Source organism: Rhinolophus sinicus, linkage group LG02, assembly GCF_036562045.2.
Source record: "Rhinolophus sinicus isolate RSC01 linkage group LG02, ASM3656204v1, whole genome shotgun sequence".
NCBI classification, from domain to species: domain Eukaryota; kingdom Metazoa; phylum Chordata; class Mammalia; order Chiroptera; family Rhinolophidae; genus Rhinolophus; species Rhinolophus sinicus.
Window position 1 is genome coordinate 179,078,764 of NC_133752.1, and position 142,576 is coordinate 179,221,339.

The 142,576-nt window shown below is 39.6% G+C and overlaps 5 protein-coding genes and 1 non-coding gene across 15 annotated transcripts; 3 read left to right on the plus strand and 3 right to left on the minus strand.

Moving 5' to 3' along the window:
• Window positions 1-4,969: 4,969 nt before the first annotated feature.
• Window positions 4,970-10,840, plus strand: SNRPF (small nuclear ribonucleoprotein polypeptide F). The gene is made up of 4 exons (XM_019732190.2): window positions 4,970-5,124; window positions 7,018-7,143; window positions 10,078-10,142; window positions 10,726-10,840. The coding sequence occupies exons 1-4, from the start codon at window positions 5,122-5,124 to the stop codon at window positions 10,790-10,792; spliced, it is 261 nt and encodes an 86-aa protein (XP_019587749.1). The 5' UTR covers window positions 4,970-5,121; the 3' UTR covers window positions 10,793-10,840.
• A 205-nt stretch (window positions 10,841-11,045) lies between these two features.
• On the minus strand, window positions 11,046-51,048 carry CCDC38 (coiled-coil domain containing 38). 7 transcript variants are annotated; one of them, XM_074326177.1, is made up of 13 exons: window positions 50,439-50,865; window positions 44,588-44,614; window positions 44,010-44,063; window positions 41,333-41,430; window positions 39,827-39,992; window positions 37,476-37,540; window positions 35,172-35,335; window positions 34,979-35,059; window positions 32,519-32,682; window positions 30,615-30,704; window positions 29,806-29,863; window positions 14,248-14,341; window positions 11,046-11,974 (listed from the first exon to the last, which is right to left on the minus strand). In XM_074326177.1, exons 3-13 carry the CDS (start codon window positions 44,047-44,049, stop codon window positions 11,861-11,863), a joined length of 1,134 nt encoding a protein of 377 aa, XP_074182278.1. In that variant the 5' UTR covers window positions 44,050-44,063; window positions 44,588-44,614; window positions 50,439-50,865; the 3' UTR covers window positions 11,046-11,860. The 7 variants fall into 7 exon arrangements, with proteins under 7 accessions (XP_074182278.1, XP_074182279.1, XP_074182281.1 ...); XM_074326178.1 differs by lacking the exons at window positions 44,588-44,614; window positions 50,439-50,865 and adding an exon at window positions 50,907-51,048; XM_074326180.1 differs by lacking the exons at window positions 44,588-44,614; window positions 50,439-50,865 and adding an exon at window positions 50,875-51,048.
• A 102-nt stretch (window positions 51,049-51,150) lies between these two features.
• On the plus strand, window positions 51,151-64,769 carry AMDHD1 (amidohydrolase domain containing 1). Of its 3 annotated transcripts, none has more exons than XM_074326174.1 (9): window positions 51,151-51,379; window positions 52,787-52,893; window positions 54,537-54,601; window positions 56,494-56,771; window positions 58,812-59,037; window positions 61,399-61,523; window positions 62,766-62,859; window positions 63,433-63,593; window positions 64,094-64,256. In XM_074326174.1, exons 1-9 carry the CDS (start codon window positions 51,243-51,245, stop codon window positions 64,239-64,241), a joined length of 1,341 nt encoding a protein of 446 aa, XP_074182275.1. In that variant the 5' UTR covers window positions 51,151-51,242; the 3' UTR covers window positions 64,242-64,256. The 3 variants fall into 3 exon arrangements, with proteins under 3 accessions (XP_074182275.1, XP_074182276.1, XP_019587752.2); XM_074326175.1 differs by lacking the exon at window positions 64,094-64,256 and adding an exon at window positions 64,424-64,769 and having other exon boundaries at window positions 51,152-51,379; XM_019732193.2 differs by lacking the exon at window positions 64,094-64,256 and adding an exon at window positions 64,445-64,769 and having other exon boundaries at window positions 51,153-51,379.
• Window positions 64,770-70,823: 6,054 nt separating this feature from the next.
• HAL (histidine ammonia-lyase) lies at window positions 70,824-93,264 on the minus strand. Its single transcript, XM_019732150.2, has 20 exons — window positions 92,908-93,264; window positions 92,129-92,189; window positions 92,012-92,039; window positions 91,588-91,662; window positions 91,420-91,492; window positions 91,247-91,313; window positions 90,904-90,941; window positions 89,963-90,088; window positions 87,779-87,918; window positions 85,869-85,916; window positions 85,075-85,222; window positions 84,222-84,317; window positions 84,069-84,127; window positions 83,115-83,195; window positions 80,659-80,724; window positions 80,417-80,582; window positions 77,587-77,721; window positions 73,822-73,930; window positions 73,654-73,723; window positions 70,824-71,223 (listed from the first exon to the last, which is right to left on the minus strand). Exons 1-20 carry the CDS (start codon window positions 93,152-93,154, stop codon window positions 71,083-71,085), a joined length of 1,974 nt encoding a protein of 657 aa, XP_019587709.2. The 5' UTR covers window positions 93,155-93,264; the 3' UTR covers window positions 70,824-71,082.
• Window positions 93,265-97,346: 4,082 nt separating this feature from the next.
• LTA4H (leukotriene A4 hydrolase) lies at window positions 97,347-123,854 on the minus strand. 2 transcript variants are annotated; one of them, XM_019732151.2, is made up of 19 exons: window positions 123,591-123,854; window positions 118,163-118,293; window positions 116,423-116,543; window positions 114,086-114,154; window positions 112,336-112,440; window positions 111,176-111,228; window positions 108,725-108,797; window positions 108,331-108,471; window positions 107,458-107,481; window positions 106,925-106,995; window positions 106,365-106,476; window positions 105,684-105,828; window positions 104,607-104,710; window positions 104,105-104,175; window positions 102,087-102,141; window positions 101,195-101,290; window positions 99,061-99,143; window positions 98,288-98,392; window positions 97,347-97,628 (listed from the first exon to the last, which is right to left on the minus strand). In XM_019732151.2, exons 1-19 carry the CDS (start codon window positions 123,747-123,749, stop codon window positions 97,511-97,513), a joined length of 1,836 nt encoding a protein of 611 aa, XP_019587710.2. In that variant the 5' UTR covers window positions 123,750-123,854; the 3' UTR covers window positions 97,347-97,510. The 2 variants fall into 2 exon arrangements, with proteins under 2 accessions (XP_019587710.2, XP_019587711.2); XM_019732152.2 differs by lacking the exon at window positions 99,061-99,143 and having other exon boundaries at window positions 123,591-123,850.
• Window positions 123,855-124,232: 378 nt separating this feature from the next.
• On the plus strand, window positions 124,233-124,304 carry TRNAD-GUC (transfer RNA aspartic acid (anticodon GUC)). Its single transcript has one exon. It is a non-coding gene; the product is annotated as a tRNA-Asp (tRNA).
• Window positions 124,305-142,576: the final 18,272 nt, after the last annotated feature.

The following is a 142,576-nucleotide window of genomic DNA, read 5'->3' on the forward strand; positions in this document are numbered from 1 at the left end:
ACAAATCGAACAAAACCCTCTCATCTTACAGTCCCTAAACGTAACTTCAGAAAACATTGCATAGTCTTAGAGCAAAAGACATATTTTTTTTTGCCTCCAAAAATTCATTATAGCTCACCTTAGTTAACAAATAGCCTAACACATTCCAAATAGATCCATTGGACCCATGGGCCTCATCTTTTTCTCAGATGAGAACTAGAGAAATCATGGAGGTTTCGTGGCTCTTACCTGATAGCAAAAAGTGGCTGTGCAAGTACAGGTTTTCTGGCTACAATCTAAGGCCATTATCCACCTATGTAACATTCCTGGCCTCAGTGTCCTTACTTGGAAATAAAAAAACTGAAAGGGATTTTTCTTTAAGTTTTCTGTGTGTGTGAATACATAAGCAATATATACATCGATTTCTGAACATTTCGGAAAAAAACAGAAAAATTAAAAACCCATAATCTTATCACCCAGAAGAGAGAGCCATTATTAACATTTTAACATATTTCATATTTCTCTCTAGAAAGAGGAAAAGAGAAAGACAGGAGGACACACACACACACACACACACACACACAAAGAATGGGATATCTGAGTAACCAGATGTATAAAAGGAAATCAACAAATAGAATATTTATTATTACTTTATGAAAATAAATTAAAACAAGACATGAATGATTCTTAGGAAAATATAAATTACATTAATTGACAATAATAAACAGCAGAAAACCCGAAGAAATCGAAAGCTACAAAAAAACCCCTGAAAACATTTGCAGAAGCTTACTTGCCTGATGTAGGTATCGTTACAATCCCATGTTATAGAATGGGAAACTTCATGGAAAGTCTACCCATCAAGGAATCAGCAGAGCTGGGAATTGCCAATAATAGTTCCCATGATCAAAATAACCACACTCAAAGAAGGTCTGGACCCCAACAAGAAAAATCTTATGCGATGGAAGGGGAGTCATTTAACAATCAGTAACCCAGCGCCTACACTGTTCAGGGTGCAGGGGATGCAAATATGAATAAGCAGGCAATGGTCCCTGTGGTCAAGAAGTTTCTAGTCGAGTCAAGACAGACAAATAATTATACAAACTATACTGCAATGAGTTAATTGCTATACCAGAGGTAGAAAAAAAAGTGTTAAGGGTGATAGAGCCCAGAGTTAGGAGTGATGCCATGGGAGCCTGGGAAGGGCTCATACTGAATGTACCACTTGGGCTGGCTTTGGAAGGCAGGCAGAGAAGGGACAGATGGGCATTCTATGCAGAGGGCACAGCCCGTGCAAAGGCACAACGCTGTAGATAATCTATATGTTGACTTCTTCATTAAATCATCTTTAAAAACAATGCAAAGACATAATGCTGTTTTGACAAAAGGCAGTAGTTCTTAGTATCATCCTTTTCTTCTTCCATCAAGACAAAAACTGCTGTTAGTTCACATTAAAATGGTAGGACTATTTGGCAGGAATCCAGTGTATTCTTCCTTACTGAGTTGTCAGAGATTCTGCCATGCCATTTGTCTTCTAAGCAAGTTATTATGAAGGCTGTCAGTAAAGAGTAAAGATGAGGATAAGCAATATAGTCACCAGTCAGTAGGGGGCTGACAATCTGTTCATTCAGAATCAGCAGGGGGCCGTGGGAAAATGTCTATTTAAGCAAGCCTATGAAGGACCATCATTCAAAAGAGGGGGTAGGTTTGTAAAAAGCTAAGAAAGTCTTCCTCTAATTTTAATTCCCAGAAGCTGTCTGTGGGCCCTCTGTCTGCGTACGGAGAATAAAATAAAGACATTCTGACATGAGTGATCTTAATTTTGACCACTCACCAAAACCTGATTCGGAGACTGACAGATGAATCTGATGCGATACAGAAGGTCATGTGTATGGGCGATTAAGTCAACAGTCACATATCTGAAAATAACTCAGTCTGCAGTATAGGAATTGCATTGTCTTACTGAGGCTGTGAACGATGTGTGGAATTAAGATGCTTTGTTTGTTTTCCCTGAGGTTCTTTTAGTTTGGAATAGAAGAGCTAAGGAGCAAAGTTTGGAGAAAGACAGATCCTGGCTCTGAGGCTTATTCCTTGTGGCACTTTGAGCAAGTTACTTAGCAACTCTAGCTAATCCTACCTACTTCACAGAATTACTGTAAGAATTACATGAGGTCATGTAAAGTACTGGCACATAAGTGCTCAATAAATGGCAGCCGTAATGGTGGTGGTAGTGGTGGTGCTGCTGGCTTACATATTATATCGATCCAAGAAGAGTCTAGACTTTTCCCCAAACAGAATATGCACCTACAGGGAGAAGGAAACTTTTGTTGAGTCTAAATCATTATGGACAAATGAATTATACTATGAATAAAAATATTTTCTGCTGATGAATTTTATCCTTTTCATTGTCAATAATATAATCTAACCTGTTATCTATAATCAGACAGAAACAGAACCAGTTTAAGTTCCCTTCTTAATTGATCACATTTATAAACCAAGATACAGTCTCAACACCATCACTGCAAAATCTCATTTTACAGTGTATGGTTTTAAAACAATTATATTTTCCTGCCTAGCATTCTCAACATACATGGAAAACTGAAAGGTTTCATCTACAAGAAACTTACTGTTCCCTAAACTGAAAAACTATTCTGTCCTTTATTTGAGAGATGATTCTAATTAATATTTATTATTAATAATAATCAATAAACTATAATTAATTCTGTAATTGAAAATAGTTACAATGCAAGGGACATTTTTTATTTTAATCTTCATTTTTTCGTTATTAATTTAAAATATCAAAGAATAATAATATCAAAGATATATATTAAGATAATCTATTTCAATGCCTTAATTTGACTAATATGTAACTAAGACCTTGAGAGGTACAGGGACTGAACCACATATCAATGATACCAAGTGTAATATTTTACATATTTTCTTTTCAGAATTGCAGCAACTATAAATAACATAGCCTGATAATTGCTAGAACTAATGTGGTATGAAATAAACCTGACTCACTCCCGGTGACTCTACAAATTAGTGATGTCTGCAATATCCTGTCCTCAGCAGCCTGGCTCAGCAACTGTAGACTCATGCCTATGGCTTCTTTTATGAATCAGTCCATCTCATATTTGGTCTCCCTCTTTTCCTGCTGCCTTCTATACCCCTCCCCCCCATTACTGTCTTTTCCAAAGAACCCTGCCTTTCATTATGTGCCTGAAGTAGGACACTTTCAGTTTTGATATTTTCGCTTCCTGTGATGTTTCAGACTTAATTTGCTCTAGGATCCATATAAAGTAAGATTAATATTTAACATGAGAAAAAAACAACTTTAAATACAACTATCTTTATATAGATTACAGAAATATTTTGTTTCCCTTCACTAACAGCTAAAAAAATAAGTCAGACTTTAAAAATATATACCATGTTTCCCCGAAAATAGGTCTTATATTATTTTTTGCTCCAAAAGACACATTAGGGCTTATGTTCATGGAATGTCATCCTGATAAGTCATGCTAGGGCTTATTTTCCTGTTAGGTCTTATTTTCGGGGGGAAATGGTATTGAGCTTTTGAAAGTGAGCTTTGTAAAGTAGAAAAAGCATACAGTTTTCAGGATGAAACCCACTGTGTGGCCCTGCACAAGATGAGCCTGTTTCTCATCTTTAAAAAGGGGCCATAACCACTAAATCAGTCTGTGTGGTAAGATTCCCATTATAACAATTGTGAAGGAGCCTGGCACATAGTAGGAACTCAAAGTCTGTACAAAGGCTAAATATCCACCAAATGATGGTGAAACTTACGGAAAACCCCACTGAACTTTGGGGTAAATAATTCCAACTGTTTGGCATAAACTACACTAAAACAAAATTACTGTGTTCTGTCAGTGTTCTCCAACATTTATATGGACATTAAAATCAACATGAACATCTACTGAGCCCTTACATGGCCAAGCACAGCCCTACCCTCTTCACATTAATTATTTAATCCTCACAACCTCGTGGGTAGTGTTGTTTTAAAAGCCACTGATAGCTGAGGAAACAAAGGCCTTAGGGGGTTAAGAAACTACCCAACACCATCCCCAACAGATGGGCCGAGGTTCTGAATTCAGGCTGCCTCCAGTCTTACCCACTAATCCATGATGCCTCAATACGCAACATTTAAGCCTAAATTCCAAAGTCATCTCCTTAGGGTTGCAAAAACAAAACCCAAACCAGCACTACTTAAAGCGTGTATTCTCCAAGAACTGCATTTAGCATCTCAGAGCTGAGCGAGCTGAACGTCTGTACTGGGGAAAAACAGGTGAGATTCTGATCAATACCTTTTTGCCATCGAGGATTATCCCGTGATAGCGTAAACATCCCCCACGTCCCTAATTATAAATACATGTAAAAAGACCCGACTGGGTTTCTGCTGGCAATGCAAAACAGATCGACAGGGAGACCACCACTCCGTATTCTAGACTCAACTTGACCTCATCTGAAATATATTCTGTACTTTCTACGGTGCGTTTCACCTCCCTCAGTCTAGTCTTGCTTTCCCACTTCCTTTAAAGTGGGTTGAAATAAGCATTACAGAATAGAGGTCAGGTAGAAAGGGACTGTGGCAGAGGAGCGCCGAAATCACAGAATCTGTGGGAAAGTGAGGATAAAATTCTAGAGCCTCAAAAAAAAAATAAAAAATTCTAGAGCCTCAAACTCGTTCCCACAGGTGTAAAAGGACAAAGGAATGCCCCATTAGCCAGGTAGGCGAGAAATCACGTCCATCTCTCAGCCGGCCCCTGGAGGTGAGCAGACCAGACACCGGGCGGCCTCACTGTTTTTGCAGCCTCGCAGCGACGCTCCGGAGTCCAATAGCCCACAGCTTCCCATAAGGCCGCAAGCAGCGCGGATGGCACACACTAGCGCATTACCGCTGGTTGCCAGAGATACTGCCCAGCCATCTCACCCAATCAGCACATATCTCTTTGCGTCCAATCACAGAAGCGGAAGAGCTGAAGTCGGAGGTAAAAGGTCACGCCGCTTTTTGGCGGCCATTTCTCTTGGAGCACCGCGATTCCGGCCCTGCTGTAGGTGCTCCAGTCACGAGGGACGACAACAGCAGGGTCGGGGACTTGTAACCTGCAGTATTTGCCCGTCGTTACAATGGTAAGGAGGAAAAGAACAGCTGGAGTCGCCGGAGAGAAGGCGGGTGACCCGCCTTCCGGGCCTTGGTTGGTTCGCGCGTTTCCCATTCATCCGCGTGAGGAGCAGCGCCCCGGCTCGCTACCCGCTTTCTTCCTGCTCTGGGGTCTGAGGCGCGCGCTCCTTCCTCTGCCCTCCGCTCCCCAGGAGTGCACCTGCCCCCTTACCCCTCTTCGTTTGAGCCTGAGGCATCTTTGCTGGCTGGAGCCACAGGGTCAGGGTAACGACGAAGCGGTTTTTCGCGTCCCACTTACCACGCTGCGGAGTCCCCTTTTCATTCCATGATGTTGGGACTCGCAGCTCCGCAGTGCCCTGGAACTCTGAGCTCAGGCTTTGGAGCATCCATTTGTTCATTTAGCAGATATTCAGCTCATGCTACCTGGCAGATGCTGTGCTAGGAGCTGGGAACATAAAGTGAAAAGTACTGATGCGAACCCAGTCAGCTGTGGGAGGCATTAATCAAATAGTAACGGAAGTATATAATTGCAAGTAGTGTTAAGTGCTAAGAAAGAAGTAGACAGGATGCTGTGATGGCACATTAGAAGAGTGGTCAGGGATGGCATTCCCTGGAAGGGGACGGATGCAATCTGAAACCTAAAGGACGTGAAAATACAGCGCCTTAAAAAGCAGGAGGAAGAGTGTACCAAGCACAGGGAACATGAGCATAGGCCCTAGGTACGGAAGGAAAGCTTGACCACTTAGAGGAATTGACAGAAAGCCACAGCTGCTTGCAAGAATAGTGGTTATGAGACAGGGTCAGGCAAGATCTCTCAGGTCATGTTAGGAGGTCAGCATTCTCCAAGTGCAAGTGGAAGCCATTGGTGCATTTAAGCAGAGCTATAACATGATTTAAAAATAGTAAAAATAATAGATAATAAGTTGGAGAAAGACAGGAGTGACAATGGGAGACTCAGGAGGTTATTGCGGTCGTCCCATGTCCTTGGAGATCACCAAATATGCTTATCTTAAATGGGTTTAGTATTCATAGCTAAGTTTCTTGGTTCTTTCTTTGGGCTGATGGGTGAGCAGATGAGGGACAGAAAAAATGTCTGAATTCACTGAGGATACTCTCGTTTGCAGAATAAACAAACATTAAGTAGTAGCTCATATATAGAAGGCACTGCTAAGTCAGGTAAGACCCAGTCCTAGCTCCCAGAATTCAGCGAAAGACTGTCAAATGTGATCTGTCCCCTGCTTCATTCTGTAGCCTCATATATGGGACTCTGACAACACTGAATTGTTTGTATGTCCCTGACATCACTTTGTTGCTTAATTCTTCCTTCCTTTTACATAGGTAGCTTCCCCTGCCTATTTTTTCCCTCTAGAAATACCTCTCATCCTTTAAATCGGAGGCATTATTTCCTTTTCTCTTGATGCTGGATTAGTTTGGTACCCTTATACATAGCATATCTCCTCTTACTACAATGCAATATAAATTGTCTCTCTCTGTGTGTTTTGTCCTTCCCCCTCCCACTGTGAGCTTCTTGAGGACAAACATTGTCACCTGCATTATTGTTATTGTTTTCTTTTTCTTTGTTTTTTTTTTTTAACTGCCTCTACCTTTGTTTCTTTATAGCCTGGAACAGTGAATGATGCATATTAGGTATTCAGTGTTTCTTAAGGAAATAATGAATACTTTTTTATAAATTTTGATGGGTTGAAGAAGAAATTGGCTAATTAGGTATTTACATTTCTCTGGTGCTCTTCAACAAATAAAAGTGAAAATTAATGTGAGGAGTCAAGAGTTTGCTTCATTTGGATACCATCAAATTTTGGTGCTTTGGTAGCAAAGACTAGGTGGTGGGAGCTTAGTTCAGGAAAATGATTGACTGAGTTCTTTTTTTGTTCATTTTGCAGAGTTTGCCCCTTAATCCCAAACCTTTCCTCAATGGATTGACAGGGAAGCCAGTAATGGTGAAACTTAAGTGGGGAATGGAGTACAAAGGCTACCTGGTATCTGTAGATGGCTATATGAACATGCAGGTAAGTTAAAGATTTATAAAGATCATTAAATTGTATTTATTTTCTTCACCTTATTCCTCAAAGGTTTAGTGTGACTTATAAGAATAAAATTAATTAAATTGACAAAGCAAAATTCAGGAATAGAGTCAAGGACAGGATATTATAACTGATAAACTACGTATGAGAAAGGTGTTAAACAAAAAATCAGCCACAGATGTGACTCCTAGTGATTAAAGCAAGAAGAGCTCAGATGTTTGATTCATAATGCCATAAGGAAAACACATTGGTTTTCACAAAAAGCAAAACATCCCAGCACTTAGCTCTGAAAGAAATTTTTCAAGTGAAATTTTTAAGTCTTTTAATGAATGCTAAAGGCACAACATCAAAATAATTCCATAAAAGCATTTCTTGAGGGAGAAAGCATACCAGCCAAAGGAATTGATTAACTGACTACATGTCTGTTACACTAGCTTCTGTAAATGTTTCAGCCAGGTTTTTAAAAATATATATAACATAAAATTTACCACTTTAATCATTTTCACGCATGCAACTCAAGTGGCATTAAGTACATTCACATTGTTGTGCAGCCATTACCAGTATCCACTTCCCCAGTTTTTTCATAAACCCAAAATGGAAGTCTGTACCCATTAAACAATAACTCTACCCATTAAATAATAACGCCCCCTTTCCCTTGCCCCAGCCCTTGGCAAATACTATTCTTTCTGTGTATTCTAGGTACCTATATAAATAGAATCCTACAATGTTTGTTCTTTTGGCTTATTTCATTTAACATAATATTTTCAAGGTTCATCCATGTTGTAGCATGTATCAGAATTTCATTCCTTTTTACCGCTGAAATTAATATTCCATTGCATATATATACTGCATTTTAATCCATTCTTCTGTTGATGGACATTTGAATTATTCCACTTTTTGGCTATTGTGAATAATGCGGTGAACATGACTGTACAGATATCTGCCAGAGTCTTGGCTTTCATTTCTTTTGGGTATATATCCAGAAGTGGAATGCTGGATCATATAGTGATTCTCTGTTTAATTTTTTGAGACACTGCCATACTGTTTTCCATAGCAGCAGTGCCATTTTACATTCCATCAGCAATGCCCACAGATTCCAATTTCTTCACGTTCTTACTAACACCTGTTGTTTTTGTTTTTGTTTTTTTTTGATAATAGTCATCCTGGTGAGTGTGAAGTGGTATCTTCATTGTTTTGACTTGCATTTCCCTAATTAGCAGTACTGAGATCTTTTTATATCCTTAGTGGCCATTTATACAGTCTTCTTTGGAGAAATGTCTAGTTATGCCCTTTACCCATATTTAAATTGGGGTCTTTGTTTTTTGTTGCATAATTATAGTTTCCAGCCAGGTTTTTGAAGAAACAATTTGAGGTTATATTTTTCTGAAACTCAGGTATTTATGTGACTGGTTAATGGCAGATGGATGAATTTTAAAGGTTACCTAGACAGGTGGTCAGTCCAACCATGATTCCAGGTATTCCATACTGGTAGGACTTATAACTTGTAGGCAGAATACTAACAGGATTACTTGCAGGCAAAAAGCTGAGATTTTCCTTAATTTAAGAGTTTACCCCCTGAATAGATGATGCTCAGGTCCCCAAAGTTCTTATAGAGCATGGTTTTGTCCTGGAAAATTCCCCAAGTAGGAATCATTTATGAAGGCCATAGAAGAATCTGAAGAGTGCCCCTTGTGCTGAAAATGTTCCAGACTTAGAACAACTTTATGAATGTTCCAGACTTAGAACAACTTCCAGACTTACACAACTTTATGAATATAGTTAAAACCACTGACCTGTACACTTTAGAAAGTGAATTTTATGTTACGGGAATTATATCTCAGTAAAAAAAAAAAAAAGGAATAAAGAATACCCACCAAATATTTGGTTTTAAAATGGAGCTTCCTGGTGAGCCTGCCAGTTATGGAATGTATCTCTAAGTAACTAACCACATTGATGATGCCTAAAATATCATAAATAAATGTTTACCACAGAATAGATATATAACCCACCATCCACAATTTAGTAATGAAAATGTTGAGTTTCAGTATTTATGAGTGAATTTCAAATGCCAATTCCTGAGGCGTTTTGGGTCAAAAATTTTTAATGAGTTTATTATTGTTGTTGTTATTATTACTAAAGTATAGTTGCTTAAAACTATATGTTTAGTTTTAGGTGTATACCATAGAGATTCAACATTTATATACCCTACAGTGTGATTACCACAATAAGTCTAGTAACCATCTGTCACTGTACAAAGTTATTATGATATTATTGACTGTATTCCCTGGGCTGATAATTATATCCCTGTGAATATTTTATAAATGGAAGTTTGTAAGGTCGTTCTTCATTTTTAACCTTTTAAGAACTTTTTTTCTGTTTATTAGCACATAATTAAAAAAAAAATTCTTATTCAGTTCTTTGGTTTGGATGATGACTAATATCAAAGTACTTGGTATTTTAGCCATAGCTTTTGTACACCCATTGGGTTCCTCAATATGTTACTACAGTGGAACATCATTACTCCAAGAAAAGTTAATGTCTGCTTGCTTCTTTGCAATTGAATTTTCAGAAAACTTTTTAATTGAAATGTACTCAATAAATTGGGAGACTGCCTTCCTCAATACATTGTTTTAATGTCTAATAGAAAAACATATTACACAACAGAGATTTAAAAAACTATGTTGAAATGAGCTTTACTATATATTAGTTCTATATCCATCAATGTTAAACTTTACTGAGTATTTATATGAAACTAAAAAGTACTACAATAGTAATAGAAAGGTTATCTTCTAGTATTAATTATAGATAAATGTGAGTTGGTATAAAAAGGTCTCAGTTAATAAGTTCTGTCACCAGTGTTAGGTGTTTTATACTATTTACTTTCTGTATCATACTAATGTGTTTTCTTTTTATTTAAAGCTTGCAAACACAGAAGAATACATAGATGGAGCATTGTCTGGACATCTGGGTGAAGTTTTAATAAGGTAACCAAACAGCAGTAATTGTACATATAACGAGTATTAGAAATAATTTAGTGCTTCAATTTCAGAATTACGTTTTAAGTTCCTATTTAACATAGTAGTCTACAACTAGACTTCAGGAGTCTTTGAAATTGTTAAAGTTGTCAAAGAAGATTTAAATATTTTGGAGCTATTCATCCTTAAGATTTTTCTAGTATTGATATTAAACTTCTAGCTCTTAGCTGGAACCTTTTTCAATGATTTTAGTTGTAGGAGCTTGGTTTTGAATTTTAGTTGTGTCTGGATGCATTTTTGGGATTTTTGTTACACTCATTTTCTAGAACTAACTTTACACCCAATTTAGTCATTATTCTCTTTGGAAGATCATGAGATACCATTTTATAACAACCAAATGGTAAAAAAAAAAAAAGTGCCATGTGCTTTTTAAAAAAACAATGGTAGAAACATTTTTTTAAAAGAGAAAGAATGATATATTGTAAATTTAGCATTTAGTATTTTTTATAATGAAAAAAATCTAGTAGTTGTAAATCAGATCTTATGTGGTTTCCAGTTGGAACAACAAAATGCACTGTTTTTCTATTTACAGGTGTAATAATGTGCTTTATATCAGGGGTGTTGAAGAAGAGGAAGAAGATGGGGAAATGAGAGAATAACATCTTTTGTGGGTATTTTTTTATAAAATAAAAAAATTTTCATTCTGACTGGTGAACTATTCATATTCAGATATTTACAGGCAAAGTTCAAATGTTGAAACAATTGAAAGATTATCCACAAAAGTAATGCTTGAAAAATCACCCAACTTCATTCAAGCTGGTTTTCTTTTGGAAGCCCAATACTCTATTTTTTTCTAAAAGGGAAAATTATTTATATGCTTTATGTTTATAAAGGTGAATTTCATCCCTTTCTTGTAATTATATATTAACTGAGACCTTTTAAAAGCAACTGCTTTTAAAGTTATTTTGAGCCATTTTTAACATGTATAAAGTTAAACATTTTCTTACAAATATATAATGTATTTTACTTAGTTGACAAATTACATAATATATCAGTGTAAGCTAAATAATGTACACATATTATAGCTAAAATTGAAACATCACCTGAAAATTTAAATGATTGTGGATATAGAACACAACAGAAATTGTAAACACATTTAGGCTGAAGACATGGTTTGTTCACTTAAGAGAATTAAGTTTTCTGAACAGAACTCCTTAATGTGAGTTAAAAACTAGTCTTACAGTTATGTTCTAAGAACATAACCTAGTGGTTTTCATTTCAGTTTTAAACTCCTCAAAAACCCTTAAGATGTATTAGAGTTGAACATTAAAATCTATACTCCATGGTGATAAAATGTATACTGTGAACTTTCCTGTGGACTGGTTTTTTCAACCAGACTTTAAATGGGTCATTTAAAGTCTGATGTTGACAGAGACTGCCACTGCTGCAATTTAATGATCGTTCACCATATAGTTACATCAGTAGACTTTAGATGTGAATCTCCAACTGGGACAACTCAACGTGTAGATATATAATGTTTAGAATAATACTTAAAATATGGATAATGAAAGGCTTCAACAACAAAACAAAATAACTCCCATTCCCAATCCTGTAACCTTTAGAACAAAGCCTCTCTTCAAATTGGGGAGGCCAGCATATAGGGCAGAATATTGCCATCATTGAAAGCCAAAATCTACAAAATATACCTAAAACATTACTGCTTCAATTCAAGTGAAAAAATATTCATCCTCTACTGATTTTGTTTTTGTATCCTTGATTAAAAGTAGTTCATGTTTGTCACTGGATGGAGGTTTTGAACGGTAGACAAGTCGTCTTCCCAGCTGAAACAAAAGAAAAAATATTTAATATTCTTCAGCATAACCTTTCTCTATTGAAGTGTAAATAAATTAATATTAACTTGATTTTTTCCCAAGGAATAATATGGTTTAGAATAGTAAATAATTAGTTACAAAGGGATTGAGAACCTTGGGCCAACATGCTAGGCAAAGTAAAGTAACTGATGGCACATTAGAGTATGCAGAAGATAAAGCAGTTAGGTTTTATGGGGAAGTGGGAGATTTAGGTCAATTCAGACATGTCAGCCTAGAAAAGGACCATGCCTGAGGCCAGCATTTCTCAGTGCCACATCTAGTTTTTCTTCCTTTGGTTGGAAGAGATTGCTCTTCTCTGTTGAGAGTACCTGTTGACTAGCATTTTAAAATCCTGTTAAACAAAACTTGAGAAAACCATGTGCTGTCTTCAACACTAGTAATCCTGTTGACTCTTGGAAGTGTTCCCACCAGAACAGGCTCAGGGAAATCCCTAGTTTCACACCTGTTCATTCTCTCTGGGGCATACACTAAAGTACATCGTGCTAATTATTTTTCTCTTTTAGTCTTATCCCCCATAATCTTTTTTTGTTTTGTTTTGCTTATATATCTGAATTTGTGTAAATTAAATGGATGAGAAAACTATTTATATTCTACTGGACTTCACATTTGATGGGACATCTCCTTTGTGTCTCAAAACGGGCGCTTCCCCTATGTGAAACAGTGCCCTGCATTGGAGAATGTTTGACATTCCTGGCCCAGTGAACTAAACAGTAGTGTTCCTGCCTATTATACCAACAAAAATGTCCTTAGGGGACAGGAATCCCTAAATTACTTTTTGAAAGTCAGAATTTTGTTTTCCACTGTCAGTGATCTCCTTTGGTAACTTTTGGTATTAATATGTCTGAGAAAATCTCCAGTGATGAAGTGTCCCAACTGGGTAAGAACTTCTATCACAGATCTTCATGCCTTGTCAACTTATCAGATCATTTTTTTTTTCCAATTTTCTTCCAGTTTTAGTTTTCATTCTCAGTTTTCGTTTGTTAATTCAATAAGCACTTGTGGAGTGTCCACTCTGTGGCAGGCATTGGGGATACAAAGGTCATAAAACTCATTCATGGTCTAGAAGGAAAGATGGATATATTTTAAAATAATCATTTCAATTTTGTGGGTTTATTGAATAACGTACATATGGGAGGGTGATGAATGGTTAATTCTTTGGGAAGAAGAGGACAAGTCAGGTCTTCATAGGAAGCGTTGAACTTTTTAGAAAAGCACAGACTTTTAAAAATGCTTATTTAAATAAACTAACATATTTAAATAGTTAAATAAAATAAGGTAATTATCACTTTTTGACATACATATTCAGTTATACTTCAGAACTTTTTTCAAGTACTTCAAAAGGCTGGTTGTGAGGTGCACAGCATTCACTGTAGGTCAGCTATTTCTATGGTAAGGATCAATGTCCACATTAGCTTTGTAGATAGCTTTCAAATTGGCTTCCTGGAATATATTTTAGACCCTAACTTAGAGGAGGGAGAGTGGCATCCGGAAACAAAAGGCCCTGCACACACAGTGCAGAGGTGTGGACCGTAAGCACTCAGTGACTGCCCAGTCCCCAGCTTCTTACTGCAGGGGATCGTGCAATATAAAGAACCTTGGCTTCTGGTCCTGACTCTGCTGCTAAATCTGAAGTGACACTGGGTAAATCATTTTAACTTCGACCATTAATCTCATTATTTTTACAGTGTGAGGATTGGAAGACCCTTCCAATTAAATGTGATTCTCTAGGTTCACTATCTTCATTGTTAAGTGAAAGAAGCAAAGTTCATAGCTACCATTTATAAGAAGAATATACACAAATACATAGGATATTTTTGGAAGGATGGGGATGAAACTCAGCAGTGGTTGCTTCCAGGGAGGGGAACTGAGGATGACTTAATTTTCACTGAATACTCTTGTATCTTTTGAACTTTGAACCATATGCTTGTACCACCTATTATTTTTAAAAAGAATTCTCTGGTTTCATGAACCTGGAGCTAAAGAAAAAGAGGAGAGGGGACAGGTTTCTTTTACTGAAAAGGAGGTCTAATGGAGAACTGTTACCCAGAAATTTGAATTGTAAAAGTAGCAAGGAACCAGAGAGACCAATTGAAGCTGTAAGCAAGAAAGATTATTTTACTGAAGTTCATCCTGGATAAATTAGATGGATTAGGCATTTTGTTTTCATACCACAGAAGCACTCACATTGATGTATCTGGACCTATTAATAACAAAACACAAACCTTTTTCTTTGGTTGTGCTACTGCTCTTTCAAGAGCAGCTTTTAGCCTTTCCTCCTGGTGTCTTTGTTTTTCTTTCATTTTTTCTTCACGCAACCTGGCAAGATGAGAACATTTTCTTCTAAGTATAAATCACAGTTGGAAAGTAAAAAACACCTACATCATTACTATTTGGTAATGAACTATTGCAAGATTTCCATTAAGGTTAAATGAAAATAATAATTTATCTGCAGCCATAAATATGGCTTTTGAATATTTATGTGAAGTCTCAACAACAGATCCTGTTTGTGTTGAAATGGGAAGAAATTGCATGTTGCCATTTGGGTAAAAATCTATTCCAATCTTGGTCTAAAACAAGCAGTTCAGCCAAAACCTCATTGCTCCACTTAAATTTCAGCATTTCACAGTTTATCTACACAACAGCAACTTGGATTAACTGGCAGTTATTTCCCCCCCTTTTAAACCTGTTTATTGAACATGCAGAAAAGTACACAAATCATGAGTATGTAGTTCAATGAATTATCACAAAAGTGTATTTTCCAGTTAATTTTTTTGAAAGGTATTTTCAAGACCAAGAAATGCTATTTATCTTGTTTTCTTTGGGGTTGTGAAAATTAAATTAGATGACCTATGCAGTCTCTACTCCAATGCCTGGTGCAGAATTGGCAATAAGTGATAGCTATTTTGTGGACATATTTAATTTTAAGTATAACAGTGAACATTTTTTAAATACAAAATTAGGTATTAGATGCGTCCAAACCATGGAGAAAATCAACTAAAATCCTCTTTTTTGATAAGAATGATAATTAACAATTAGAATCATGTATCACTACTGAAAATAAATTGTAATTATACTTTGACAATTCATTTCCTACTGTAAAGTTGCAGTGTTAGTATAATTAAACACAGGTCATGTTATGGGAATCATCTTTCATGTATAATTTTTAAAAATTTTGCTTTATATTTGATAAAATTCTATCAGGACCATCTTAATATATACTAGACTCCATTTTTATATGGGGGAAACAGTCTCATGCCCCATATATGGATAATGTAAATAAGCAATAATAAAATATCTAATATTAATGGCTAACATTTGAGTACCTATGTGCCAGACACACTTTAGTGCTTTTACATAGATCATTTAATTTAATCCTCACAACAACCTTACAGGTTATTACTGCCATTTTACAGATAAAGAAACTGAGACTTGCGAGGTTATGCAGCCTGCTGAAGGTCACAAAAGTTGTACACAGCGGAACCTGGGTTGAACCCAGGCAGGTCGGCTCTCATGCCCCTACTTATAGCCATAGTGCTAGTCGACCTCCCAACATGCTTTTCTGCTATGTAACATGAACATTGTTCCACCTGTAAGCATTCTGTACATGCCAAATTATACTAGGGATCATATATTTATAATCATTGCCTCAAAGGTAGTATATACATAAAATCCTTGCTTAACTTGGAACAGAAATTATTGTGAAATTGGTGCATTCCCCCAAAAGACCCCAAACTAAGCAAGGATGTGGCAGGGTGTGGCGTGTTCCAGGGATGATAATCCTCATGAGCTTGTGAGTAATAGATGAGTCGATGTGTAAATGCTGTGTATGGAAGCGTTGGCAGTTACAGGAAAACCCTCACTGCATGTCTCTTTCAAACAATTCTCTCATAGATTGAGTCTCCCTGCAGTTTTCCAATAAAGGGCTTATAATCTATGCCTTGGGTTTTTCACCACAACTGCAGTTCTTCCACATGATAGCTCTTCAGAAATCATGTAAGTAGTGAATGAATATTCACCCTGAAAATTCACTTTTCTGGGCTAAAAGAACTCCTTGCTTATCCCAAACTAAGTTAGTTGTCCCTGGTGAACTTTCTATTCACGTGGTTCCTTCCCTCACAGTGCCCATGGACCATTGGTAGTGACACATTTGTTTCATAATATTTGGTGAATATATTTCACACTAAAAAATAGCTCTTAGGAGGGCAGGGCTGGGTTTGCTTCCTCCCACTGCATCTCTTGTCATCCTTGCTACATAAGTGTTGATAGAATCCAAGCAAAAACAGCTACTTATTAAGTCATTCACTACACTTATATAAGACATTGTACTTTTGCCGTCGTTCTTTCTGTTTTATCCTCTCAATTGCCTCCACATTTTCTTTGGGAACGGTTTCAATGAGATCACTCAGTTCCACCAGGCGAGACTCTACTTTTACCAGCTTTTGAATAGGGTCCAGGCTGCCAACCTCTCCATCTCCAATGCAGACTTTGTAAACTTGATTAATTTTTTTACTAAGAGAGTCTATCAGTTTTTCCTGAGATTGAGAAGGAGAGCAGAAAACATCACTATTTGCTTGTTCAATAAATGTAAAGTTCTATTTTCCTATTATAATGAAAAGATTTTTATATGCTACAAATATTTGTTTAAAAGAACTTTAATACAACAGAAGAGTGAGGAAAAATGCAGCAATGATAATTTATAGTCAGATCATTACTGTAGTAACGGATTATTTTCTTAAAAATATTTCAGTCTAGGTATAAATATAATTATCATCTTTTTGTTTGAATGTTTTTGTATATCTGATTCCCTGAGCATTCAAGTAGAGGCAACATACATTTTAAATCCTGTTTTGCTACTCCAGTGCATATCCTTGCAGCACAGCATGTGTGCTCCTTTATTTTTGCACTTACTACTCGAATTGCTAAAACTGCAATTATCCTGTATGATAGTTATTTGCATACATGCCTTGTCTCCCTTTCTAGACTGTAAGCACCTGGAGGGCAGGAGCTATTATGTTTACACTTAATATCTAAAACAACGCCTTGCAGATAACTGTGCACTTCATAAATGTTTGCTGAATAAATTAATGCATTCTCTCAGAGGAAAAAAAGTCACAAGCAAACTGATGCCCAGATTTGCCTACAAAAGCCTTTTGAGTTTAATTTTCTACTCTCTCCGTTGGGAAGCCATTGCAAGTACTCTAGTCTAAGCAGAGGCTTAGGCCACACCTTGCTAATGACCCGGCTACCGCGCCGTTTTAAGTGGTGGAGATGCTGGAGCTTGTACGTAACGTGATTCGGGACCTCGAAAAAACTCTCCTCTTTCTCCACTGTGTCCCGGACATTCGCAGTTAATAGGACCTCAACAAACTGCTGGGCAAAGCGAATCGCTCTCCAGGTAGCATTCTGCCCCGTGCCCGATTCTGCCCAAGAAGATGAGAAGCACCATGAAGCCAAGGACAAATAACAGTCAAGACAGATGCGGCTCCTGGAGCCGTCCTGAAACCACAGACTCCTTATGGAGACACGTACAATTACAAGTCAAGTCCTGTTACCAAGAGTCGTACTTCCAACAGCTTTTCTCTCCCACCTCCTAGTTTAACCACCTTTCTGATGATCCTATTTACCAAAAAGCCCCCCTTTTTTCTCTCTAAAGTAATACATATTGTATTTACTATTTATATTTAGAATGCTTTTTAAAGAAAACTTAGAGAAGTACAAAATATAAATGGAGAAAGTAAAAAAAAAAAGCAAAAGTTGTATTTGCCATAAAGCTCCTTTTTTCTCTCCCTTTCTAAATAACATTGTATTTTCTATTTATTTAACACATTTATTTAGAAAACTTTAGAAATACAGAAAAATATAAAAGGAAAAAAGTAAAAGTGACCTATCGAGGGCCTGAAACGTACATTGTATATGAACAGTATTGCTGCAATGTGAATCATTTTTAAAAATATATTGAACACTGATTCTGAGGAAAAGCAACTTTAATATGAGAATGGTTAGTACCTGATAGAAATTTGTGAAGACCTCTTGAACCCTTAAGAGTTTTAGAAATTGTAGGACAGGGTCCTTTCAAGATGTCTTTTAAGTTCCGGGCAAACAGGAGAGAAAAAGACAAGGAGAGATATTTTTCTAAGATAACAAGGTAAGAACTACGTAAGAAATAGGATTAGGGAATGAAGTTAAAGAAAATACTCATGAAAAAGCGATTGAGAGGAAAGAAAAAGGAAGCTCAAGGCACAGCCCTCCTGATGACAAGCCCAGTATCAGGCCTATCCCTGGAATGGCCACCAGATGGCAGGCCTCGCCCAGAGCACCTCGGAGAAGGCTGCTAGGAAAGGCTTCTAGGATGGGAGGAGCTCCTGCTGCTCCGTGAGGTACAGTGGGGCAGGGTTGTACAAGACTGAAAGCCGGGTAAGAATCTCGGATGCCTTCCCACAGTGGATGGGAAGTGATCTGGCTAGAGCAATGTGTAGAAGGAAGAATTGAATCAAAACTGGGTAGGGGAGTGGGGAGATGTCTAGATGTCATTTAAATTTCCAACTCAAGGATTCTGTAATTCTAAACCACGTCACATTCCGTGTGTTTATTGTAAACAACTCTCCCAGGTAAACTGGATCAGCTCCCTGTTTGAAAGAAAAATTAAACCAGAGATGAATACCTTCTGCAAATTGAAGTGGAATAGGTTACATTCCATTCCATTTTCATTGAAAATAACTGCTACGCAAAACAGCATGGATGAATCTCAAACACAGTGTTGAGAGAAGCCAGATAAGCCAGATTACATGATTCCATTTACATGAAGTTCAAAAACACAAAAGCTAATCGATGGCAACGGAAGTGAGGATGGTGGTTACCTTTGAGGGATAGAGACTGGAAGGAGGCATGAAGAAGGCTTCTGGGGGTGTTGATAATGATCCCTTGCCTGATACAGGGGCTGGTACACGGGTGTATTTACTTCGTGGAAATTCTTTGAGAAATACACTTTCGATTTGCGCACTTTTCAATACTACATTATACCTGAATTTAAAAATTTTAAAGTAGTATGTTAAATCAATGAAAAATATTTTTAGGGGCTTAAGTACAGTTAGGAATGTGCAAATTTTGAAAGAGTAAAATACTGGTTTTATAGTGATTGTAGCTCCAAAGTAACTGATAATTTATGAATATCAAAATTAGGTGCATCTATGTTTATTTACTCATAAAGGATTATGTTTTGCACATTTTGAGATCTGAAAGAATGGGAGTGGTGCTGCAAGCAGGAAAAGTCTAAGAATATTTTTCCCTTACCAATTTTCCTGCTCTCCTCCCCCTTTTCACCTCTGCATTTTGTATCTGTAGGAGAGTGTTCATCTTCCCAGAGTGTGTAATACATGAATGCCAAAATGATACTTCTGACGCAAATCTCCTTTACAAGGAAATTTTCAGATCACTTGTACTTTTTCTGTTTAGGGATTTGGTTGCCTCAAAGTTTAAGAGTATTGAAAATGCTACTTTTTTTCATAACTGCCCTAAACTTGCATGAAAGGGGCTTGGTGGGAGAAAGGGGCTTGATGGGTGGAAGGGGGGGATATCACATTTATTTGACGTTTTTCATGTCAATTATTTAAAATAGAATTGAAGGGTGGAAACAACCTAAGTGCCCATCAACAGACGAATGGATAAATAAAATGGAAATCAGTAGGAAATTTTTTAGCCATAAAAGGAATTCTGACACACGCTACAGCATGCACGGACCTTGAAAACATTATGCTAAGTGAAATAAGCCAGACATAAAAGGACAACTATTGTATGATTCCATTTATATGAAGTACCTAAAGGAGGCAAATTTATAGAGACAGAAAGGTGAATAGAGATTTACCAGAGCCTGGCAAGATAGGGGGTTGGGGAATTATTGTTTAGTGCATACAGAGCTTCTATTTAGGATGATGAAAAATTCTATAGATAGTGGTGATAGTTATACAATATTGCGAATATACTTCATGCAACTGAATTGTACACTTAAAATGGTTAAATTGTAAGATTTATGTTATGTATATTTTACCACAGTAAAAGAGAAGTTTAAAAAATCCAGCATTGAAGAAATGAAAGGTGGCTGTCATCACACTTCTTCCTCTAGCACTGCATGTCCCTATCCCTTCCTAACTCGGGGTGCTGTACCACCCTAGGAAATATATGTGTGTGAAGGGGTGCCCTTTGTAACCCTACCTATGGGTAGGCAAGGAGTATCGTCTAGTGCAGTTCCCCCAAATCTACTTCTGTTTGAAAATCAAGTTCATAACCATAAGTGTGATATTAGCCTCACGTATTAGCTTGAATTTTATTTGAGATTTTTATAAGGAAACCAATGTTAACTGGAGTCGTTGGTCTAGAAACTAACCTAATCATTCATTCAACAAACATTTATTGAGCACCTACTTTATAGGGACACTAAATTTAGCTAACTAAGATAAGCAAGAAATCCCTGCCCTCCAGGGGTTTGCATCCAGCTGGAAGAGACTAACATGTAAATAAATAACTCACTACTGTGTGTCCAGGTGCTCTTTAATGAATCTATCCGCAGGCCCAGAGGCCCAAATCTATACAAGCTCAGTGTTGATTCAGTGCTTCCTCTGTTAATTATTTGCTCCATAAATTACTACCAGAATGATCCTAGGCAGTGAACTGTTCCATATGTTTACACTCTGACTAAAAGAAATAGGGGGGAAAAATCTCAGCAACATTTCAAGAGAACCCCCAATGCCAATTTGAATGCTTTCTATCTACTATGTAAATTGACTGTTGCATACTAAAAAAGGTAACTCCCAGCTGGTTTTCTGCCTTTATCATTAAGCTGGGACTTCTGGTTTCCTTCCATTCCCCATTCCAATGTGCAGTATCCAGGGAATGCAAATTGTTATCATGAGCCAAAATAAAATTACCATAGGCAAAGAATGATTACCTGGGCATCTGAGTTAAATTGTCCAAAACTAAATAGCCTGGACCTTAATTCCAGTTCTGCTGCTTTTTCCTCTTCTCTCACACAGCTGGCCTTAAGTATTTCCTTGTGCTCCAAAAGAAACTCTATGTTGCTATTTCTATTGCAAAAGAAGAAAGACCCTTGTCCGTAATTTGTGGGTTAGTGAAATAAACCATCAGTCAGGAGCTTCAACACTCCTTCCAGATCATGTGTTAGCATCCTATGTCTCGCAAGCCAAATCCGAGTTTATATTTTTAAGACATTGCCAAAGTATATGCAACTTTTCAGGTTAAAATAAGAAAAATGCACAGAGGCTGCTTTTAACTCCCATCAGGAGGCGTTTCTTCCCTTCTACTACTTTTGTAGTTCCCATGTGCCCCCCAAATAGCGAGCAGCAAAGGTGAGGTGTCAGGAGCCCAAGTTGTGGCGAGACCTATGATGTCGGGGTTGTCAAACTTGGTTGGTAATCAGAATATCTGGGGGACCCAGGGGAAAAATAGACTCCTGAGTCCCTCACCTAGAGATTCTGATACAGATCTTCTAGATATGGATTCTGACATAGATCCCCTTTTCATGCCCAACTATGCCCACCGCATCCCCCAAAATATTGTCAGAGATGGGGACACCATACTCTGTGAGGATTGGGATTAAAAGGATACATTTGTGGTAACGGGGGGCAATGAGATCATGACTTTTAGGTTCTTAACTTCTAAACAAGTTAATTTGTTCCAAAGTTCAATGTAGTTTGACCTATTTAAAAAGATTGCCATCTGCTGGCCCAGAACACTGTTCTGACAAAGGTTCTACGCATTTTTAATATAATGGGTAGATATAAAGATCTGTTCTCTGTGACTTGAAGCTGTTTTCCAAAATTGACATAATACAAAATTTTAGAGTAAAAAGGAACTTTGTGAGTCAGCAAATCTAGTCTCCTTCCCCTGACAGAAATCCCTTTTATACTAGCCCTGATATATTGATATGTACTTTACAAAATGATGCAATATTTGTCACAAAAATAGCTGTTTTGCTGAGGAGAGTCACAGCCAAGAAAAATGCACTTACTAGCATCATCATCCAAAAGCATGATTTGATTAGCCAGATGACAGGAGGAAAATTGCAGTGAACAAAAATTAAGGCAGCAGGGTGACACTTCAATTATTTTTAATCTTTTATTATTGCTAGCTAGGAAAATATTTTGATGAGTGAAAGGAAGTAAGGACTAAAATTAAAGCCAGTCTATTCTGTGTAAACATAACTTCCACTCTTTATACTCCGCAATGTAAACTATTATTAATAAAAACCCACCCTAAATCCAGAGAAACCACAACAAAGGGCCACACATGAATGAGTTGGACTCTGTCTCTGGTCAGAAATCACTTAATAGAACAAGTCTACTTTGCTTTTAACGACTTACATTTTATCCTGTATAAGTTTTTCTCTTTTATTCACATCTTCAAGATTTTCATCTACATCTTGGGAATACTGTACCAAAGTAAGATTCTGCTCTTCCAGCTCTGTAAAGACTTGAAGTAACTCCTCTGGTTCTTTGAAATAAATCTCTGGCTCCTAATCAGTAATGAAGAATACAATATGCTGCTTATGCACATGTGACGTATCTAGGAAAATACAGTGGGGCCAAGGAATACCATTCTGATTATGAGGGAGACATAGGGAGAAAATGACAATGGAGCCTCTTTCCACGTGAGAGCTGGCCCTCAGGAGGAGGACATTTGGGGTGTTGGGGGAAAAGAAAGAAGAGGGTGAGGAAAAGAAGCAAGGATGGAGCAGAAAATGAGGCCAGGGCAGGGAAAAGGGAGAGGTGGGTCTAGGGAAAGGCAAAGGAGAAGAAACAGAAAGATAAAGACGGGGAGCTGAGTGAAGGTCATTTTTCTCCCTGCATTTTAATTATTTTACATTTTCCAAGATTTTAGGAACAAGTATATATTACTTTAATTTTTTAAAAGATGACTTGGGTATTTGCACACCCACATTCATCATATTTGCCAAGAGATGGACGTAACCTAAATGTCCCTCGATGGGTGAATGAATAAGGGAAATGTGGTTTATCCATATACTGGAGTATTAATCAGCCTTAAAAAGAAGGAAATCCTGTCACATGCTACAACGTGAATGAAACTGGAGGACATTATTCTAAGTGAAATAAACCAATCACTAAAAGACAAATGCTGCATGATTCCACTTTTATGAGATACCTAAAGTAATCAGACTTTTAGTGAGTAGAGGTCGCCAGGGGCTAGAAGGAGGGGCCTTAGGAGAGATGTTCAGTGGGTCTAGAGCTTCAGTTTTGTAAGATGAACAGTTAGAGATTCTGTTGCACGGCGATGAGCGTGTTGTTAACACTGCTGTACCATCCATTTAAAAATCGTTACGATGGTACAGTTTAGGTTTTTTTTTACCACAATAAAAAAAAAGGTGACTTGGGTAAGGTGTGTGATATATAATAATGGATGGTGTTTTACAGTGGCTTTTGTTCCTTTTGAGTTTGGTTGTATTCAGGGTAGAGTTAGCTCAAAGTTAGTTTTGTAGCCATGAAGCGCTATTTTGTTAAAAGTCAATTTATCTTACATTTTAGCTTTTCAATATTTCTCAAGCGCCAATAAAATGAGAAGCAATCAGGAAATAGCTATTTTTACAGGAAGACTGTAGATGATATATATCTCCTAAATTATTATCATGTTACAGACATTGATTTTTCATCAAATGTCTGATGACAATGATGAACTATATGTACAACCGGGGCACAGTATCAAAATCATATTTTCTTCTGCAAAGTTGTGGACTATTTGGAATAGGAAAATTTAATTTCAAAAGAAGACATGAGCATCTATACATTTCACCTGACATAATATTTAAATCAAGAAATAAAACCTGGTTACCAGATCATAGTCCGTATCATCATCTAGAAAGAATTCAAAACTGTCTTCTGAGCTTATACTTTCAGAGAGGCTGAAAAAGAAAAAGAAAATGCCTGATTTCTGAGCCTTTTTCTGTCAACAGATTTGCTTCCACTTCTACATTTTCTTTGGGACCTAACTGTAACATTGTTCTTTTCAATAGCCTGTTTAGCCTTTCAGGGAAATGCTTATTGCAGAAATCAATGGATTCCATAAGTATGCAAAAGAAAATCAGATTCACCCAAACAAGGGTGACATCTGCAAAGAATGAGACCACATGGAAGGGCCATACCATACAGTACCAATTAGTAAGGGTTGTTTTGTTTTGTTTTGTTTTAAGAAACACATGACCATCTACACTACCACATCAATTTTGTGCATTTTAATGCAAGCTTCTGGAGAAACTAAACTTGCTCTAGTGCTCAAAACAAAGCTTGTGCCCAAGTAATACAATATTTGTCTTTTTAAGAGAAGATTTTACTTTTCAAAGTATCTTCTGATTAGGCTGAGGAAATGTTGGTTGAGGGTATGAGTGATGAGGTACATTCTTAAAGAATAATTACGTGGCTTGCAAAGTGGCTCTGGAAAAATTCTTTAGAAAGGATATATGGAAAATGATTGGACCATTAAAGAGGTAGGAACCTTCAAGTAGAAGGTAGTGATCATGGGAAAATGGGTGAGGGGAGGGAGGAGAAGAGATACATGAAAGAATGAAATAGGAACCAAGAATAGGAAGAACTACTGGGGTCAGGAGAGAAGCGACAGGATGACTCCAACGTTTGTAGTCTGTGAGCCCGGAATAATGGAGGTAGCACTAACAGGAAGGAAAACAGTTTAAGGATGGGATAAGAAATACAGTAATATTTGCTTTGTTCATGTTGACTTTGAGGAGACAAAATAGCTACCTGGAGCTGCCTTTTAAACAATGGGAAATACGGCGTGGGAAAACAGAGAAAGGGCCGTAGGAGAACATGACTATCTGGGAACCATCCCCTGAGAGAGCGTTTGGTACTACAGTCCACCCCTCTCTTCTCCTGGATTCAGTGACATCAGTTTCTCATCAGTCTTCTCCCACCTCTCTGAAACTCTTGTTAACCTTTTTAGGTTCCTTTTCTATAAAAACGTCTGTGCTTCCTCAGCCTTCGTCTCCTCTCATTCTACCCATTCTTTGGGGAAGGGTGTCATCATCTTCTCTCGTGGATTCCACCACTGCTAATGTACTAATGACTCCTGCATCTCATCTCTTTCTCTTGAGCTCTAAACTTCCACGTCCTACTTGCACTGGACATCAGTAGCCACTTGACTGCTCCACAGGCAGCTAAAACTAACATCCAAAATGACACTCCTTCTGTTTGTCTTCAGGCCTGCTCCTCGTACTGCGTTTCCAATATCACTGAATGGCAGCACCATACACCCAGTTGCCACGCTAGAAATTTGGGAGTTATCTTTGATCACTCTCTTTTCCTCACACTTTCCCCGATCTTTATGCAATCCTTTCAGAGCCTGTGGAGGCCACTTCCCAGATGTGTCTCAGTCTTTTCTTCTTCGTTCTCACGGCCACTGTCTGATTGAAGCAGTTCATTATCTCTCACCTGAATTGTGAGAACATGCTCCTAACTGGCCTCTCTATCTCTGGTTTTGTCCCCCTCCATTTCATTCTGCCACATCACCCGTTTTTCTAAATAACTACCACGTCATCCATTTTTCTAAAATGCAAATCTGAGTTTGTAACTTTCTTGCTAAAAAGCCTCAGTGGCTCCTCAGGGCTCTTAGGACAAAGCACAGACTCCTTAGGATGGCACCTCTGCTTACCTGCTTGTGATACAATACAGGTATAACTCAGAGATATTGTGGGTTCAGGTCTAGACCAGCACAATAAAGTGAATCGTTATCTTTTTGCTAGTGGAGGGTCTTGCCTTCAGTGGTAACAAACACATCTGTGACATGCGCTAAAGTGAGGCGCAATAAAGCAAGGTATGCCTGTACTTATTTACCCCTCAGGCCTCTCCCACTTTCACCCTGCGAGCCAGCCATTCTGAACACAGCCAAGATCTGCCACTTCCATGCCCCTCCTTCTTCTGGAGCTTGTCCTCACTGATTTCTCCTCTCACCAGATTCAGCTTAGATGCCACCTGTTCTGCAGAGTGTTCACTGATCCTGCCCTTCCTCTCCCACTGCCTCACCTCTCTGGGTTAAGAGTCCTTCCTTTGCAAGCCTGTGCCACTCTAAGCTTCTCTTTCCAATGGCATTATCATATTATATGATAATGACCAACTAATCCCTTGTCTGTCTTTGTCACTAGATGGTAGACTACTTGAGGGCAGAGACTGTCTTTTATTTATTGTTGGGTCTATAGGCATTCAATAAATATTTGTTGAGTGAATGGAAGAGACTGAGAGTGGTGAGCTTTCTGAGGGAGTGAATGTGGTGTCTGCATATTACTATACATCAATAGGTGCAGAAAAGGCATTTAGCAAAATTCAACACTCATGATAAAGACGCCCCGAAAAAAACAATATAGAGAGAACTTCCTCAACTTGATAAGAGTATCTTCATCTACAATAATCCTACAGCTAACATTTGACTTAATGGTGAAAACTTGGATCCTCTTAAGACTGGGAACAAAGCAAGGATGTTTGCTCCTTGTACTCATTCCACACAAGAAATTCTACCCCCTGCAATAAGGCAAGAAAATGAAATAAAAGGCATACAGATCATAAAGGAAGAAATAAAACTATTTGCAGATGGCATTATGGTCTACATAGAAAATCAAAAGGAATCTAAAACTCAAAAAACAGAAACATAATTTCTGGAACTAATAACTGAGTTCAGCCAGGTCAGAGTATACGAGATAAATATACAAAATCAATTGTATTTCTATCTACTAGCAATGAACACAAGGAAATTGAAATTGAAACTATAATACTATTTACAATTGCTAAAAAATAAAAAAATAAATACTTAGGTGTAAATCTAACAAAACATGTACAAGACATGTATGCTGAAAATGATGCAAGACTAATGAAAGAATAAAAAACAAAATAAATGGAGAGACATATTATGTTCATGGATTGAGAGAGTTAACATAATAAGGATGTCAATTCTTCCCAAATTGCTATACAAGTTTTTATTAGTTTGCTAGGGCTGCCATAACAAAGTGCCACAAATGAGGTGGCTTAAAAAAAGCAGAAATTTATTCTCTTATAGTTCTGGAGGCCAGAATCAAGGTGTCAGCAAGGCCATGCTGTTTGAAGGCTCCAGGGAAGGATCTGTTCCATGCCTTTTAGCTTCTTGTGTTGCCAACAATCCTTGGCATTCCTTGGCTTGTAGATGCATCACTCCGATCTTTGCTCCTGTCATCACGTGATGTTCTTCCTGTTCTTAATGACATCATCTTAACTTGATTATATCTATAAAGATCTTATTTCCAAATAAGGTCCTTCATAGATACCATGGGTTAAGACTTTAACATATCCTTTTGGGAGACATAGTTCAACCTATAACAGGGTTAAATACAATTCCTATCATAATTGAAGCAAGATTTTTTTTTGTAGATATGGACAAGATTATTCTAAAATATATACCATGTTTCCCCGAAAATAAGACCGGGTCTTATATTAATTTTTGCTCCAAAAGATGCATTAGGGCATATTTTCAGGGAATGTCTTATTTTTTCATGTACAACAATCTACGTTTATTCAGATAAGTCATCTCATCTTCTGGAACATCGTCATAATGTACTAAATGTATCCATCTGGCTGACGATCTTAACCAGGGCTTATTTTTGAAGTAGGTCTTATTTTCGGGGAAACACGTTATAGGAAGACAAAGGGACTAGAATAGTTAGCATAATTTTGAAAAGTAGGAATAAAGTAAAAAGAGTCAGTCTACCTGACTTCAACACTAATAACTATAATAGCCAAGACCATGTGATATTGGTGGAAGGACAGCCACATAGGCCAGTGGAGAAGAATAGAGAATCCAGAAATAGACCTGAACAAATATGCCTCACTGATTTTTGACAAAGCAATTCAGGGGAGAAGCCATTTCAACAAATGGACTTGAACAATCAACAACTATAGACAAAAAAAAAAAAAAAAAAACAAGTCTAAACCTCATACCCTTATATAAAAATTATCCCAAAATGGATCACAGGCTTGGATATAAAACTATAAAACTTTTAGAAGAAAACTTGAAAAACATTTTTGGGATCTAGGGCTAGGCAAAGAGTTTTAGACTTGACATAAAAAGCATGATTCATAAAATAAAAAATTGATAAATTGGACTTCATCAAAATTTAAAAGTTTTACTCTACAAAAGATCCTGTTAAGATGAAAGATAACCTACAGACTGGGAGAAAATATTTGCAAACCACATATTTACAAAGGACTAGTATCTAAATATATAAAGAAGTTTCAAAAAACCACAAAAACAAAAACACCAGACAATCTAGTTAGAAAACAAGCAAAAGACGTGAACATTTTACCAAAGAGGATATAAAAATGTAAACAAGCACACGGAAAGGTGTTCAACACCATTAGCTGCTAAGGAAATGCAAATTCAAAGAACAATAAGATACGCACATTTATCAGAATAGCTAAAACAAGAAAATGGTGAAGATGCCAAATACTGGTGAGGACGTAAAGAAACTTTGCTGGTGGGAATGTAAAATGGAACAGCCACTCTGAGAAACAACTTGGCGGTGTCTTTAAAAACTAAACATGTATCTACCATCCAACTCAGGAATTGCACTCGAGGCATTTATCCCAGAGAAATGAAAACTGTATTCACACAAAAAGTTGCACAAATTTCTTTATAGCAATTTTATTCATTGTAGTCCCAAATTGGAAACAATCTGGATGTGTTTCAATGAGTGAATTAACTAAATTGTAGTGCGTCCTCCCATACCATAGAATACGAATACACAACAATAAAAGGGGACCGACTATTGACAGACCCAACAGCTTGCATGAGTTATGCTTAGTAAAACGTCCAACCCCAAAAGGCTACATACAGTGTAATTCCATTTATATAATATTCTTGAAATGGTAAAAATCATAGAAAAGGAGAACAGGTTAGGGATTGCTAGGGGCTAATGAGAGTTGGAGAGAGGGAAGTGGATATGACTATAAAGAGGCAACATGAAGAATCCTTGTGGTGATATTCTGTGTTTGATTTATCTTGACTACCAATGTCGGTATCCTAGTTGTGATATGGTACTACACTGTTGCAAGAGGTTACCACTGGGGGGACCTGGGTAAAGGACATATGGGATCTTTCCCTATTATTTCTTGCAACTGCATGTGACTCTACAATTATCTCAAAACAAAAATTTAATTAAAAAAACAAAACGGTGACTGCTAAATGCCACAGTAGTGGAGGACCTCAGTGTCCCTGGAATTCAGAACACTGTGTCTGTGTTGATTTTTGTCACGTGTGATTGTCATGGATATTGCACTGCTGGCCCAGATCCTTTCCTCGGGGCCAGTGTATCCAACCTGGACATCAATATATTTTGTTAAAGCTCCTTGGGGTAGCCAGCGTTGAAACAATAAAAAATGATTTATGGTCCTATTGCAGCAATTTTGAATGACATGGTAAAATTGAAAACACACAGGCCAGGAAAGTAGCTTAAACAATTGGGCAGTAGATTCTGAGAGAAAAGTGCCAAGCAAGATGCAGGGGACGGGCAGTTTCTGTAAACAGCAGTTGCAGCCACTCATCAAAGAACTTGGAGGCCTGTACGAGCTCAGTCACCTGAGGAGCACGCAGAAATGGCAACCACTACCTCCAGCATCTGTTACAATGGGTGTGAGTATATGCTATACATTGAAGAAAGGCCAAAAAAGATATTTGCTAAAAGACATTCACAATTTCCAAGAGAGTTAATTAAGTATGTACTGTACTTTGATAAGGATGATTTCTTAGACTCTGGGATGACAGTGGGTTTCCTGGATGGTTTTCCTGTTCAACATGTCCAGGTGAGGTCCATGTCATTGGTGATGGTGATGGTGAAAAGAAATAACATGCAATTAGAAATGAATCCTTGTTACTTGGTGCAAGCTATTCATTTTTCTGCATGGATATGCCCACTACCTTTTTAAATTATTACAACGATGATTGTATAGAAAATGCAGCTCTTTTATTTTACTACAATTGGGTTCCAAGCATAAGAATAAAATCGAAGGCGCACTGGTTGGGGGTGGGAGTGTGTGGCGTTTGTCAAAAACATGATACATGTCACAAATCAGGGATATAAATTGTGAAATATAAGCCATGGTTCTATTTTTACCTAATCATGTATATTTCTAATCAGATATCTTAATTGAGGGAAAAAATTAAAAGGATGGCCACTTCAGTCATTCCATCTTGTGGAGAAAGCTGCCATGGGCACATTCAAGTAACCCCTGCGCTTGTCCCCACCCATCAATGTCTACCCCGACCCTGGTCTGAGACTGAGCCCTGGACAATAGTCTTGGATCTTTTCATCCAGTGGTGGCACCAGGTCCCCCCAGATCATCTTTTCTCACCCCAGCACTCATGACTTTCAGCCACTCTCCCTCCTCTTCTGTCTTGAAACCATAGCAGGCCTCGCTCTCCCCACCCTCTCTCTTCCCAATTAGCTTATAGGCCCTTGGTCTCCAGATGAAAACCAGAGGTGGGCATCTTCTCTGGTTTGACTTTTGTTAGTGAAGTCCCAAATCTCTTGTGTTACCTTGGCTCCCTCTTCCCAGAGGACGGTCTTCTATAAATGATGTCCCCCTGGTGCCCTCACCACTGCTCTGTTTTTTCTTTGTATTTAATTCTAAGAAATGGAAAAGAGGAGAGAGATGGGGTGGGGGAAACCACTTCTGAGAATGAGAGCTTTATCTCAGAATCACTGAAAATGTTCAGGGAAAGAAATATAAGATGGGGACATTGTAACCAGCAGATATTTGATGTAGATGACAAGGGCCGGTCTTTGGAGCAGGTGGAATGGATGAAGACCCACCCACAGAGCACAAGGTCCCTGTCTCCCGTGTCCATCTGTCATAGCCTCTAAAAATTCCAGTTGGAGCCATTCGCTCCTTGGACTGAGACTCATTGCTTTCTGAGCATCCCCTAGTTAGATGACAAGTCTAGGAGGCCTGAATCTTAAGCTGTTAGATGCAAATACTTCTCACTTTTCCTTTCGTTTGTTTTTTCTCTGGTCACTTGATTAAACACACTTGGTTGAGTTTAATCAAGTGTCCTCACTGTGCTGGCTATTTCATACACAACGATCGAATTTAATCACACCCAGCACAGTGAACACAAGAGAATTGAGCAGGGCAGCCATTTGTGGTGTGCTGGTAAATGTTTAACAACCACCTCTCCGGGGCGGGGGTGGGGTGGGGTGGGGATTCTCCCTGATTTTCAGTTTACTGATCTCTGTGATGTAAATGTTCTTTGCCCCCCGAGTCTCAGGATCAGCTGCTCAGCTGAGGACTGCAGATCTTCAGAACCCTCTGGGTAGCTTTCTCCTCTGTAGTGCTCCTCTCTGGAAACTGCAGTCACTCGCCTCCCTGCACCCCCAGCTCTGGCTTTTCAATTCATGGGGACTGCTGGGCACCCCTGGGCTCTCCCTTCCTAAGCTCCGTCCTGAGGCCATCATAAGGCTTATCTCATTCATTTCCTTTCTCTGAAGGATGACTTTGCACTGCTCCTTGATGGGCAATGTCTGAAAACTGTTGCTTGACGTAGTTTTCAGACTTTTCAGGCGGGAGTGTGTCTCGTTCTTGTTACCCCAAAGTTACTAGAAGTGGCAGTCTTCCCATTTGACTGGTGACCCCACTTTGATCACTTATTAAATTGTTATACACATAATAGGATCTATTTCTGGTCCACTGAGCTGACTTCCAAACCCCAGCACCATACTGTTTGAATTCCTGAGACTCTTGTCAGAATACGTTATGTATCTTAAAGGGTTAGTAACACCCCTCTCCATTACCTCTTTTCTTCAAAACTGTTTATTTTTCTGGATGAACCTCAGAATCATTGTATAAAGTTCTCCCCAACCCAACACCCAACTCCTTGATACATTGTTGGTAACATTTTTATTATAATTCCATAAAACTTATACATTAATTTGAGAAAATTTGGCAGCTTTACAATAGCAATATTTCTGTCTAAAAACACAACATATTTCTCTATCTGTCAAATCTCCAGGTCACATAATTAAGGTTATTGTTGCTTTCTTGGATTTAATTTTCTTGTATATTTTCTAATTAATAAAGAGTTTGTTTAGGTTAATAAGTTAATAAAGCATAATTGACTTTGTGTTCACCTTTCACTCTACAGAACCTTTAATAAAATCAGAGTTTTTCAGGTGTTTTACAGGCGGAGGTTCTAGGTATAGTATCATATCATCTGTAAATAATATATTTTCTCTTTGTCCATATATATGTTGTTATTGTTTTTTTTCTAACATTAACCTGAATTTCCCAGTTAATAATATATATTATCAGAGATAGTGGTGACCCTTGTTCAGGTTTTGCTTGAAATGGAAATTGTAATTATTTAACAAGTAAAAAATACTGAAGTAAGACATTTTACAATAAAGGATATTTACTTAATTGAAATTAAGAATATATGACTTACTTGTTAATCTTTTTGCAAGACTGCCACTCATACTTTCTTTACTCTTTGACATCTTCGCCCTTTTCAGCGCTTGCTGGATTTGCCAATGTTTTGGAGACAATTTTAGCAGAAAAAATCCGTATTTCATATACTCTCTAAGGAGGAATTCTGTTTTTGATATTTCACTACTCAAAGGAAACAAAGGTATGTTTTAAAAAGTATGTTCACATAGATATATCTGTGTAAAAGCGTATTCATTTTCAAAAAAAAAGGTTCTACAAAATTCATTCTCTTGATTATGTATTTGCATAATAATTTACTTAGCAAAAATTATAAATATGACCATAAAAATATGGGCATCCATAAGCTATGAGATGAGAAGAATCCGTAGGAATGCTATTTGCATAAAACATGCCCCAGGTAGGATAGACTGATTATAGTTTGACTCTACTTATACATTTCTGAGGGAAATATTATATTAACTTGTAGACATAGGGAGAAATTAGAAGGTAGCAATAGATGATACTTATGTGAGGAGAAGAAGGGAAACACTCAATGAGCACCTACTACGTACTGGGCAATACACAGGACACACTACAGATATAATTTCGTCCTCAGTACAGCACTTTAAAATAGGCATTATCATCCCTATCTTTTGGAAGAAGAAATGAATGACTTGCAAAGCTATCTGTCTGGTAAGTGGCAGAGCCAGCACTCAGACTAGGTCTGTCTGACTCAGATGCCCAGACTCTTGCCAACAATCCACAGTAGCCTGGACTGAAAGCCTTTCCCCAGCCTCACCGGGCTTTCCCATCATCATGTGTCAAAGTGGATTCCGAAGGAAAGTTTAATATCACAATGAAGGCCCTCAGGAGGCGAGTTCCACCCTTATCCTTCAGAGCTTTCCTATCCCTACGCTCATCAATACCCTTATCAATATCACTCCTCTATCAGTAGCTTCAGCTTCAGAGCTTCTGTTGGTCAGCGCCTTCCTGAAGCCCTGGTGTGTGAGTGATATTCAAGAGTCAAACCTGGATGTTTTTAACTACAGTCAAGTGTATCTCACTTGATTTAATTTTAAATATCTAAAGAAGCTCACATATCACCAGTCATGGATGTTGGGAGCCCCTCATTCTGCCACCACTTTCTTTTTAGATTGAAAGCCTCCCAGATGTGCTACTAAAAACAGGGTTAAAATACCTAGAGTTGCCCCACTTCCAAGCAAAAACTTCAGAACTAGCTCCGGTTCCCTTTGTAAACAGATTTCCAGCCATGCCTGTAGTGGAAGAGCTCCAGGGCCCATCTCTAGCCCTTAGAGAATGAAGAGGGAAGTAAATAGCAGGTGCCTGCATCCCTTGCTGTGTTACCAGCTTGTTTTCCATTACCTTTTGCACCTTGCTAAGATAATGAGACACACAATCAGCAAGTTCTCTTCAGCAAGGCTGTTTGGAGGATGTAACTGGGTGGCCCTTGTGCATAAATACAGTGCTTTGTGCGAACGTAGAGGCAACTACTCTAGTTCTATAAGTAGAACAGAATCATCTAATTACATTATGGAGTCAAAGAGGAAAGGGAATTCTCCATCTTGGAGCGCCTTCAACTAGACTCTCAACATAGAAGAGGCTGCTATAGCCAGAATGTGCTTGAAACATACATTTTGTTAATAACAATTGGTTTCAAAGAAACTATCATCCAGTCCATTTGCTGCATTTTAGACAAGGCTATTGTCCAGTTCCTCAAAAAAGTATAGGAGCAAAGTTTAGGATTTGGTTTTAGAGGCAAGCTAAACATCAAGTCCTCAAAAAGAAAAAACGAATTTTAATATGACTTGATACCAAGATTATAGTGTTTCCCAGGTCATGAAATTACTGCCCAAGGATGATGACAGAAGGGAGCTTCTTTAGATATTTAAAATGAGATTAAGTGAGATATACTTGACCATAGAAAAAAGTATTTAGATTTGAAAAAAAAAAATAGCTGCAGGTGGTATAATAATTTTATCTCAACTCTTGCTCATGTATTTTTGTCATTATAGATGGATCCCGGTTTCTAATATCAAGGCTAAATTCAACTAAGTATAAGTAAAAATATAAAAACTATTGCCAATTATAATTGTAAGATAATTGTGAAATGAATCCCCCTTGAGGAGATGTTAAAATGTGGGGAAAATGTTAAAATGAAAGTAAAAGGACACGTAGAAAATAATTTGTTTACGCCTAACTTTGGTTTGCTTTTTTTCAACTAATTTCTTGGCTTCTGTGTGGACAAGTTAGAGAAACTTTTCAGCCAGAGATCACTGTACAGTCCTGATACTCAGGCAGGCATGGTCTTTGATAGACAGGTTACTCATTTTCAAAATGTGGCCATACTTATGGAATCATCAGCTGCTAAGGATTATTCTCACCTAGGTCTTGCTCGGCACAAATAAGTTTTAATGGGGCGTGGGCACTTGACAAGGAAAAGATGACGACCTGTCCTCACCTTTTCACTGCCTGTACCTCCATACTTGCTTTCTTTAGCTCTGCCATCATTTGGAGTTTGTTTATAGTTTCTTGTGCAGCACTGAGAAGTAACAGAGATTCGTTAGTTTATTTTGTGTTGTGTTGTGCTTTGAGAAACTAAAAAGAAGAAAGAGGGAGGTAAAAAGCAATTTAGCCAGAAGGACAAAACGAACATTTTAAGGGCGTCTACAGATCTCTGGTCATTTTCTCGAAGGAATTCTTCAAAGGCCATTGCATCTTCCTGGAGCTTTGTTTCTGCTTTCAGGAGTTGCCGTTCCTTCGTTGCTATGTATTTATCATACTTTGTGATTGTATTTCTTTTGGTTGACAGAGCATACTAGCAATATTGAAAACAGAAGTGCATTGAGAACATTATTCCACATTTCCAGCACATTTCTAGTACATTTCAACAGTCTCATAATAAAGGGGCGGGCGGGAGGGGGAACTTGCATTGTAAGTGATCATTTGTATTAGAAAAAAATGGTATGCCAAAATTTGGGGGCCACGGGCTTTATTTCATGAAGAAATTTTATTTTGGGGATAATTAGATGGGAGACTAATTTCTCTCTTTCACTTGTATGAAGAGGCTCAATATTGTTCCAAAACGGCTGTGCCACACAAATCAAAAATAGCTACATATTGCTCCAAAGGACCGGTCCACCTGGTGTTATCCAGTGTCCCTCCAATACTTTCCGAGCATTGGAAAACTGGGCTGTCTGCAGCTAGAGCCTTCTTCTATAGGACATATCCAGGGAGAATCAGGTCCCATTGCTGCTGTACCAGTGATGCATGCCTCCAAGCCTGCCCAAGGGTGGAAGTGTTTAACCTCAAAGAGCCCCATTTAGGTCCCCAAATCCAAGTTTGACATCAAGGGTCCATATTTTTTTTGGTACAGAATATAAGAATCCACTTGGGCTTTTAATGCCATGCATGGAAAATAAACTATAAATAAACAAAGCCACATACATGATAAATGAACTAAAAATATGTAAATGAGATCATTTTAAAGAAACACAACCAATAATTAGATACTCCAAATTTATAACAAAAATATATTTCATTTACTACTTTATTTGCCAAATATTGATTGAGTGTCTACTGTGTGCCAGGACTGTTTTAAGTGATATTAATAGAGCAATGAACAAAATAAACACCATTGCTTTTATGGGCTATACATTCTAGTACAGGTGGGAGTCAGATAAAGGAGAATAAGGACTCCAGTGGGCAAGGGCAGGGGTTGTCATTTGTCATTATGATAGCCAAGGAAAGCCTCCCTGGTATGGTGAAAATTAAGGAAGTAGGGAGCAACTCATGTGGATATCTGACGGAAGAATGTTCCTCCCGGAAGGAAGAGCCTCCTGTGCAAAGGCCCTGAGGCAACAGCATAATTGGTGCGTCCCAGGAACAGCAAGGAGGCCAGTGTGGCTGGAGCAGATGGAGCAAGGGGGGAGTGGTCGGAATGAGGGCAGAGAGAGAGCTGGGCACCAGATAAGTCATCAGTGGTCTTTAGAGGCATGTGTGAGAATACACTCCTATTGCTGTGTGGAGAACAGACTGACTGTAGGAAACAAAAGTGGAAGCAGGAGATCAGTGTTTAGAAGTTATAGCAACAATTCATGCCACAGATATTAGTAATGTGGACTACACAATAACAGCAGTGACAGTCATGAAAAGTGGTGTGATCATGGAAAAAAATATATTTAAAAGTATATTTGAATGTGAGTTGTAAGAAGATAGCGTTGAGGATAACTCCAGTATTTTTGACCTAAGCTACTGGAAAAATGGGATTAGTATTTACTGAGTAGGGAACACTGCATGAGATGCAGATTTTGGGGGGTAGGGAAGAGTAGAGCAGGGGCAAAGGTTTAGAAATGTATAATCTGAGGTGTCTGTTGAGCATCTAAATTGAGATATTAAGAACTATAGTTGCATTTGTGAGTCTAGAGTTCAGGAAAAGGGTCAAGCTAGAAACATAAATTTGGGAGTTGTTAATATGGAAGTGGAATTTAAAGTCATGGGCCTGGAGGAGGGTAGACGGAGCACGGGGGAGGAGTGAGCCCTGAGGCATCTCAACATTTGGGGATCAGGGAGAAGAGGAACAAGAAAATGGTAAAGGAGTGAGCAGCCGGTGATGTGGAAGAACCAAGAGATAGTGGGTCCCGGAAATCAGCTGAAAGGGTTTCAAGCAAGAGGAAGTGAACACATGGGCCAACTGCTGCTGAAAGTTTAGGTAAAAGGGAGACTGTGAACGGACAATTCAAACTTGGCAATAGAAAGGTAGGTCATTGGTAACCTTAACCAAAGTTGTTCTGTTGGAATGATGAGGACAAAAGCCAGATTGAAGTGGGGTTAGGGGAGGAAAGGAAGGGCAATAAATCTGCGTATGTAATGGAAAAATAAATGTCAAGGTGAAAATTTGGCAATGCTATGTAAGACGTTTTCTATTTGGCTAACGGGAGAAAAAGTATTTTTACTACCTCAAGCAGAAACCTGTCTCTTTGGTCATTAATGAATTCGTGGACAGTCTTTTTTGTGTCTGCACCTTTAAAGAAAATTGAAATTGACTTAGGTTTAGTTCATTATCTCTCAAAAATGTATAAAATAAAAGTTATGTAATTAAATTATAGCATATAGTATGTATGGACTTAAAAACTAATTCAGTAAGACTAACTACCATTTATTTTGTGTCCATATATTCCAGGAATTTTATTAGACAATTGAAATACATCATTTTATTTAATCCTTACAATAACCCCACTAAGGTACTTATTACTCTCTCCCCATCCTGTATGTGAGGCCCTGAAGCTCAGAGATGTCAAGATGCCTGCCCAAGAGTACACAGCAAACACACAGAAGGAGGGGCAACAACTCCTAAGCCTGTGCTAAATAAGACTGGGCTGTTTTAAATCTTAACTTTTTGGCCAATCTAGACATAAAACTGAACTCTTTATGCAAAGTGTGTGTGGGAAATCACAAATTTATGGCAGGAAAGGAAAAGATGTCAACCAGCTCACCATCTGGCAATCGAAAATACCAAAATTTCCTTTCAAGGTGACTTGGTTCTGGAAAAATTATAGTCTACATTTCAATAATGTTCGCTTCATGAAAAACCAACAGAATGTGATAGCAAATAAAATCTTTTAATAAGAAGGTCAATGGAAGTAGAAATAAAGGAGTATTTCCCAAATAACCAGTGAGCCTGGGCTGCACCAGGAAGCCCACGCCTTCCGGGGATTGTACTCTGCTTCTACCTCTTGCGAGCTGTGGGAACATCAGTACATGACTTACCCTCTCCAAGCCTTAGTGTCCTCATCTGTACAATGAGGATAATAATTGTGGTGGATTATATTGTTCTAAGATATTTGCTGCCTCTCTGTGTGAGAAGATTATCTCCACTCCCCCACCCCCACCTCTGACCCCAACCCCTTGATGTCAGGCTTGACCATTAACATGATCTGGCCCAGGGAATGGGAGTGGAAGGGACCTAAGTGTCTCCCATGCGCAAATTTCAAGAACCACCACCAGGTTCTCTCTCTCTCCCTCTGTCATAACTCCAGCAACGTCCCGGACGGGGGCTGTTCCTTCAGTGCAGGATTCAGTGAAAACACCAAAGTTGACAAGTGAATGAGAAGCAAAGCTCTGTTGTTGTAAGCCACTCAAATTTAGGAGTGGTTTATTACTATAATGTAAATTAGCCCGAGTGGATATATTACTATTACTTTCTACATTATAGTGGTATTGTGAGAAGGAAATGAGGTAACATATTATAAAACACATAGTAATTTCTTAAGAATGGTTAGCTGTTATTATTTCAAAAATACAATTGGAATGGGTAATCACTTAATTTTTCACTAATCGTAGTAATAATGATTATTATAATCATTAATAATAGTTCTGTGAGGGTGGGTGACAAACAAGCAGCTTTGGAGTCAGACAGGCATTGATTTGAATTCTGCACCCACTTAGTGACTTTGAGTAAGTGACTCAACTTCACTGAGCCATTTTCATCAGAGAGGAGGCAAAAACATCTAACATACACGAAAATAATAAGCACCTTGTGGAGGATTGTGGGAACAGAGCCAGGAGAGCAGTTTCCAGGCTCTCGGCCTCACGTGGAAAGGTGCTGGCTCAGGTAGTAGATGGCCATCAGCTGTTACCAGTTAGCCATTAGTCACTGATATAACTGCCGTGGCTGAGCTAGCAAGGGGGGTTGCAGTTAGCATGGCGGGTTGCGGGTAGCAAGTGCGGTTAGCAAGTGGATTGCAGTTAGCAAGGGGTTGGTTGGTTGGCAGAGACTCGGACAGCAGATTGCAGATTGTGTGGCTCCTGCTTCCTGTGTCTCCAACCCAGCCGCCAGTGAGAATATAGTGGTATGAACCCCCCCATCCATGGCTCCGTTGGTGTCCCTTTTTGGCCTCACCATATCCTGCGTTCTTGTGCAGGGAGCAGAACTAGAGACCCGGTGTGACAACAGGTAAACTTATTTCGTTCTATTAGCTTGTATGGCCTGGACAATCAAGACTTGTCTTTAGAAAGTTTCTATATTTCTACATCTAAGAATTATCTTTACTACTATATCATTTTGGCAGTGACTTTCTTCCTTAGAGCCATGAAAACGAGTAACAGTCTATTTCTTGGAAAAGTATGTTTTCTTATTTAAAATAGATTTTATTCCAACTCTCAACCCCCATTTACCAAGACCCCACCCCCACACCATATTATGAGACAGCACACCTTATGTTTCTTACCTCCAGAAAAGCCACCAAATCTGACATTAATAGTAAATATTTAATACGATGTTCTTAAACAAATAATAATTTAGACTTACCTTCTGTTAATCTGAGAATAAGAGTGGGATCTAGCTCAAATTTTTCAAGTGATCCACCTGCTGTGTCAGAGTAAAACACTATTTGGCTCAGGTGTGAACGACTCTTCATTCGGGATGAGAAAGTAGACTTTTGGTGGACTTTCATGTTGCGGTTCGAAAAATTTTCCTGCCCAAGTGGAAAAGTTTAAAAGAATTTCTAATATACCAAAATACTGTTGTCTTAAAAGTGATCATATATAAAAACTAGCATGTTCAACAAGTGTTTTTCTCATGACTAATACATTAAACAAGCAACCTCAAGTTCTTATCTTTGAAGAACTGTGTTTAGTTTTCAGTTCCTTCTCATGTAAAGCTGAGCACAAATGTGAAAACATTCAACCTTTATTAAAAATGTACATGACAAATACAAGACTGGAAAATGTTGCTCTGGCTTTATTGTCACAATGTTTTCTTGCCCAAAATGCAGGGAACTTGTAAATTCCACTGATTTGAAAAGAATAGAGTGATCCTGCGAAATTGAAAACTTGAGAGGAAATGCATCTTCCCAGTAGACATAAAAAAATCAGCCTTCTGACTTTGTGAATCTTTTCTCAATTTTATTTTGGATACTTTCAGTCAAACTGTTGAGCACATGTGTAAAACCATCACCCACAGATGAATCAGTTATGGAGAATTTCTGGATATTTTCCTCATTTTTTTTTTTTTTAAATCCTGCAATCAACCATTACTTCTAGGAATAAGGAAAGAAAACCTCATGAAATCTGAACCATGCAATGTACGTAGCGAGATTAACTGTAAGGTACAGCTGGAAAGTTAGCCTCATCGCTGACTTAGCTTCATACCAAGTAATTCTAAAACAACCCCCCCAATTCCACTTCTTCCTCCCCCCCAATACATACATATATTGTCTCTCATCTGTATCTGCCTGGCAAATGTTGACTTATTCTTAATTCTGCTCCTGTTGTCTTCTCAGTAGACTCTTTGCACGCACACACACACACACACACACACACACACACACAAACACCACCCTCCTCTCCCACTTCTCGCCAACCACTTTCTCTAGATTTCCTTTGTATGCCTCTATTACCACATTTCATCAACTTTAAGATGCCATTGACTGACATCAACTTTAAGATGCACTATTTTGTGCACTGCCAGTTATGTATGGCATCCCATCTCTAGAAGCTGGATCCCAATTTCAGGAATAAGAAAATGTATGAAAATGTGGGTGTTAGAATCAATGAAGTGAGGGTATGCTGTACATGGTCGCAATGGATTGTAATGGTGTGTCTGTCTTGGAAAGACAGGAGGGGGTGATCAATAGGTCCCTACCATGAGCTGGATGCTATTCTGTGGTGGGTGTTTACACCGACCCCCAGCACAGAGTGTGGCACATGCATTAACATCTGACCCCATGTCTAAACTCAGCAAAATTCATAAAAGTGATGGAGAAGCAAATATGTTTCTAACATTAATTGGACTGGGATTTTAATAAAACCTTACCTTTTTCCTTGTCATTTCATCTTCTTTGTAAAGAAAGAGATCTTTAAAAAAGATCCTGTATGGCCTTTCCTTTTTGAGTGAGTCATCTTTTGCTTTTTCTGTTAAGAAAAAAGAAAGAAGGAAAAACTTCTGCCATCCCTCCTCTGTTGACCAGATGGCCAGGCTCCCACCAGCCAGGGTAGAGTAAGTGGGATATGTGGGTCTTCCAGGAGGAGGAGGAAGTCAGCCTCGCCACCCCAACTGAGATCGGGATGAGAAGCCTGGATCTAGGGGACAGGAGCCACAGGTCATCTGTTTCCCATGGCACTGGGCATAGTGCGTAGTGATTTGTGGGGAAGGATTCTACATTTGTTATGTAAATAGATAAGGGGGGGCTATTACAAGGTAGTGGGATCATATTTTAACATACTAACATGTTGATTCTTCCCACCACTACCAATATACCCACCATTACTCTTACACTATCTTTTCCGCCACAATAGACACGGCCAGTACCCTTAGGGAGATTCTCAGTCTAGACTAGAGAGTCTTAAAAATCAAAGATAATAACAACTATGTCAAGGATGTGGAGGAATTGGACCCTCACACACTGCTGGTGGGAATGCAAAATGGTGCAGCCACTTTGGAAAACAGTCTAGCGGCTCTTCAAAAGGCTGAGCATAGAGCTGCCATATGATCCAGCCATTCCACTCCTAGATATATACCCAAGAGAAATGAAAACACTTGTTCACACAAAAACTTGTACATGAAGGTTTATAGCAGTAGCTTAGCTTAACTCCCTCACAGTTCTTGACAAAGTAATATAAATCCTTTAATAAAAAAGGGACCATTCAATACATACTATTCTATGGTTCTGAATTTCTTTTCAGTTAACAATATATTTAGGTGTTCTTTTCATATATATATATATATATATATATATATATATATATATATATATATATTTACCTCATAAAAAAAAAAAAAAAAAAGATAGCTAGCTAGCTAGCATCCCAGCATCCCATTCCTTGGATGTATCATATTTTATATAACCAATCCCATACCAATGGACGGTATAGTTGATTCCAGGCTTTTCCTATTATAAATGATACTGTGATGAATACTCTTGTACACATCTTTGATCATGTGTGCAGATGTGTCTGTAGAATAAATTGCCGACATGGCCCTGTTAGGCAAAATAATTTCTGCTGATTGACATGACCAAGGCCGTCTTAAGAAACAAGTTGCTCTCAGTGACTGATAGGAATGTCCTTACATAGATAAGTAAGCCTATTAAGTTGTTTAATGCTTTGGCATATACAGCTCTTAACAAGTAGGTGTCACTTAGCTACAAGCCTTCTGTGTTCCTGGAGGCTGTATATATTAAGCCTCCATCCCTTTTTGTGTGTGGAGATCCACCTTTTTGTTGACACCTTAAGTTTGCTTAATAAACTCTTTGTTTAATTCTGGCGTTCTCAGCTTCTTTCCTCAATCTCTTGGCCTGTCTTCCTTTGGAAGTCAGTTTCAGTATACGTTGGGACATTTTCCCAACACCCTATTTAAATGCTTTTAAAATATCTGGTGGCCTGCCAGTACCCATTCTCCCTTCTCCTACAGGAATAGAGCCCTTAAGTCTAGCTTGGCATATGGGCACCCAGAGTAAAGACTGCATTTTTCAATCTCCTTCGGAGCTGGATATATCCATATGGCTAAGTTCTAGACAAGGGGATGTTAGGGGAAGTGGTGAGTGCAACTTTAGGTCACATCCTACAAGGGAGGGGCAGGCTCTCCCCTCCATGTTCTCCTCTTTGCTGGCAGGAATATGGGTGTGATCACTGGTGTAGAAGCAGCCACTTTGGATCAAGAAAATAGGCCAGCAACAAGGTAGGGGAAGCCTGGGCCCCTCATGTGAGCCTCCACACAGGCCCTGGAAAGCTTACATACAGCCTTTGTTACCTAAGAGAGAAATAAACTTCTATCATGTTTAACCCACTGCGATTTTATATTTTCTGTCAGTTGCAGCTAAACCTTTTAATTCTAAATATAGATAAGGCCAAATTTCCTTTAAAGACAATTCCTATAGAGTACCTGTTACCCATAACAAACTCTTGGTGTTATCCAATTTTTAAATCTTTGTCAAATTTATAAGTGGAAAAAAAAGCTATTCTTGTACATTGATAAATACTAATTCCTTGTATAGTCGTGAAGAAGTGGGAGGGTAAGGAGAGAGGGTGGTAGAGGAAAGGAGAGGGCAGATTTTGATAAAGTATAGTTATTCATGTCCTTTATTATAACAAATATTAATAATTGAGTTGTTTTTTAAACCTTAAAACTTTATTTCAGATAAATTAGTAAACTAAATAATATACATAATATATCATTTAACATTCAAAAAGCCTATCAATGGAGAAAGTATTAGTCCAACCTTAAATCTTTTTTTATTTTGAGTTGTTTTACGTCTCAAAAGATTCTAGTATCTAGCTAAATATGACAATTTAATGCTCCTCTAATTTGAAGACTTTTGAGAACTAAAAAGTAGACGAGAACCTTCTCAGTGGGTGATTTATAAACTCTTTCCATAGAGAGACCATGTCTGATGCTTATTACATAGTATTCTTCTTTTCTTACTCTCCCAACCTACTGTAGAGTATGACCATGCTAGGCACAAAGTAAGAACTCATTGATTGATCTTCTTTACCTTCAGAAGTCAATGGTATCGGTGAAAAACGTGGTGACATTTTGTCTCCTGACCCTGTCCAAAGAAAAGAAAATACATTTAAAATTTTTCTGTGAGCATTGCACAAAGCCATTAAATTCAACCGCCAGTGACTCCCAAATAGGCTTTATTGCTGTTAATTTATTATAAAAGCAGTGTGCACACAAAGTCTTTGACCCAACATTTCCACTTCCAGGAACTTCTCTCAAGAAAATAATCAGATCAGTGGGCAAAATGTATGTACAATAATGTTGGTTGCAGAGTTATTTAATAAATAGAGAGTTAATTAAATAACTATGGTATACCCATAAAATGAATTGCCATGTGGCCCCTTAAAACTATGTTGTAGTCACTATTTACCTTTTTTACTATATAACTAAAAACCAAAATATTTTAAAAAGGAATAGTGTGCATAAAAAAAGAAAAAAAACATGCCAAATCAGAGAGGCATTTGAAAAATTGTTCACCAAACATTAATAATGGTTGTCTCTGATTTAGAGCAATCTCTCCTTTACTTTTTATCAGATTTGGGATTAGGGTTAGGTGAGTGAGTCACTCACCTTAGCTGCGAAATTCAAGGAAGTGCCCTGAAAAACACAAATAACATGTTAATACAATTAAAAGTTTTTTTCCAAATTCAAGAAAAAAGTGAAATATCAAAATTTTAAATATAGATAGGATCTGACTCAGCACTTATATGATCCAGAGTGAGTGTCTCATTGCCACACTCTTGTCCCAGACCACAGATCTTGTTTTTATTTAAAATTGTGATGTGTTGTTCATTATGGATTTTTCACATTAATTTTTATTTTTTTAAATAGCGAATTGAAATTTTATTTTGATTCCTGAGTTTTTGTCTCCCCGTTACATTTTGCACACAAGGCAAGTGCCTTACTTGCCTCACCCTAATCCTTCCTTGTCTTGAATTTTTATACTTTTTTGTATAATTCATATACAAATTTGTTGAAAACAAATTTGTCTGATTTTTACAATGAAAAAAAGTGGCAATGGTATTTTCATTTTGGGGTGGGGGAATGGAATATTCAGGAGTTTATATAAAAAGGTGTGCCCACCGCAGGAGCAATGGGATAAAACATTCGATTTCGGGCTGCCCATTTCAGTTTATGCCTCAGTAACACAAAGAGCCATGTTTAAGCGCTAAGTGTCCCAGAAACACGGTAGCCGGTGACTAAGAACGCAGACTTTGCAGTGGACAAGCCTGTTGGTTTGGCATTTACAGATGTGTGAGCAAGCTCATTTAACATTCAACAAATATTTATTGAGTACCTACTATGTGCCAGGTACTGGTGTAGTGATGGAGACAGGGCAATTAAAAAATAAGACACACACAAAGGACAAAAACCATTGTCTTAATGGAGATTACATTTTAATTGCTTAGTATCTCTGAGCCTCAGATTCCTATTCCATAAAATAGGAATAATAGTCCCATTTCTTAAGGCTTTCATGAGGATTCAAGTGAGGCAATGTATGTAAACAACTAAGCAGGGTGCCTCACATACAGACAGAACTCAGTAAGCGGTTGCTATTATATGCTAATATTTACTAATTAGTATGCGATTTTACTTGCAGTAATTATAAAGATGAAAAGGAGAAAATCAATTATACTAAAGCTTATAAAAGAGAAAAAAATTAATAAAAACCTACAGCATTGATATTATAGTCTTTCAGATTACTGAAGATTTCTTTCACAGGGATTAGGTTCATTCTGACAGGTAGGAAAGAATAAGGTTGATGAAAAATTGATGACAATCTGTTGGGTTGATACATAAAGTGATGAGGCAGAAAAGCGTCCATAAAAGTGAACCTGAAGGGGGCCTGCCCAGGCCTGCATCCCCTCCCCAGGAACCACCCAGGCTCGTCTCCTAGAAATAAATAAAAAATGTCCAAACCCTCCTAAAAAAAGGAGATAAGACCCTAGCTGGAGTAATCTGGTTTTGACGCCTGCGCAAACTGTTAAAACCTGTCCATTAGTTGAACTCTAGCCTCATTATAATAAAATTAAAATAAAATGAAAATTAAGGCTCCCCCCACCTTGGGTTTTTCTATATGCATTCTGGGTAAGAGCATGCACAGAAAGAAACTAGTTATATAACCAACATATGTCAATCAAATGACCTCAGTCTATACATCACATCTCCTGCTGTAAGGAAATTTACCTACCCTTTCCTATATAGGAAAAAGCTAACCTAAAGTTAGGTGCAGTTGTGTATCCTGGCATCTTCTATGCTGGCATCTTTCTTCTTGAAGAAACTTACTTCTTTGCTCTCCTCATTTCAGGTTGAGTCTGTGAATTTATGCAACTTTTGCAAATGACCAGGGGTTAATTCCAATGACACAACATAAAGATTTGTAGGAAATTTTCTTAAGTTTCCACTTTGTAATTATCCCCACCCCTAAGGTTCTGCTCTCCTCTTTCTTGTCATACTTCTGGTCCTTCAATCTTTCTGTCTATCTGAATTCACTCCCTTCCCCATCCCCACTCCCATTCCCTTTATCCTGAAAGTCTATCTGCAGTAAACATCTTTATTATGGGTTCTGGCACTTTTTTACTCACAGAAATGCTGCACGTTCCTGCTCCCCTACGCCAACTGCTACTAGCAGATATCTGCTCTTATTTCATCTCTCCAGTAATTCACAGAACACGTAAATGGAATAAATAGTCTCTAGAAGTTGTTATGCTTCTCTACTTCTATATTAACCCCCCTACTGATTAATGAAGGGTTGGGGGAGAACACAGAGAAGGTGAGAACCAGCTATTCTTAGGAAGGGATTATAAAGGTCTCTGAACTAAACCAAGATGATATACCAACCAGGAAAAAAATGTCAAAGCTAGTAAATGTCTTTGTTATGCAAAATAAAAATTGCATGATGACTAAGTAAAGGCTTTATACCAAGAGAGGGAAAATGTTGTTGGATTGTATAGCAAATGCCTGCAAATTCACATCTAAACTACATGGTCACATCCAACTTCTGACATGAAAAACATAGAGCTCAGAAAAATCAGGGATTCAAAAATGGTGGTGTGTGATTGCAAGCCTTCGTTTTTAAACATAGCATAGGCTAGTGATTAAGAACATAGGCTGTCATTGTGCTTTTTAATCCTCACACTTCAATTTCCCCATCTTTCTAAAGGGAGGATAAGAATAGCGCCTACATCGTGGGATTGTTAGGTGAGTTAACACATGGCCCGCCTTTGGACAGCATCAGGTGCACAACAAGTGCCACATGAGTGTAACCCACGGAGAAAGCATTCTAAGGAGCGTAGGTACCTGTCGTGTTTGAAGAACAGCAAGGGCACCAGTGGCACTTCAGCACAGTGAATGAAGGGAAGAGTGACAGATGAGGACAAAGAGATAACAAGGGCTCTGGAGGTCATTTTCTCAGTGGAATGGGAATCACGAAATGAGTCACTCTGACTGCTGAGCTCAGAAGACACTATCGAAGGAGAATGAGGGTTGAATAAGGAGACCTGTTGGAACCCCACAGCCATTAGGAGGTGAGAGATAATGTGGTCGCGGGATAATCGTGCAATGGTGAGAGGTGGTCAGATTCCAGATATATTTGAAAAGTATATATTGACTGATAAGAATTGACTGATGGTTTGGATGTGTGGTATGAGATAAAGAGCTCAGGAAAGAAAGGATGGAGTTGCTATGAGCGGAGACAGAGAAGGCTGTGGGGGAAGGAGCAGTTGGGAAGATCAAAGCTTCAGTTTGGAACATGTTAAGTTTGAGATATCTATTAGCTAATCTAAGGGACATGGGTATAAAATATGCTGTTCTTCCAAGTGAACACCATGCTGGTTGATTTATTTAATTCTTGCATTCCTCTAACATTATGCAATTATATGTGGTCACTGGGTCAGGTCCTTTGATATGTATCATCACAGAAGTGGCATGAAGGCCCTGTGGAAAGACCTGGCCTTTGGGAGCAGGCAGGTTTGAATTTGCTTCTGACTCTTATCAGCTCTGTCTTTTAGGCCTATCCAATTAAATTCAGTACCTTAGGGTCTTCTACCAAGTATGAATCTCATACCTTTCTTCTTGGCTTGTTGCAATCTTCAAACACAGATAATATGTGCAAAGTGCCTACTCACAGTAGGGTGACAGGGAACTAAATAATTGCTTATACTTTCCTCAAAGTACATATCCAGAGTTGTCCTCTTTCTAGACCACTTTGTCTCATGAATAACTACCAGCATTGGAAAATAAACTGACAGCTAGTTTTCGTAAGAAACCCTGAATTAAAGTTCTTGAAACCAAGTCACTTGAGAGGAATCTACCAGCAATGTCAGTGCAAATTTGGGGAACCTGACCCACCTTAGTGCAGATTCTTAAGATCCCAAGCTTTGCAGAAGTGGAGAAAGAGGAATGGAGGTTTATAACGCCCAAACCTAAAGCCCTGGACCAACTCAAAATAAAATTAACATTATCTGCCAGATATTATTGAAAGAAGTTTGTGTGTGAATTTCTCAACAATTCTCTCTACAAACTCAACAAAAATTGATTTCTAAATTCTCTCAACACTATAAAGAGCTTTATCTCTCATACGCAAATGAAGATTTACACAGATTCTCTCAGACCCAATGCCTTTCAATGTTTTCCCACTTCCTTCCCACCCACTTGGACTAATACTAGGAGAAAGGGTTGTGAACTGTGTCCTTGGATGGTGTGTAGAGACCAGAGTTAGCAATTATTTTGTTTACCTGTGAGCCAGGAACCCCTAGGTCCTTGGCCTGTCCCGATGACTGCCTTTTTGATTAGGTCAGAAGCAGAGCATAATGATGAGGAAATAACCTTCAGCTTAGCCTTTAAGGCACTGCTGGCGTCAAGCTAGCAATTTTGTGTGGACTTTTCTGTTGACATTTCTGACTGCCACTTTTGCAAACTTAAAAAAACAAAACAAAACATAACTGGAGGTCAAGTGGAAGGAAAAGTAGGGGAAAAGAAGTCAGCCAATCCAAGTCAGATGATGTGAAAAGTACTTTGTAAACTAAGAAGAGCTATAGGGATGTTGGTTATTACGAAGGAAAAAAATGTGTGGTCCTTACCGCTCTATTTAACCATGACCAAGGAGGAGAGAAGTCCACTCTCATCCTTCTTGCTCTGCAAACCTCTTGTTTGCAGGGGCTTTTCAGGCAATGTTGTTTATCTGGACTGTAATTGAATGCACTCAGTTCACCCACAGATATAAATCCCCATATTATAAAAGTACAATTTCTTTTAGACTTGCCAAGAGCTTAGAAGCTTTAAGTACATGGCACATTCTGTGAAGTCAGGAGGGGACCTAGTACTATTGGCTGAAATCTAACTTAATTGACCAGCAAGACAAATAACAGGATTAAAATAAACTAATCGTAGTGGTAGTAATAATAATAATAGCTGTGACTTATTAGAGCTAGGCACTGGGCTAAATGATTTACATTTCATCTTATTTAAAGCCCAAACAAGTCCCTAAAGTAGAAGACAATTATCCCCATGATATGGATGAGAAAACTGAGCCTCAGGGAAATTAATTTCCTAAGGTCAAACAGCTCATAAGTAACAGAAATAGGATTAAGACAAGTATACTGAACCCCAAAGTCTTCTGTTTTCCTATCATTTCACACCATCCTTTATAATTGGATAGTTTGCAAATATAATTGTAAAATGTAACAGTTTTTAGTAGAAATTTTGTCATATAAAACTTTAGTATTTATGAATTAGTGTTTGTGTTTCTATTTTCCACTATTTCTACTTCTTTCTATATTATTTCTCTCTACATATTATACCTTTCTTGTGATTGTAATCTATGGATTTTTGTTTTTCCTTGTGGGTCTCTTGTACTTACATTGTCTATTGAATTCTTTTCCAATATTCTTCTTTCCTCTCTTTCCTACCTGACTGGTCTCTCTCTCTTTTACAGCCACAATAAGAAACTAAAAATATATTGTTATTTTTGTTCATCTAAAGGAGTTTTTGCTTTCTGTTCTTTTTTAAAAATGGCTTTAAAATGACACTCAATTGACTTACTTTTGTATTTTATGGTTTTACAGGCCCCAGCCTGCTTATTATGGTGTGTTATTCATATCCATAAAGTGTCTTCCTTTTGATTGTAGTCTGTGCTGGGCAGGGAAAATGCCCTTCCTGTCTGTATGTTCCACAGGCCTAAAACAAAGCTTCTACTAAATGTATGTAGACAAAATGAAATAATTAAGAAACTCCAAGCAAAACCCTGCCAGTTTTCACAGCAATTGATAGGCGGGAAGAGATGTAGGTGAGAATTATAGACTATCTTCTTTAAACAAAGTTGATTCTGTCTCCTACTTTGGATGCAAATTGAAGGTAAGCCCCACTGCCCCACCAGATACAGTTGAGGGTGTGGGGGACACAGAGTTGGAACCAGTTTTACCTCAGCGAGTTTGGATCTAGGAGCCCTTTCAACCAATCATTCACGACAGGCGTTAGGGGAAAGATAGGCGGAGGGGCCGATCGATTCTCCAGTCTCGGCTCTATCATCCCCCACCCCGGTCCCCCTTCATCTCGGGGATCGTCTGGTAGGGGATCCCGGAGCGGAGCTGGTCAACCGAAAAGTGCTCGGCACCCGCCAATCTGCTTGGTGGCCGCGCGGACTCAGGAGCAACGCCCCCACCGCATCCCCCTCCCTCTACCCCAGGTTCCTTCAGCAGGCGGCCCTCCGCGTCCCAGGCTGCCGCCCAGTCCCCTGGGCAGAGGTTTCTCCTCGCTGGGTCCCTTCGCTGGGCTCTGTCCCAGATGCCCTCACTTGGCTCTACCAGGTTTCTCCCACACTTCCCCCATTAGGGACCCTGGCCCAGGATGACCCCTACCGTCTGGCCACGTGACCGTCGCACACCTTTACCTCTGCAGGTGACAGAGCTTCAGTTTCCTTATCTGTAAAGTAGGGACAATAATCTCTACCACATTTACCCAGAACGTAACAAGGCGACCAAAAAAGAGGAGATTCCGTTTTCACAGTGATTACTAATCAATATTGTCGTTGTTGGTAAGGTACTGTTACTGTCATTGCTATGGTTGGGGGGAGGAGCTCATTCCTCCAGGGGTTGGAAGGGCCGCCGCTGCGAGCTCCCGCCCCTGCTCCACCCTCCTGTCCAGGCGGTGCCACCTGCGTGCCTGCACCCTCTTCTGCCGTCCCGCCTGCGGCCCCAATCCGGTGCGACCCGTGGCGCAAGGCGACATGGCGGGCGACCACCGCCTCCTGCTGGAGAACGCGCAGCAAGTCGTGCTGGTTTGCACCCACGGCGAGCGCTTCCTGGCGGGGGACGCGTTGCACAGCCTGGCGGTGCTGGAGGGCGCCAGCCTGGTGGTGGGCACGTAAGTGGCCGTGGGCGCAGGGGGGCTACCGGCGCCCAGGCCGCGGGCTGGGAGGACCCGTAAGCCAGGGCCCGCCCGGCTTGTCGCTCTTTTTCTCACTTGGGCGCTGTGGAAGGAAACCGGGTGAAAGCTTTCTCGCACCCAGGGAGACATTGGCAGGCCTGCCTTTTAGGCACCTGTTGCTAACATGTTTGACTGCTTCGGGTTGGCTGTCATTTGGTGGAAAAACGCACTCAAGCTGTACATGCCACTGGGACACATCAGGATCGCACTTCTGTTGATAAAGTATCATTGTCCAACAGTCAGAAGGGGCTGGTGTTTTCTCCAATGCTTCTCGAAGTGCTGCCAGGGGACCACCCGCGTCGGATGGCCTGAGACTTTTTTTTAAGACAGATTTCCACATATGCCCCCATCCCCAGATCTTTTGACTCAGCGTCTCTGTGGGTGGAGTTCTGAGACCGGAATTTTTACAAAATACCTCGCCGACCCACTAAAGCTTGAGAACCAAGGAAGACATTTAGATGGTGATAGCTTTGGTTGATAGGAAATTAAGCTTCGGCCACTAGAAAAAGGACATTTTCAATTATTTTCATTTCAACTTCTGAGCTTATTGCCAGATGTGAATAAAACAAGAGCCAAAGTGTGGGAGGGAGGGCCTGGAGTGGGAGTGGGTATTGGATGCCGATTTGAATCTGGGAGCCCCATGGCACTGCGATTGCACAAGATCAGTCAGTCTCACCCCTTATCTGAGGCTGCTTAGGGTTGTGTAAGAGTCCAGCTTTTAGGGACTTTGTGTGTGTTTGTTTTTAAAACAAAACAAAGCAATATAAACATTCCCACTATTACTGTAAAAAATGTGTTAAAATCAATTAACGGAATTGCACAGAGGTAGGAATCCAGGCCTAGTTGATGGCCATACTCTATGGAGTCCCCAGGAGCCAGGCCCCTACTATCTTGCACTGCTGTGCATAACCCTCCTTCTCCAGTCACTCCATCATCCAAGATGGCTGCTCTGTCTCTCCTCATGGTGTCTACATTCCAGCCAGGAGATAGTCAGCGAAAACAATCCTATTGGCTAGACCTTACTCACATGGCTACACCTGGTAATGGGAGACTGGGAAATGTAGTCTTTATTCTGGGTGGTCCTGTGTACAGCTAAAATTTAGGAATCTAGCACTGTGGGGAAAGGAACAATGATCTTGGGGAACAATTAGCATTCTTTGCTACACACGATTTGACTTTTTGCCTTGCATATGGCTAGAGTCACTTTTTCAAAGACAACTTCAAGAAGAAAATATAATAAATGTTGACTGACACCAAAACACATCAATGACATTTTAAGTCATTAGTCAGATTTCTCACAATGTTTCCCCAAACTTTACTAATTATTTCTTGATTTTTCTTCAGGGATGGGTTTATAAAAGCCATTGGTCCTGCTGATACTATTCAAAAACAGTTTTCTAAAGAAACGTTTGAAGAAAGAATTGACTGTTCTGGGAAATGCATCTTGCCAGGTATTAACCTCTTTTCAGTAAAACCCTGAAAGCAGTTTTAGTGATGCAAAGAGGAAGAGTAGTAGATTGTTTTAAATGGGGTGTCACAATGATATTAAAATATAATAATAGCTACCATTTATTGAATTTCTACTATTAAATGTCTAGCTGCTTTACAAACATGTTTTCATATTGAATCCTTATAACTGCCCTGTAAGGTAAGTATCATTAACAGTATGTTGCAGATTAGAACACTGAAGGTTAGGGGTGAAATATCTTACCCAAGATTGCTAAATAGGTAAGGGGCAAGCTGGGAATCAAACCCATTCATTCCACTTCTTCCCACTCACAGGATGCAGAGAGACCAGCTGTATTGTGTTTAGGTTCAAAAACTTTTGGAAGAATTTTCTTAATCCGTTGCATAGGGGAGGCAAATAGGCAAGCTGATTGGTATCTTGAGTGATTGACAACAGAATCAGTTTACCTACTATCATCTCATGCTGTTAATGTTTTTTTTTCTTTCTTCTTTTTTTTTTAAATTGGGGAACAGTGTGTACTTCCAGGACTTTTTTCCAAGTCAAGTTATTGTCCTTTCAATCTTAGTTGTGGAGGGTGCCGTTCAGCTTCAAGTTGTTGTCCTTTCAGTCTTAGTTGTGGAGGGCGCAGCTCAGCTCCAGGTCCAGTTGCAGGGGGCGCAGCCCACCATCCCTTGAGGGGGTCGAACCAGCAACCTTGTGGTTGAGAGCCCACTGGCCCATGTGGGAATCAAACCGGCAGCCTTCGGAGTTAGGAGCACGGAGCTCCAACCACCTGAGCCACCGGGCCGGCCCTGCTGTCAATGTTTTGATATTACATGATATGGCTTCATGTAATGTGAAACAAGTTTCACAAATTTTGAGTTCTATGGAAATAAAAGCTAAGATTTCTATTTTTAAAGGGTGTACTGTGTATATCTAACAGAGCTTCTACCTTCTGGCTCTTGGGAGTTAGAAGACAAAGTCAGGGTGAAACCTTATGAGAAACATAAGCAGAATATACTAAAAAGCAATCTGAGTAGGGACTTTTGATTTTATTCCAACCAGAACCACTAATGTGCCATTTGATCCATCAGGAATTTTGAATATTCTGGAAGGACACACTTTACTGAGTTGTACCTGGATAAACAAAAGTTCCAAGTGATTGCTTTATAGTTTCTCTTTAATTAGAATATATTTCTTTCTTGAAAAAATGTTCATCTTTCTGATTCATATTTTTCCTTCTTAAGGTTGAAGGTAGGGATTGTATGATTCTATTTTCACACCCAGATTATTCCTTGGTGGTATAGTCCTTGGTTTTGTTCAACTAATAGATTTGACATCCTGTTTTAAAAAATTTGCTTGGTGAACGTGAACTTAATGGGCAAAAGGAGCTGTATTTTTTAAGGACTATTTTCATCAGGTTGAGTCACCCTCCTCCATTAGAGCCTTCTAGACTAACTATGCAGAGAGTCCTCTTGTTTTCTCTGTGTTGAGGGAAGAACCATAGAGACAAATTCTCCCTCCCTCCTCCCTCCAATATGGCTGACTACCATCATGGTTTCCCAAGAGCAAGATGGTATAGTCTGCCTGCTATCTAAGGGCTTTCTAGTACTTAACTTTGAAAATGATTTGATTTATTGATTACAGGTTTGGTGGATGCACACACACATCCAGTATGGGCTGGTGACAGAGTTCACGAGTTTGCAATGAAGGTAACTGCAGTGAATGATGGCAAATCAAAAAGAAGCACAGACATAGACAAGTCTTTTTCTAAAGAATTTGTAGGCTCTCAGGCTTTGCAACATGTGCCTACATGTCTTTTTAATGGATATTTTTACCGGCCTTGACTATGGAAAATAAATTCTAACAAAACTAATTTATAACTGTCCCAAATCTTTACACTATGCACAAGGCTAGCAATCATTTTAAGTATAATATAGTTTTCAAAAAATTTTAAATGAAAATTTCTCCTTTTACTAGAACTGAGCTGCCTTGCTCACTAATTTCTCCTCTCTTTCCCTTTCCCCATTCCACGCCACCACCTTGGTGGCCTTTGAAGGTGCCCCAAGAAATAGTTTGAAAATCACCGTTCATTGGTGTCAAACTTGGAAAAATATATTACTAATCACAAAAATTTTTCAGAAAAATGACACTAATTAAGAAACATAAAATGTAGTCTATATCCATCATTAACTAGTCATAGTTAACCCTCAAATCCCTGGTTGGAGCCATTTTCACATTATTTATCTTTTTTTAGTAGACTTTATTTCTTAGAGCAGTTTTAGGTTCACAGCAAAACTGAGCAGAAGCTATAGCGGCATCTCATATGCGACTGCTCCCACCCCCAGTCCCCCTATTTTCAGCAGCCCCCACCAGAGTGGTACATTTGTAACAATGGATATGGTACATTTGTTACACAGACACATCATTCTCTCTCAGAGTCCATAGCTTACGTCACCGTTCACTCTTGGTGTTGTACATTCTGTGGGTGTGGACGAATGTATAAGGACATGTACCCACCATTGCAGTATCGTACAGAGTAATTTCACTGCCCTAAAAATCCTCTGTGCTCTGCCTATTCATCCCTTTCTTTCCCAACCCCTGACAATCACTGATCTTTTTAGCATCTCCATAGTTTTGTGTTTTCCAGAATGTCATATAGTTGGAATCATATAGTATGTAGCCTTTTTCAGATTGGCTTTTTTCCACATAGTAATATGCACTTGAATTTCCTCCATACCTTTTCTTTACATTGTTTCTTTAAAAGTGTATATCCCAACAGCTAAATTGGATTATTTCATAAAAAGAAAAAATTTCTTCCGATATTGTGTACCTTTCTCAACAAACTGGAGCTGTTTTTAAGACTTCTTTATTAAATCACAGATTTTCAGAGCCAAAAAGCAACCATAGAGATTTGCAGTCCAGTTCTCTCTTTATGTAGCTGCAGAAAGTGAGGTCCACAGAAGGAAGGGTGTTGAGTGAATTCACCAGCTAACATGGCAGAACCCAGATGAAAACTGGCAGGGAGCCCCCCAGGCCGGTGCACTGTGTTTGCCCCACTCTCCTTGCTGCCCCAGTAACAAGAGCCCAGTGGGATCCCAGAAAGAGCCTCTTTATTTGCTTGAATGACAGAGGCCAGGCCCCAAAGTCTAGGGGCCAAATACTGAGAAAAAGAACACTCCTCCTCCCCTTTAGTAGAGATGTGAATAACTGCAGTGGAACTCCCGAATGTCCTAAGCTTTGTTTTCTCACAGGTACTGGGGGACAGGGGGAGACTTAACTGGTACACACTGGGGTGTATTGGGTTGTTAAAATACTGAAATACTTCTGTGGTGGTAAATTGCTGCTGCCCTGAGACCTGAAGTCCCCACCACATCTCCCATTTCTGCCACCCCAGTCCCTTCCTGGGCCCCACCCCACCCCAACTCCCCACTACCGGGTAGAGTAGCAGTTTTTAGGACTGTGTGCCTCGGCATCCTTTCTGATTGGCTGGTACCTGACATATCGATTGTGAATGATTTTGAGTAGCACCCCTGCGGGTAGGCTGTAGACCTGCCCGCAGCCTCTGCGCATTTGCCGGGGACTCAGGGTGAGCTGTGTTCAGTTGGCAGGAGCCACATACATGGATATTCACCAGGCTGGAGGAGGGATCAACTTCACGGTGGAGCGCACGCGCCAAGCCTCGGAGGAGGAGCTGTTCAGCTCCTTCCAGCAGCGGCTGCAGTGCATGAAGAGGGCGGGGACCACGCTGGTGGAGTGCAAGAGCGGATATGGCCTCAACCTGGAGACCGAGCTCAAGATGCTGCGTGTGATTGAGCGCGCCCGGCGGGAGCTGGACGTCGGCATCTCGGCCACTTACTGCGGGGCTCACTCGGTGCCAAAGTAACCTCAGCACAGGAGGCCGGGGTTTAACTCGGGCATTGGGAACGAAGAAGGGGCCATGTGCCGCCTAAGAGGGGGGCTACAGTCTCCAGAGGGTGGAGATGCCTCGGCACTTTAGTTCTCGCAGAGAGAACAGTAGAGGCCTTTGGAAAAGGGTTCTGATTCTAATGGTCAGTCACCTCACACACATGGTTTTAGGAAGGCAATCCCCACTAGACCCATCAGTTTGCGAGTCCCTTAATGATGAAGGAAGGAGGAGATGGTCAAGACGCTTTTGGTTAACAAAGAGAAATGTCTCCTTATAGGTCCTTTTAAAATGACAGCTATTAATCTAAGTGGTTTCCTTATGACGGTTAGCATAGAAGCACATTAGAGTTTGAGAGTAACACCCTGTAAGAGATAGAGCAAATCTCCAAGTCAAGAGGACTCAGAACAGTTTTATTTTTGTTCATATTTGCTTGTTTAACCACAACCACTTTTGTTTCATTGTTGTGTTTTATAGCTTTCTCCTTTATCTAAAAAGTTTCTCCTATATGATTTTACTGTAGAGAATTCTGTCCCCTTTTGCATCTGCATCGTACCTGTCCTGGAATTTCTAGACTGGAATGTCCGCAGTTCTGAAACTAAAAGTTCTCAAAGAAATCCAGGATGTGAAAATTCACAGGGCTTTTCCAAAGTTTTAGTGCAGTTTTCAACTTTGATAACCTAGATATATAAATGCTACAGGCTTACAAAAATTATTTGAAAAATAATTTACATATTTTGATAATGTATTCAGTTTTGTGAACTTTGAAAAATAATATTTTAATGGTAATTTTGTGTTCATCTTCAGAGGAGCTAAAACAACATGAAAATGTATTAAAAATCACAAAACTAATTAAATAGAAAAGAAACATTAATATTTCCAATGATGTTTATTGTATGTTTTTAGCATTTATACTTCTGAAATGGCACTAAAACTTTTTGGACATCTTGTCTAAAGAAAGCAGATTTTGTTTTTCAAATGGAATACGGGGTAGTTTGTTTTTTGTTTGTTTGTTTGTTTGTTTCCATAGGAAAACAGTGTGACATGGTAGAAAACTCTCAGGCTTTGGAGCAATACCTGGGTTTAACCCAGCTTAGCTATTTTCAGCTGGGTGATTCTGAGAGCATCACTTAACTTTTTGGACATGAATTACTCATCTGTAAAACAGCTAAATGACATCCTATTCTCTATGGTTGTCTTTGGAATTAGAAACAATGTATGTAAGTGCCTGTCTCCTCATAATCCATCTCTATCTACCCACCCAAATGGTTGTTGTTGAATGAGATGCTTCTTCTATGTGCCAAATACACGGCTGAAGTTTTACAGAAATTTTCTCCATCTGCCAATGAGCCTCTGAGATCTGCATCTTGATCCCCAATGACAAAGACTGAAGCTCAGAGTATGCCAAATTACATTTAAATAACGTGTCCAAAAAGTTACGTAGCCAGCAAGTGGTATAGCTCTGTGTATATCTGACTTCAAAAACCCAGCCCCTTCTAATATATAACTACCCCAGAATGTTAGAATTTCGGGCCTCCTACTATCCTCTTCACCCATGTCCCCAAATGGTGAGACAGGAAACCTTAGGCAGATTCTTCTAGAAACAGTATGGAAGAAGAAAAAGACAGGGTGATAGCTCAGGCCCAGGTAAGGGGCCTGCACTTGGGTTGTCAGGAAGCCTCCAGATGCCCTCTAGGTGTCCTTGACAAGCAGACTCATTTTTTCAGCCAGAGACCTTACTGGCATTCCCTAAGGCAATACCAGTGTGCCAGAACGGATGAGCCATTTGAGTCTCTGTTTACAGGGTCAGTACATCCAGAAGTCTTGTCAGTATCTCTGCTAGGTGGGCAAGTTCCAATTGTTAAGAATCCTGAGCTACAGCTTTGATGATTTCTCTACCTTTCTGAAGTTTGAGGTCATTTACCTATAGTTTCTCAGGTTCTCCAAACACCGAAAACCCCTTCTCCATTAAAAAAAAAAAAAAAAATTGCCCATGGTAATCTCATTTTCTTCAGAGGAAAAACTGCTGCTGAAGCTGCTGCTGACATCATCAACAACCATCTGCCAAAGCTGAAGGAACTTGGCAGAAATGGGCAAATTCACGTTGACAACATAGATGTGTTCTGTGAGAAGGGTGTCTTTGATCTTGACTCCACCAGAAGGATTCTTCAAGCTGGAAAAGATATAGGGTTACAGATTAACTTCCATGGGGATGAACTCCACCCAATGAAGGCTGCTGAGGTATGCTTGACCGTTGCTTTTCCATTGTCAACACTCATGCTATGGAAAACTTACTTAGTTTGTTCAAAGACAGGAGTGGCCTGCTGAAAAGATGGAGAGTGGGGAAATTTGTTTGAACAATGTAAAGACTGGTCTGGTGAGCCTTGGAATCCCTGACCTCTATTAGAAATGTAGTTTTTTGCTGGTCATTTACATTTTTGTCAACTGCCGATATGTTAGTAGAAAAACAAGTACCTTTGTGATCTCATTTACTGAATTCTCAGCCTATTTTGGTTGGTACACAAAGCCATACTATGTAGCAGACTGTTAATTGCACATGCAGCTTCTAGAGTCTTTCTGTGACATCATCCAGATGAATTTTAGTGCCATTAATAACCACAAGAACACATAGAGGGCATGGTTTTCAAATCTATGTCTTGTTCAGATTCATTTATTCATGCTTTCAACAAATATTTGAGTGTCTACTGTGTGCCAGGCACTGAGAATTCATCAGTGAATAAGACAGACAAAATCCTGCAGAAGTGAGTCTAGATGTTTCTCCTTTAAGCCCTGGGGAGACATCTAGTAAACAACTATCCTGGGGGCATAAATATAGATGTACATAGCCTACACGTGTCTCAAGCACAGCATGTCCTGCTTGATCTCTTAATATCACTTCCAAATTATGTCCCGTGTTTCCTGCCCCCGTGAATGACATTCTCTATCTATTGCCTTCGTCGTAAGTCAAAAACCCAACATCATTTGACTCCTCCCTCCCCTTCCCCAACCACATTTCACCCAACCAGCAAATCCTCCCAATTCTCCTCCTAAGTGTCTCTAGATCCACATCTCTTCACTCCACTGTCTGGTTCCAACCACCATCAGCTCTGACTTGGATTCCTGTAACTGTGCTTGCCTCCACTTTAATCTGTTCCTTGAATCCATCCCCCGGTGCTTCTTATCCTTTCTCTCCATTGCTTAAAACCACTTAAAAGCTTACTGTTGCTCATAGGACAAATTCCAAACTCCATACATGTAGGCTTGCTAGGATCCTGCCCTTGCTTACCTCTCTATTTTCCCCTCTCTCCTCTCCTTTTTCACCTCCCCCACCCTGTCCACCATGAACCAGCCACAATAAACTACTTTCAGTACATTGAATACCCCATACCTCTGCACATGCTGTTTCTCTAACTTGAACACTCCCCGTCTGGCTAACTCTAACGCATTTCCTGTTTCATTTTAGCTATGGCTTTTTTGGGGTCCTTCCAAAAGCTCTCCAAGAGTGGCTTATAGCACCTCCCTGTACTTATCCCACTGGGTTAAAATTACCTCTATAATTCCTACTGGACGGGAAACATGTGAGGCTTGCACCCATGTCTTACACAGCCCTATCCCTGGAGGTTAGCACAGCGCCTGGCATACCGATGGCCTTCAGTAGGTAAATATTTGTTGAATGTTTGTTAAATGAATGTGAACTGGATGATCAACAAGAGGCTTTTGGTGGTAGAGAGTGGTGAACTAAATCAATAGAGGTCAATGCCCGGGATGAGCAAATCAAGTTTGGAAAAGTGAGGGTGATTCCAAGGTCAGAAAGGAACTCCCTTGGGGGAGCCTAGTCTCTCCTGTGGATGCAGGGCTCCCCGGAGCCCAGTCCAAAACTGCTCTTAGACCTGAGCCAGCTGCTGATGAGGGGCCAGCTCTTTTGGAAGTATTGTCTACTCTCCTTTCCTTGGAGTATGTGTCCTTAACATATTACCCTTCAGCTTGGGGCTGTGTGTGTGTGTGTGTGTGTGTGTGTGTGTGTGTATGAAATTTTTTCAAGCTCAGAAGAAATCCACTTTAATGCATCATTTCATGATCATCATAGCATTGCCTCCTCTTGGTTTTCTTCTAACAATCTAGCCCTAACTTTCCATCTGGAGAGAAATCAAGCTCAAGTAGTATTCTCAAATTATACATAGGATTTCACATTTTAAAAGTTTGTTTTCTTAACTGACCTGTTTTCACTGAGAGCAATGGCATTCCAAGATACCTTTCTTTATTGTGATTTGATGATGCTCTAATAGATATTATTACCAATATTACTCAAAGTTTTATTCTGATCGATAAGTCATAACATTTTCTTTTTTTAGCAAATGTCTGAAGAATATCAGTAAGCATTTGTGTTTAGGAATAGTTTTTGAAGTAGCACACTATCTAATTTTCAAATGAATGTCTATCACAAACTTTTACCCATTTTGGGGCTTATGCTTCCAAGAGGTAGTTGGCAAGAAATCCTCATCATAGAGTGGTGTTTATTTTTGCAGGAAAGATAATTTGATGGCACTTTACTGATTTGTTGTTGCTATTGATCAGACTTCTCTCTCTGCACATTCTGCTTAGCTTGGGGCTGAACTGGGAGCCCGGGCAATCAGTCACCTGGAAGAAGTGAGCGATGAAGGCATTGCTGCCATGGCAACGGCCGGATGCTCCGCTGTCCTTCTTCCCACCACGGCCTACATGCTGAGGTGAGGTCATTCTCACCCCCACACAAGAACTGCAAGTACGAGCAATGAAGACACAGACTTCCAAGATCCCCAAGTATTATTTCATTGCCCTTACAAATGCCTTACAAATGCAGATCAAGAAAACTTAGCTCATGGAAAATGCCATTTCTGGAGTGATGTTCATAAATGAATTATCCTGAGGAAGGAGCTTAGACCCCAAGTGACTTTGAGTGGTGAGATTATTGAGGAGGGGGCACTTTCCCCCCCTTTTTTTCTTAGTTTTTGGAATTTTCCAATTAAAAAAGAATCAGTATACATTATTTTTATAATTAGAAAATAATGAAATAGGCTTTATACTTCAAAAAACATGCATAAGATGTTAGGGCTATTTAACAGTATTCATGATCTGCATGAGCTGTTTTCTGAGAGGATGTGAGTAGGTGCTCCTCATAAATCCTGGGGGTGGGAGGAGAGAGGAGGTGTGTATTTTATAAAATCTCCCCAGGAATTTTGCTGTATGCCCTCTATGGATTGAATATACTTAGTACATTTTTTTTATAGCTGCCATTGTTCTAGTTCTACTAAATATGAGGCTGAGATCTTCTGACTCTTTCCATTGTAGCACTTCCATGGCAGCCAGAGTTTGTGTTTGGGGAGGCCAGAATTCCAGAAACAGTTTATTCTCTTAGGACAAAGTGCTTTCTGTGTGGTTGGGATACACGGTTTTCAGGGCGTGGTTCTGCAGTTATGGCCTTAGGGCAGTGGTTATCAACTTTGGGGTGCTCTTGCCCCTCAGGGGTATTTGTCAATGTCTGGAAGCATTTTTGGTTATCACAACTAAGGGGTGCTACTGACATCTAGTGGATAGAAGCCAGGGATGCTGCTAAACAACCTGCAATGCACAGAACAAAAAATTAACCAGCCCAAGAAATGAACTGTGCCAAGGTTGAGAACTCTGCCTTAGGGATTGAAAAGCCAGGCTTTGAGTAACTGTTATAAGGAAGAAGAAAGAAGTATTTCAGTGCTTTTCTCATTATGATTTTATGCACATACATTTATACATTTCTATTATTATTGCTATTGTCTTATTTTTAAGAGTAGACATAATGTAGACTACAACCAGGAAAAATACTTAAACTTGAATTTCTGTTTCTTCTTCCAGAAGACAAAAGGGTTATATAACTTAAGTCTTCTTCCATTCTGATCATCTATTCTACAAAAACTCCAATTCCGGAGACTGATACCTCTTTTTCCCTCCCTTAGACTGAAGCAACCTCGAGCCAGGAAGATGTTAGATGAAGGGGTAATAGTTGCTCTGGGCAGTGATTTCAACCCTAACGCCTATTGCTTTTCAATGGTAATTATTTTTAATGTGCCTTTCTGAGCAGAGTGTCAAACTGCTACCCAGCATATAAATAATTTAAAAATATTTCTGTTAAAATGCATTGATGATCTAAAAATAATTTCCTGTGAAACAAGAAAAAGAGGTATAGATAGTAGTGTAATTGGATATTTCAATACCACAGGCATGCCTCCAGGCATAGAGAAAATAGAAAAGTCCTACTTGCGTGATTTTCTGATTCAGCCCTGCGCATTGTGGTTTTACAATAACCCATTTCCCCTCTTGGAGACTAGCATAAGCTCAAAGAAGTTTTAGTAAATAAGCATGGAGGGGAGCTTCATTTTATACAGTAAGTGGTCTTGAAACGTAAATAAATGTTAAATACATATGTGGTAATCTCTATAATAAAGGAATCTTTTCTAAAGCATATGAACTTTTACGTATTAACTTAAATTTTCCCATGTCAATTTAGCTATTTCCACCTATACATTTAACCACCATTTATTTGGTGTGCTGTGTTGAGAAATGTCCTATGCAGCAGTTGCCATGTGGTTACTTTCCTCCAGCTCTTTTCTCTTCCCGCCTTAGCCAATGGTCATGCATCTGGCCTGTGTAAACATGAGAATGTCCATGCCTGAGGCCTTGGCTGCTGCCACCATCAATGCAGCTTACGCACTGGGAAAATCTCACACACATGGATCATTGGAAGTTGGCAAACAGGGAGATCTCATTATCATTAATTCATCCAGGTGAGTGGAGCTGTTTTATTTTGTGTCCATTGTACTATGTATGTAGACTTGGTTTACATCCCTTTCCACTAATGATTAGTGTCAGGCTCTGTGTAGGCTCAGAAGCTATCCAGTCCCCTCTATCGCCATCCTTTTATGACCAGAAAGCCTCCCTACAGGTCCCAAACTACAGGGTGGACTAAGTTTTCTGGTCTCTTCATTTGTCTTACATCTTTTATAGAGCTCCAGGCTTCCGCTCTGGACTTTGGACTTTATGTGCCCCCTGGCATGGGTTTTTGTTTTTCTGCTTGGCTTCTGACCTCGTGCTCACACTGGATTAGGTGTGATCTACCTCTGGTTTGTCACCCTGGGTCTGATTCTTTACCGCTCTGACTTCTCATTCCTACTGGATTCCCAAAATCCTTTCTTCAGATTTCCTGCCCTGGTTTCTTATTATTCATGTACAGTCTGCTGCCACCTGGGCCTCCATTGTGATAATTTGAGTTATTCTTCTAAATCAGATCCTTGATCCTAGTGAGTCTATCACAGCTTTTGGACCTCAGCTCAACAGAAGTGAGTGGTTCTATGATTCTATTCTCTATGATTGTAAACCAATCTTTCGCTGTTGAAAATAATGCTGATGTTATTATTTATGCATCATTTAATTGAATCAAATATTTTAAGATCAAATACTATGATCATTAACATTATCATAGACTAGCTAGTGATATACTATTTTTTTATTTAAAAAAAGCCCAATATCAATAAGTAGGTGTAAAGAAATTTTTAGAGAATATATTTTTAAATTAGCATTTAATGACAGTGATAATTTTGACTTACAGGCATTGAAGTAATGTTTGATTTTTTTCTAGATGGGAGCATTTGATTTACCAGTTTGGAGGCCATCATGAATTAATCGAATATGTTATAGCTAAAGGAAAAGTCATCTATAAAAAATGATAGATCTGAAAGAAAAGATTCTTCGATTCTATAAAATAAGTCAATACAATTATATTAAAAGTTAAAATACCTTAGTCGTTTACCAGAATGATGTCACTTAAACCTAAATGTATTTCAGTGTCTTGTTAATCCACTTGTAAAATGCAAGGGATTGATTATTTTAATGTGCACCTGGACATATAAACAGGTAAACCAATTGTGGTGATAATCTCAAAACATTAAATTATTTCACAAAGATTTGTCACAAATATTCTGATGATTATTTTAATGGAATATCACAAAAATGCCTCTGTGGGGGAAAGCAGATTGGCAATTAGGTAAATGCAGCTTGACATTCACATTTTGCTTCTGTTTTTCAAATTGCAGTGTTTAGACTACATTTATTGAAAATTGGGGGAGAGAGGGAAAACCAAGTGATATGCCCCAAATTAAGTTCAATTGTAACCTTCTATAATAAGCAAATAGATTTTCCTATCCCCACAGTGTGTCTTTCTAGATGCTCTTCAAATACATTAGTGCCCCCTGAGGGAGGGTGTTCTTCCATTTCTAATTTTTTCTCAACCCTAGCTCAAAACAGCCTTCACAGCAGAGTTCAAGATCTGTCATTTTATACATGGGGACCCAGGACTTCCTGTAATGGATGCATTTTGTCCCAATACAATAGTATAATTTTTAAAAATTGTTTTTAAGTTTTTACAAAAGTATAGAAAACATTTTATAATTCCCAGTAAATATTTGCTATTATTATTATTGTTGCTGTCTCCTTACAGCCCTGGAAGTCGATCAGTGGTCTTGTCTATTAGCGCCTCTTAGGAAATAAACAAATTACTTGTGAAGAGTGGATGAATATCTCTTTGTGTCTCTCTCTCTATATATATATACACACACACACATATATTTCTAAAGCTGCATAAGTTTACTTGAAATCTGTTTAAATGTTTTCATCTTTATAACCACAACTGTATTATCAAACTTTGTCCTATTTATGAAGAAATGATTTGAGAAGTAAACGTTAACTATCCAAATTACCATCCATTTCAGGTTAGTAGAGGCTGAATCAATGAGGCTTTCCTGTATTCAGTATAAATCAAATCAAGACACCCTTTGTTGGGAGGTTAAAGGTAACATTGCACATGGCCGTCACCCCCTGGTAGTATGGGGGCTGTGGAGCAGCTGTCCCTCACATGCTTGGGAAGGAGTCTTGAGGGGGTGTGAGAGGTATGTGATTACTGTGGGTGAGCCTCCTCTATGACCAATCACCTTGTCACCGGTGGGATGCAGGAGATAGATATAAAAGCTAAAAATAAATATTGGATCTGTCCCGGAACCCAGACCATACAGACATGTGTGTGTATACACACACACACACACACACACACACACATACATATACATACATGTATATATGTATGTATATGTATATATACATACTTATACCTATGGAATAAGAAGGCAAAGCCCACCTTGTTTTCCTTATAGAAGCCATTCATTCTAAACAAATAGTGTTCATGTCTTTTTTGAAGGAAAGCAGAAGAGGATACACACCTGGAAGTGCCTTACTCCTCTTAGGCCAGTGTCCTGTAAGCCCTTGCCACTCAAGGGAGCTTTCTAGAAATGCAGAACCTCGGCCCCACCCCAGACCTGCTGAATCAGGCTGCAGCTTAAGAAGCCCAGATGATTTGGGTGCCCATTAAAGTCTAGACGCCAGCCTCACCAACTTTCACCATTCCTCTAAAACACCACCTGCTTTCGTTGTTCCGGGCCTTGTAGCACTGTTCCCTCTGCCTGGAATGTTTTTCCTCTCTTCTCTATGTGGGAAATCAGAGCTAGTCACTCCCCAGCCCCACCATTATACCAAACCTCTATGATAGTCTTTATAACATTGTAACTTAAATGTCTTTCCCTTTAGATTGTGAGTTTATAGAGGGCAGGGACCTTGTCATATCCCCAGGATCTCATATGGGGACTGGTTCACAGCACAGGTGATGAATAAATGAATTAATAAAGGGCTACACAAACACACAAGTAGTCATAGTGAAAATTACTTATCAAAATACACTAAGCAGGCCAGCCCAGGGATGCAGTCGTTCTGTGGATTGGAAAGAGCATATGAATTCCTTAATATAATGTCAAAGGACGATGCTCATGGGGGCGTAAAGTGTAAGAGTAAAACTAAACAAAAATTAGTATCAAGGTTAGGTGGGGGTAGGGCTTGCCATTCTCAGCTTTGGAGGTTGGAAGGATTGTGATAAGAGGGAAAGGTTCCAGGATGGAACATCATGAAGTGTTTGGAAGATAGGTGATGAGTCCTCTTAGAGCAGAGGGTTCAGTGGGGAGCTAGGACTACAAGATCAGGTCGGGTCAGCTTTCACAGGACTTTGAACATCAGTCTCACTAGTTGGAACTTCATTTTAAAATCAAGGAAGCCACTGGAGGGTTTTGAACAGTTTAGGACCAGCACAAGAGTGTTGCTGTAGGAAGAATAACCTGGTTTTAGTGTACACAGCAGGCACACAAATATTTGTTGTATGAGTGGACTCTGGCAAGACACCTTGAACAGGTCATTTGGTGGAGCGAGTAGGCGGTATCAAGTGCTAGCAGTTGGGGTGGAAATCTTCCGCAGGCGCACGGTGAGGGGCCAGCACTACTCTACACGCCACATTGGGCTAGATCAACGATCCTTTTCTCAACCTTTAAAAATGACCAGGCCACTGTTCCAGGAGAACATTACATTTCTTCCTGAGGAATAAGAGTTTATCGGATAAGCTTGAGTTTTGGAAAACCACAAACCATAACAACATGTGAGTTTTTTTTGCCTCCCCCAAACCAATTTCATCCCCTTGGGGGTCAACATCACCCCCATTTTGAGGATGCTTGTACCAGATGCTGTGGGAGACAGGTGAGGCAATGTAATACGCTGAAGGGAACACAAATCTGGCCCTTGACATCTGGGCTTTGATTCTTCTCGAATTCTTTATCTGTAGAGGTTGGATTCCTTCCATCTCTGAAATTCTGGTTTGAAGTTGGGCCCTGCCTTTAGGGAATTTACAACCCAATTAGGGCAGTGAGACTGACATTAAAGAGTAGAACAAAGGCAGGCAATATTAAGAGCTGGTTGTCTTAAAAGGAACTCTGGGTAAAACAGTAATTTTTAAATTTAAAAATTTTTGCCAGATTTCCCCCCAAAGCATGAACATCTTGGTCTTTATAACAGTAATCAGTACGTAGAAGGATACAGTCAATGCCAGCCTCTTGGAGAGATTTATTTTTCTGATGGGAAGTTATTCCAAAATATGAAGGCACATGTTTTCCAGTTGGTTCTGCTGAAGCTACTACAGGCATTGGGAAGCAGGCACCAGACAGTAGAAACCACCACTGAGCCACAGCCGTCTGTCCTTGCTCCCGCACCCTCGAGATCTCAGAGGTGGTTAGTGCTGGTGGAGTTTCGCTTTCTTTACTATACCGTTAGCCTGGATTCTCATGCTCTCAATGATCTGGCTTCTATTTACTTCCCAAACTTCCCATCTTATCTCTACATGTTGTTGTTTAATCCTCCAGCCCTCTGCCTAGACGATAAGTCGCGAGGGCAAGGACCAGGACCACGCTGGCCACCATTGGTTTAATGATCGAAATTGACCAAACGTAGAATTGGGTTTCTGGCATAATGCCTTTTACCGTTGAATTTTAGCTCACATTTCTTCTTTTTCTCCCCTTTCTATCTGACTCCCATCACTCAAAGCCCAACTTAGTCACCTCTTTCAGGAAGCCCTCCTGATTATCTAAAGGCGCTGTAGTTATGGTGCCTTCCTCCAGGACACATGTTTAGTAAGTAATTGCTGTCTCATGTCCCCAACCAGATGGAAAGTCTTTTCCATCTAGTGTTATATGCTATATGGATGCCCCATAGCTCCGGCACAGCACCTCACAAACAGTGGCTGTGGTGGGTAGCATTCTGCCAGCTACAAGAATCAATACCTGACTAAAACTGGCTTAAGGAATAAGGAAGTTTATTGGCTCAGCCTTGGACATTTCACAGGAAGATCAGACTTCAGAAATGTTTTATCCAGCAGCTCAATAATTCTGAAGACCAGGTTTCTTCCCTCCCTCTGCTTTGCCACCCAGTGTTGGTGTCACCCCAAGGCCAGATTCTTCCTTGGGTTGGGCTGGCTGTCAACAGGCACGTGTGCTCCATGCCTCTTCATCAGCTCCAGCAGGTGGGCGAGAAGGCTGGCTGCTGTGGCTCTCAGCAGAGAATACAGATTCTCGAAGCCTCCAGTAAAACTCTTTTCTGTTTTGTTGGCCCAAATCGCAACCTCAGCCCTTGCTTGAACTAACCACCAAGCAAAGAGAACGGGAATACTTGACACAAACCAAGCCTACCCTTAGAGCTGAAATGAATTTCCGCCAACTCTTTTTGTTGGGGGTTTTGTTTCTTTGGTGTATTGTCAGTGTTTAACTTGATAAATACCTTTAACAGGAGTAGCCTCCCAAGTGCAAAATGATCATGCTATTCATGCGATAATTAGAAGATGTAATAAAAAGATAATAATCCAGTGACCATATCTAGAAATGAAACACAAGTTTAAAGAAGTTTGAAATTATCTTCTCTCAAAATTTTTGGGTTATGTATGGGATTTTATGTATGCTGTAGATTGTTATAATAGCAGTCCTCAAATCATATGCCCATGTCCTGGAGTATTATTCTCCCAAGTTGACCTTGACTTTCTTTGGCCAACAGGAACAGCAGAAGCCAGAAAAGCCTCTCTGCTTTTGGGCTTCGCCTGTGGCTGCCCTAAGATGGTTAAGAAGTCAGGTGTATCTCAATGCCTCTAACTCTTGCTGCTACTCAACAGGAATGAGAAAGTATACTGAGTCAATCACACTTTCTAAAGATACTTTTTCATGGGTGAACAGTCATTGATAAAATCTTTCAGAAACTTGATTAACTGCAGTTAGAATAGCCTGCCCCTAAGCAGGAGTTAAACTTTGTTATAAAAATCTAAGAATACTGTGACAACCTAAGACAACTGAGAGTCAGTTTATTCCATATTTACCTTGACGTTCCCTTGAAGGCATGTGATGTCAGTTACTAAGAGAGCTGTGTGCAAAAGCTCAATGACAAAGTGCCCCAGAGGACTATAGGGGCCTGTGGGATCCAGCATTCCCAAACTGGAGTAAAAAGCAACCATCAGACAGTGGGGTTTACTGGCTCAACTGCAGCTCATAGGTAAGAATGCATAAACTTCATTCGTGTGTGTGCACATTTTAGCAAATAACAGCGTCAAGAAAAACCTTTCGGCAAACAAGTTCCTCAGCAGATATTTTGTTCACTGAACTGCTGTAGGCAGCAGTTTTCACTTCTATCTCCATCTTTCCTGTGGACCGGTTGCAATCTAGAGTGAAAACTCTATTATGAAATATACTATTAGACCTGTTTTAGGCTGCAATCAGGTAAGCAAGCTGGCAAGTGTGTCTGTCCTTTGCTTAACCAGTTGCAGGTTTTAGAGCCATGGTTTCAGACTCCTGAACTTGGAAGGCCTAGCACATGTTTGCACAGTTGGATGCAAAGTCACAGAGGTCATCTGACCCATCCTTCATCTGCACGATTACACTGAAGCCTTCCCATAAGGTTCTTTATCTTCTTTGGGGGAGAGGACACATTGGATAATACATCCTAGGGTCCCCATTTGATCTTTGTCAAAGGACCTCATTTTAATGGTTACCATTACAGGGAAGGGTTGGTTAACTTCTGAATATCCGATTCCTTGTCTGTGAAACGAGGAGACTTCCTAAAATGCAGGGTTATTATGAGTGTGAATCGAGTAACTAACACGTAGCAAGGAAGTGACAAAACTAACCTCCAACTCTAGTTTAAGCATCTGAGTCTTTTTTTTTAATATGTGTAGTGGTATTTGATAAATATGAAATACACAGTTCAATAAGGGCCACTTCGATAGCAATCTTTATATTCATTCCTTAATTCCTTTACACCAAACCTCTTGTTGACCGATTGACCGTTCTTTACTATGACTCAAATAATACAAGAAAGAGCAGCTGAAGGATAAATTATGATTTAAAAAGGGTGGTTTATGAAGACATATTAAGAAACATTAGTCATATCATGGCATAGTACAATCAACCAAAGTTAATCAGTGGAGAGCTTGTCAAAGCAAAAAAAAGATTCACAAAAGTCTAATGTTTTTAGGAAAGAATGTCATCAATCTGTTTCAAGATCTGAGTTCACCTAATGTTAAGAGTAAAAGACCCATGCAGCGTGGCTGCTCTTCTCACCCTTAAGAGTGAATGGTCTGTTGAGATCATCAAAGAAAGAAAACTCCTATAACCTAAAAACACCTACTGCATCTTGAACCGGGTCCACAAGAACACGATGCTAGAGTTAGCGACTGTCTGTGATGCTGCCACCAGCCTAACGAAAGTAGGTTTTAGAAGGACTGAATTACATAATGAATCGCTCTACCTAAAAAAATTCTTGGGTCTCTCCTTCAGCACGACACTGCTTGCTGTTGAAGTGCAATTCCAAGAGAGCCCATCAAAGATCCCCAGACTCTGGGATTTTGTTGGATTTCTTGTTTAGAGATTCCAGCGAGAAGGCCGTTGGAGAAACAGGTCTTGATTCTGGAATATGCTCCATTCTGTATTTTTCAATGTAGGGTGAAGCTACTTCCCAAACCTGAGAAACAAGGACAAAACAAAGTCAAAATGTTGACAGCATTGTTTTCACGTGCCATTAAGCATCAGCTTCATCTGAAGCCAAAACATCATCTATACCTGACTGGACATATAACAGCTGTCTACTTGCCTTTATTTTAAGCAATGTGACACACAATTAGTCTTTGGTGGCATTCACAGCTTTTCAAATACAAAGTCCAAAACTTATCTAAAGTTACCATAAAGGTTTTTAGCTGCTTACTCTTCTAAAGCAAAACAAGCCAATAAACAAATAAAACCTAGAGAATTCAGTGTGGACAGAATTAAGGGAAGTTGCCCAAGGGTCTGACCATGAGTTTTCTAAAGAAAGCCTTGAATGATAAAAAGCAGTGGATTTCCTCATTTGCTCTAAACCAGGGGTGTCCAAACTGCAGCCCGCGGGACAACTGCGCCTCGCAATCCATTTTTAATTGGCCTGCAGCAAATTCCAAAAATATATTTAGTTTACTTAAATAAACCAGATGAGGCAATATGTACTTCACCTCGAGTGAGTGGCCTGGCTGTTTGTGTATTTTACCGCATATGGCCCTTGGTGAAAAATGTTGAAAAAAGTTTGGACACCCCTGCTCTAAACCCTGCCACACTTGCTCTGTCTCTTAGGCCCTTGCTACTCGAAAGTGTGGCCCTGGGCCGGCAGCATCAGCGTCACCTGGGGCAAGTCAGAATGTCAGCCCCACCTGAAACCTGCTAAATCCAGATCTGCATTTTAACAAGACCTCCAGGAAATTCACACACATATTACTGTGTGAGAAGCACTGCCTCAGTCAGACCCTTGTTTAGCTTTTACCTCCATCCACCAACCTATTCTCTGTCAAGCATAGTATCTTCTCAAATTAAGGGCCTGTTTTTGGTTTACAGCTGCTTTTTATCTAATTGCCACAGACAGCCAAGGAGCCTTTTGTGCTATTCTTTTGTATCACTTTAGAAAATGTATTCTTTCAAAGGCTAACCTCCTCAAAAAGGTATCGGCACCCCCGTGTTCATTGCCACATTATTTACAATAGCCAAGACATGGAAGTAACCTAAATACCCATCAATGGATGAAAGAATAAAAATAAATATTTAATATGAAATAATAGAGCTATTGTTCAGCTATTATGAGAAAGGAAATCTTAAAAAAAAAAAAAAAAGACAGAGAGAGAAAAGAAATCTTGCCATTTGTGATAACAGGGGTGGACCTTGAAGGTATTATGCTAGGTGAAATAAGTCAGACAAAGACAAATACTGCATTATCTCACATATATGTAGAATCTGAAAAATAAAATAACATCAAATTCATAGATACAGAGAACAGATTGACGGTTGCTAGAGGTGGGGGGTAGGCGTGTACAAAATAGGTAAAGTGGTCCAAACGTACACACTTCCAGTTATAAAATAAATAAGTCACGGAGATGTAATGCACAGCATGGTGGCTACAGTTAATTATACTGTATTATATATTCAAAAGTTGCTAAGAGAGTAGATCTTAAAAGTTCTCATCACAAGAAAAAATAATTTTTACTGTGTGTGGTGACAGATGTTAACGACTTATTCTGATCATTTTGCAATATATGCAAACACCAAATCATTATGTTGTACACCTGAAACTACCACCATGGTATATGCCAATTCTATTTCAATTAAAAAAGGTAAACCTTTCACACACTTCTCTACTAGCACCAAAGTTGGCAAGTACAGGGCTCCCTTTCAAAGGGTGAAGGGCACTCTTAGAAAGAACAGGTGTGAGGATCCAAGGGAAAAATCGTTCCCCAAAAGCAGAGCAGAGCAGAGCAGAGCAACAATTCCAGGGGAAATCAAACAATTCTACAGAACACAAGACCCACAAATTACTGAAAAGGCTTAAAAAAACTTTACAAAACATATTTAAAAATGAGTCCGCATGCTAGGTGTCTGTCCCTATCAGACAAATCGATAGTCAAAGCAGCCAGAGGAAATCAGCAGTAAAGGGAACTGTATCTCACCTAGGACGATGGGCAGGACACAATAGCACTAGACAGACCCACAGCCCTTTGAAGCGATCTATGCAAGCATTGGGCCAGGTGGTGGCGATAGCGTTACAGAAAGAGAAAGTCCTTTTAAACGAGAGCACGTTCTTGGTAAAAGGGGTCCATGAACCTTTCATCTCATTTTCTCCCCACGAATGCTTGTTCCAAAACTCTATTTAAAATTTATTTCAGCTTCTAATCCTTAGCTATTCATTGTCTGGGTGCCACATGGGGCATCAGAGCGTATCAAACAGCTTCTTGGTTGCTTTGCATCAGAAACTTTTTTGTTCACCTCCAAGGAATAGCCAGAAAACAAAAGGATAAGACCATGTTGTTCCACTTCCCACTCCCTCTGTACTTTCCCATAATGACCCCAAACTAAGAAATAAGCCAAGTAGCCAGCTTGCCTTTTGCTCCACAAGCAGCCTGTGTGCTGCCTCGATGTCTGGGGCCATGAAGCGATCTTTTATCCAGGGCCTACAGAGAAGGCACAGGAAATCGTCAGCCAAACATTAACACTGCCAGAGTTCACAGTGCTGAGATGCTGTCACTTCCAGGGACCTGTTAGACTTTACCTTACAACAGAGCGCACCAGATCATAGACCTTCTCCAGGGGCGTGGTTGTTCTCAGGGGGCGTAGAAACTCTATGCCCTGGCAGGCTGCAAGGAGCTCGATGGCCAGCACTAAAACAAGAAAGGTGGAGGGGACGACTGATTAAAGTTTGACTTCCTGCTCGAGGGCCAGAAATCACACGGAAGTTGACTGCCATTGCCAGCCAACTCACGGATGGATGGTTCTCTGTCTACTGAGAGAATGAAGCCGCCTTGATATTTGGTTACCATTCTAAATCTGCTTTTCTAACCTGTTGGCTGTATCTTTAATGGTGTAAAGGGGAGAACAATCCAGGTAAATGTCTCAATGCTCCTCTTCTCACCACATCTAATCAAGCCGGATGAGATCTGTTTCCTATTTCCACTTCTGTGCAAATTTCAATTTGTTTTTAGTCTTGCTGGTCCCTTTGGCCTAAAGTACACCGACCTTCATCAAAGGATTTAAGGAGCCAGTGAATGAGCAAATGAGTCTTTGGTTGCCTTGGGATTGATTGTACAATGTCGGTTTCAAGCCTTCAAACTCAAAGGCTCCCAAGTCCACTAAAACCGAAATTCTAGAAGCTGGTGTTTGGATGTCTTCTATCTTCATCGCAATGCATCCCAGAACAATTTATTTTGCGCATACCCCACTTCCTTTACAAAACTAATATTGCATCCTTCCCCCCAACTAGCTGGCCCTATTCATTCTTCAGGTCTTAATCCTAAATTCTCCTTCAGAGATGCCTGTTTTCATCCCTTCAGATGACATTAGGTTCATTTATATCCTCCTAGAACTCTATTCTTTAATCATAGTTTTGTTAAATGCTACAAAGAGTTGCCAAATTGTTGTCCAATGTCCTCTTTTTTAGTTAGACTATAATTTCCAAGAAGGCAGAGAGAAAGAATATCTCATTCATTGTTTAATCCACTGTGGATTATCAAATGGTAGATGTCTTTCCACCGCAACAAGGTGGAATTATTATCTTTCTGTGCCCCCTAAGCAATGAAGAATCACTATCTGCTGTAATAAGCAGGTACTTATATTGTACTTTATATCCAGCACCATTGTATTCCAAGAATTACAGGTATTTGCTTAATATCTGTAATCAAAGCAAACTGAAGTAAAAATGAACATGCTTGAAATACAAACTGCCAATTCTTTTTTTTTTTAATTGCACCCCCGTGACATGAATGGATAGAACTACATCAGAAGAGCTAGATCTATAATTTGGACCTATAGTGCTAACTTTATTGTTATGCAAACATCTGAACACCAAGTCTGTGCCAGGCACTGTTGTAGGTATTCTAGGTCCATCCAGCCATGATCCCTGTCCTCATGTAGCTTATCTTCCACTGGGAAAGACAATCAAGCCTAAGTATGTCAGGAATACGAAGTGATATTAGGGAAAAAGGGGTGGGAACAGAATGATGGGTGCTGTTTTAGCAGGTTAAACAAGGACGGCATCTGAGGTGTAAATGGGCAACTAGGTAGATGGAGTGAGGAAGTGAACCATGTGAAGTCCTTTGCGAACAGTGTTGTAGGCAGAGGGACCAGGGAGGACACCGGTGCGAGAGAGGGATGTGTCCTTGGCAGGTACAAGAATCGCACTGTGGTTCCAGGGTAGAGAATGGGATGGAGAGAGGTGGCAGTGAGAGCCAGAAGCCAAATCATGCTCTGCATGGTCCTTGTAGGCTACAGGAAGGGGGTTGGATCTTGTTTTGAGCAATAGGAAGTCACTGGCAAATTTTCAGTAGGGACACGGCATGGTCACAATTACGTTTTAAGAAGCTCACTCTGGATATTGTACATGGTGACTGTAGAGAAACAGTAGTGAAAACAAGATCAATCACAAGGAGATGAAAGGGGCTTGCTTTGGTGTCTTCTGAAGGTAAGTTTGATTTACTGATGAACTGGAGAGAAAATCTGAGTATCGATTAGGGTGGCTCCATAAGCTTTTGGCCAGAGCAACATGTTCAATGGGGAGGCCGTTTTAAGAATGAACATTAAGAATACCCTGTGGTAGACAGATAATAACAAGTGTTGGTGAGATGTAGAGAAATCAGAACTCTCTGGTAGCAATGCTGGTAGGAATGTAACATGGTATAGCCATTTCTGGAAAACAGTCTGGCGGTTCCTCAAAAAAATGGACATAGAGTTACCATGTGAACCAGCAGTTCCACTCTAGAGAAATGAAAACATATGTCCGCACAGAAACTTGTGCACGTATGTCATAGCAGCATTATCCATATTAGCCAAAAGGTGGACAGAACCCAAACGTCCCTCAACTGATGAATAGATAAACAAAATGTGGTATATCTATACAATGGAATATTATTTGGCCAGAAAAATGAATGAAGTATTGACACATGCTACAACATGGATGAACCTTGAACACGTTTCGCTAAGTGAAAGAAGACAGTCACAACCTTCCCCCCACACACAGATTATATGATTCCATTTATGAAATGTCCAGAATAGGCAAATCAATAGAGAGAGACAGTACATTAATGGTTGCCTAAGCCTAGGGGGGAGAGGGAATGGGAGGGAGATTGGGAGATTGATAGGTAAAGGGTACAAGGTTTCTTTTTTGAGGTGACGAAAACGTTCTAAAATTGGTTGTGGTGGTGTTGCACAGCTCTGTGAATATATTTTGTAAAAAGCTGAATTACACTTTTTAAATGGGTGAATTTATGGTATGTAAATTGTATCTCAATACAGCTGTTACATATATATATATATATATATATATATATATATATATATATATATATTTAATGCTTTCACATTTATCAAAATTGTGATATTCTTTTGTCAGCCAACTGCTTCCAATACAGTTGCAAAACCCGAAAAACTTAGAGAATAACACCAAAGGAAGGCAATTTCCCTTTAAAAAACAAAACAAGCAGTAATTAAGAAGGCAGGGAGAGGTGGGCCTAACCAAGGGTCCACTTAGGAAGTATCTTCGCCAAAAAGGTTGGATCAACTGCAACGTACAGGAAATGCCTGGAACAGAGAACAAGTTAAAAGTACCACCACCAGGAAGCTAACAGGTAAGTCCAAAATACTGGGCTCTATCAGAAAATTGACCTGTTTTTTAATCTAGTCAGTGGTATGGAGAAAAAAGGGGACATGGGACTGTTCTAGATGAAAAGAAGCGTAAAACCTTGATCAGCAAATTTAAAAGGTGGGCTTTGAATCCCAATTTGAACAAACCTACTCTAAAGACATTGAGATAACTGGGAGAATTTGAATATGTACTCAGTGATGATATCAAGACTCATTGGATGTGATAATAGCATCGTGATATTTAAGAGTTAAAGTATGCAGGAAGAAAATAATATGGGGATTTGTTTGAAAATAATTTGAGAAAAGCAAAAGAAAATACGAAGCAAATGTGCTGACTGTTGAATCAGAGTGAAGTGTGTCTGAGGTTCATGGTACTAATCTCCTACTTTTGAATATATATTGAAAGTCTTGTTTTTTAAAAAAGCCAGTGGATGAGCTGGCTTAGCCAGCAGGTGTGGGTCTTAATCTTCAGCATCAGAACCACCTGGAGGGCCTGTTACAACCAGCTTGTTCTGCTGTCCTCTCTACAGTTTCGGATCCAGTTGGTGGGTCTGAGGAGGGGCTTGAGAATTTCTAACAAGTTGCCAGGTGATACTGATGCTGCTGGTAGAGATTCCAGTCTGAGGACCACTGGCAGCGTCATTTATCGACCAGGCTTGCCACCCGAGCTGGCTGGGGTTACCTTGCTCCACGTGCTCAACGACCCTGAGGGCTTTCCTTGCTGACCATCCTCCCATGGAGACGTGGTCTTCCGTGGCCGCACTGGTGGAGAGAGAATCCACAGACGAGGGGTGGCACAGAGCCTTGCTCTCAGAAACTGCAAGAGATCAGTGCAAGATAAATATACTCCCAACAGGAAAAAGTGCCCACATGACCTGTGTTTTCCCAAAGTGCTCCATGGCATGGACTATCCGCTTGTTATCCCAGCACCAGATGGCCCAAAATTCTTTGAGAAAAGGAAGTAGGTTGTTGTTTTCTTTTCACCCCGGCGAAGTGAAAGGGCTCTAAAGCTTCTGAGATAAGAGTGGGATGGAAATTGTAATATTACAAAATGCTGGAAGCATTGAACATACCAGAGAGACTAGGGAAAAAGAAACCTGGTTATTTTCAGGTACTGGAGAACAATTTGGTTGTGTCACCAGAGGAGGTGGGGTTGGAATCCAGTTGTGGCATTTGGGGATTGAGGATGGCCTCACAGATCTTGGGCAAGAAGATTTAACAATTCAGTCTGGTCAATGATGACATAAGTGGATGTTCTGGGTTTAAGCAAGAACTTGATGTCGCCAGAGATATCTTGGGAAGGTAAGGGAGCTCGAGAGATGACCTAGATTAATGTCTCTCAAACTATATTGTGCGCATGAATTACTGGATCTTATTAAAATACAAATGTTGAGTTTCAGGTGGGGCCTGAGATTCTTCTGTTCTAACAAACTCCCAGGTGATGGCTGTATTTTTGCTCCAAGGACCACATTTTAAATAGCAAGGACCTAGATTATAGAGTTCCTTCTCCGCAGCGTCAGAAGCCTGGAAAGGTTAAAACATCAAAGTATTTTCCCTCCCTTCTGTGACATTGAGAGTGAAGCTTCCATTGTTTTCTATGCTACCAGAGATCCTATCTGAGATAATGTAGCTATAAACTAGGGTGATCGTCTCATTCTGGTTTACCCAGGACTTTCAGTTTTAGCACTGCAAGCTCTGGGTTCTGGGACCTTAAACCTGCTACGTGGGTCAGCAGGCCTTAGTGAGGCTTGTTCAGAAACATAAAGTACAAGTGGCCAAAAAATACCGCCAGTTTCATTATAATGAAAGCAAGCTGAACGACTTTAGTAGGCAGCTTGGGAAACTATACACATCCAAATGGGGCTTCTCAAAGTCTATAATATTCTCTAGAAATCAATTACCACTCCACCTGCCATATTAATGTGGGAAATCGCTACTCTTTGAAGTGGTATTTTAGTAAGCAGGTAAGTGAGCAAATAGAATATACTGGACAGAGGAGAAAATTAATTCAGCAGCTCTTTGTTGGTTATCTGTGTTGAGTTTTGGTGTGAGGCTTAGGTATGAAAGGGATTAGGAATAATATTAATAGCAACTAATACATAGCATGCCAAAAAATGTATACACATTTTAAGAAAGAAAACTATTAAAATTATAATGCTCAATATATACCGATAACAAAAGATGAATACAAGTCATGTTTAACTTCTGCAATTACCAGAGGTGCTCAAAGTGGTTACCATCAGCATCCAGACACTTCTGATTATGGGGAACTATTGCTTGAGCAGCATTGACCAAAGTGTCCCCTTGCATACATTTTTTGGCACCCCCAGTATTTATTTAGTGCCAGGCATAGTTCTAAGGCTTTATATGCATTAATTCATTTAATCCTCAAAATGGCCCCACTAGGTAAATTTATCATGCCTGTTTTACACAGGAGTAAACTGAGGGTAAATAGGATTGAAACTTGGTCCATATCACACTGTAAATGGCAGAGCTAGGATTCGAACCCAGAATTTGTTCTCTTAATGAACCACCACACTCTCCTGCCTCTTGGGTAGGTTTGCCAGGTAGAAATACAGGATGCTCAGTTAAATTTGAATTTCAGGTAAAAAATATTTTTTAGTGCAAATATGTCCCAAATAATTCAAATTTAGCTGGGCCTCTTGCACTTCTATTTGTTAAATTTTGCAACCGTGTTTTAGGATTAAATATTGATTTAAATGAGATCCTCATTAATTGAAATGAAAGCACAGATGTGGGAGCCAAAATGCCTGGCCTTCAATTTTGCTCTACTTCTTACTACTGTGCAATATTGCGTGAGTTACTTCTCAGATCTTAAGGTATTTATATGTAAAATGCAGGTAATATCAGTACCTTCCTCATGATATTGTTGTGACAATTAAGTGACTGAATGTAAGTGAAGCCTTGAGTACTTCCTTTGTGCCAGGCCCTGTTCTGATGAGTTATTTATTTGTCCCTTACAGTCTTGGCTCAGAAATCAGCTAGATTGAAGCTCAATTTTCATAAAGGCGTCCTGCTTCTTATAAGCATTATTGCGCGTTGTAATCACAGTTTTCATGGCTAGTATATCTAATGAAATGTATCCAAAGTGTAATCATTCAGGTCCTTTCAAGTTTCACCATTAACTATAAACATCTTTGTCTTTTTCTTTCTGATAATCTTCAAATTGAGAATAGGGGAAAAATTACGCAGATTAAGTTCATATGTATGTCAAATTGCTTCCTACAGAGAAATTGTGGAAACCTTGTTGTTTGCAACCTCACTATGTATTCTATGTTTCAGTATAATGTTGTTCAGGTTTTTTTTTATATTTTTTCCCTAAAAACAATTAAAGAAGCAACCTGCTGTATTTCTATTGAGAAAAGTGGGGTGCTAATGAAGGTGTTAAAAAAGTGAAATCTCACTCAAACAGAAAATTTGATATTTCAGGTAAAATGGAAAGGACTTTCAATGGACAGGCTTGCATTCTGGGAAAAGACCAATGTCCTTACCGAGGGCTGCAGCTGTGCAGTGGGCTATCATGAATCCAGAGTTCAGACCACCTTCAGCCACCAGGAAGGCAGGCAGCTCGCTGAGGGAAGGGTTGCAGAGCCTTTCAATTCTTCTTTCGCTAATCGCAGCAAGTTCATGGACACCAATGGCCAAATAGTCCAGGGCCTGAAAGAGATTCTCAATTCAGTTGGCCTATATTGGAATATGCTTTCAGGGTCAGGAGCAATTCTAAAAAGCTTACTTTGGCTGGGTATTCACCATGGAAGTTTCCTCCAGAAATAGTCTCTCCCCTGCTGGCAAAAACCATCTTTCAAAGTAGGTTAAGGCTTGAACATACATTTGCTGATTACTTCAAGTATAAGTCTTTTCCAATCTGCTTATTTTTAACATTGAGGTGGCAGCTCTTATAAAATGTGGAAGGAGAGTCTCTCCACAAGCAGTTGTTGACATAAAGGGACACACAACACAAGCAAATAAACAAAACAACCTTAAAGAGGAGTTGGGTACACGCAATTGGGGGCCAAAGAAATATGAGGCATGAAATGATGTTCTCTCTTGAGATTAGAGATTCATTAGCACCATAACTGTACTAATCTGGTGGTTAGTACTTGCCCTCAAAAAGTTTATAACCTGAAACTAACAGCAGAGACCACGAACCAATTCAAGAGCAAATTCTATTTTTTCAATGGGCACTGTGAGCCTGTGCTCCATAGAAGAACCTGCTGAATGACCAGACTGTCTGGGACAATTGATTCTGGGAAAACTTTCAAATTCTCTACTCAGTGATCGCAGCAATGGCGGTCAAAAGGTCGTCCCAAACCTGTTTAAGTCAGACTCACTGAATGTTATTTTCTCAGGGATCATTCCATTCTTTCATGCACTTTACTGAGACCAACAGGCACCCAGACAAAGGCAATAACAGACCCTCCTTCTAGGTTCCAAAGAGCTAATTGTCATCTACTGGGCTAAAGAATATTCACTACTTATTTACAAGGAGATCACTCTGTGTGAGAAATGGTCTGACTTCCAAAGAGCTGGAGATGCGTGTGTCACATTAACGTAGTCAAGTTTGGAATTAGCCTTTTCTGTACATATAACCATGAGCCTATTAGGCCTCACTCGTGCTCTTCTCCGTGAACCCACCCCAACCACAGGACTTGGTCTTCTCTCCATTCTCTGAATCCTGATAGCAAGTGATCTTGGCACCAATTTAGAACTTAAGCATGTTCTGTTGTTCTTTAGTTGTTCCAAATTTGTTGGCTATTAGAGTATAACAATTAGATATTAACTCCCATAACATCCAACAACTTTGTAATAGGTGCTCTATATCTGCAAAAGAAAATTGAGAAAAAATGTTCTTTCAGGTAACACCAGTATTGCAGGAGAGCTCCCAAAGATTAGTCTATTGGAAATTCATCAGCAATTAAAAATCTTTAATTGAGGGAGTAAAGGATTTTTGGCTAAAATTTTTGCTGAGGCAAGTGGTAGGGGAAGAATTTAGTAGGGAATTATTTCCTCCCCCATTTCCTATAATTTAATGTTGGGTTTTTTTTTTTAACTCTATAAGATATCCTTTAAAGTCTAAATTACCCTTTCAAGTCTAAAATTATGTAAGTGTAGAATGGATACCTCTCTGCAGTCCATGAGCTGATACTGAGACAAGACTGCATGGAGTTCAAGAAAACTAACACTCCATTTTGGGAGGGGGATAGTGTTGAGGTAGGTTAGTGAGTTGAGTATTACTTAGTGTGGGTTTGACTTAACTGTAAAACAGTCTGCGAGGACATAAAACATATATCCTGAAGTAAGCCTGTCAGAGAAGCCACACAGAAAAGTTCTTGTGAGAAACCTTACCCAGCTTTTGTGAACCCGTCTGCTAACCCCGGCTGTGAACTGCTTTCAGGGCTGCTAATTCAGCATTTTCCCAGTGTTTAGAACTGAGGCAGACATGAGTTTGCAAAAAACAGATTCCTAGGGGGTATGGTGGTCTTCAAAGGCAATATTGTCTCTGTGAAGACTTTGCCAGTGTGACCCCTGACTGATCACAGCAGCTCCTGAGGGAACTAAGCCTTCACAGAACATTCCACAGCAAAAACTGAGAGACCCATGTCATGATAGAAAGAAGAGCTCCACCTTTGAGAAATGGGTGTTGTTACTATTCTTAGTACAAATATGGAAACACTGATTTGAGTAAAGTTCATGTCAGGAACAAAAACTTGGGCTAGGGAAAGCCATAAGTCTTTGATCAACACTTTGGTACGTGTTAAAAGGTTGCCTTTTGTTTAATACATCATGCAGTCAGTAGAACGAGGAAGGCTTGCCTACATGCCAACCTACCCAGGGTCTACACGGTCACAGCTGTGTTGTAGGTCTTTGTCCTTCTACCAACAACCTCAGCAGTGGGTTTTAGGACAAGCGTTTTCATGAAAGCTCTCAGCCAATGCTGGAAATATCTCCTTTAATCTTTAATGGGTCAATTTCGAAGGCACAGCACGTTAGACTCCAAACCTGAGATTAGGTTCAGAGACATGCCTCTGCCACTTACCAGCTCCAATCTGGAGAAAGTCACTTAACCTCTGAGCCTCAGGTACTTGGTGTATGAAATGGAGTGACAGGACAGAGAGGCTACAGAAAATGATCACTTCAGAAGGTCTTAAAATGACCAGCTGAAATTCTATAATCACAGTCAAAAGATACAGGATTATCTGTTGCACTGTTTAGTTCCGTGGTAATGATTTTCTTCACAAATGCTATTGTGTCATTCGCCACACCATGAACCTAAAATATAAGATTAAATAAGTTAATACATGGAAAGTTAATACCCTCGTAATGGTGCCTGTCACAGAATCTTATATTCTTATTAGAATAGCAAGAGTATTTGAAAGTGGGATTTATTTTTACTGTAAATTCTTCAGCAATTCTTCCCCATAGGCTGTTTTGATCTAGCTAAGGAGAATAGAACTTGCTCGGTACAAGGAAGTGAGGGTATTTACTCTAGAGTGGACTCTTATTACCCTATAGACTGGAATTTGGCACAAGTTGAGCTGTTGTTTCATTCTTGATATGCATATTGATCTCTCATTCAACTAGCTACCACATGCAAATGAGTTGTAACATCTGCAATACAAGATGCCGCTTGCCAACACAGGTCATTTACATTTTTTATTTAAAGTTAAGCCTCACAGACAGATTCATTTATGATGATTTAGGTCTGCCTATTAAATGCACATAAGGTATACCGAGGGTGGCACTTGAATTTGGATTAAGTCTTTCCTGTGAACATCCCTGGCAGGCTGGTTCTAGTTTTATCTAACAGGAAGAACAAGTAAAACTCCATTGACTGGTTAGGATGATGTTATTATTCAGAATTTAAAAAAATGAGCGCACTAAATCAACACAGTCAGCTTTCTGTTAGACGTCTCTGCAAGGCAGTTGAGCAAAGCAATTGAAAAGGAAACAAACAGCTTACTACACAGACTAGAAACTTTACAATAATTGGACAAATGGAAGTATGATCTACATAATTTTTAGCAGAGGCAGTAAGAAATTTAGGTTATAATTGACAGTGACGTGATTTTACAACACCTTCCTCTTTTTCTGTTACCCCTGGACTTGGGAGAGAGAAAAGAAGCTTTTTGTTTGTTTGTTTACCTGTGGACAGCAGCGCAAGGTGTATGCATCCTGAACACGATCACAGAACCTGTGACTTTCTGTGGAAAAGATGAAGGGGGAACATGTTATCCATTTCCTGCCCCCCCCCACACACAAAACCTAATAAGCTCACTCACATAAGCATGCCCAGACCTGCTATTTCTGATGGATGGTGATCCGAGTCCAAGAGTGACCGAAATCGAAAAGAAACTTCAATTTGCCCAGGATGAGGGCGAAGACTATGAATGTCTAGAATTGATAAAGGAGAAAAAGTCTGAGCAACTCTTACATTAGAACGAACTACAACGGATGGCTCAGGATCATCCATGGTGTGCTAATACAACCCTCAAAATCCCAGGGGTCCTTAACCACTTAGAATAAGAAAGCGAACACCAAAAGCAAGATTTTCCTTGTTGTCTTTGTTCTTTCTACTTTCAGTATCTGAGTGCAAATTATGTGTTGAGGCTACTGGGAATTTAGCTGAAGACATTGAGTTACCCTAAAAATATTTTGGCTTATAATGGAAGGGAGCCCTGTAATGGCTTAATTTAACTAAGTAATTTTTAGACAGTTTTTCTGTCCTACTATATATAATAGTGGAAAGTCTTTCAAACACTACTTTCTAGGTAAGCTACCACTTCTACAGTTTTCTTTTTCCTTCCAAATTTCTAATGGGGACCAACCTGCGTTCCACTATAATTCTAAAACCCTGCAAACAGATTCCTAAAACAGCATATAGTTTGTTGGGAGTCAGACCTAGGTGATCTGGGACAGGTCATTTAACTCTCAGGGTCAGCATCTGTCTGTCAAATGTGATCATTTCAAGGACCAAGTGCGGCATAATCTAGATGAAGCTGTCGCAGCACTGGGTATGCCATAGGCACTTGGGTTTTCTCCTTCTTTCCTACCACCCACCTCCACCACTCTTGTGACTAAAGACCTCAACCAGCCCAGCCTACCAGCTCTGGTTCAATGAATAGCAACCAAAAGGAAGAAACATGCTGACCGGTATCGAAGGCTTTGGTGGTGCCTTTCAGCACCTCCAGGGTCAAGGCGGCCACAATGTCAGCCTGCCGAGCGATAGCACTGGCTCTCTCCACAGCTTCGCAGCCCAGGGAGGTGATCATCTGCGTCCCATTGATGAGCGCCAGACCCTTTGGGGCGGGGGAGAGAAGCTTCCTACTGTATTTATTATAACAAGCCTATGAAGTTGATTTCATGTCTTTTGCTTTCCTAAGGGAAAAGTTAGGCTGTCAGCTGAAGGATGCTGATTCAGGGTTTCTGAAGTGCAGTGTAGAAGTGCTTATTTAAGCACTTGAGGACTAAGTGCCATCCTATGTGAAGTCGTTACTATGCATCTGCCAAATGGAATAGCTAGTAAGTATCCCTGTTCTCAAGGCAGCAGTGTAGCTCCAGTGTACAATGCGTATAAAATCTTTAGCTCTTAATTATGCTGCATTTCTTTTTTAACTTCTCATCATTGTAGACAAGACCCCTGGAAACATGTCTGGTCCAAAAATCTTGGTTTAGAGCATCCGAAGGGATGCTGGCTGAGAGTATCTCTTAGGGATCCCTAGAGATCCCGATGTGAAGTTTAAGTTCTTAGGTAAGAGAACCCCTAAGCACGTGTGGCATGAAGAATCTTTTAAATGCATATGGAGGAGCCCTTTCTTTGGTGGACAAATTTTAACAGACATGTAAGTCACATTTATTTTAAGAAACTGGTGAGACTGAAATTAAGACTGAAAATAGTGCATAAAGACTTGTTAACATGAGCAGATTTTCCTTGAATCTCCTTACCTCTTTTGGTTTCAAAATAATTGGTTTCAGCCCATGGGCTTCCAGGACCTAAAGAATAATTTAAAAAAATATAAAAAATGGGTATCAAATGAAATACCAGCCTATTTCTAATTTCATGAGGGATCTAATGAAAGATCTTTAAGCCCACAAGTCTGTCTTATAAAAGGTTAGACCTACATGCATTGGTTCTGTTCATCATCTCTGGTTTATTCTCTAGTTCTGTCCTTTAGTCTGAAAGCAGACTTAGCTCTCAATAATATTCATACCTAAATCAGGGGCTCTAGTGTCTACAGAATCAACCCTGAGTTTTGATTTCTAGGTGCTTTGTGTTCAGTGCCCACTTTAATGATTCACCTTTCTCCTGCTGCTTCCTGGGCACATATGCCCACCTGTACTGTGCTAAGGCTGGGCTCCTGACTATCTGTCTACACTTCCTTGCCTCCAGAGCTTGACATAAGACATCCTCTCCCCTCCTCCTAGTTATCTAAACACTAGCAGAACCTCAGAGCAGGGCTTCTTACTTGTGGGGCAAATGTGTAAACACCAATGAAGGTGTGGGGTGGGGTGGGGTTGTTGGCCTAACAGATGGAAACACAGTCCTGAGGGGAAATGGGCAGAACAATCTTCCTCCAAAATAAAAGAAGTGAAAGCAGTCACTAGGTTAAGGTCTCTGTAGGCAAGAAGAAAGACAGAGCAAGCATCATTTACTAGGTCAATTTCACAAATTTATTAGAGTCCTTGTTAAACACCCAATTCTGTTTTAGGTGCTGGACTGGGGCTGGGTTAAGAAAGACGAGCTCAAAGGCAATTACAGTGATAGAATGTTAAGTGCTGCAGGAGGTAGGAAGTGAGTACAGTTCAGTGGAAGATAATCACATAAGATGCCAGGAGAGCACAAAGGAGGAGCAAAAGGGACAGGGCGGGGTGGGGGTGGTGGGTGTGTGGAGCCAGAAGAGCAGAGAGGGTAGTTTCCCAGGGGACTTATCAGAAGGAGAACAGGAGTGAGGAGAGAAGAATGGACCTGTGCTGGTCCCTCTGCCTGGGCCACAACATATTCCAGCTGCAAGGCCCCTCCCGCTTCTGTGATGTTGAACCCTGGCAGGGAGGGATGAGGGATGCCAAACAAGACATCCGTCTTGTAGGCCACTTTGAGTTCTGACTTTCTTCTAAGGGCAATGGGCAGCATCATGGGTTTTAGCCAGGATACGCTCAGATTTGCTGTGAAGGAGGTTGAGGAACACTGCACATGCAGACATCATCAAGATGGGGCTGCATGGCAGAGAGGTGATCTAGAATCTGTATCCCCATAAGGATTATCTGTTTGCTTAACTTCTCCCTCCTTCTTAGTCCTCGTCCTCTTGCTTACTGTTTGGGGACTTCCCAGCAATTGATCAGAGATGGCACTTCAAATCATTCTTTGGGCTTCTCTGATGGAATTTGGAGATGAATGAAGAAAACATTAAAGTTTTATCAAAAACAAGCCTTTCTGATTAGCCACCAAGGTGGGAGCTTGGGGAGGGAGGAATGGAACCTGCTTTCCAGAGGCTACAGAGTAAGTGCTACGATGCTCAGCTTTGCACCTGTGAGACCAGCAACTAAGTAAACTTGCGACAATGTGTGACCTCCCGGATAGGCACTGGAAGTGTTTTAGATGCAGAATAAATTCCTGGATCAACACTGGTAGCTGTACCTTTTCACCAAGGTGATCACCAAGTATGGAATTCAACTGTCAGCTTGTCAGCCTCTGGGCTAATTTGACTTCCAAGCTTTGATTTCTCATCTATAAAGTATGGACAACAGCAACTCCCTCCCTGGGCTGCTGTAAAGATTAAGTGATATGAAGCATGCAATATACCCAATGCCCAGTGTGGGGAAAATACTGCACATGGAAGCTGTTATGAAAGTCTTACGTATTTAGCGTCAGCCCAGCCACTTTTTGGAGACCACATCTTCCCTTCTCCAGTTAGCCCAAGGGCAAGGTGAGAGAGTGGAGCCAGGTCTCCACTGGCACCAACGGTTCCTTTCTCTGGAACATAGGGCAGGCAGGAGGCTGGGAGGGAAGTAGGCATCGGTTACCTCAGGAGTACTTCATTCTGGCTGTCCCATTTTGCCAGTGAGACCAACCACCCCCAATAGGATCTAGTATCACTTTACGGCACACATGGCACAAATACCTGAGGAAAGACAATTCCTCAAACACAACTAATGCTTAGGTGACCTGGCTGAGTTCAAAAGAAAGAGTGAGGGGGAGGATGAGAGAAAGAAAGGCAGGAAGGGAGAAGGGAGGAAAGGAAGTCAGGGCAGGAAGGGAAGAGGACCCTCCTAGTAACCAAGCCTTCTCTTGTAAGCCTCTCTACGTTTAGACTTTCTCCTAAGGACAAAGGGAAGCAGTATAGGTGTTAGCCAGGATATGCTCAGATTTGCTGTGTGAAAGTGGCTGGCGGAACACTACATGGAGAAACAATCAAGATGGCAGAAAGCTGATCTGGAACCCATATCCCCATAACGATTATCTGTTAACTTCTTCCTTCTTCTTGGTCCTCTGCCCCTTCACTTACTGTGCATGTTCCAATCTGACCTAGAAATTTCAAGAATTCTAGCAATGCATCTTAAAGACGTGATCAGGAACTAACTTGTTCCTTATAGACTTGTCTCTAAGAACAAAAAGTTACAAAAGATCTCAGTACGGAATTAAGAGATTTTCCTATGACCAAAAGTTGTGTGTCGCCATTAAAACCTGTTAGAGAATGTCTGGAAACATGTAAATATTTACATTAGAAAAGTAATATAAAATGTTCCAGGAGGATAAGGTCCACCAAAGTATTGACAGGGGTTCTCTGGAGAGGAAAGTCATAGGCAAGTTAATCTCTTCTTTTTGCCAGATTCCTCGTCACCCGGTCTGCCACCTCACTACCACTTATAAGTGAACATAGTTTTATAGGAAATTCCCAGTAAGTTACTGAAAAAAAAAAAAAAAAAAAAGGCTTTGTTTTTCTAAGTAAATTCAGATGCCTGAGAGTAGTGTTTTTGCCACTGCTAAATAATGTCGATAGAACGAAGCAGTGCCACCCACAAGCCAACATCCAGATCAGAGTTCAAGTCACCCTGGGGAATTCTCAGAACTCTTAGGGACCCAGGGGTGCCTTAGACTCGCCCATAAAGCATACATATGTGGGTTTGTGGCCAAAATTGTACTATCTGGGATTGTAGGGCAGACCAGGATGGGAGCAGAAATAAACAGGTGCTGGAATCATGACTGGTCTGTTTAGCACAGCCCCATACACAATAGAGGGTTCATTCAAATTGCTATTCACTGATCAGCATATCACATCTATGGATCACTTGTGTCTGTAGCATGGGAACTCTAGCATGTGTTTTGGTCTATGTGACTGCCCAGCCCTGCTTCTCCTCCCACAAAGAGTGCCTGAGCCTCTGCTGACCTAAATATTTATCACTATTTGTGAGAAGGGACAATGGCCTCCCAAGCATTTCAAAGCTTGTCTCCGTATTTTAATTTTGCTATCCCCTGAAGTAAGCTCCAAAGAGTTGAACTGCATCATATCCTAGCACTAGATGGCTTCACGATCACAAGCAAGTCTTACATCTCTTTTCTGTTCTATCTTTGGGAGAAGTTAGATTTAGTTATTTAAGTCTGGCAATCCTACCACTTGGGGAGCATTACGATTTCAGATGCCCAGGCACCAACCACAACTATTGAGTCAGTCTTTGGGACGGACATCCAAGATTCATGATGTTTCCCAGATGATTTGATGCAACTTCTCTAACTACATTTGGGCACCACTGAATCAAAGTTCTCTCCAGCCCTGAACTTAAGCCCACACTTGAGGGGCTGGTTCCAGTCTTAAAGATGCCAAATACTCTAAGGGAAGGATGATAGAGAATGGGTTAGAGTACACAGGGGTAAGCTTCTCTGCCATAATCCCACACCTAGCTGTCCTCCTTGCCAAAACCGTTTTCCATTCATCTCCATTATTTTATGTCTTCTTGTCTCAACCGATTCTTCACCAACCCATCAATCAAGTCTGCCCTGTGGGACATGCCTCAGGGGATGGATTGGGGATCCACTGCATTACCATTAAATGCTTCGATAACTTGTTTGAGGGTCTCCAGGGAAATGCCACTGTATCCTTTAGCTAAGACATTGATCCTCAAAGCCAAGAGCATCCGACATCTCTCAGGGATGAGTGGTTTCCCAACACCTACAAAACAGAATTGATGTTTTCTACAAGAGAAACAAAATCTTTTCCACCTTCTGACTGCCTTTATCTCTCAAATCTTTCTCCACTTCTTGGGATGGCCAGATGGCTCAGTTGGTTAGAGGGCGAGCTCTGAAGAACTGGGTTGCTGGTTCGATTCCCACATAGGCCAGTGAGCTGTGCCCTCCAAAACTAGATCAAAGGACCACAACTTGGAGCTGATGGGTTCTGGGGAAGCACACTGTTCTCCAATATTCCGCAATAAAATTTAAAAAAGTCTTTCTCCACTTCTTGACTCAGGTAGTTGGACTGCTCTCCCTCCTGTCTTGCTTCTTAAACTCCCATCTTCCAGACAAAGGTGAAACCCCAGTTTTGCCGTCTCAGTTCCCCTTCTTGGAACATTTTTAGTGAGCCCCCACCACTTGTTCAAAACCCTTAGAATAGAGTCCAGACTCCTGAGCACAAGTTCCCTTGCAATCTGATGGGAGCTGATTCTTGACACACTGTCCCATCTCTCCTCATCCTGACCCACTCATTCCCTGACTTTCAGCTTTAATTCCATTTCCTGAATGCACCGCTCTCTTGGCATGATTGTACACAGGCTTCGGTCCCAACCCTATCCTTCCATCTGGCCTGTTCCTTTTTTGGAGAGTCAGCTGGAAGGTGGTCTTGTCTGATGCTTCCTGCTTCCTTGCCTCCCCTCAAGCAGAATTGGCACCTAGTCCTCATGGCTGTTACAGGATGTCCCACACTGTGCTGTACTTTATTCATCCAATCAGACAAGACCTAGGAGGCACCCAGTGTTTGGAATGGTTTACCTGAAGAATGTGAACGTACTAGGTTGACCTGGAGCTCCCTAGAAGAGAAAGAAAAAAAAACACAACCCTCTTGGTAAAAGTGTTCCCTCAGCTGGAGAAACGAAGGGAGGGATAGTTAAACCTTTGGAGGGACAGGATGAGGTAGCATGAAGCAATGGAAGAAAGCAGCAAGCCTGCGTTTATAATACCAGCTCCTGGGCAAGTCAACCCAAGCCTTATCCTCCTCATCTGTAAATTGGGGCAAATATGAATTACTTCCCTTTTTGAAAGAAATCTCAAAGATGGCGGTAGGTGGCATGTGAATGTGTGTGCGTTTGGTAGGGAGGGCAGGACTCCAACTTACTCTAGCTTACTGATAGGAATTACAGTTCTGGCAAATTTCCCAAAACCAGTGGTAATGCCGTAAACAACTGGAATAAAAAAAAATAACCAAAAAACAGATGTTACACAATTAGGTTCAGGCCATGTTTTTTAAGTCTATGAAAATAATTGTATGACACAAAGGGAAAAAGATACCAGTTTTTTCTTTTATGATGCGATCTATGACTTCCCTGGATTTTTGCACCTTCTTTTCAGCAACTGGGGTGAGCTAGGAAAACAATTGGTCAGAGCTGAACACACTGAAGACTTCCACACGCAGCAGGAAAAAAGGCAGAGGACATCCTTCCCTTCCCACCCCCATACCTTTATTTTGTAGTATCCCTTGCCCAAATTGACCAGATCCTCTGTGGTCAAGCTGTCCCCATCTAAGTCGATGTACTGCACAAAAGAAGGGGACCTCCATCAGTCCAAACAGCTCAGTTGCTCGTATAAGCGAGAAGGGAAGCCTTAAGCAGAACCAAACTTTGACACTTCAGAGATTTTTATCATTGCTGGGACACACTAACATGCTCAGTTAAAAGACAGCGTGCTTAAGAGGAGGCCGAGTAAGGAAAATTAGAAACAAGAAAGCATAATGACTTTCCCTACTACATAGAGCTGGTCAAAGTCCTGTCCTATCTGATAGTGTTTGCTCAGAGATTTTGCTGACTCTCCCCACCCACTTCAATGGGGGGTGGGGAAGGGGGCTTAATTTTCTTAACAAAAGAGCAGTCGTTTTGAAGCTTACCTTTTCAGGCTCCCGGTATTTGCTGTATCTGAAGTCAGCCAGGTAAAGAAAAATACTGGGGAGTACGGAAGAGCCCCAGCCCCCAGAGCAGGCCAAGGAGCCTGCAGGAAAGGATACAGGTAAACTCCTTCCGGCTGCGATGGAATGAAGTCAGGAGACATGGCATCTCCTTCTATAACTGAAACAAGAACACAAGAGGAGACCCCTGACCTATCACAACCGAGAGCCACTTTTGGCCTTGCTGGTAAACCAAGGAAGGACTCTTCAATTGCCTTTGAATTCTATAGACATGGTCTCTTTAAAATGACTTTAGATACTTTCAAGTGTTCTTAGCGTCTTTACAAAGAAGGAGAGCAAAAGGCAGAGATGTAGGTGACAGGCATTGCCTCGGGTTTAAGTGAAAGTTCAAGATCAAACCCCCACCTCTACCCCCATCCCTGGCTTTGTTTTGAATCTGAACTCCTCTATGCCACTGGCCTCTAGTGGGTGAAGTTGTTTGGAAGGGTGAAAAGATCTTCACCTTCAAGTCTGTAAAAATAATTGTGTAACACAAAGTAATTCAGTAAGTGCAAAGGGATTCAGACCTATAGTCCTGAGTTCAAATGTGATCTTTGCTTCTTACTAGACGCCTGAGTATAGATAAGGCCTCCTTTTAGAGTCCATTGCCTCATTATAAAAGGTGGATAAGAATCTGAGCTTTCTCGCAGGGCTGTGTGAGAATCTTTCTCGCAGGGCTGTGTGAGAATCTAAGGCACACAGAGGCCTAGCCTGCCTGCACCCAGCCCTCACGCATTTTCCCGGGAGTGGGGATGACAATGCAACCTCCCTCAGAGGGATGTCAGTACTATGTGAGGCCATGCCACGTCAGTTCACGCTGCTCCCCTCTGGCCACTCACCCACTTCCACGAACTCATTGTCCTCCAGGGCCACCTCAAGTGGGTCCTCATTGTCCAGCAGGCCCAGGCCCTTGCAGCGGCGCACGAGAAACTGCACGTCGTCCACCGAGGCAAAGCCACCGTTGTCTGGCTTGTTCTTGACGTACCTCCGCACGGCCTCGCGGCCTAGCCAGCCCACGGTGAGCTGTGCATCCCGGCAGGGCACGGCCAGCCATTCTCCGCGCACGTGCACTGTGTACCGGGGCATGGCTCCCTGCCGCTCCTGTGGCCCGATGAGGCCACCACAACCAGGCACCTGCACCTATACCGGTGACAGGTACTGGTGACAGTCACCAGGAGGGGAGAGTTTTATCTGGCAGGGACTCCTGAGCTGTGGTTGGCGGGGAGGCCAAGGATAGACTTTCAAAATATGCCACCTCCCTTGACTTGACTCATTCACGCGTTGGACAAATATTTATTAAGGGCCCCACGTTGTCTCTGGGTTTTTGCAGTTGAGCTAGGGGCTGGAGTGGGGGACCTGGGGTGCAGGCAGGCCAGCCGCCTGTCCACCTGTGGTGCAGCCCTGCTGGCAGGAAGGCCTAGGGGTCCTATTGCATGCTGGCCCCCTTTCTTCAGGGTCCCTGATTTCTCCCTCTCCTGGCTCTGGTCTGCATTCTCATCCCTTAGGGCAGCTTATAAACACCATGTTCCTGTCTTTATCTGGAATTACTCAACTGTAAAATGCACCTTGCTGGCCAAGTGTGACACCAGGGAGTGTGGCAATCCTCATTCATTTGTTTATTCCACTAACATGTGTTGAGCAACTACTCTTTGCCACTGCTAAGGTTTTCTGAAGCTGTCCCTCCACAGCGGGAAGCTGCAAAGGCCAGAGATCATTTTTATAACTAAAGGTCATTGTCTGGACGAAAGAGCCACCATGGCTTGGAGGTTACAGCTCTCACAGCCATGGCTGGGACTCCAGGTCCACGACTTAGTAGCCTCCAGCAAGTAAATTATTAATTAGCCTTTGCTTTCTCTTCAAAAGACAAAGATGCTAACTGTCTCACTGCAGTATTTTCTGAATCTACCTGGGATCAAATCCTGGCTCTGCCATTTACTAATTGTGGGACCTCTAACAAGTTATTTGACTTCTCTGGGCCTCTATTTCTTCATCTATAAAATGGAGATAATAGTACCTATTTTAAAGGGCTGTTGGGAGGATTAAGTGAGTTCATATATATATATATATATATATATATATATATATATATATATATCCCTTAAAGTAGCACCTGGGATATTGGAAATGCTACCAAAGTGTTTGTGATTGTTATTATTTGGACTTTAATACTCGAGATACCTATATTGCTTTATAAATGTTCTTTACTCTTGGTACATGGATAGCTCTAATCCAATTAAGCTTCTTCAATACAGATAACTGCTCCCCACACCCAATTCATTATCACTAGCATAAGGGACTCTGAACAGCAGGAAAAAGGAATCAAGCAGCATTTTAGTAGGAAGCCAGTTTCTAGAGATTTGATTATTGCAGTAGGAAAATCCTGAAAACCCTGTTTCCACTAAAATAGACTTCTGGGGCTAGAAACATTTGCTCACAGAGAACACCCACACCCAGCATCTCTTTGACAGCTTCCGGGATGTGTACAGATCAAGAGATACCACCCCTTCAGCCTTATTGAAACTTGCGCTTGAGCCACCCACACCCTGACCACACTGGAATTTGTCCTCACCTGAATTCGATATACATAAATCTTAAATTCCAATACTCGACATTCTGACCATGACCTTATAGCATTCTAGTTCTCCCCTTACTTCAGTCATCTCTGCCCTTGGACCTGACTTCTGGTGAGTTCCTTCTTCCGTCCACCTCCCACTAGCTTCCATACTTCCTTTCTTAGGAAGCTGGTCCCCTAGTTGCTCACCTGTACCACTTTCTTCAGCATTTTGAAATTCCTTTATGACCCTAAACCTATGCCTGCACGCTGAGACAAACAGAGTCCTAACAGCAAACTTCCATCTGTGTTCACCCAGCCAGAAGGCTCTGCTACAGAAAGTCCTGTGATGGTGTAGATCATGGCATTGGCTGTGTACCTGCTGTGCCCCCTCAGAGCTTTCCAAACATTTACCCCACTCCTCAAGGGCCTATTCAGTATCCACCTCCCCTAATTCTCAGAGGAAAACCTTACCTCCTCCCTCTGAGAAAACTGAGGCCCTTACACATGAAGTACCTTAACTTTCTGCTCGTTCACTCCTCCAACAAATATTTCTTGAACGCCTATTATGTCCCAGTGTCCCAAGCTCTATGCTAAGTGCTAGGGGTGAAATAAATAAGATACATTGTCTGCCTTCATGGCGCTTACTCTCTGGTGATGACATATCAGGAGGACTGATAAGAAGTCCAACATCTCTGTGTTGTAAGAAAACCCAAACGATGCAGCACTCCAGTTGCCAATTCCAGCTGACCTCAGCTTTTGCATAATCCCAGGCCAGATGTCAGAAATGTGAGGGAGAAGCCTCCAGATGACACCAGCTCCCAGCGATTTGAATCCCAACCAGCCATTTGAGGATTCCAAGCACAGGCCCTAGATACTGGAGCAGAGACAAATTATTTCCACTGGCTCCATCAAGATTCATGACCCAAAGAACCCGTAAGTCTACACCTTTACTTATGTTATTCTTTCTCCACCTAGAACACACTTCCACATTTGCTTGGCTAGATCTTCCTTATTCCTCAAGTCTTAGTTTATGCCTTCTCTTTTCCATGAAGCATTCCTTAAACCCTTTGGTTGGGGTTAAGTGGCCCTTCTCTGGGCTGCTTTAGCATCCCTCGTCTTTAATATTCTGCAGACATTACCTACCTTTATTCACCCAGAAATTACGCATACATCCAGCCTGACACCTAGACACTCAACGTGTTTATTAGTGGTGAATAAATGTAGAGGGCCAGCCCCAGGTAAATCTGTATAGACATTTGTCTTTAGCGCCCTCTACCTTCCTCATAGCACCCTTCAACACCACCCTTCAAACATCCCTTGTTTCTATTCACTTTTAGTATCGCTCATTAGCAATAACTAAAAAAGGACATTAGCTTAGAATGTGGAATAAGCTTAGAGGGCAGGGCAGGAGAAACCTTCAAAAGCATCATTTGGGTCCGTGGATTTGCTGAAGTCTAATCACTTAAGAATGTGATTATATACCAGGGATTTGAGGACTTTGTCTTCTGGTATCCCTGGGACAGAAGACAAGTGAGAGCAGCGTCATGAGAAACAGAATCACATTGCAGTGTAGATACGTGTCCAAATGGAGAGAGGGGTTAGGGAGAGTGAGAGCAAGGGGAAATCTCAGGAGTACAGGAATGGACAGGACTCTGTCTCTGGTATCTGCCCTACTTTTTGGGTGATTAGTCCTACCTGTTTTAAGACTTCTGTCACTGCGTTGGGACTTTTGAGGGGTATTTAATGATGGTATACCCCACCCACATTTATACTCTAAAACACCACTCCTCTTTGTTATGGTTTATTTGGCCAGGGGTGGACCCAACCTGGGTCAGTCTCACCTCTGGAGATTGGAAATTGAGATAGTCTATCCGTGAGGTGAGAACTATTTGCAACAGTAAAGCCGGGGGTAGCCAGACTATATACAATATGGACTAGAGAAACAGAAATGAGTGACAAGAGCATTGATGGCTCTGTAATCCTTGGGTGTCAGTTTCCTTCCGTCTGCCCACAGGTTCTGAAATCTCCCCCTACCCTGTATCCTTAATAGAATCCTCCTTTCTTCTTTCTAACTTCTCCACATTTGGGTTGCTGCCACTTACAATGAAAGAATCCTGACTAATTCAACAGTGGATCCCAAACTGTGTGCCAAGATACCCTGGGGCACTACACAAAGGTATTTTTGTTATTCTTGTACTCGGATCAAGCTGTATTGTTTCCGGTATTTCTTTCTATGTGAGGTATGCTCATTGTAGATGAAGACTGTTTGCTGACCACTAAAGAGATGAGGAAGGTTGAACAGACCATCAGGAGACTGATGGGATGTACTGGTGTTCAGGGCGGCCGCCTGACCCTAATGGACAGGAGAGTAGGACCAGTCCCATGGATCCGCAGGTGGATCCAGGCACAAGAAGCAGATTGCTCCCACTAGAGTTTATTATACATTGTGCTAAAGGAGTTCATCCTATGCCCGCCAGCTAGGTGATGAGCAAATCCAACTGAGTGTTCATGTTTAAGGTTATTTAAAAAGCAAAACCCTAATCACGTTGAATTTTTGGTGCATAGCAGTTTCAAATGAAAGAACTTAAAATAACAGGTAAATAATATGTGACATATTTTGTGACCATACTGGGAGAAAATAAATATGAAACTAAAGATTTTCCATTTATAAATCAAAAGATTAAACTTGGCTAAAATTCACTTTGTAAAGAACATGGCACGGGGTGGGGGGAAGGTAGCTCAGCTTTATTTATGAAAATCACTGACAAAACAATAAAGAGCCAAAAGTAAAAAAGACATTTTTAGTTACAATATGAGCTGAGTTTTATATTTCTTTATGAATTCAATTTCAAAAAGAGAAATGTCTGAAATCAGCAATAGGCAGGTCCTTAATCCACTTTTAAATCTTTCCCCACCAGCATGGCGGTCACAGGGTGCATACTTGCTCTGTGCTCCTGGTAGGTACGGATGGCTTGATCACGGGACTCATCAAAGGCAGCAAGGTCCCTGCAAAACAAGAAAAAAAAAAAGAAAGAAAGAAGAAAGATGGATAGTGATTTATTTTGGCAAATTTTATTACACTTGTGAAGTAAATGAAAAGTAAATGACTATTTATGTCATGGTTATATATTTTTTGGAATTCCTATAAAATCCATAGTCAAAATAATTTCACTGAAATATTCAAGATACAACTTTTTCTCCTTTTCACAAGCATTCCTTTGTTATATGTCAAGCAACCTACCTTTCCACCTCATTGCAACATTTAGATCAAAAAGTTTGACTTTATCTGCTCAATTCTTCTTGCACTTAAGACTTTTTTCTTGTCCATGCCTACCCACCAATTATCTTCTACTTGCTTTTAAAGATCTTTCTGTGTGTATAAGATTGTTTTCGATTTATTTCCTTTTCACCAGTGTCTAACCCTATTTGGCCCATATTAGGTAATCCATATGTAATGCTAATGAAATTATCCCAAATTTTAAATATTTAGAAGTGTTAATTCTTATTCCAAAATTATACCTATAATCTTTAACAAATGTAAAAATATGTATTATTTTTTAGATTGTATTGTGCAAAGTGTTTTAACAACAATAAGAACATTCATTTCAGATTTTTCTTCCCCATTCTTTATATGAATTCAAAGCATAGTTTGATTTGGTTCTTACTTGAATAAGGGTCGTGTAAACTTCATTCTTCCTTGTTCAGTCACCATTTTTAAAGCCAAAGGAATTGCTTCCTCCCATTTCGATTGAATGCAGAGCCGTAACCATCTGAAAGGAGGATTTTTAGGGGATATGGGATAGGAAACGAGGAGGAAGAGGCAGGATATGACAGGTACACCTGAAAATTACTTTTGTAATGATGAATAATCCCATTATAGTTACACTGTGCACTATATTATGTCTTTATTTTGAGAATCTCATATAGACATATATACATTTTAACAATTGGAGAAGGAAGAGGAAGGAGTTTGTTCTTTTTAAAAAGATCATACGTTTTAAAAGGTCTGGATTATGTAGGTGCTCATGTACCTTATATATGCAATTTCTGAAGGAATTAAACTTTGGTTTAAGCCTTACACTACAAATCTGAATTAAGAAAGATTAATCACATAACAGAATCAAAGATTTCTAACTATTAATATCCCCATTTCAGAGTCAATTTGGCTAGTTGTGAAAGAATGCCTATTTACCATTGAATCCTTAATTCTAGTATTTTTTAAAGGCAAGAGAAGCTTAGAACAAATTCTAATAAAGAGATTAATATTATCTTATCGATATTGCAACTATTCCTTAAAAAACACTATAATTATATAGAAGCAATACATTGGACAAAGATTTTTCAAGACTCATGTATGCCTCATACTCTGCTTTCCCTTTCTCCACCTTTTAAACTAGTTTTCCACTTTCTTCCACAGAGACAAGTTAAAATGATGTACCTGAATCGTATTTCAGAATTGTTAATGGCATTGAAGTTGTACACCTCTTGCATTCGCTTTATGTGCCCCAATGGAAGAGGTGCCTAAGAGCAAAATAAAAACGTATAATTTATCATTTCAACAGGATTCCTTGGAAGAAAGGAGCTGGAGAGAAATTCTTAGCCAGATTAAAATCCTAAATATTTTGTAATAGAAAAGTAAGTTAGATAAAAATAAAAGAAACGAATGCACACCAAAAAAAATTTGTGCAAATTTATTCTGGGTAAGGATGTGCTACTGGGAGCAAAAGGATAATTTAATTTGCTGGGTACATAGAGAATTAAATGAGAATTACTCTCCTCAGACTTTTTGGTATGTATAAATATTAACTTTCAGACACTTTCCAGAGTTTTTCAAGTTTTTCCTTATACCTTATCTATTTTAAATTTATTCCATTCTCCAGATTAAATCACAGTTCTTTGATTTTTTTCTCACTAATTACCCACCCCAGGTTTGTCTTTGTGTATTTTCTCTAAAATCCCTTTGAAATTATCAATATCCCTACAAAAATAACAGTTTTTAAACTTTTATATTACAGACCCCTTTCAGAATCTGATGAATAATATAGACCCTTTCCTAGAGGAAAAAAAATATGTATTTACCATATAAACACAAACTTCTATATCCAATTTCATAAACCTCCTGCACCCATCTTAACCCATGCTAACAGGAAGAACAAGTTTGGGTGAAGAAAAGAAAGAAGAGCTCAGTTTGGACAAGTAGAGTCTGAGGTGCCTATGGAGTGCAGGCTGAGGTAGATGGTAACTCTCCTTTCCAGCCACGACCTCATCTTACGAAACTCTCACTCTACATTCACTAACCATCTTATCTCTCAGTGATGGCTAGACCTTTCCCAAACTATTTAGTTTCAACTAAACTGCAAGTCCACCCTGGTAGGTCAGCTGGTTAAGGTCACCTCCTAGGCTCCCCTCCTTCCCTCAGTATTTACCATTCCTGTTCCTGAGTCATCCCATCACGTTTTCTTTCTTCCTGATCCTAAGCCACAGGGCAGTGCTACCGACATTTATGAAACTGTGATGACTTGATACACTAAATAGTGATCTTCTAAGGCCCCCGTTGCCTTAAAATCCCACTGCATTGATTCCATAGGAAATCCTGTGCAAAGTCTTCTCCATCCGTCTCAAGGTCCTTAGACCTAAGAGCTCCCTGTCATGTAGTAATACTCAGCCATTATCTCCTTCTCAAAATGCAGCATCTCCTTTCAGTTTCACATATTCTTTTAATTATTTGGGTTTGAAACCTTAAAATCAGCTTGGACTCTTTCCTGTTAACCCCCAAATCCAGTCATTCACAAACCCTATGCTTTCATTCCACGTAGTCTTCCTCTCATCTGTCCTGTTCTTTCCTTTCCCACCAGCCCCATTCCTCATATCCTGTACTCCTTTGAGTCTCCCAACTAACTCCTCTACCAGCGTGCCTCATATCAATCCAGCCTTCACACCACCCGCACAGTGGTTTTCATAACCACCATTTCCTCAAATGACTCTCTTGTTCAAAATATTACATCTGTTCCTATGGGCTAGAATAAAATCTAAAATTCTTAGCATTCAAGACTTACCACATCTGACCCTACCAGACTTTCTAGTGTTATCTTCATTCACTTCATTTCCAGAGCTACGACTTACTCCTGCAACATGGGGCACGCTCCGGCACTTGCGGCGCCCTCCAACTTGAACTACCCCCTCCCTGCTGACACTGCTCTGCTCAAGTGAAGCTTCACTCCTCCAGAATCCTTCCTCGACCACACAAGTTGGGAGTCCTTCTTCACTAATTAAGTTTTTCTCAAGTGAGATCTAAAACAGACCTCCTTTTATTGCTAAATTTTGCATGTGTGATCTTTCTTACTAGCTTTGTAAACTTTTTGAGGACATGGTGTATTTCTTTCTTATCTATTTTTATATTCAGCACAATACTAAACACAGTAGGCATTCAACAAATGTTAAGTAAATGAATTAATTTTATAAATGTTTTTTCCACTAGTTTCCATATTAATATTTTTTTCCAAGTCGGGTCCGATATAAACACTGTGCCTTTCTGCCCATTCTAATTTCTAATGTTTTGAGCTAGTACTTACTCTCTGAAGCATCTGTGCTAAAAATTCATTCAACTGATGAGAAGAGAGATCTTTCAGGTCTGCTGAGTTGAAGGAATTTAAATCATCTTCTTTGGCCTAAGATAAATGTTACCTGGTTATTTCCATTCATGTACAATTTAATAATATTTATTGGTTTATCTGACATAGAAGTAAAAATTAAGAAAAAGACAGAAATACAAGAATGCATAAAATTGTAAAAAATAAGTTTAAGCCTCAGCTACTTTAATATTTCTGAGCTTGTGTCACTATAACTATGACTCCTAATATCTACATTAAGAAAAATCAGACTATTAATAGTAAGAGTGGAGGAAACTTTTGACATCCTTTATACCATCCACGTTAGTCTGTCTTTTATTACAGGGATCTCAGCTAAGAATTCAGAGGATACAGGGAAAATTCTTTTTCTTCCCCAAACAAGAATCATTCCTAAATTTTCCATTATTTCCTTAGACGTGAACAATAATACTGACAGAACAAAAGTGCCTCAATTCTTCCCTAACAGTTGGCATTAGTGGCCACCCAAGATCATTTTAGGTTTATCTGGTATGTGTAATGGCTATATTTGAAGTAGTAGCTTATAAAAGATTTATGAGGAAAAGAAAAAAGGGAAAATGCAAATCATTTTGCATACTTTTTTAAAGAGTTGAAGAGCAGCAAGAAAAATCAGAACCAATGCCATCAAAATCTACTTGTTTAAACTTTACACATTGGGATCTGGTATAGTATCACTTTGGACAAACTTGACTTACAATTAGCCTTTCCAAATACATGAATTCATGAGTAAAATACCCACAACCCTGGGCCCCACCCCCTTCATAGGTAGAGACATATAGATACAATCAAAAAAGGAGTCAAAAACCATACTACTCACAGTAATCCATCTTTGACTTAAGGCAATACAAGCATTTGTCAGAGTCATATCATAACTGCAAAGACAAAAAAGAAAGATTAAATTTTATAAAAATGCATATTCTTTTGCATAAATGAAAATTTGAAGTTACAGAACATACTTAAATTTCAAAGTTCTTTTAAAATAAAGATAAAGAACTCCAGAATGATGGAAATAGGAAATCTTCTACCTGACTTAAATGTTATAGGTGTCACCTAACTTGGAAATCCAAGTAGATACCAAATTAATGAAACATCTGATTATTCTTTGGAGAGAATGTTAAAACATCCCCGCAAAGACTGTATAAGCTTCACTAGTATATGCTGAAGTAGCTGGGACTCAGCTGAGCACATGTAGTGTGACAGGAGCAGATCTAGGCACTTGGGACAACAGATAAACAACATGGAGTCCTTGCTCTCAGAGATCTTACATTCTGCTGTTCCAATTATCTAACCATCCAACAAATCGGTGAGCACTTATGTGACGGCACTGTTCTAGACGCAGGGGAAATACTGGTGTCACGCAAGACCCTTGGGTGACGGAAGTCATGTGATGATTTCGTTCCTCTTTGTTCAGACAAAAGTGGAAATAAACTTTGACCATTAAGCCAAGCAAGTTACAGTAAGTTTTGTTTGTTCTCACCTTAGAAAATAAATAACTCATGTTTTACAACAATGGAAAAGACCATGTATATGTGCAAAATTCTTGCAAAGCATTGTCGTCTTTGTCTGTACATCATGCTTGTTTTCGGTGAAACGTTTCTATTATTTTAGAGAACAGAGGGGTTTCTGTCCTTAGGGCCTAAATGAAGTAAGTTTTGATTAGAAGTTGCTATTGAACCTACTTCAAGAGAGTGTGAGCTCTAGGGGAGATAATAAAGGGGTCAAAGCAGTGACCTTCTTTGAGTCAACTGCCAGTTTATCTTCATGAAGTCATCAGGCTGTGGACTATAGGCAAACCCTTTGTTTGGCCTTAAGACCAAGTGGGATCAGAGGTCCTGGATTGCTCAGGCAGTAAATCACATTCATCTAGAACATTACTTAGCACTGATTTCAAAAGGAATGGTAGTACAGTGGCTGATCTGTTTCTTGGTGTCTTGAAACTTCCTGCTATTGTAAGGAAAGGAACTAGGTTGGGGTTAGTCCAGGGAGAGGAAGCAACTCTTATTTATGACAAGGTCCCAAACAATGGAATGAGCAAAACCAGATATGAGCCCTGCTTTCATGGTGCTTCGATGTAGTAAAGGAGAAAGATGTTAATAATCACACAAATAAATGTAAAATTACTACTGTGGCAACAGCTATGAAGAGGCAATACAGAGCACGGAGAAACCCTAAAGGGGAGACTTGACCTGGTTACAGAGGTCAAGGAATACATCCCCGAGGGAGCATGTCGAGAGCTGAGATTGGAATTAACTGGGTAAAGGGTAACTGTATATGGAAGGAACAGCATTCCTGGCTGGAACGTGCCGTTTGCATCCTCACATGACTCGTGGAAGACCAAGGTTCCAGGCCCCGATTGGGGAAGGTGTTTAGTTTAAAAGGCACTATATTGGAGGGTTTGAATCTCAAATCTAATTTCTTACTTGCTGTATAACCTTGGAGAAGACACTTTACCTAGCTAAGCCTCATTTGCCTCCTCTGGAAATGGGGATGATAACTTATGACACTGTTACAATGATTAACATAATACTTACGTTATTTTAGTTATTGCAAAGGTTTTCAAAGAAAGGGCAATATCTTACTCTTTATCTCTCACCATCCTTGTGTAGAAAGGAGGCATTCAATTATTACTTGCAACAAATTGAACTAATTTATATCTATAATATCATATTTTCCTTTTGACCTCAGGGTTAAGGTTCAAAAACACCTACGTAAGAACTCTACTCTTCTCACTAACTACTAACAGCTTAAGGAAGGCATAAAACCCTTTTAGATATTTTGAGGAGCTCTCGGATTTAGGAGAATGAGAAAGAAACCATTAACGGAGTAAGTACTGACTTGGGTTTAACAGGAGGCAGTCCAGGAGAGTAGAGCCAGGTATTCCAATCAACTTGATTGAGAATATCAACCTGTGAACAGTAAGAACACCCAGTGTGTTACAGAACAATCTTTTCTATTGGAAAAAAAAATCTAAAATGGACTTTTAGGTCCTCAAATCTATAATTTTGTCTATACTAACATGTCAAGATAATTTCAAAGTTATCTTTTTGAAAATAAATTTATATTAATCGTGTTCTGTTAAATAATTAAAATAGGAAAATTAACTACATACAAAAAATAAATTTCTAAAACACTATTACAGATCTCTCTGAAATAGGGAAATTCTACGCATTGCTTCATGTTGTTGAGATCACATTTTGAATAGGAAAAAATACAATGAAAGATGGAGTCTTAAATTCTAGACCAATGTTACTATTAAGTAATTCAAATCAGCCTAACAAACAGCTATTAAATAAAGATATACTGGGCATGAAAAAGAAGAAAGCTTTTAAAAGCCAACCTTATCTTTAAAGTAAGAATACAGGAAATCCTTCCAGTCATCAGTGGTTATGCTCTTGTAGGAAAATTTCTCAACATAAGCCTTTAAAAATCCTAGGAAAACCTCTAAGAGTTAAAAAAAAAAAAAAAAAGTATATTAATGGAATGGTAGTTACTTAACTTTTTTTTTTTTTCGGTGCTTGGTATTGTACTGTTAACCACAAAGGACATTCAGAGAAGAAGGAAACCAATAAGGGCTTTAGGAGTGAAGAATGTTTTACAAAGGAGGTAGGATTTAAGTTGGACTTGAATATATGTAATTTGGTGAAAGGGAGAAGATAAATCCTAAATCCTAATTACAGGTAAGGGATAATACAGAAGTGGAATAAAGCACAAGTTCTGAAACCAATGACCCTAGTACAACTAGGAGGAAGAAAAATAAGATCGGCCAGGCAGAATGGATCTAGATGAGGATGTGCCTTTGAAGTCTAACAAAGGAGAACACTTAAATGCCCAGCAATGGGGAAGGTGACATAACTCAGCACAATTATATAGTGAAATACACTGATGGCAAGAAAAAGTATAAGATAGATTTGTATGTTCTGATATGGAGGGATATATGTGAAATATTGAATTTAAAAAAATGTAGAATAAATATGTAGTGTGATCCATTTTCTATAATTAAAATATATATATTTATTTGTCTCTTTGTTCACTTATACTTAGAAAAAGATCTGGACCCAAACACACCAAAGTGCTAACAGTGATTACCCTAAGGAGTGGAAGGGGGTTGAGGGACTCTCACTTGTTACTTTTATAAACTTCTACACCACACAAAATTTTTTCAATGAGTAGATATTATTTTCCTAATTTTTAAAATGCTGATGAGTGGTGTTTTTTTAAGTCAAACAGCACAATTTCGAACTCATCAATTATTCAAGGTTTTAAATAGAGCATTAACATTAGAAAATGATACAGATTTCTTCAGTAGCTATAATTTTGAATGAATTGGAAGAACACAATGGAAACAACAGTTTAAAATTCTTCCTTATTCTTCATATTACCCTAAAAAAAAAAATCAGAAAATGCAACAACTTGCCTGGTCCTCCAAGAAGCTGTTCAAGGTAAAAGAGTAAAGCAAAGCCTTTCTCATAAGGAACTGAAGAATATGCTACGTCAGGGTCCACATTCGTCAGATCAACCACAAGTTTGGTGAAAGGATGGGTATCTCCAAAAGTCTTTATCTGCAAGACACAAAATCAGATGAATGTTCTGATTTCACTTGCGAATAAGCTAAGAAGGAAGTATTACTTCATTCAGTGGCATGACTGTAGGGAAGTCTAGAACTTACACAAACTTAGAGACTGAAAATTGTAGGATATGTTAACATAAATTTCTGGAACTCTATTAATGTAATATCTTATGATATTTCTTGCCCAATAATAGGCTTTAGTCTTATAAAAGACTAGAAAAATATTTCAATACCTGCTCAGCAAATTCAGCTTTCAGGAGAGAGCACTTCAAAATGACATAAATATACCAAATAAAATTCAAACACAGTAATTGACTATTTTAATTGCAAAGATCTAATGGATCCGACTGGTCGCGAACACATTTAGGGTTAGGGTTCAATAGAATATTGTACCAGCATCTGCTTGATTTTCCACACCTGTAAAAATGATTTTTTTTGTTGCTACTTAGGAAAGATGCTTTTCAAACCTAAATTTTTGAACACCTATACAACTTTGGATGACTGATTTTAAAGGTATGACTCATTTACCGAATTCTGTAGTTCTCCCCATCCTCCCAGAGCATGAAAATGCCTGAACTTTTCACCAAATAATCGTCCACAAATGTGACGTTCCAAGTATACAGTATGTCCCTCATTTAACCTGAAAAAAACAACAACAACAAAAAACAGTGACATAGTTAAGAGGGAAAGGCATTTTAATCAACAAGATATTTTGGTTTTGGCTTTTCTTAAAGAAAAGACCCAATTGTAAAGTGTAACCAGTACAGTCTAAGCAGACTGCATAGATGGCTTCCCTACATTTAATTCAGAATAATGGGAAGTCTGGCCCAGCAGATGGCAGCAGGGAAAATTAAGCCATGCTTCTGATTTTACACATCCATGTCCTAAATTGTGACTCTATCAGGGAGTAAATAACAAGCATACTCTACCTAACACTGTGGCAAGTGTTACAGCATTAAAAAAAAAAAATCCCTTTGTATCAAAGAGATGATATCAAAGAAAAAATATACACACGAAACAATTCAGAGCGGTAGGAAGCAGGGAATGAAATTAATCAATAACAAGAACCAATTAAAAAAAAATCATACCAAAAATGATCCCAAGTTTTGTTGGTCACTAGATTTCCTGTCCAACTATGAGATATTTCATGTGCAATAACCTAAAGGAAAAAGTGGAAGTGATTAGTAGTCAAGTTGATTACCTTACTCTAAAATAACTCATTATATAAGCATTCTAATTCTTTCAATTTCACATTGTACTTTTTTTAGTATTAACTGAGATATTCAGGGAGTTACTCATCCATCAAAATAATCATAAGTTAGTCAAAGACAAAAAAATTTTGCATATTTAAAAAATTGGAAACAAAAAATCATGTAGAAAATATTAAATGAATACATCACGCCATTAAAACATATTTCGTGAAGATAGGAAGAGATCAAACCATAAAATGTTCTTAAATCTGATGAATCTAATTGTTAATGTAATCATTAATGTCTTGCAATAAAAATCCTCTGGTTATCTTTTAAAACCGTATCTTCAGCATAATACAATGGATTTTTTTTACATCAGTTGACTTAATACTTCTTGAAGGTAAGACCAGGATAATAAATTTTTAACTTACATTGGAGAGTGATTTGTCACCTGCCTAAAAAAGAAAAAAAATACCTTAGTATTTCAGTTCTCAAACTACAGACTGTCTCTCAAAAGACCACCTATAACAAGATAGAGTATTCTGGCATTAATGGTTCACTGTATTTCTACATGGCACTCCAAAGAGTTCAAAAGAGACATGTATTAAGAAAATAAAACAAAAAAATGCAGGACTGAAAAACAGCATAATTCTTTCTCTTCCTCATCCTAGAGAATTTTTTCCAATACCAGGCGGGCCCATATACTTGTCTCTAACTTCCCGGAAACATTTCTCCTTCTTCCATTTTTTATATCTGATCTTATTTACCCTTATTTACCTTCTTTCTATCGATTACCCACAGTTTATAGTGTCTCCTATGATGTATTTTATCTTACTTATTTAGTTGCTAATCCATTATTCTCTTGGTTCTAGGAAGGATTTGAAGTAGCTTATAAAAGCATATAAAATATACCTATAAACTGTTGCTTAATCCTCTGCTCTACGTGGTAAACTGAGGTGGGTTTTTTGTTTGTTTTGTTTTTTACCGGTACCTATATGCCAAGTGTAAATGGTGTAGTTTCTTTGTCTGGATACATAATTCATCAATGGATGGGTGTTACACAGCCCCTCCACCCCTAATATCCCCAAACACCTTGTACATAACATTCTTTTCTCCCAAATGGCCAAATTGTTTTCTTTTGTAAAAGGAGAGGATGATAATAATCACAATAAGCAATAAAATTAGAAACAAGGGTTCTATCAATACAAGATTTTTAAAAATATTATTAGGAGTCTAAGGTTCTTCATATCTGGGCTTATGTTTGAGGAGAACTCAATTTCAAATGAAGACATATTGGCACTTACCAGCAGAGTAGGAGTTACAAAGGTGAGGCAAGGGTTTTCCATGCCACCATAAGGGAAGGATGGTGGCAGGACCAGAAGGTCATACTGCCCCCATACATATGGGCCTCCCAGATCTTCTGCAATTTTCAGCATAGATTCAGTCTGGAAAACGAATGCATATATATTTGTATGTCTTCATCATTATAACAAACTTCTTTAAAGTATATATTGTTTTCTATGAAGGTTAGTGATGCTTATGTTAAAAGGATACAAAAAATGTAGCAAATGCAAATTCACATAAAACAACATATATTTGATTCTTTTACCACATCACTTAACACCATCGCATTTCATAATCAAAATCGTAAAACAACTGTCTACCACAGTTATTAAAATGGATGAGTATATGACCAACCTCAGAAAATTCGTAAGCTGACTTTTCCACCTGCTCTTTCTCAGACCAGACCAATGTTCTTGGGCCAATTTGCCTGCAAAATTAAAAAGTCTAATAAGAAAGAAATTCAAGGCAAATTATTCACCTGGTTCTAGGAAAGATTTAAAGTACTGTACAAAATCCTTACAATAGGAGTGTGATTTACCATGTGCTTACGGGGCAGGAGGAAGGTTAAAAGGCCTCTCTGAGACACAAACCCACTGTTGCATATGCAGCAATAGATACGCAGCTCCGTACAGAGGCCCAGCCTGGGCTAAATAAAAACTGAGACATAAAGTGCCTCCAAAGGTTAACTTACTGGCTTCTGGTTAAGACCTTTGGGCATCTAGTTTCCTCCCTCAATCTCATAACTGTAGAAACCTAGTCGCGGTTCAGTAAGAGATTATTCCAGAACAGGGTCGATGTAAACTTTGTTATACACTTAAAGGCTGAACACTCTTATATAAAAGAGCAAAAAGAAAAGGAAGAAGGCCCTGTCACGTGTTACAACATGGATGAACCTTGAGGACATTATGCTAAGTGAAATAAGCCTGTTATAAAAGGACAAATACTCTATGATTCTACTTACGAGATAGCTAAAGTAGTCAAATTCATATAAACAGAAACTAGAATGGTGGTTATCAAGGGGCAGGAGGAGGTAGAAATGGGGAGTTGTTGTTTAAAGGGTATAGAGTTTTGGTTTCACAAATGAAAAAGTTCTGAAGATTTATTTCACAACAATGTCAATATACGTAATGCTACTGAACTGTATGCTTAAAAATGGTTAAGATGTTAAAGTTGATGTCTTTTTTAAACCACAATTAAAAAGGGAGGAAACAAATAGACCTACATATCACTTAGAGCCTGAACTCAAAAATATTTTTTCATTCAAATTTCATTAAAAAAATTTTATGCAACACAAAATCCCACGTCTTGCCTTGGTATCCTGCCCCAGAGAGGCCATGGACTCTAAGGCAGTGCTTCTCAACCTTTAATGTGCGTGAAAATAACCTCAGGAGTTTGTTAAAACACAAGTTTTGTTTTAGCTGGCCTGGGATAGGGTCTAAGAAATTACATTTCTAAGCAACACCCAGGTGATGACAAAATTACTGGTCTGTAGACCACACTGAGTAGTGGCGGCAACTAGTCTTATCCAACATAAATTTAATGAGAACCACAAACGTGAGCTGCATATGTAATTTCAAATTGTCTCTTGGCCACATTGAAAAAACAAAATGAAACAGATGAAATTAATTTTAATAATATATTTTGTTTAACCCAATATGTCCAAATATTATCATTTCAACCATGTAATCAACATTAAAAATTACTAGTGAAATATTTTACATTTGTTTGTTCATACTAAGTCTTTAGAAATCCAGTGTGTATTTTACACTTAACAGCACATCTAAAGCCTTACGTGGTTAGAGGCTGCCACACTAGCTAGCGCAGAGCTGTGCTTCATGTGTTCAGATGACCTCGGTTTGTTTGGGTCCTGGCGCTGACATTTCCTAGCCATGTGACTCTTACTATGAGCCAGTTACTAAAACTCACTGAGCATCAGTTTCTTCACTGGTAAAATAGGAAAAAGTAATCATATCTACTTCATAGAATTACAAGGATTCAATGGGATAATGCCTCAGAGCTGGTACATGATAAAACCTTTTAGTTGTCAGCTGTGGTGACAATTATCATTTAGTGAGTCCCTCCATAGGCCAGGAACTTTACATATGTTAGGTCTGTTAATCCTCACAAAAACCCTTTGAAGTAAATATTATTTCTAGTTTTCAGGTGAAAAAAGAAACTTAAAAAAGGTGAGTTGCCCGAGGATGTGGTTAGTAATTGTTGGGGCTGGAATCGGAATCTGTTTGCCTGACTTCTCTCTCACATCCATATTTCTGTCAATTTAAAGAATATGATTACTATAGGAACCTTAATGTTCAGTTGTTTAGAAATAAGAACAAACAAAGAACTTAAGAAGGAAGGGCACTCTATTGGTAAAATTTTAATAAAATCTTATATTTCTCTAATATTTACAGGCTTCCAAGAGCTTTAATATATTTTATCTCATTTACTTCACATAACCACCCTAGGAGAGGCAAGAAAGGGAGATATCATTTCAAGGATGGAATGGAGGTGATGAGAAGTGACTTGTTCAAGCTTACATTAGAATCCAGGTCACTAACTAAAGGTAAGAACATGGTCATTCTATAATACTTGGAAAACTCTAGCAGTCAGTGACTGGGAAAGATTTTTTTAAATTTAAAATTAATTTGTTACTTACATTTCATAATTAGGTTTGAATTTTTCTAGAGCTGTCAACTTGATATCTTGAGAAATACACAAATGATCTACCAATTAATCCAGACAGAGGTTCAAGACGCCTGAAGATTGATCTTTTCATCAACCTCAAAATTTGTCCAAAAAGCTCACCTGCTTTCTAAAGCTCCAACAACTAAAGCAATCAAGTAGCAAGGGATTGGGACCTAAAGGGGGCAAACAAAACACATCACATGCTCAAATTAGTGTTTGAAAATGTTACAGAGTAATTCAGTGTGTATTTAAAAGTAAGTGAATTCCCTCTAAAATCTCCAGATAGTGTATGAATTACTTTCCTTTTGTACTTCGCAAATAGTTCTCATTTTTAAGGGCTAACATAGTTCAAAATTGTGATGTAAAACATTTCAAAACATCTATTTCCCTTTTATTTCATTAGGAAGGAAAGCTTCTGAAATATGAAAAACATGATTGCACATAATATTACAAGGTACATTTTCAGCATTTCTCAAAAATTAGCTTATAATAAGGCAACTGTGCTTTTCTCTTAGGTTTTTTGTTTTTTCCTCTTGACTTAAAAAAATGTTTTTTTAATTCCTTTCTTAAACCAGTCCTGGTATATTTGAAAAACATAAAATAAACCAGCAATAAGAGGATGCTGAAGGTTTGGGAGCTGGAATCTCAAGCTAGGGTGGAAGCAAAATTGTCCACCATGGCTCAATTACATGTTATATATTAGGGAAGTTGATTTAGAAAGCATACATAAACACACACACACACACACACACATACACACATTCATTAAAGGTCAAAGATACAAGTCAAATTATTAGGTTGGTACAAAAGTAATTGCAGTTTTTTGCAATTATTTTTAACCTTTTAAACTGCAATTACTTTTGTACCAACCTAACACCAGCTACATAGAAATTTTAACTTAAAGGGCTGTAACAGAGTGCTGTTTTGGCCTAAGACAGCTCTTCCATTTGTAAACACTAAACAACCACACCACATTCTGGTCCCAGGGCAGGCGACAGTGTAACTTAGAGGGACAGGAAACCTGCTACTAACTGGGATGAGGAAAAATGGGATCTGGCGCACTCCCTACGATGTCTATCCAGTGACCTCTTTCTTCAATACAACACTGTAGGTAGGAGAAAATATTTTAAAAGCACAAAAGAAAAAGAAACAACGAGAGCAATACAGAAGCTGCTTTCTAAATTCTGAAATATTTCAAAAGCAATTTTGCTTTCTGGATGGATAAAATTATTTGTAGTTCACTGCCAATGAAAATGAAAATCTAGACCCTAAGATCTTACTTTTTGGCTGAATCTGTATATTTTCCTGCTCGGATCTTCGGGGTCAGGTGCTTCTCCATCACGAATGGCACTCATAAGTGCCACCAGTTCTTTAGGGACAGACACCTAATGGAGAAGATGAGTCATTTCCAGTTATAAACAAAAGGTTCTATGTATCTTGAACTACTTATGTAAAAAAAAACCCTTTTCTCCCCTTCGTGACTATCTGTATCATAGACTGTGAACCCAATAAGATCATATGTGTCAGTTTTGTAAATAGAATTAACAATATGTAAAACTGACTTCTTTAGAAACGAATGTGAAATATCTACCTATCCATTCATCCATCCATATTAAGAGCATTTGGTAGAAATCAGGTTAAAATCCCAGCTCTGCTACTTATTAACTGCATGCACTTGGGCAAATAACCTCTCTGAGCCTCAGTTTCTCTACCAAACAAGAGTAATACTTCATAGGGTTGCTGCAAAGAATAAATAATATAAACGAAGATCTGCTTAGCACCATGCCTGGCAATAGTAGCCACCAACCCCCATACCCCTCTAGACCCCAAAACAGATTCAAAAGGATGTCATACTCACTCTAGGACAGAGAATATAGTTTTGAACAATTTTATATTTAAAACATAAACTTGGGAGTTAAAAATAGAAGCACTTTTTAAGGGGCATGATTGTGAGACACTAAAACTTATTGCCAAGAACCGTGAAATAATTTTCACTGGAAATCACTTTGGATCTTTTCCATAAGGAAAAATCCTTATGACAATCTGTGTGGTCACTTAAATGTGTACCGTTGCTCCATGATTCTGCAAGTTTTGTTTCTAATAAATGCCAGAATCAAGGACTATCCTCTGAATATTAGTGCTCTAGCAAGCATCCATTCTAGTAAGTGCCACTTTCATGTTTTTCTTGCATGGCCCAGTAACTCAAAGCTATTACTGTGGCAGGCACAGAATCAGGAGCTCCAGAACCAAGCGCTATAGCAACGCCAGATCCTAGCGCTAATAGTGTTCAGGAAACAATTTGGTTCTGCTTCCTCCCCTCATTTACCCAGTGATATGTTATACAGGTGAGACGCCTGAGGTTGTGAGGTCCTAAGACTCGCCCAAGGTCATGCAGTTCCTGAGTAGTGGAGAAGAGCCCAGAAACTGAGATTCTTTGCCTCCAAGTGGAGTTTTCTACAGTACCACACTAGGTATAGTCAGGCTGTGGGGTGATCTGGGAATCAAGAAGGCCCCATAAATACAGGTTGGTCCTCAATTCTATTTACGTGGTCTACGGAGGTCTGGTGTCTGGGATAGTATTTATTATAGCCCACCTTTTCCTAGTAGTAACTATGACAAGAAAAAGCTGGAAATGTATACAGACAAGTCTACACTATATGCTCATTAGGATACCTAAACAGATGTTTATAAGGCTATAGAGTGCATTATAGAACTTTTAACCCTGCAAATGCCAACTTCTAAAAGTGAAAAACAAATTGTTCCCAAATTCTTGTTTTTAGGTCCAGAATTCTACATTCCTTTTAAAATCAGAATGGTACTCATTTCCCTTTTTTATACTTATATTCAAGGCTGCCTTTAAAACAGAAATTCAAAACGAGGCCCACAGTTTCTTTATTCCGTATTTCAGGCAGAATGTAATTACATGAAATATCTCCATCTATCAAAATTTAATTATTAGCTCTGCTTATCATTTATACCACATTTATGTATAGGGATCATTTAATGCTGCAAATAATGTGTGGTATTTACCTCTGCACTGTAGGTTAATTTCACAGACGGAGTGTCCTGGCAAGGCAGAATTGCTCTACAGTGGATAGCCTGGGAAGGGGGAGAAAGAAAAAGAAACAGCTATTCCCATTCTTAGAAATCAAGTCACTAAGAAATCATTAAAATTGCAGCACTGTTTTTAGACACATTCTTTTTAAAAATAAAAATACATCTCACATTTCTTTGGATCTTTTAAAGTAGCAAAAATCGATCTATAGATTTAAAAAATCTGATTTTCCATTTTAATGCGCGGTTAACACTCCCATTTCAGTTGAAGGATGAAGCGGTGTTAAGCAGTGTTTCCTGCTCTGCGCTTTGAGTAATAGTAGTGCCCAGTGAGAAGCTGTTTGGAACCCTGAGAACAAAGGGCTGTTTGGTGGAATACGTTTGGGAACCATCGCATCCAACATCCCTGTCCAGGAACACTAGCCTCCTAGAGGCTCTGAAAAGACCTACTGTAAAGAAACTGGCCTGATTTCTCACACTTATTTGAACAGGAAACCCATTTTTCTCTGGTTAGTTATTAACCTCTAATGGGATACCAGTGTTCCAAGGAACACAGTTTGGGAAATGTTGCTAGAGTCTTGATGTTTCGATCTTGCAGCAAACTTTGAAGGTAGAAAAATAGGAAGAAAAGGAAGGAGAAAGAACAGTCCGTCTCAACACCGTGTAGACAAATTCATTCATATAATATGTAAAGTGCTTTGCTTCCACGTCAATCTGTCATAAACATTGGTTCCATTGAGAAGAATGGCCAGAGCACCCCTATGATTTTATGTCTTGGACTGTTTACAAACAAGCTTGTATCTACTGCCGGTGAACAAAGGAACCCTAGCCTCACTGAGACAGTCCACTGAGCCTAAAGGAATACTGATACTAACATCTCTATCTGAAGTTGTTATAAGTCCAGATAGACTTCACACAACCACAAACTTCCTTCAAACCCGCAAACGCCAGGCTTTTTAAACTTTTACTTAAGATCTAGTAGATTCTCCAAAGATATGAGATCCTAAATGACCTCTAGATAGATTAGGTAGAACTGGAAGAACCACCTGGTCTCTGGTTAGGTGACGCAGGAGTATCAAGGGGGTTTTATATGTATTTCACTGGATAAGAGCAAACTCAGGCAAACATGCACAGAGAAAAACTGTAAGCAAACTCATCAAACAAAATCATGTCTACATTCTTCCTATCAATTGTATTAATATCTGAATCTAACTGAAATCTCTTTCCTCTATTTCAAAAACTGGTGCCAATAAGAAATGGAATAATATATTCAAAATTCACATTCTTGTGGCTCACGAGTCTTGCATTTCTTGTCAACTTTAGTTTATGGACATTATTTAAGAAATACTGAGAATCAGATATTACTAATAGAGAGTACACAATTTGTACATTTTTACCTAGATCATATTATCTCTTCCAGATTATTAAACTAAAGATTTCTTAGATTAAAAAGATACTTCAACTGGTAATAGAAAGTAAACATGCCTAATTCATGCGCCAACATTGCTTCCTTTTTTACAGACGTACATTCAAATTTGAACCCCCAATAATATCTGTCACACAGAAATATTAAGCGGATTACAATATGCAAAGTACCTAGTATAATGCTTGGAGATAAAGTAAATGTTTAATGAAATGAGTTCCTTTAATTGTGAACTATTTACTAACAGAATTAGGTTTCTTTTTTTTCAGAAGAGAGTTTGATCCTTATCTTTGTGACAGGTTATCTCTAATTATGTGGTTTAGTCTTAGTTTTTAAACAGAAAGAGTTTAAATCATATTGTTTTTAAAGGTACATTTCATATATTTACCTAATATATGCATTTGTAAATGTGTAAGAAAAATCTAGAAAGGCTATACACCGAACTCAGTGGTGGTTACCTCTGGGCAATGGTGTCTGGAGAGAATTAGAACATCTGATCTTTCACTTTCCAGTTCTTTATTATTAGCAATTTTTGTAATGAGTACATATTTTGTTTTATTATGTTTTCCTTTCATTTTATGACCACTTATTGAATGCCCAATCTATGTCAAGTTCTGTGGTAGGTGCTGGAGCTATAAATAGAAATATGACTTTTATAGTCCAATTTAGGTAGACATGTTTTCAAATTAAAGGAAGTTTCTTTTTTTAAAGTAATATGTGAATGTGTTAATAGTGAGAGATATAAATAAAAATATATGTTGTTTTTACAATATAAGACAAATTAAAATGCTATCTTAGCTAAGACCCATGTATCCATAAGACCGCTGTTCCCTTTACTTCATTCAGCTTCATGAGCTGGGAATAATAAATCATTCCGAATCCGTTTTTACCTGGCACTGACTAAAGAGATATGGATGTTCCTTCCCAGAAGTTTGTTCAGGTGTGAGCCACTGAAGAGCAGAAGATTTTGGAGATGTCTCAAAAGAAATTTCTATAATGACTTCTTGATTTCTATATAAAACAAATAAATGTATTAGTAGAGTATAATTCAACCTAACTAAAATTTGAAGTCATAATACATATACTGAATAATATAAATAATATTTTACGAGGCCTTGTTACTGACTGAGAGTAAGCTCTAGGAATATCTAGCATTCTAAGTAGGTAAGTTTGCCTCTCACGTTCCTACCTGAATGCCAGCCGAGGTGTCCTTTTCACTCTTTCAGGCTAAGTCCTTACAAAGCCCTAACAGGAACCAGTCAGTATTAGCTGAATACCCCACTGTGTGTCATATGCATGTTTTACTTTGTGATACCATGTCATTTTTTATGATAGTGGGAAAGTGGAAGAAATAATTTTGGGCCTTCGATAAACACAGTAAATGGGTGCCAGAGCAATGGAGAGCAGAGCTGGTCTGCAAACTGTTACTGGATAAGGTGAGTCAAGAAATTGAGAATAAGCTTTTAGAAACTTATAGAGTAATTTTTATGTTTGTGGGACCTAGTGATAAAAAAAAATGCGTATTTAGTCTCTTCTTCCTAGTATTTCATTTGCATTGTGTTTTACAAAAGTATCAGTCTGTGATGAATTGGAAATAACAAAAACTGGTCTTTCGCCGGGATAATTTGAGCAGCACTGATAAAGAGGAAATAGCAAAAGCTCTGGAGACCAGCAGCTGTGCTTGTGCTTGAATCCTGACTCTACCACTTATTGGTGCTGTGAACTTGGGCAAATTATTTCACCTCCTTTTGCCGTAGTTTCTTCATCTGTAGAAAGGGGTTAATGATATCTACCTCAGAAATGATGTGGGTGTTTCATTTCTTTGTCATAAGTGGGATGAGAATGTATGAGAACACTGGCCACTGAAAGATCGGGGTAGATAGTCCTCGTTCTAGGCCAATGGTTTTTCTACCCTTTTGCCTTCCCCAATATATCGAGGAATGGGATATGCTCCCAATATGTCAATTCTGGCTATTATTTTCTTGAATAAGTTGCTTCATTTCTCTGAGGTTCCCTTTCCTCATGTGTAAAATGCAGATCATACCCCATACAGTTACTGTAAGGATTAGGTAATTAGTTTGCATCTAAAGCTGTCATCTCAAGATTGCTACACAGAAATGGTTCTATGTTGTCATTATTATTATTCCATTAATAAAATGGAATTTTATTAATGGCTGGCTTCTGGGGTAAAGATGAAAAAAGTGCAGTTTGTAAAAGCTTCCCAGGTGATCCTGAAATGCCTCAAGATGGCATGCTCCCACCATCACATTTTACTAGATATTATATAGTAAAATGATGAGTAGAGAAGTAACAGTTATCAAAAGTCCTATTCTTGAGTATTTTATACAATGAATTTCTTTAGTATTGTAAGAACATGTTAGGTTGGTGCAAAAGTCATTGCGGTTTTAAAAGTTAAAAATAACTGCAAAAACCGCAATGACTTTTGCACCAACCTAAAACAATTTTTTCTATAAACTTCATTCAATCTGAATAGCATATCTGTAGGAGTAGTGTACCAATGACTACATACACACAAACTAAAATTAGGAAAGGAAAAAATGTCTAAATTAATTAAAAATATATTTCCCCCATTATTCAGCTATAAAAGAGAAAGATGATAACATTCATACTTGCTCAGAGCAATAGGAAGAGAGATTTCCATTGGAGATCCTTTGTAACTTTGTCTTTCCCCAAGAGTGTATTTGACTTCTTGTCCATTGATGACCACTTTTTCTATTGTAAGGTCCTTTGTATCCAAAATCTAGAATTAAATTAATATTTTTAATTGATAAGAAAACTAACATTAGATATAGGTTAACTACAATGGTTAGAGGAGAATTAGTTGCTTAGGGAGAATAAGCTACAGAGTGAAATTACAGGAATTAAAGGAGTCAAACATTAGCATAGGTGCCATCTCTTGGGACTACGCTTCCTGAAAATTTTTGGGTTCTAAGATTTGCATATATGTTGTTAAGTAATTCTGGGATAGTCACATAAATTTTGTGCTTTAAGTAAAAGTCAAATCTAAATTAAAATGCTTTTGCTTCTGTCTCCTAAAACTTCTGTGCTATGAAAAAATTCATCTATAACTTAACTTTCTTTCATCACAACTCCTCAATATGTCTTACCATATGTTTCTTCCTAGAATTCATATAGTCCAACTCCTAGGTACTTTCCTATATCCAAAAATTAAAACAAATTGGTACTTGTTAGCCAAATAAACAGACTGTAATCACTGCTGTTGTGTATCTAGAAAAAGCCCAACTTGGTATGGCAACTCTGACCAAAGAATCCTACGGAGGAGTGGGAGAGCATATCTACTTGGGATGGCTGATTAAGGACAAGTGCTTTGGCAGGAAGGGAGTGGCAGCAAATATGAGTATTTTCAATCCCAAAAACCCTCTGACTGAGCCCTAGACACCATACACTTTCATTATCTCTGAACTAATTTCCCATTCTAGAATCTTCAACCTACCTTTGCCATAAGACTGCCTAAGCAAGCCTCCCATATTAGTTTTAAAACTTCACTTGATCCTTCTGCTCACTCTGATAACTATTCATTTTTCTCTTTCCTTTCTTAAACTCCAAGGGCAATCGATGGCTGCTATGTCCACTTCCTCATCAATCTCTCCTTTCCCGCTCTTCATCTGGCTTCTCGCTCCTCTGTTAGTGAAAGCGTAGTCCTTTTGATTGACAGGTCTTTTCTGTTCAATAAATTTGACCTCTGTCCACTCATAGCCTTTATGGACCACAGCATCTGTTTGAAGTCCTTCCCTTGGCTTGATTTTATCCATGTATAGCTCTCCTACATGTCTAATGCTTTTTCTTCCCTCTCCTTTCTAACTCCTAAATATGGATATGTCCCAATGTTCCAGCCCCTTGGTCCTTAGATTTTCTTACCATAGTCTTCACTTTCTACCTCTCACTCATATCCATATTGTCACCTAATACCACTGTGCTGACGACTATCAGTCTATTTCTATAGTTGCATCCCTTTCCCAGGATTTCAGCTGGATCTAATTACCTACTTGACATTTCCATGGGAAAGATTGCCTCATATTCAACAGGCTTCTAAAAATTCTAAAAATGAAGCTACCATTATGTCCCCTAAATCAGCTCTCTCCCCAGATTTCTCCATTTGGTTAAGGGTACTCAAGGTTTGAAACATTCAAGTAATCCACAGTTAATCCCACTTTCTGATCCCACACAGCCAATTAACAAGTTTTTCTTTCACACTGTCCTCATCCTTTACTTTCTTTCTTTCTACCACCACCGTAGGTCAGGCCCTGCCTTAGATCTGCCTACCATCTGATCTCCCTACCTGTAACATCTTTTCCTTGAAATCTGGCCTGGAACAACATGGGGAGTTAGAAGGCCGAGAAACATGGGGAGTCAGAACGCCGTTGCCTCTCTTTTATACTCGCTAACTGTGAGTAATAAGTTCAGGAAAAGTCACAGGGTAATCATTAATTTGATTCTCACCGCTCTAGAATCAACACTATTTGGTTGAGAAGAAATTTCCATCCTGGTTTAATTTTTTTTTTAAGAGCAGCCAGATTTGTCATGAGTACCATCTCTTTGCCTCCTAATGGACAATTATTTCTTTCAGGTTGCTCTTTTTTGGGGGTATCTCGACTGTTGCCCTTACTCTAGCTTAGTAGAACTGATTTATCTTGCGTATTCACAATACATGGTTTTATTAGGTTTATTTTATTAAGAGAGTTACTCCTTTGTCCCTTCATATTCTAGAATCTATTTCTGAATATCTGATTTGTTTTAAAAACTTGATTTGAATATCTGTGTATATAACGACTCATGTTTATACTGCTCTTATAACCATATGGATGAATTAATTGGGTCATTTCCCAGTGGAACACATTCTATTTTCTGTATGGCCTAAACTTTTCAAATCTGTTCAGAATCGGAAGAGTCAGGTTATTATTATGACTATTTTTCTCATATCTTCTCTATTAGTTATAGTAGTTGGCCCAGTTCTCTCCTACAGTACTTATTCTGCTGTGTTAAAATTTGTTTTCTCCACTAGACTAAGAGTTCTTATAAAACAGAGAATGTTACTAGGTTTGCAATCCCAGGGCTTAGTACAGTGCCTGAAAAATAGTAGGTGTCAATACATGAACTCCTGGACCAAGAGAAAATAGAAAATGCAATGTTTAAGCTGTATATCTCAAGTCCTAAGCCTCAGCTATCATTCCCAAATTAAGAATTCCCCTTCAAGTTTCACTGATAAATGTTATTAAACAGTGATCAAAAATAGTAACAAGAAAAGCAAAAGAAACTGGATAGCTGACAAGTTGGAATTCGTATTTTTCAACAAATACTTATTAAGCACCAACTATGTGTAAGGCTAAGATACCCGTATGTAGTTGCAAGAAATGGTCCTACTAATGGTAGGAAGTTACTAAGGATATAATTCACCTGAAGCAGCTGGCCAGTTGCCATGGACTATATAACTGCTGCCCATTTTGCACAGGGGAGTTTGCTGGGAAGCTCCATGTAAATCCTGGGGCCCACTTCTGGTTTTGTGTCTAGGGCTTTCCACCATGTATATTGCTTCTCCTATCCTGATTCTTTCTTGCTACAAATTCTTTCATTATTTTTTAATCTTATCCTAATTGCACATGTTGTTTTAAGCAGTCTCAAATTCTTTCTGCAACAAAGCAGAGTTTAAACAAAAAAGTGTTATGCCTCATTATTAAGTCTCTATATACATTTTTCTAGTTGCTATTTGCAGGGTGCTGTAATGAAAAAAAAACATAAGGTTATGAGTCATAATCAAAACTGAAACCAAAAAAACACCTTGATTTGATTCCCAGCTCAGCCATTTACTTAGTGAAGACTGGGGGTGCAGTCAGAAAGATGTGTTCAACTCCTGACTTCTGCCACTTATGATCCTGGCCAAGCTATTAAACCCTCCTTTGAGTCACCAACTGAAAGAACACCTAAAAAGTTGAAAATTTCAATAAAAGAAACAAATACTTGAAAGTTATCACAAATGAGTACTAAACTTCAGTGCAAATAACAAAACACTGTAAAAGGATTTTTAGAGAAGCTGGGAATTAGTATTAGAGTTCCTTCAGCCTTCACCAGGATCATGGACAAGAATGGGAGAAGGAAAGAACACCCAGCACTGGCACTGGGTGCTCTCAATGGGTGGTGGTGAGGTATGATGCCATCTCATCTTAAGACACACTTAGTAGTATTATCAGTGCAACCCATATTAAGCTTAGGCACTGCTTTCTAACTGAATTCATCAAACTTTTGCATGTTCTCTACATGGCAGGTGCTATATACTAAGAACCTGAGCTACACGGAGACATGAAACACCATCCCTCCCTTCAAGAGTCCTTCAAGTGGTGGAAACAAGCTAACTTTAAATAAAATCACTCTTGGTCTCAGATTATTGTTACAAATGAGCAAACAATTATAAGAGATGTCACTGTACTACAACTAGCCTTCCTTATATAAAACCTAACATTATTATAACTCCAGGCTCTATTTACTAGACAGACATGCCAACCAGAAATCATAATTTAAATATCTTTTCTCTAGATTTTGGGACTGCAAAAACAATTTCCAGGTTTTTAGATTGGGACACTGAAGGGACATTCTTTTCAAATTTAAGCCACCTGACTCTTGCTTACTCATGGAGCAGAGGTAAATCTTAAAAGGTAACATGATATTCAAGAAGATCAAAGTACAACCTACAAGGAAATAGTTACCTTCTTGCTTATCATACTTACATTTATTTTCTTCCTTTTGGTGACTACATAGCAATGCATAGAGGAGTCAATCTATTTTTCAAATCAGAATTAGTCTAGCAAAATGTTAAAGAAAAAAGAGTAATGTGCTATATTTGTTCATATTAATGAACTCAAAATACAGGCCTATTACACAAGTAAGGAAAGGCATGAAAACTACAAATTCTCATTTAAACTTTAGTAGATATCACCACATTACTTTATGCAAAATACACTGTAGCTGGTCTTTTCTTGTCTCTCTTATTTCTAAAATGCATACCTGTGAAATTTTTCAGGTGAAAGGTACAATCCAAACACTATCCGGCAATTTGAGTAAGAACACTGTAAACAAGTTTTGTTATACAGATAAAAAAATTTAATCAAACTCCAGAGCTTGTAGAAGTACATCTTTTCTAAGAAGCACAGTAATTACTTACTCCTTGGAACCAACTACTAATACATTTGTATTGCGACATCCCTAGAAAGCTTGAATGGCACACCCGTCCTTAAATTATTCGAAGAGAAGCGTGATAAGAAAGAATCAAAGGTAGGAAGGACCATGACCCTGGAGAAAAAGAGCTGCATTTAGAGTTAGTGGAGGCTGGTAGCACCGAAGCAGGGCGGAAAGGAGAGTCTGGGAATCCTAAAGGGTTTGAGAACAACTGGCGGGGAGACTGAGGGAAGAGGGCAATCGGTCGTATCCTGCAAGACTTTCCGGTTGAAATAAAGGTGCCTGGGAGAGAAGAGGGGGTGGGATCAGGGATCTGCAGGATATGGGCCCAAGGCTTGGAGGAGAATGTGGACTGAAGAAGGTGTGCTGGGAACTGGACGAACTCTGGGGCCTACGGAGGGAGTTCAGGGCTCCAGGACGAGGAAATGGGGAGGCCACTGGGGGGATTATCTCTGGGAACTAAAATTGTGGGGGTGGAGGGGATTCGTTGGAAAATGAAATCTGAGAGTTGGGTGAGGAGCGCAGCGTGGATGTGGCACCAGGATGTGCCCAGGGAACTTGGGGGGAAGGAGGGAGACACTTAAGTACACGTAGCGGGTGGGGGGAAGGATGCAGACACGTAAGTAAGGTAGGGAGGGGGCGCAATAGGGTGAGTGGGGCTGAAGAGGACGCGGAGAAAGGAGAAGGGGCTAAGGAGGAGGTGCAGAATAAAGGTTGAGGCTGCAGAGGAGCACCGAGGGATGCAGGAGCAGACCGGGACGTGGGGCTGGGAAGGGGCGGCAGCAGGGTGAGGGGCGAGAGGCTGGTGGCTGGGGAAGAGGCGGGCACTGGGCGCACGTCCCACCGTACCAGGCTCCGCAGATTGTCCTCCTGAGACTGGACCGTGAGCGCGGCGGTCCCGGTCAGCGCCCGGCGAGTAAAGTCAACGCTGCAGCGCAGGTGCAGATGCTTGGTCCGGCAGACCGAAGCCGGAGAGGCCAAGGAGCACGTATCCACTATCTCTGGCATGGCTCCCGGGAGTCCTGCAGTACGCCGATCAGGACACCAACATTCAGCTGCCAGCCTGCTCGACTGAAAAGTGAGAGGTGGAAGGAGGCAGATAAAGAACAGGAGGAGGGATTCGCGGCGCCCGCCGGGAAAGGAAGTTTCTTAAGGTGAGAGGGGAGTGGGGAATGGCGAGGATGGAACTACAGATTCCGTAGTGCAGCGCGACAGGGAGTGAGCTTTGCACCTTGGGAGTGCGTGTGGCGGGGTGGAGGGTGGAGGACCGAGATTGCTCCTGAGCTGGAGGAGTGGGAAGAGGGGAGTGAGAGCGACGGAAATAAGTGGAGTGGGGAGATGAAACTGAACGTTTTCATTTTAGTTCCATTTAATTTCTGTAGAAATAGTAATGGCAATAGAAAAATGTCAGCTCATTTACAATTATATATAGCAAACTGGGCAGGGTGAAAAGGGATAAGTGGTTATACAGAGAGCCTGCGTTCGTGCAGTTCCTCGTTAGTATAGTGGTGAGTATCCCCGCCTGTCACGCGGGAGACCGGGGTTCGATTCCCCGACGGGGAGGCACAGAGGCTTTTTCTTGCTAAACGTGAAAATGAAAATATTCGACAAATGTTGTAAAAGCTAATGTGAAGGAATCTTACCTGTAAGATTTACATTTTAAAATGTGTTTTATTGCTAGTTTGTCATGTTGGCCAACCCAGTAAAAAAGCTCAGTTCTGTCGGTTCAGCAATAATTTTTTTTTGTTTTTTAGAGCTTATTATGCATATTTCCAAGCCTTGGAGGTCTAAACGAAATAAGCCAACATTCCCATCTTGGAAATTTAGGAAGATTATTTCAATATTCTGTAAAGAGAGAGTCCTGTGATACGAGTGTGCACTGGCCACGAGGGAAATGCAGAGCTGGGACATCTACCTCAGGTAAGGGAAAAGCTGAAGAAGGATTGATGGATGACTTGCCTTTAGGATCAACCTCCGAGTTGAAACTGGAAAATTGGAAAAGTACAGATCTCAAAGGACTTTCAGCCGCTGGCCCTTTAATCCTGAATGCATGAATAGGGGACACATTGAAGAATTTTAAGCAGGGGAGTGACATGGTCAGGTTTATGTTACCACCCTGGGAGTATTCAGAGAATGGATATGAGGTATGATAGTCAAAGGCAGGAGAGTTAGGAAACTATTAAAACAGTCCAGGAAGAAGATGCTGGGGGCCTGGCATTTGTATGTAGTCAGGACAGAGAGGAAGGAAGGATTGGAAGGAATACTTAGATAAGTGGATTCTCAGCTTGAGAAAGAAGGAGCCTAAAGTGATCCTCAGGTTTTTGGCGTCAATGGCTGACTAATCATTAACAACAGATAGAGACTTTATGAAGAGGACAAATTGAGGTAGGAAAGATCTAAGTTTAACTTTGGACTTAGGGAGCTTGAGAATGTACCGAAGTCAAAGGGAAAATGTCTATGAGTCACTTGGATATTGAAGTCCATAGCTCTGAGGAAGTTTGGGGTAGTTATGAGAGCGTCACATAATGTGGTGGATGAAACTATGACAGTGGGTAAGCTCAGCCCAAGGAGAGTGTGTAAAGAGCAGTGAAAACAAGCTGGAAGCTGGGAGACGACCAGAATTTTATAAAAAGGGGCTAGATGATTGGGGCAATCCTTTCACAATGTATACATACGTATATCAAATCACCATGATGTACACTTTAAATAGCTTACAATTTTTTTGGGTCAATTATGCCTTAATAAAGCTGAAAATTTTTTAAAGGGAAGGGATTAGAATAAGAGGAGCTCATGATATAAACTAGAAAGAGCCAACCAGCAATGTCAAATGCATCCTAAATGTCCATTAAAATAAGGAGTAAAAAAAAGTCTCATTTGGATTTGGCAAAGGATTGGAGGTAGGGAGGATGGTGGTTTTGTTGAGTTTTGTGGTTTAGCTGAAGGTGGGTGCCAGCGAGCAGTGGGTTGAGCAATAAAAAGGGGAAATAGAATACAGACTCTCTGTCAAGACATTGCCAATGTGAGAAGGGAAGATAAAAAAGGAATAGACAGAAATGTGGCATTGAGAAAGTATTTTTTATTTTTTTAAGGGAGAGAGAAACTTGAACATGTTGGGATGTGAAAGGGTTGGGAAGTGAAAGGGTTTCTAGAAAAGAGGAAATTGAAGACTTAAAAAGTGTAGGGAATAGTTGAGGAATTGAGCATTGCAGAGCGCTGCACAGCTCCATTCTGTATCAAAGTGGTCTAACAATTAAATTTGGCTCCAGCAACAGAAAAAGGTATAGCCAAAGGAAAATAAAACATCTCAAACTATGAAATCCAATACCTTACCCATACATAAGTCTTAATTTCATAGGGTCTAAGAATCATGACATGATTGATATTTGTAAACATTTTTTGAGGCCTAAAAGTTTCTGGGTATTACCAAACATAGGGTGACAAATATGATGCAATAGAACTGATACCACTGACCCACAAATATAGAATGTATAAAATTAACAACTCACAAATAATAGGAGTATTATTCATATCCAATGGTGGATTGAGAATAGTTTAAAAAATGAAGCTTTCCATTACTTCTATAAAATAAGGATAACATCAGGGTGTATATACGAAAGGAGACTATCAAGGATGAAAAAGATGATCTATATAAAGTTTTATGAAAAGAAATAGTACATGTATTTACAGAGCCATATGAACAGAAAGTGTTCCAGCACTACTGTTCACCTGGAAAAGTTACTTAATTCCTCCAAGCCTCAGTCCCCTCAAGATAAATGACCTACCTCATGGAGCTGGTGAGAGGATGAAATGAGGTGATGTGAATGAAGTGCTTAGCACTAAGCTGGAGTCATCATGTGTCATGTGTTAGCTAGTATTACTGTTTTGGTTGGCTTTTAGTTTGTTTATTTTAATAATTTTAATATTTTTTCTTGTTTGTTAGCAACAGTTTTTAGGAAGACCTTTGAAATAGAAGCAACGAAAACATGAGAAATGAGAAGCAGATCATGTCGAATTAGGTCTCTAAATAAAGTTTTTGTCGTTACCAGAGGGGGAAGAGGGTGGGGGAGGATGAAGAAGGTAAAGGGAATCAAATACAGAGGGTGCCAAACAATGTATACACATCTTAAGAAAGAAAAAACTATTAAGATTGTAATACTCAATATATACCAATAACAAAAGATGAATACAAGTCATGCGTATACAGTTTTTTGGCACCCCTGGTATATGGTGACAGAGGAGACTAGACTTTGGGTGGTAAACATACGATGCAATATACAGATGATGTATTATAAAATGGCACCCCTGAAACTTATATAATGTTATTAACCAATGTTGCCCCAATAAATTTAATTAAAAAAATAAATAAATTTTATAAAATGAACCAATGTCAAACAGTGGAGAAAATGGGGAGAAACTGAATCACTCATACATTGCTGGTAGGAATGCAAAATGGCACCACACTCTGGAAAATGGTTTGGCATTTTGAAACCTAAACATGTGCTCACCATATAATGCAGCAATTGTACTCCTGGGCATTCCCAGGGAAATGCAACTCATGTTTACAGAGAAAGCTATGAATTAAAGTTCATAGCATCTTTATTCATTTAGCCAAAAGCTGGAAACAATCCCAATGCTCTTCAGTGGCTGAATGGTTAAACAAACTACAGTACATCCATAGTACAGAATACTACTCAGCCGTAAAAATGAATGAATTATTGACGCATGCAACCACTTTGATGGAGCTCAAAGGAATTATACTGAGTGAAAAAAAGCCAATCTTAAAAGGTTACAGACTGCATGATTCCATTTATATCACCTATTGATACACATAACAACATTGGTGGAACTCAAGAGAATTATGATGAGTGGAAAAAAGCCAGTTTCTTTTAACATTAGGCTCTCAGGCAGGAAACTGAAGAATTTTGTCTCTAAAACCTGAGCATCCCAGGGGAAAGAGCCACAGCTATGGCTAACATGGGCTTCCTAACAAACTTCCAAACTGGTCATCCTGTATTGCAGTTCACAGCCAACAAGTTCTACATATGTTCTCAGAGCTTCTAAATCAGTTTTTTTGTCCTTGACTCTTAAACAAGAGTTGACAAGCAAGAGTTGCCAGCCATTTTAGGAAAGTCTCTAATCCAAAAGGTACTGAAGCTAATAAATAGAAAACAAAACAAACTGGAGGAAAACAAAGACTGCTGGGAGAAGAAAACTTCTCATACAACCAGTTACTCAGGGAGACAATGGAATACATTGCACGCATGGAATAAGAACAGGATACTATACAAAAGGAGCAGTCTGGGAATAAGAAAAAAACCATAGGGATGCAAAAGATGATAGCAGAAATAAAGAAATCAAGAGAAGAGTTGGAAGATAAGGTCAAGAATATAGTGTATATGGGTGTGTAAGAAAGAAGGGGGAAAAACAAAGTAGAAAATAGGATAGAAAGGAGAAGAAATTAAAGATCAATACATCCAACAGGTCCAGAGAAAAAGATTAGAGAAAATGGAGGGCAGGAAACCATCCATGAGATAATTCACGTAGAAGATAAAACATATCTTTACTATAGCAGTTTCAAAGGAAAAAGTACTATGACAAGAATTTGTGAGAAATAAACCCATCACAGAATACAAAACAAACAAAAAAGGGAGTTTGCAACATTAGCAATGATCATATGTTTTTGAAATACGTTTACATTTAGGAAATTCAGGAAATTGCACTTGGTGCATTAACCTTTGCCTTAAAAGGGTAGATAGACTTCTCCTTGTTTTTTCCCCTTATTTCACAAAGACCTTTCCTTTCTTTAAATAATCAATGCAATTTGCAGATATTTATTAAGTGCATTTTACTACACTGAACTACCTAGAATGGAGTTGGGGAAGGCTCTGTCCTACCTGTTGGATAATTTACGCACTAGTACACAGTTATACCAATGACCTAAGACAGCATGGTGTTAAAATGAAGGCCAAGGCCCAAGGAGAAATATAAATGATGTTCTAGAGAGACAAGTTCTATCCCTTTAGGAAAAGTCAGGAATAATGACATGAATGATATAATATTTGACATGGAGCTTGAAGAATGAGCAGGATTGTAATAGGAAAATTGTAGGGGCTATAGAATTGAACATGAGGAATGTGAGGTGGGTAGCTTTCCAGGTAGACACAGTAGCAGGAATCCAGGCATGGGACCAGAAGCAAAGATGTGTCTGGGGAAGAAGAATTCTGAGGGTACGTAATCCTACAAGTTAATCCAATGCTTCACATCTTAATATAGCTGGCTTTCTTCCTCTCCAGGTTATGCAGAGACCATTAGTTGTCTCCCCAATATCTATATTTCCTTTTATCCTTAGTAGTAAAACTGTAGGTGTTTAGCTGGACACACGGCCTCCCAGAAGATTACATTTCCAAGCCTTATTTTGCAGTTGCAGCCAAGTAACTAAGTTCTGGCCAATGGAAAGTAAGTGCAATTAGCAATTATGATTTCTAGGAAGTGTCTTTAAATGGGGACTTTTTGAAAAACAAACCCTTCCTGTGTTCTGTTATCTGGATGCAGAGTTGACGGCTAGAGCTCTTAACTGCCGTGCTGTTTCATGAGGTTGGAACCATGTGCTGAGGGTAGCAGAATAGCCATGAGCTGGAAGTAGCCAGGTCTCTGGTGAGCAGGAAACTCCCCTGTGGACTGCCTACTTCCGGGTTTCTTTTCCTTGAGAGTAATAAAATTCTACTTTGTTTAAGGCCGTGTTATTTGGGGTTTTCTGTCATTCACAGGAAACTCAGTCTTTACTAAGACCCCTGGTCACAGTTGGGTAGGTTTATCAATTTGGCCCAGGTACTTACCCTTGTCTATCAATTTGCCACCACTTTATTGTGGACTATCGCATACGTTTGAAAAGTGTTATGGATCAGATAGGTATTTGTTCTCTCTGCTTTGTGTTTTTTCTGCTAGAGCAATCTTTCTCATGTAATCCTATCACTACCCTGCTTAAAATCCTTCACGGTCTTCCTAGTATCTCCAATAGACTTCTCTTTATAGGTAGATGTGACTGCCTGGGAGGGGCTTAGCCAAGAATGTGAGCAGACAGGACAATGAAGGGATTCCAAAGGTGTGAGAGACTATGAAGAGGTAGAGTCAACGGATTGGGGTTCCCATGGGGGCCAAAGGATAATCAGCATCAGGTACATGTCTGGAAAGATAAGGGGCAGTGAGGTCAGAGTCTGACAGACTAAGGTTATGGATGACTTTCTATTTTTGCGTAAAAGAGGGAGGAGGATATATATACATATATGTATACATATATACACACACATATATATACATATATATAAATAAAATTTGCTCATATCTATGTAAAACATTTCTGGAAAGATTCTCAAGAAACTTGGTGTGGTTTGCCTGTGGGGAGAAGTAGGGTGGTTAAGAAACAGGTGAGAAGTAGAGTAACAGCTGAGTAACCTGTCAACCCTTTTGAATTTTGATGTATGTAAATATGTTACTTATTCAAAAAAACTTGTTTATTGATATTTTTAAGAACAAAGGTCACCACAACCAAAATCTACAAACAAAAACAGCCTCGTGTGAGTTCCCGTTTACATCAAGCTCTCTAGCACTAGCTCCTTCTAGCCCTGCAGTCTCACCTCCACAGGCCCTGCTGAATGAAACCTGTCTGAGAAAGCGCAGCTTGTCTACTTTTTCCTGCTCTTCCTTTAGCTGGAAGCCTCCACCATCACCCAGGACCCCAGTGCTCCAAGGGTTCTCCTCTTCCCCCTCTGGACTCCGCCCCCTTCCCTGCAGTTGGCTGGAGTCTAGTAGAATCTCTTTCCCCAGTGGAATGAAATGTGTGTGGTGGTCCTCTTTCCAATGGGTGAGAAAACAGAAGGAGTTATTTCAGCCACCTTTTTTCATTTATCTCACAAAATGGTTGAGGCAACCCTGACCCATTTCTCCATTTTTCTGTTAAATCTGTTTCTGCTTGTGTAAGAATTTTATATTCCTATTTACATCTTCAGTGTGTTTGTTCTTCATGTCGAGAAAAGCTTTGGGCATCTGAGGAAGCTAGAGATGAAAGAAGCATGAGTCAAAGCTCTTCAAATTTTGTAAAATAGCATAACTGACATCCCCACCCCATGTGCCCCCACTCCTTCCACTCCCTTTCTCTCTCCCTCCCCACCATGGTGGACAGCAGGCAGGGCCTGGTGGAGAGCCCGGCCAGTCAGCCAGTAACCCCTGTCTCCTCTCACACAAGTCTGCCTTTCGTTTCTCTGCTTCTGCCCTGGGGAGGGACTGGCCTGAACAAGACAGATTGGGAAGCTGTGCTGGGTTGGAGCCCAAGAATCACTGCTGGTCACATGACGTTCTCTCTTTCTCTACACAGAGTGTGTTTCCGGGACTAGCAACATCAGTGTCTCCTAAAAGCCCCATGGGAAACGCAGATCTCAGGCCCTGCCCCGGCCAACTGGATCTGAATCAGCATTTAAATAAGATCCCCAGGTGACCCATGCACATTAAATTAAACCACTGCCTTAGAGGCTCAAAGGATACTTTGGGGGTTGGAAGAAATTCAGTACAAGAATTAATAAAACTTGTCAGGGCAGCTTCTGGAGTTCACAGCTCTGGACCCTCAAATCAGTTCTCCCTTAGCACCCTACTGTTATCCCCAGCACAGCACCTATCACACCACATAAATTCTTTCCTTGTCAGGCTCCCCTACTAGTGGGAGTGTCCTTAATTCCTAGACTGTATATTTTCCCTCTCTGTGCATGTTTCATGAATGAACAAATGTGTAAATGAATGCATGAAATTTCATGTGAAGTTCCAGGCATCCTTTTATTTAGTGCTTTACTCTGTATTGACTTTGGAGCAAAGAGAACTTGCTTTCAACATCAGGCTCTCATCATATTTTACACAAGATGTCTTTGCATCCTGGTGCTGTCCCTTCCACTCTGGCTGTACTCAGGGCAGAATTCATTGAGATTTCTTGTCCCCTAGAAGTGGAGGAACTAGCAGCCACTGGAAGGCTATCTTTTCAGCCTCAAGCTAGCATCACTGAGCCTTGAAAGTGACATGCCACCTCTCCTGCCATTTTCGGCTGGTCACACAGACTAACTCTGAGACAGTAGGAAGGGCTATACCAAGCTGTAAGTACCAGCAAGTAGAGGTCATTGGGGGCCTTCTTGGGGGCTGGCTACCGCCGTAAGGTAGGCATTATTACCATCCCCGCTTTATAGAGGAGGACACCAAGGCTCAGTAAGTCATTTGCACAAGCCACTCAGTGTGGAATAGGCAGAGCTGTGGTTCAGAACCAGGCAGTGTGACCCCAGAGCACATCCTTTCTGAGCACTGCCCTGTACCCCGTCCTCACCACAGGCCTTTTTCTAACTTCCTTTCTTCCCTGCACTGCACAAAACATTGCAAGTAAGATATATTTCCTTTTGCTTAGACCATTTTGAAAGTCATTGTTTCTTAAGGGTGGAGGTTGGAGGGTTTCCAAAGAATGAAATATAATGAAAACATCTGGCCAAAGTCCCTAACATGTATACATGAATCAATTAAGAAAATGTAACACGCAGGCTATGAATCAGAAGACCATTGGCCCAATTTCAGACCTTTATAAAATGCACACAAGGTAGAGTGTGTTGTGTGCAAATTCTCTTAAATTCCTTTCCTTTGTGGTGGTTTGGGTCAGGTTGTTGTCTCATGAGGCTGGGTGGGCTAAATTGAGCAACCTTTTGCAAAAATAAGTGTAAGATTGACCTTAGGAAACAAAAGCCGGAAAGAGAAACTACATTTCCTATAAAATGTGCAACTGTGGGATAACAGCTTACAATAGTATGGCTGGATCGAGGGCAAATTATACATGAGAAGAAATGGTATTCTATATGGTGTATGTTACCTCTATAAATGATCATGTGAAAGGTAAAGCGTTGTTGTTCTTTTGTTCAGATTTTTTTTAAACCAAATTTGTACTGCATTACACGAAATAATTGTAGGCCATTATTTTAAATTAGATTATAGCTCAGCAATAATCAATAAACACATTTTATTTTACTTAATAATTTTTTAGCACCTTCCATGTGTCAGGCCCTAGTCTGAGTGCTTTAGACATATTAACACATTTCACTTCATCCTGATAACAACCCTGTAAGGTAGGTACTATTGCTTTTCCCATTTTACAGATGGAAAAACTGAGGCATGAGCACTGCCCTTGTTAAGTAACCAGGTTATTTAAGTTAGTAAGCAACCTAAGATTAAGTAACCAGCCAAGATTATGCAGCTCGTCAGTTTCAGAATGGGGCTTAAAATCAGGCACTATGGCCCTAGAGCCTGGCTTTTCATCAGGCTTTTTTGCCTGGTACAAAAACATGGATACATGGTTCATTCTCTTTTGTGGCAGCATCGGCCATTCTCCACTGGGATCCCCTCCCTCCCATTCTCACCCCATCTCCTGCCTGCCCAGCAAACTCCTGCTCTTTTTTCAAGAGTCAACTCAGGTTGACTCTGCTATAAACCTTTGTGACTTACATGCAGATTTGGGCACCGGTTTCTCCATGTTCTCAACATGTCTTCCTAATACTATTGAGACATTGGCTGTTTTTTTGTCTACTTAGCTTCTAGTCTCCCTTCTCTGGCAACAGTTCTATGACCCATCTCTCCCCCATTTCAGGAATAGCCTACGTGATTGGAATATAGCCAACAGAGCATTAAGGAGCCACAGTTCAGAGGCGACATGTGAGCCACATCAGTCTAATCAGAGTGAACCTTGAAATATGACAGAAGCTGCTGGGGAGAAACGTGCGCATTTCCATTGTAAGCCGGAAGCTGCCAGCCCCCTTCTTGTCTTCATGTAGTAACTGAGAAGGAAGCCAAACTGAAGAGAATGGGAAAGAAATGAGAGAGTGGGAAAGAGTCTGTTGGTGACATTGTTTGAGCCTCTGGGTCACGACCCTCCTAAATTCAAAATATACTCTTGGACTTCCTGAGCTAACGAATTCCCTTTTTCAGCTTAAGATGTTTGGAGTTTTCTATCAATTTGCAACCAAAGGAATACTATCCAACTATATGTCTGTATGCCTGTTTCATTATACTAATGTGTCTCCCTACTTGACCATAATTCTTTGAGGCAGTAGATGCTCAATAAACATTTGTTGATTAAATTTAGCTGAAGAGTGTTTTGGAGGGGACTGAGCTGAGAGCTAGGGTACCTTTAGGGAGGCTAAGGAACTTGGTGCAAGATGTGATCAAGCGACTCAGTCAGGTTGAAGAGTGGGATTGAAAGGGAAGGGACAGATACCAGACACAGAATGAACGAGGCAGTGATACAGAGAGGGATAAAACAGCTAGTTTCAGTGCTACCCCTGTCTAAACGATGTGGCGGTGTGCTTTATTAAGCTTCTCTTTAGCAGCCAGCCTAATTAACATTTAATTTTACTTGCTGGTTATTGCCTGTCTAAACCACCCATCTCTGCCAGTTTATCACATGTGGAAAAATTAATGTCAGAGAGTCAGAGGCTCATGTATGAGCAAATAAGCCTGATTGTCAACAAAAAAAGAGGTTTTATTAAACATCTTTAGGTCTTCACAGGGATACAGCTGGGAGATCAGAGGCCCACACAGGTCAGTTTGCAGTGACAAGTAGCTTCTGGACAATTGAGTAGATCGTCAACCACGAGCAAAGGCCCTGAGCAAAATAGAGAGTGGGAGGTGAGTTGTCCTTGCTTCTCTCAGCACCAGCCAGCAGAAGAGAGGATCAGGCCCCTCTTCGCTTCCATCACCTCTGCCTGCAACTTATTTCCCTATCCACCCCTCTTCCTCTTGCTAAAATAGCTCCTGTAGAATGTGGGCTTCCTATTTTTTAAATCTCTTCACATCTGAGCCAGTGCCCTACCCCAGTGGATGCACGAGTCAGTTGAATGTGGCCTCTTTTAGCTGAAGAGGGAGATTCGTGATGGTAAATAAAAAACGGAATCCATAAGGAATAAACAGTATGCTGCCATTTCAAATTAATATTTCACACAACTCCTTTAAACTGCTTATTTCCCTCTTAAACATTTTTTGCGGGAAACGAGTAAACTCGTCATATCGCTTTTTATACCAAAGCGCGGGAGACGAGAATAACACATATTTTGCACCTCTTTTTAAACTAAAACACTGAAAGTTTCATAGAAAAATATCAAATAGATCGAAAGATATGAATATTTTACGGAAAGTCTAATTTTGGCGAGAAAATGTCAAAAAAGTGCCGCGTTACGACGCGATTTGGCGGGAAAATGCCCGCTTGCAAAGTGAAGAAACTGTTATGGGCAGGGAATGCGTCTGTGAGGAATTTGGGAGCCAGACTCCCTGGTTCAAGCTCTGATTCTCTCACTTTTTACCGTGTTTTCCTGAAAATAAGACCTAGCCGGACCATCAGCTCTAATGCTCTTATTTTGGAGCAAAAATTAATATAAGACCCGGTCTTATTTTACTATAATATAAGACCCGGTCTTATCTAACATAATATAAGACCAGGTCTTATATTAATTTTTGCTCCAAAAGATGCATTAGAGCTGATGATCTGGCTAGGTCTTATTTTCGGGGAAACAGCGTAGCTGTAGGCCCTTGGGCAAGTTACTGAATTTCTTAGTATCTCTGTTTTTTTTCCTCTGTAAAAAGAGATAATACCCAGAGGATTGTGGTGAAGCTTAAATCATTATTCTATGTAAATCACATAGGACAGAGCTTGGCACATAGTAGGTGTTAATCAATGTTTACTAATATTATTACCTTTGCTTAGCACACTTCTTGTGCCCAGCTGGCACTCAATAGGTTTTTGTGGAATGAGTCAATGACTGGATTAAATAGGTTGCCACCAGGTGGCAGTAGTGCCTCACTTGTAAAAACTAAACCAACACATCCGACTTAATCAGATTCATTGCAATTCCCTCTTGAAGCCCCAGGTGCACAGTGTGAAGAAAAAGAACTGAACCTCTTCTCTTTCCTGCCCCTCCTTTTTCTCTAATCTCTGCTCCCTCTCTACTGTGATTAACATTTTCTTTTTTCCCCACTGTATGAATCTGCTTGGGTTACCATAACAACGGACTGGGTGGCTTAAACAACAGACATCTATTTTTTTCGGTTCTAGAGGCTAGAAGTTCAAGATCACCGTGTCTGCAGAGTTGGTTTCTAGTGGGGCCTCTCTCTTGGTGTGTAGATGGCCATCTCACTGTCCTCAGATGGACTCTTCCCCCTACACCCCCCCCCCCACACCTATGTATCTCTTCCGCTACTTATAAAGTCACCAGTCATATTGGATTAGTCTCCCCTCCCCATGATGTCACTGGAGACCAGTGAGAACTGGAGTTGTGAAGAGGGCTGGCCAGACAACAGAAGTTGTGGTCACAAAGGCCAGACCGTGGGTTGAACAGTTCCCCTAAAGGTGTCTATTATGTACAGTAAGCTTTGATGGTGAAGAATTCTTTATTAAACGACTTTTGTCCCTAAGAAAAGATTCACAAGTAATTTCTCACTCAACCCCTGCAACTCCATTAGACCTACCTGTTTGTGTGTCTTTAACTCTTGTTCTAGCTTTTACTTCATTTTGAAGATGCAAAAATGGTTTTTGTGATTATGACTTACGCTTCTTATTTCAACAGATCATTTTAACGGAAAAACACATAGAAATGGATCATAGGGTATAAAAAGAAATGCAGCTATCAATGCGTGCAAAAGCCTATCTAATGGGTAAAAGTTAAAAGCTGAGCACCACCACACGTCTCCATTCAGAGAGCCATATTTCAGGCAAAGTAACAAGGGAAAAATTAAAAATTCTTCTATTTAATATAGTAATAGTTACCCTAATCACACAAGTTATACCCAGAATCAATTGGGAGAATGTGCAAGGGAATATGGGTACTTTGATCTTTTCATAGTTTCCTTCTTGGTAAATAAACTTATATTTTCAAGCCAAATTTCATTTTGCAATTTCCTGCCAACTTTAGTTCTCTGTAAAGCGTACCTTGGCTTTTTCCACCTCTGCCCTCAGGCATTCAACAAACACTTTACCTTCTTATTTTTCCAGATTTAAATTAAACATTTTAGAGAAATGAGGCATGTGATAACAGTTCCTGCAGTTCCTACAGCATGATATTAATTTGGGCCTCTGTTTTCTCTCAAACTTTTAAATTGCCCCGTGATTTATATTAAATACAGCTACATTTGAAGATTTAGAAGTAATCTAAGTGGAAACAGCTTCATTCTCTAGAAAAAAAATAATAAAAGTCAGAATAAAATAATTACAAGCATATTGGAAGAACAGACTCAATTTTGTCATCAATAATTTTTAGAATTTGTTAGATTGTCATTTTTTATTGCTCTGTTTCCATTTCTTTAGCCAAAACAAGTCTTGAATCTATTTTTAAAGATGAAGTCAATGAATTTAACATGATAACTTTAAAAAATGTTAAAACCCAGATAAATTATGTAGTGAAATTTCATTCATTTGTATCCTATCCACATTTGCCATGATTTAGGTATGAGTTGGTGTAATATTTACTTTTCTAGTCCATGGGGGAAAGGGTTTATTAGGAAAATAATGTAAGCGAGATTGCAATCTATTTAAGAAGTCAAATGGCTTCTAAGCATTTGAAAAAGCTTTGATATATTCAATTTACATATAATTCAATTATTTTGACAAATTATTATCTATGTTCCTAACTTCACTGACATTTATAGAGGATTTTGTAGTTTACAAAACATTTTTGAGTGGGAATTTTTGTTCTCTTTTTATAGACATTCATTCAATTTATTGAGCACCTACTATGTGCCATGCATTGATCCAAATGCTAAAAAGAAAACTGCATGCTTAAACCAGGACCTACACCCAGGTTATATGCATCTTTTCATGCCTACTCCCACCCCAGTGCTACCCTACTAGATATTGAACTTGGGGGGCTCTTTAAGGACAGAGTGTATTTCTTAGTTATCTGAGTCTCCAGAATGCCCAGTGTCTAGAATTGGCACATAATATATGCTCAACAAATGTTTGTTTAATAAAAAACTTCTGACTCCCAGTTCAGTGCTCTTTTGCTATAACACAGCTGATATTTAATGAGATAGTTATGTGTTTAGTGCTAAGCTAAGGAGTATATCTCATTTAATCCTCAGAATAAGGCTAGATGGATAGTATTATTATCTTCATTTAATAGATAAGAAAAATGAAACTCAGAGGGTTAAAAGTAACTTGTCCAGGGTCACATACCTAATAAGTGGCAGAACCAGAATTTGGGTCCAGGAGTGTTTAATTCTGATGCCTGTCCTTCACTATTACCTTACACTGCTTTCATAGCTAACTCTTAACTGTTAGGTAGCCATGTGCTAAAATACAAGGTCTATAATGTCTGGAATATTATACTTTGTTACTGTATTTCCAGAGCCTAGAATACTTGGAACAGTTTGTTGCCAGGTATGCTCTTAAGACAGGCATGTGGAATAAATAAATTATTGAATTAAAAGTGCTCTGACAAGACCTCCATTTGGTAGCATGTTTATTTCATGGTTGTTCACAGAGGACACTGTTGGTTGCTATTTCCTCTATCACTCCTGTGAGAATCGCTCTGATTTTGTGTCCATCTTTTTCAAATATGATTCAAGGGATGGGCATCCTAGTAAAATCTTGGTTGATCTAAACCAGGGATTCTCAACTGAAAGTAGTTTGGCAATGTCTGGAGACGTTTTGTTGGTTGTCACAACAAGGGGAAGGGTTGTGCTACTGACATCTAGTGGGTGGTGCTCAAGGACGCTGCCAAGCATTCTACAATGCACAGGGCAGATCCCCAAAACAAAGAATTGTCCCGTCCAAACATGTCAGTGGTGCTGAGGAGGAGAAACCCTGATCTAAACCAATCATGGTGGTGCCATTTCTTATGCAGTGAGAGGTTTAGTCCTGATCACGCGTAGTAATTCTGGACAATGAGACAAAGGCAGAAATCTACTAGGCGAGTGTGGCAGAGAAGGTTAATTACCTCTGCCTACTCACTTTCTCTTTCTTTTCAGTAGCAGCATTCCTCCAGCATTGACTAGTCACATGCACAACTGTAGACTATACTTCCCTGCATCCTTTGCTGCAAGGTGTGGCCATGTAACTAAGTTTTGGCCAATGAGATGTGAGAAACAAATGAGTCTAATTTCCAGATCGTGTTTTTAATAAGGTGATTGATGTTCTTCACTTTTTCTCTGTTCCTCTTTCTGTATACTGAAAGGTGGTATTGGTAATCCAACTTGAAGCAGGAACATGACTCCAGGAAATGGCAGAAGTAGGAAGACTTACGTTGGGATTGGTACAGGAAAGGAAAACAAACTTCATTTTTGTTTGATCCATCATTCTTTCAAGTCTTTTTGTTTTAACAGCTTAACTTGTACTCTAATATGGAGTCCTTCTGACTAAGGTTTCCTCTCAGATAACACACACACACACACACACACACACACACACACACAGAGGAAAGGACTGTTTGTCCAAAGGATGTTGTGGGGTTTGTGTGGAATGTCTGGAACCATGGCTGCCATCTTGTCACCCTGAGGTGAGGTAGCCAGAGCATCAAAGCTGATCTGTTAAGTGAGAATGGCATGGGATGGTTATAAAAAACCTGAATCTTTCTTGACATCGTTGAACCATTGAATTAACTAACTTTGCTTCTCCCTTACTTCAGGACTTCTTGTTAAGCAAATAGCAAATTTTCCATATTATTTAAGCCATTTAGAGATTTTGTTTTGTTTTTTAATTGTAGCCCTATTCTGATTCAAACATAAAGGTATCACATGTCATTATGAGTATGTTCAGACATTTTTCTTCTCACTAATTAATATTGCCTTCCTTCCTACTTCCTACTTCCTTCTCCCAAGTTAATCGGAACCTGTGACGTGAGTATACCTGAAGTGAGTATGTTGGGAAAATGTATACCACCCATCCCTTGCGGAAATGAGGGTGCAGGGCAGCAACTACTGGCCCCTGTAATGCTTCCTGCTTGGAAATTAGAAGAACCCCAGTGAGCAGGAAGAAGCAGGTTGGATGGGAGGCTCAGCTTCCAAGGAGTCAGGAGTAGGACTGCTGACAATTGTGTGGCCTCTGATCTGCAGGGGCCCAGGGAAAGCCATTTGCATGTCAGTGTTGTCCCCTCACATTCTGTAGTGCAAAACCTGAGTAATTACTGGAGGTCATCCTAGATTAGAGGGTGCCCATGTCCAGAATTTTAAGCCAAGTAATTTCCATCTCCTTGCTGCCTCACTCATAGTCCTTCCCTAGTTACACTGCCTGGACACTCCTTGAAGCCACTAAGCTCATACTAACAGGTCTGTGATGTGGCCAAACTCCTTAGATGATCTTGAGAGCAAAGGCTGCTCCCTGCAGACAGTGGCAAATGCTCTTTGTTCCCCTCTTGGCACATGATATAGAGAAGAGCCTTTGCTCTCCCGCTAAGGGTTCTGCTTTTCACCATCTGCGGACCCACCGTTGAAGGGCCAGTGTGAAGGTGAATTTCCATTCACTTCCTGCCAGCATCTGGCTCCTCCTTTTGGACTCATATTGAATTGTTTGCCAGAGTAGCCAATTAGTCTCCTCACCCTTCCTGAAGCTTCCCAGGGAAGCAACCCCCTCATTATCCCACTTCTAAGTACTGTGATTCTAAGTGCCCTCCATGGGAGGGAAGCTAGTTTGCACAGGACTCTTTAACCCTTCCTTGAATGACTTCAATCACACACACACACACACACACACACACACACACACGTCAATGACCTGATCTGATCCAAGATAGGAAACAACAGGAGAGTATGTGGCATCTGAGATTACCTTTGAGGAGAAGAGGAAGCCCCTGGAAGAGGCTTTACTGCAGACACACCTCCCTTCAGGAGCCCATGGGCAGCCTGTCTGGCATGTGTCCCTGAAACTGAAGCCGTAAGGACTACGTGAGGTACCTGAGAGGCTGCCACAGAACCGAAACTAATCGGACATTTTATAGGGATCAATACAGATGTTGGTCCTCAAAAGCTACAAATCAGCGGTGTGCAAAATAAAAATGTGTTGGCAACCTCTGAGTGAGATGAACAAAAAGAACACGTTTAAAAGTGAGATATACTTTCAGATGGACTGTAGTTAAAGGATCACAACTTTATTTAAGTACAGTGTGGGAGGAAAACCACAGGGACTATATTTTCTGATCCCCATTTCAGGACCCAATAAACACTTTTCTGTGATGTATGGATTTGTAACTAAGAAATAAATCGCATAAGGGCATAAAACAAAATTGTATTAAATGACACATTATTTTTGTTAGAAAAGAGTCTAGCTACATTGGTGGGATCCTTCAGCCCCCAAACCCAGGATGAATGGTTATCCTCCAGGCCGGGCCCAGGAAATTCTCCCAGTTCTATTCATGAAAACATCAACCTTGTTACTTTACTAGGGTTTTTCACCTATAAACATTTTTGCCTGACTTCCAAAACACACATACCTAGTCAGGACATCTATTTAAATATTGTTACCTCTCTGATACCTGAGCAAAGTGTGCAGAGGCTGGACAGAGTGGTCAGCTGTTTCCCCTCCATGGACAAGAGGAGCAATGGAGAGATGTCTGGAGTGTAAAGATATCTGTGGGGCGGGCTCTGTTCACGGAAGGGGAGACACATTTGTGTTCCTCCACTTCTCTGCTGCTGTTACCACAACTTTCCTGTGTCCTGTGCATGTGGCAAGAGAGGAAGGAGGAGGTTGAATTCTTCTTGATGGTTGGGGTGGTGGATAAGGCCTGGACACCAAATGAACCATATGGTGGACAAGCACCCTGAGGCAAGCTTATTTTCACAGACATCATCACAGGACTGTTGCACTTCAATGAGTTAATATAAACGAGGCACTTAGAACAGTGGCTGGTATATAGAATGCAATACCTACAAGTCAGTGGTTAGCATTTGCATTTTCTAATCCAATGCCTTGTACAAACACACACTCAATACCTATTGGTTAAGTAGATGACTGTTAAATTCTGTGCCCCTCTGGCAGCTCAAGGTGTCTCAAGAAGATCTTCCTCTTCATTCGTTCTTTTTCTTGTGTGCTTTACACCAAAGGGGGGAATTAGCTCAACACTTGACCCTTCCCTCCAGTTTTGAACAAAGGGGACAACCCTTGCAAATCTGTTCAAAGCAGGGAACTTCTGGTTTTGTGGTGAGCTGGGAACCCCTGTTGGCAGCAAAAGAATAAAGGAAGCTGGAACCAGCTGGATAATAAAAGTGCTGCAATTCACTGCAGGAAGTAGCAGTTGTCTCCAAAATGCAGTTGCACCAGATTTTATATACAATAAGGAGGATTGGTCCCTCTAGAGAGGAGAGAGTCGAGGAGGGTTCCTTTGAGAAGGAACTAACTCCTGTAAATAGGAAACCTCAGAGCATTCACTGGCCTAGGGGAAGCCCAGCTCCTCCCCACAGTGACTCATTTGCTTCCTCTGAACCCGGAAGCTCAAATCCAATTGGGCACATTTTTGGTGTCTCTTCCCTTACTCTACTCCCCAAGAATGTGATCTGTGAGGAGGCTTACACTTTTCACGAGACACCCTTTCATGCCCAATGATTCCCTTCCACATTGTCTCACAGCCTGGCAGCTCTGGCCAATTCTCCTTGGTCAGCCCTGCCCTAACGTACACCCTCTTCTCTCACCCAGAGACTCATTTCATTTCCACACCTGTCTTTCCAGGGTCTTTTAATTGTGAAACCTCCCATTTTACAAACCAATTAAAGGCACGCAATTAAGCTTGTGCACCAGTCCCGTCTGCAGGCTCCACTTAAGCAAGCATTGCTCTTCCTTTTCTCTCCTT

Coding starts and splice junctions, on each gene's coding strand:
- SNRPF (XM_019732190.2), top strand. Junction 7,144..10,077: donor ATGGCTATATGAACATGCAG/GTAAGTTAAAGA, acceptor TTTTATTTAAAG/CTTGCAAACACAGAAGAATA. Junction 10,143..10,725: donor CTGGGTGAAGTTTTAATAAG/GTAACCAAACAG, acceptor TTCTATTTACAG/GTGTAATAATGTGCTTTATA.
- CCDC38 (XM_074326178.1), bottom strand. CDS start 44,049: ATGTCACCACGTTTTTCACCGATACCATTGACTTCTGAAG. Junction 37,541..39,826: donor TATTCTCAGATTAACAGAAG/GTAAGTCTAAAT, acceptor TTTTCTTTAAAG/GTGCAGACACAAAAAAGACT. Junction 32,683..34,978: donor GAGGTACAGGCAGTGAAAAG/GTGAGGACAGGT, acceptor TCCTTTGAGTAG/TGAAATATCAAAAACAGAAT.
- AMDHD1 (XM_074326174.1), top strand. CDS start 51,243: ATGGCGGGCGACCACCGCCTCCTGCTGGAGAACGCGCAGCAAGTCGTG. Junction 54,602..56,493: donor TTCACGAGTTTGCAATGAAG/GTAACTGCAGTG, acceptor AGCTGTGTTCAG/TTGGCAGGAGCCACATACAT. Junction 63,594..64,093: donor ATTATCATTAATTCATCCAG/GTGAGTGGAGCT, acceptor CTTCTAAATCAG/ATCCTTGATCCTAGTGAGTC.
- HAL (XM_019732150.2), bottom strand. CDS start 93,154: ATGCCCCGGTACACAGTGCACGTGCGCGGAGAATGGCTGGCCGTGCCC. Junction 85,223..85,868: donor TTATTTTGAAACCAAAAGAG/GTAAGGAGATTC, acceptor CCCGCCCCAAAG/GGTCTGGCGCTCATCAATGG. Junction 77,722..80,416: donor CTGCACAGCTGCAGCCCTCG/GTAAGGACATTG, acceptor GATCTCTTGCAG/TTTCTGAGAGCAAGGCTCTG.
- LTA4H (XM_019732151.2), bottom strand. CDS start 123,749: ATGCCAGAGATAGTGGATACGTGCTCCTTGGCCTCTCCGGCTTCGGTC. Junction 108,798..111,175: donor GTTGGAGCTTTAGAAAGCAG/GTGAGCTTTTTG, acceptor TTAATTTTGCAG/GCAAATTGGCCCAAGAACAT. Junction 101,291..102,086: donor TAAGTCAAAGATGGATTACT/GTGAGTAGTATG, acceptor CATTTATCTTAG/GCCAAAGAAGATGATTTAAA.